We start from the raw sequence: 144,179 nt of genomic DNA on the forward strand, positions 1-144,179 counted from the left end.
TGATTAGCAAGCTCATTGCAACTCAGTGTTCACAAGTTGTAAGTTTAGTTCGTCAACTTCCAAATAAGATTCCTCCCACTCACCTATCATGTGGATTATGCAATTATCAACAAATTACTTTTCATGTTGTTCATTGATAGCCTCACATTTCTGTAAGTAATTTCATGTTTAATTATGTCTTAATTTCAGGCCATTACATGAATTAAGGTCTAAAAACTTTAAAAGCCAACTTGAAGCTTCAAATGGCATTATTCAAAGTCAAAACATTGTGATATTAGCTAGTATCCCCTTTTATGTTGTGTTTTATACATCAAAAGTTTCCAACAACGCAAAAAACACCTAAATTGGAATTTAGACATGGAAATTTTGCTTCCTACAACTTGACCTACCCTACTAACCACCATGGTACCAAGTGGATGCCATGTCAACACCCATTACTCACACATGGTGCTAGTCTCATGTAGACTTTCGAGAAGATTCTAGAGGACCCAAAACTCTAACACTACTTGAGAGTTGAGACATGAAGAAACCCTAACCCTAACTTTAGACGACTATCAAGCCATCTTAAATACTAAGCCACTAGGAAGAGACAAGGTTCCATTCTTTTGGTATTGTTATTGTTCCATAGTTGAGCATATATGGTCACATACCCATGCACAATATGGGTAGTTCAGCCTTCTTATGGGTCAACTTGTTGGTAGTTCATGATTGTTACACTCATTAACACACTATTCTATTTTATTGTATTTTAGGATAAGGTCAACCTAATCTCCTCCTTGGGGCTACCACCTTAACGCTATTTGTAAAACCATTTCATTCAAGTGAGTTTACTCGTTCTTTTGCCCAAGGGTACCTATACCTGTGTTGTGCACTCTCTTGAAGTTTATGTGTTCACAATTAGGATGGCATCATTATTCATCATTGGATGAGGGTTTTTTTGGAGAATTCACCATAGGTACTCCACCTCATGATTTCTAGCAGCCAGGGTCCCCAACATCTCCATACATATCCCAAATCGCCTTTACCGCATCCATATATCCTAGAAACTCAGTGGAATATTGGAGACAAATATAACCACTCAATTTCAATCAACTATCCAGCCTCAATAAAAGTTTTCTATTTTTTGCTGAAAACCGTTCAATTAATTTATTTCCATAGCACCTCTTTGCACAAATATAGAAGAAATCAGAGTACAGAAGTATTTTCCTGCGCTTGCAGTCTCACTAAGCATATCTTCAATAATAAAGATATACTTACATCAATTACTCTTCATAATGTTTTTGGCTGAAGAACTGTTCTATTATACCTATTTTCTGATGGTATCGTTCACTGCAGATAGAAGAGATTGAACTAGTCAAGTAGGGAAGTCTCCAAGCACAAAATTAACATTAGTCAGATTAATTCAATTACCAACCCTCCCTCCAACAAGTTTGGAAGGAGTGCACAAGGATGGAACTCTCAACATGCATTTGGCACTTCAAGTAACTTCTCTCTGGGGTTACTCATGTCCATCGGATCTTTGCAACTTCCAAAACCTTGAGGACCATCAAATTACAAAAAATATCATGAGAATATAAAATTGCGTATACTGCAAGGACAAGAAACGATGTTGTCTCCTCTTCTGAGTTGTTTCATTTCAAAATTGAGTGTCATATGAAAAGCTAATTTATTTTGAAATTTACAAACCATAATATATCAACTTTATACATAGAAAGTTGTCCAGACATGCATGCCACATAAGTCAGAGATTTTTGCTAAAATTTATCTAATAAATAAAAAATGTTAAAAAGAGTCCAATGTTGTTTGAAGCTGACATGGGCATATATTTCATATATTGCATCTCAAATTTCCTTCAAAGGCCCAAGTTTAAATACCGCAGCTGCCTTATAACTTAAATCAAATATAGTGTTCCAAAATTTTGGCCGATGCAAAAGAAATGCATACCTGGCAAAGGGATTGACGAGGAAATATTGTTTCAAAAGATGTCATTAAAACAGGGAAGTAGAAAAGTTTCAAAAGAATCTCTCATAAACATTAGAGGCTTTCTCAATAATCATTGCTAAAAATTTCATAATAATCTCACCTAAGATGTCAGTAATTTGTCCTAAAATTAACTGAACGTATAAAAAATGTAAAAGAGAATCCAATGTTGCTTGTGGGTGAAATGGAGCAATATTTCATACGCTGCATCTCAAGTTTCCTTCAAAGAATCGTTTTATATACCACACCTGCCTTGCAACTTGATTCTTGAATAAAATAGTGTTCCAAAATTTTGCTTGATGCCAACAAAATGCACACCAGGCAAAGAGATTGATTAGGAAACATGTAGAATTAACAGAAAATTTTGAAAAGGATCTTTCCTAAGAATTGTAAGCTTTGATGTTTGTTCATGGTGCTGCTGAATCCCAGAGCCCATCTTAGGTTATGTTAGGCTGCTAGCAAACCTTTGGTCCTTTACAGCAGTGACCAATTTTTCCAAGTCAGCAGCGACTAGCTCCATTTGTATTACTTTTAATACTTAAAAGATCACCTTCATCAAAGAATGTAGAATGAAGGGCCTTGACACAAGACTCTGCTTCAATGTCATTGACAATCAAAGAAATATTCACCTGCAGACAAAATTAAGAACCTCTCGATCAATGCATGTACAATGAAACCAGAAGCAACAACAGATTATCAAAAGCATTCCACCAACCTTGGATGCTCCTTGAGAAATCATTTGTACATTTACACCAAGAGTTCTAAACACGCAGAATACCTGCAAGTTCATAAACTCTGTAATACTTGTATGTTGAGAGGTTCAAGAAATGTTTATGAAAGTATAGCATCCTTTACAATACCCATACATGTAAAATCCTTAACAAAACCTTAACCAACCACCTAACTTTTTCATGATTCCCATTGGGCATACATTTACATCTTTGCACAGGCAATGCCGGACCTAAGAGTTATTTGAAATTTCGAATACAACCAGAGATTATGCTAAATACGAGCTATAAAGATGCAAAACCTTTTCCAGTATAAGAGAGGAGTACTGAATATTTCCAATCAAAGAAATGATGGATCTATTCTGTAGAAGATTAACAACAGCAACTTTTTCAAGCTCTTCCACCATTCGGTCCAGCTCCTGACAAGAAATACACAATCAAAAGTGTAAATATTATTTTCCTGACAAAATTGGAATCCTTCAAGGAAAAAAATTAAACAAACAAGATCAAAAGTAGAACTAAAAGTCATAAAAAAATTATTTACCAATACAATATCTGTCCATTTCAAGAAGGAAAATACCAAAAACAGATTATTCCATCCTTCTTGTATTTGTCAATATCAAGATTGAAATTTTAATTAAAAAGTATTGTCACATCAAGATGTGCATATGTCTACATAAAAAAAAAATTCAACTGTGGTTCACGGTCACTGAGTGGCCGCTACATCCACGGGTAACAATCCGGGCAGATCCACCGGAAGGGATCTACCCGCCGGCTTATCTGGTCGGGCCTAACCCTGAGGGCATCAAGGAGATTTGACCCCATGACCTCCCAATTGGCAAGGTACTTAGCAATGGGAACTCGACCAATTGAGCTATCCCTTGGGGCTACATTTGTCTACATGATATGCTCAGGCAGAAAAATATTTTTAAAAAGGTACAACAATATTATCTTCTCCAATCTGATGGAAAAAACATTCTCAAAACACCAAAATAAAGCATTCCAGGTGTCAGTGAAACTTCTCTTTACCAAAATATCAATGGAAAATGAAAAATGTTTCGATGATGTGAATTGGTAACACTTGCCTGCTTGATGAGTTCTCTTTCCCACAGCTTCGATGGGTCTAATGTGAGGGAAATACTGACTTCACTAGTAGCAACAACATCAACTGATATACCTAATTCTTCAAAAATAGAGAAAACCTGCAACATATGGGTTAACGGATGATAAGAAACATCCAATGGTTTTTATCAAATATTGGCATTCTAAAATGATACACATACAATTTCACCAAAGTAGTACTTTTGGATACCCACCCTCGCCAGGAACCCATATTGACCTAGCATGCGTGTGCTTACAATATCAAGCATTGTAACATTTCGTTTCAACACTATACTAGTCAGCACTGCCTGCAACACAAACATATTTCACATAGAGGATCTCAAATATACAAGTGTAAACATGATTGAATGGAAAGAAGTATATGTCATGATTCCTCTCATGATTTGACTAAATCAGTTGTGCAGATCAAACAACCTTCATTACATCTGCAAAATGCAAAAAGTGAGGCATGTATTTTACTTTGCTCATATCCCTTGTTCTCGTAATAAGTGTGCCTGGAGCTTGTGGGTTGTAAGAATTCTTTACTCTAACAGGAATGTCACCCTCTCTTGCAGGCCGCATTGATTGTGGATGCAAAACCTGCATGTCATTTCGAATAAAAGTTAAAACCCACTCGATCTCTCTCTCTCTAAAGTTTCAAGATGTTGACAGTACTCTTGGCATGATACATAGTAATATATATTATAGAAATTTGATATTTTATAAACATGTAATATAATTTATATCTAACATCTGTAATCATATATATATATATATATAGACACACACACACACACATGAAGACAAACATTTGACAAGAGAACAGTTTATGTATTGAAATTTTGAATAATGGAAAAGCGTACAAATTGCTAAGACCAATTCCAGCAGACTAGAAACACAATTCTGGTCTTTGAAATGCTTCCTGACCCCAGAGCAATTGCCAGACACCTTTCAGGCCGCAAGTAAATTGTAGCATTTTTTTTCCTTTCCCTTTTTTTAGGTTTTATAGCTTCAGAACCCAAAATAATATGTACAAAACCTGCTACAGAGATTTGAATTTTGCCTAGCATTTACAAATTACTATACAAGTCTGATTCTATTTTGAAGTATCTGCTTTTGCATTGCAGAGGATTGATTTTGAGTTACCGGATCTGGTGTTCAGCTACAAAAGTATTATTTTGTATAGCATAAGTCTGGGTGCTGAGCTGTGTTATAAAAGGACCGTTTTGCATACCCAAATGCTGTGTTTAAAACATTATAAAATTCCTTCAAAGCTGTTACAAGCAATTTGATTTTTGTGTAGCAGTTACTGCAGAAGGCTAGTTCTGTGTCACAAGGGTTTGATTTTGCATTACAAAGGGTTGACTTAAAGCTACAGGAGCTGATCTGAATGAAATTATGGATTTGAAAGATGATATTAGAAAATAGATAGATTTTACTTGAAAATTTTGGACACATTTCTGGAGACTCTTCTGCAGAGTACCGCGCCTTTCAAATACTATTGGACACTTGCCATACTGTTTCTAGAAATTTGTTTACTGTCGTTTCCTATTTCTAGTTTATGAGACATGGGGATATAGGAAAAGATGTTCCCTACATTAAGGCCATAATTATAGGGTCTCATTAGTGTATATGATGTGATGTAGATGATGCAACGTAAGTGAGCGAGACAAGAATGGAACCTGGACCAGAAATGCATATTGACAAGCAGAGAAGCAGAGATTTCCTTCAAGCATGCAATAACAGGGCACAAATAAGATAAAGGCAACTCAAGCCTAGCAACTTTAGACAGTCAGGCAGTGGAGGGAGCTGGAAAGAGGAAGATAGCAATCCCATGGACACATTTGGATATATGCCTTCTGAAGGAGACAAGAATATGCAGAACAAACTTAAACCTGGATGGTTTCAGGTGAAGTTAATTACCAAAAAACTATGCCTTCATTTGTAGCTTTTATGGGTCCTTACTACTTAGCCTTTAGAAAATGCTTTGAAAATTATTTGATCGTAATTGAGAAAGAATGAAATTGAGATAACAATATTGTTGTTATATGTGTAATAAAGTCACCTTGGTGACTTTGAGGTTTTCCAGTTACTATTAGCATTTAGGGTTTTGGAAAAACATGGCATCTTGAACTTTACCTATAAGAGGTGAATCTCATTGTAATGGTGTGAAGTTTTTTCATAATATAATATTGTGTGATTGTACTTAGTGATGTGACTAACCCTATCTAGGGTTTTGGCCTTTAGTGATCTAACTCATTTTCATTACATGGTATCAGTGCAAGGTGATTGGAAATCCAAGTAGATAAAGAAGAATAGCATGTTTTAGATTTAACACGCCTTTGAATCTTGATTATCAGTTGTAAACCCATTGGTAAATGCACTTGGCATCACATGGATTAAAGAAAATAAGACAATAAAATAGTCATCAACAAACATAGGAGCTATCGAATTGTTTGAGTTGTTCAACCACCAATAGACAGGGTCAAACTTGAGGGCGAGAGACAGGCAAATTGTTTGCAACCTACAACAAAGGTATAGGGAATACTATAGAATAATTGATATTAATGTAAACCTAGAGAAACTATACAGAAGATCATATTGCACATTCTAAGTCACCAATGAGAATAGGGGCACAGATTTTCTTCAAGTGTGCAGTAGCAAGTCATAAAGGAGATGGAGGTAACTCAAGCCTAACGTATAGCAGCCTAGAGGAAGTTGGGCCAGCAACAAATGGTTTCAGGTGAGGCCAGTTACCTAAGTGACCGTGTCCCCCTTTGTAATTTTTTGGGGACTCGGCTTTTAGAAAAAACTTCAGAATTTCTTGCTTAACATTAGGAAGTAGCTACTGAGATGGAGCCAAATGTGCTCAACACTAGGAAGTAGCTAATGCAAATGAACCTAACGCCAAGGATGTTGGATCTTTTTGCATTATCACTAAATAGGGTAGTCCTTTGACTAGTATGTACTGATTCTTACACTGACAAATCTGATTGATCTATAGATTGCCATGGATATTCCACTGGACAGTTCATCAGAACATATCTACTAAAATATTTTTGAAAATCCAAAATCTACACTATGAGGTTTAATATTTAACCCTTAGATTTTTGGATTCATTAAAAATTGTGTTATGCATATGCATGCAATAGATAAAATATAGAGAATAACGAAGTAAAACTCACAAACCACAATGTATATAAGATATGATCTAGGAAACCCTTACGAGAGAAAACCGAACTCGAAGGTGAGGCTACTTTGTTCTCTATCCCTGAATGGAAATGGATGCAAGTACAAATGAGTAAGGCCTATGGCCTATGGGCTGCAACATTACAAAAACCCTCTCAGTTTTTGCTCTCTCTATCCACTCTCAACTACTCTTTTCATATATGGAACAAAAAGCACTCGAATATGGAAATTGTTTTCCTCCTAGTGACCTGGTTATGACACGGCACGATAGCCTACTAGTTAAGTTTGACTCCTTCAACTCTTAACTAGAGTTATAATATTGACTCTTCTACAGTCTTCTTCATCATGATCATGTGGCTAGCCCCTTTTTCATGAATAATGGGGGTTGACATGGCATCCTCTTGAATAATGGTGGTCAAAACAGGAAGGTCCACTTTTGGGTAGCATAACTTTTGCATACGAACTCCAATTGAGGTGATTCGTACACCATTGAAAAGGTATCTATGTGTAGAATAATGCTAGGGGGTGTTGCGCTTAAGCACAAAAGATTTACCCCTAAAAAACATCATTTGACGCCTCAAACTACTTCCGAAAGGTTTCAAACCCAAATTTTCCAAATTAGCACCCACCAGTAAAAATGGTCTTGTGAGTTGATTCCTCCAATTTTTCCACTTTCAAAGCACCAAGATGGGTGAAAAATAATACAATAATCCAATCTGGATCAATGATAGATTGCATCATAATCCCACAAACACGAATTTCCAAAAATGGCACCATGGATATCCAAAGGTACCATATCGAACTTTTATTTGAAAATGCAACTTATATTACACCTTGAATAAGCACCAGGATTACAATATATATATAATCAAGTCACACTGGAGACATATAAGAGGTGCATGAAGATACTCGTCCTATTGATGCTAGGATGGTTAACATATGTGCATGTGCACCAAGTGGCAAGGCATGTACATCCTTTTGAAACACATCAACTTTAATTTTGACATGGAATGCCACATGATTTTCGAATTTCTCTTAATTCTATAAATTATAGGTGGGAATTCTTTCTTGGAAAAGTTGTGTTACCTTTTCCAAGGGAAAGTAATAGCAAACAATTACATCATATGTCAAAACTCTTTGCAACAACCCTTTAACGTCCAAGCATCTCCTAGGAGGTTCCCCTCCAAGCTATGGTGGTTCCAAACAAGTAATTGTATTCTACTTGATTTCACGCCCAAAGGATCCCAACTATTGAGCAACACTTATGATATTCCCTATTGTTTCTCCTTTTGAACATTGTACCCAAAATCAAAGATATTTGCTTTACTAAGTATTTCTTTAACTACTAGACCCTAACAAAGAACCAACCAACCCGTAACTTTGTATTTAAACAACCTTTGTGTCTTACAGAGATTCTAGCATCTCTTTTTCCACCACTCCTCAAAATCACTAATTCCTCACTCCCTATTCAAGCGCAAGTAATAGGCATCTTGAATCTCAATCTGATGTACAAGAACTTGGTATCATAGTTGAAGGACTTCACATCACTTCATTTCCAATCCCTCCAATACAACTGATTCGAATTGGATCATTATATTGTTTGGCATCCATCTCGATGCATTTGGAGTGGAAAAAGTGGAGGAATCAGCTCATGGGACCGTTTATACATTTCTTCTAATTGTGCTTTAATTGTTAAATCATGCTACTTTAGAAATATTGTTATGAATTTTGAATTGAAGGCATTGGTGTAAATAAAATCGGTATTTTTAGCTAAAGGAAAAAGTAACACTATATAAGATATTAGAAGTTATATTATAATATAACGCGTCTAATAAAGGTCATGTATGTTAAAGTGACCAATTAGGTAATACAAAATGTGTTGTTAGTTAGGGCCCAATGGTGGTTAGGTAGTGCAACTACCTAACTCACAAATAAAATGGTGTTTATTATTGTTGCATCAATAACTCCTCCATACAACAAATTATTCTCTATTTATGCTTCTCTCATGTAAAAACCATATACCTTTGAACAAGGAGACTAGGACAAGGGCATTAGATAAGGTTGTGCAAGGGACCCACGACAGTAAGCCACAAGCTGGATCAAGGCACATGGAGAATGGGTATACAATTAATCAACACTACAACCATGGAAGACCACTATGAGCAAGACATGGGTGAGGCTCACAGGTTGCACAAGCTCGGGCTAAGTAATGCCTATAGGTTAATCACTTGTATAAAAGAATAATGCTTTTAGGCCAAGCACAATTTCTGTAGGCAAGTGCAAACTCGCAACTTGCAAAGCCCTCTTTTTATTTCAATGTTTACTCACTATTTGCAACCTCCTCAAGGGGTTGTATGGCAAGCCCTATTATTGGGGGTGACAGCATTAGAAAGGAAAATACAAAGACAATTCTAGAATGAGGTTTACAAGATCACAAAGATGGTGGCAGCAATAACAGTAACATCACTTTGGACAACGGTATTTAGGAGATGATTAAACGATTAGAATTCGTGGACTTATAAAACCTGGCATTACTGACAAAGGTCTATAAACTCATCACCAAGGAAGTGGAAATTGAATCTAAGAATCTAATTTTAAAACAGCAATTAAATGATACCAAGAATTAGGATGATGATGGGAGTATTTAGAGCAGATTTTCCTATACACTTCTCCGCTAGGATTGCAATTTTTGGAAAATATGCAAATTGTCCTCAAGTTGGGGCCAAAGCAGATATGCTCACCGTCCTTGCTTATGTAGACAGTGAACTCTTGTCAGACCACTCTATAGTTCCTAGATGTAATGATCTTGATTCCTGATGCATATGCATCTTGATTCATAAAGTAATATATGTCATATTTCCAACAAAACATCTAGTAATTTGCATATCAAAGAGACAATGGCCAATCAAAGCTAGCAATCTAAGATTTGAAATTTAATCCATCATCAGCTGCAAGAACCAGAGAATCACTCACATGCAATGTTTACCTGAGCACCAAAATAAGCAAGCTCTGCAGCTTCATCAAAGGTCAAATACGGCACAGGTTCTGCTTTTTGATAGATGTTTGGATCACATGTCAGTACCCCATCCACATCCTTCCATACCTGTTCACTATGAAAATGTTTTCCAGTTATTCATTGGAATTTTCCAGCTTTTACAATCAAGACAAACATTCAAGGACAAATTTAGAACTAGAACATTACATAATAAAGCTCTCAATATATAATCTAAGCAATGCTTATTATCTGTTAACCATGAGTTATCTATGCTTAATAAGCACATCAGTTTTAGAACTTCCACATTCAAAAGATGAATAGAGAATGAGGAGGAAATGCCAATCATTAGCTTCCCATGCTAGCACCCAAACTTATATTCCATAGTTTGTAAGCCCCACCTGAATCTCTCTCAGGCCTAAGGCCTTGCCAATAGCTGTTGCAGTCAGGTCACTTCCACCCCTACCCAAGGTAGTCACAGCATTGGTCTTCCAACCCTAGTTCACTCAACAGAAAAAATTAAGTTAAAACTGAATATAGAGACACGAATTAAGGTTACTTCCACAAATTTTCATAAGTGCTTAGCAGTTATCACTATTAAGAATTCAAAGAAGATTCAACAATACAAAAGACCTAGAAAATTGAGATGGACCTTCCCAAGGAATCCAGTCACAATGGGAATTGCTGGATCCTTTTGCCAGTCACTACGTAATCTTTTCTCAACAGCAGGATATGTTGCCTCCAAAATATCAGCACTAGTGAACTCATCAGTGGTGATAAATCCAATATCGAAGGCATCATACTGCACATAATGTCTCACATTAAAAACAAGTTCAAAACAAATTTCCATTTTTTCTCTTTAATTTTCAAAAAGAAAACATTTGAATAAAGAACAAAAGAAAGAACAAGATGATATTTTGTAATTACATCATAAGTAGCCTAAAAATACCAACAGTACTAAACTAATCTACAGTAATGAATCTTGTTATCGGAAGCTTATGCCTTTGAATATTGTATAGATAAAATCAGCTGAGAAATCTGTGTACTTTCATTTTAATTGTAAAAACAAAAAACACAAACAAAAAAAGCACTCATAAATTTTTCGCACTTCAAACCAACACAGTCAGGCATTACTACAGTATTTTAGTTTGGTCAAGATCCTTCAACAGTAAATGTCAGGTTTCTCCTCCATTCATAAAACTATCTAGGTTTAACATCCCAATAATCTATAATTCAGACTTCAAAGATCTGGGAAACCACTAAAGATAAAAAACGTAAGAACGGCGGCAGACTGGCTAAGAAGATAAAATTTTAAAAATAATTTAGGAAAATAATTTATATGATTAATACACAAAGCATATTTATACCTACATGCGCTCATATTTATACTTCATATATAGGAAGGGCTGCAAAAAACAACCCAGTAGATTTGTATGGGACCATAAAGGCTATATCTTATCTACCTTCCTGGAGGATATTGGGATACGAGTAATCAAGAAGAAATTATGGCTTCAATTGGTGGAATAAACACATGTCTTGATCTTGGTATCGCAATTTTGGGGCATAAGGGGACTCCAAAATCGTTATAATCTGGTGCAGGAGACTTCTACAGCCTCGTGTTGGAAATTATAAATCAAATCAACTGGTTAAACGAAGTTTCATCAAGTTCAATGAATAAAATATCACAACTTAGGCTCTTCGGCAATATTGGGATACGAGTAATCAAGCAGAAATTATGGCTTCAATTGGTGGAATAAACACATGTTTTGAACTTGGTATCGCAATTTTGGGGCAGAAGGGGACTCCAAAATCATTATAATCTGATGCAGGAGACTTCTACAGCCTCGTGTTGGAAATTATAAATCAAATCAACTGGTTAAATGAAGTTTCATCAGGTTCAATGAATATAACATATCACAACTTAGGCTCTTCGCCAATATGGTAGCTGATTGATTAGTCAATCAATCCCTCATCCTGGAGGACTGGAGCTATAGTGTGCTTGAAATCCCCTATTAAAAAGGAAAATAGTTTGAAAGAAGAGCTAACTATAGTCACCAATGAAATATTGAATTTAAATCCAGTTGAAAGGTCTACTTGATTAACTCTTGTTGGTATTGCTTTTTTGAAACATTAGTAGAAGGGTGTCTTTTTTGTCTCAACAGATGTTTCAAGTAAAAGCCAAGACACAACCAACTCCATGGTCCTGACCATTAATTTTATTGAAAAATGTAGCTCGAGTAGGAACTTCAAAAAGGTGGTCACTGATTCTATTTTGTAATTCACTTAAAGTGAAATATCTTATGTTTTTCAGTTGAGTTTAATAAACTAAATTTAATACATTAATTACTTAAGAGTAGATAAAATTTCAACAATACATCTCAAAGTCAAATTAGGGTTTTGGTAGATTAGAGTTTCAAAAAAGCATAAATAAGACAAGATAGAGATGTATAGTTTACAGTTGAACAGCTTGTGCAGGTTGAGCCACCAGAGAAAAAGGATTTACTTGCAGGTTTTAAGTAGGCTGAAAAGGCAGTCGTACAGCAGATCTGTACTACCATAAAGAAGATCCATGGAGTTATGTGGAACCATACGGCAAGTTGTACAAGCCATACAGCTATTTCTTTCTGTGTAGATCATACTCTCTACAAGTTGTACATCTCAATTTGAGGTTATTTTGATAATCATGCAACTTTGGTTTTAGAAGCTTGTGGAGGTTTCCTTGTAAGCTTTGATTAAGGAATGAAAAGTCGCTTTTGAAGGAGAACTTACCTTTGTATGTCTGAAACTGTTTTATGCTTCCACTATTTACATTTTCAACTTTTTAGTAGGAAACTCATAGTTGGCCATGTCCCAACACCCAAAACACCTATAAACATTGAAACAAGTACTAAATGTCATCTATTGTACTGTATCTCCTCAAAGCTCAATACCCTATCTTTCTGTTGTCTTAGAGGATCATTGGCAAGGACAAGGTGATACTTTCCTATACATCCTGTTATTTGTGTGAAATTATCTTATCTATGTTAGTGCCTAAAAACTAGTTGAAGCTAAATGTGTCATTATAGGTTGGGAACCATGAATTGTGATCTATGTACCATGTCTCAGAGTGTGTGCAAAGTGCCTCATGATCCATGCACATGCATTAGGATCTACGTAGCTATATACAGCTATATTTGATCACATAAGGATACATGTCAGAGTTTCTTGGGATGTGTGCCTGTGCATTGGGATCCATGTCAGCTGAAGTGGGCGATAACTTTGCTGCCACATCATCACTAGAGATCCACATCAACATATCCAAGTCTCAAGGAATGTGAAGTAAATCATCACCCTCTTCATGAAATGATTAAAGTGTGAAAGGAATGGCATGGATGTTGGGCCTTTCTTTTCTTGCAAATGTTTGATCTTGACTCTTGAATGTCTTCAGCATATTATCCCATCCTTGACTAGTGACTTGTGAGAATAATCACCATCTTCGATCACATTTGACTTTTTCTCCTTCCTTGACATTGATTCATAGTAATAGAAAATTTCAACAGCTTCTTTGAGTCCCAGCCAAAGCCCCGCTTCCACAACATTTTTCCCTTAATCATTTTACAAGTCAATGGGTTGACCAGTTCCTATGATCACATTAGCCCTTTTGACATTTGGATGGAAGGAATTTGCGGAGGAATCAATCAGTCTTGGTATTGTTTGGGACTTATACATCACGATCATACCTTTTCCCTGGCTCCAAACTTAAAAGTGGCTACAATTCCCCCTAATGTCCACATAATTCTCAATGTGTCCTTGTTTTGGCTAATAACCAGTTACCAAACATAAGGGAAAGGTTCAAGTTGTCGATGACTTTCTCATGTGGTTGCATTGCACCTTTGACTTCACCTAGCAGCCACATCCTTCAGTTAGCTTGAGGAGAAGGAATGAATAAGCTCTCTGAGTAGGTAGTGGAGTGCTTGTGTGCTTTCATTTATGATTTGCTTTACTTAGATTAATTTCACCATTACTCTCATGTACTTTCATTTCCTAGTATAGTTGCATTTACTTTAAGTCATTTCCTTTCTAGCATTTACTTTATGTTATTTGCTTTAAGAATGATTTATACCAATGCTTAGCAAGGGTGGTAGATTCACCCTTAGCCTCTCATGTCTCCCAAGTTAGATGTTGAGCAGTTTACACATTTAGGCTCTCATGTCTCCCAAGTTAGATGTTGCGCAGTTTACTAAACTGCAAGAATCTATAATTCTCATACATTTGTACGAGAGTGCATGCCCTCGAGCTAGAGCCAGATGTTGCCCTTCAAGAAACCACCTCAAAGACTCATATGGGTGTAATTTGTTGCTACTTGAATGAGATCCTTGTTCATCAACCTAGACCTGTTATTCTCCATCCATCAGTTGCATTCATGTGCTCATCAATCCATATTTAGTGGTATATCAGTTCCTGTGCCCTGTGCTCTTGATCTCAAATGTGCTAGATGATGTCTCATGAGGCTTCAATCTATAGTTGGTATGGTTTTTCATTGTGTGGTTTCCTCACTTTAAAGTGATGCTAAGGTTTTGACTTGTCTGAGAAGTGTTAGCAATAGATGAATATTTTATCGCTTATAACTAAGTAAAGATGTTACATAGTTACTACATCTAACCATGTTGAAACATAATTATTTTTGGATTAATGTGCCTTAATCTAGGCCACTAGATACTATTAGGAAATCAAGGTGGTAGCATAGTTAAAACTTTTCATCAATTTCCCTCACATTTCCACCTCATCCATAAAAAATTAATATCCTCTCACTTATAGTTAACTTATCAAATATCATCAAAAGGGTCAAGAAAAAAAAAGGAAGAAAAAGAATGCAAGCTTTAACTAAACCAAGCTAAAAAAAAAGGATAAAGAGGTGACAAGCAAAACAAATAAGAAAAGAAAAGGATAAATTATTTGACTATGCCCCCATACCACCACCACCCCCCCAACTAAACCTTTCAAAGTCCTAAGAAAATGCCTATTTAAAGCAAAAAAGGGGTTAGAAAAAATTAAACAAAAATTAAAAAAGAAAAGAAAGGGGAAGTGTGTGTAGACCAAAGTAGAAATAGCTCCCTCTCATAAGGTTTTGCAAGTATATGAAGCCTCAAGCCACAGTCTAATTGGCTAGTTCGACCAGATATAGACCATCCACATCATAATATGAATTTGAAGTTTATCCAAGCATTACCTTTATATCCCCTTTCCATAAGTTAACATCATTTGTCTACTTTAACCAATAATACTTGGGAAAAACCTATGTCCTTGGCCATAGACACATGTAACGGGGATGTGGTTGTCCCCTTTGGTTGGTTCTAAGTAAATTGGTAACATTTACTTATGTTATTTGTGCTAAATTATCTTATCTATGTTAGTGCCTAACAACTACTTCAAATCAATGTGTCATTATAAGATGGACCCGCATTGGGATCTGCGTACCATGCCTCAGGGTGCATGCAAAATGCCTCACAATGTGTACCTGAATTGGGATCCATGTCAACTAACATGGATGATGACTTGGCTATCAAATCGTCACTAGAGATCCACATCAGCATTTATGTATACTCTGCATTTCTTAGCATCATTATTACTCATTGTATATGTATTATTTGCACATTTATGAGGGGAGTCCACTTTTTCTTGTATCCATGTTCATATATGAGAGCTTATTTGATGTATTTGTGAGCTAGTGTGTCACAGCCATGAGTGTGAACACAACTAGTCACCACTATTTCTCTTCTAGTAGCTTGTAAGAAGCAATTTGACCATTTCTTCATCAGTATTTACTTCCGGAACTTCCAGAAAGGGCAGCCGACTTCAAGGTCAGTTATCTTTTGACAAAGTTCCCATAATTTTGCCAAATCAATGCCATTGGATGCAAATGTTAAAATCTGAAAGTTGTATGCAAAAACTTAAAAATTCTTTGCATGAACTTGAAAGTTCTATACAAAAAACAAAATGTACTTTGCAGAAAGTTGAATGTACTTTGCAGAAAACTAAATGTTCTATACTGGGACTTGAAAGTACTTCGCAAAAAACTAAATGTTTTATGCTGATACAATTACTTAAAATGCAGATTTCTTCCTCAAAACTTTTCAGATCAGCAATTACAAATAGCACATAAACTTCAGAATCATATGAAGACAGCCAAGCACAAATATGAGACGGTGAGATTTAGGTCCAATGACCCGGGCAAAACCCCTCAAAGAGGAAAACCTAAATGATTCTTCTTTTATTAGATTTTTTCAACTATTCAGCAAAGTACAGACAGAGAGAGAATGAAAATGAAAAATGTCACCAATGTCTGATCAACTTGCAAGTTGCAGCTAAAGTGCTCTTTCTTTTTGCTTGAAGATCTCCTCCTACACTTGCTCCAACTTTTCCCTTGCTCTTGCTCTTCACTTGCTCTCACACTTCTCTTGCACACTCTCAACACTTGCTCTCCTTCTTCAAAATGAACATACTACTCTCAACTCTCACTTGTTCTTGCTTAAATAGATGAGAAAGGAGAGGAGATACAAAATGAATTCATGCCTTGAGCCAACAATAGGAAAACCAAATTCCATGAGTGAGGACTTACTTGAAGAGAAGCGTAACGCATCTCATATGCTGCCAGAGACAGTTTCCTTTCACACAATTCACCAGGCTCCGATACCAAATGATGCAGACAGTACACTCATGAATTAATTATAAACATTATTCTTCATTTCTGCATGCCCGTGCATTCTACAGCAAATGTATTTAAATAAAATGATGAGGAATTGGTTTGAACCATGAATGATTGGTTTGCATCCACCTTTCCTAGAAAATATCAAATCTAATCCATTGAATATCTCTAAATATCCTTAAAACTACTCAAATCCTCCAACTATATGTTAACTTGGTAAATTTGCTACATTACATGGCATTTGCAAGCAACAAAGTCATCTCTACATAGATCAATCTAGAAAGCTCTAAATCCTATTACAATTTACAACTGAGGAAAATACAATTATAAATTATGCTCCTGCATCATCCTTGCTCTGGCTCTTCGGGTTTGTCTCAGAATTACTGTATCATTGAGGATGGTGGAACAACCAGCTGAAACATGAAACAAAGGGTGCCCTCAAACCAGAATTTTAGCAGACCTGAAAAGTAACAAGCAATGCTGTCTGACTAGAGGAACTATAAAGGAAAAAATCGATGGGATGCTAACCACCACCAATGAACAAGCTGAAACCTCGTACAAAGCCACTAAAAAGCTGGGTGAGAGTAGTAGCAAAGTGAAAGGAGATTCGTCAAACCAGTTGCAATCCCAGGACCCAAGCTAGATGAAGTTTATATGCACTAATGGCAAAGTATATGGAGCCAAAGCTTCATCAAGCAGCCACAAGTCCCGGAGAAGGACTGGTGCAGGCTGAGGTAGAACAAACTGAATCAAACAAAAAGCTCAAGAAGCTCCTAGATTCTATGCATAATAAGTTAATGCAAGCGGAGGCTGAATCATGAAAGGATGGTGCAAGGAATATAGACTATTACTGGACTAAGTGAGGAATGTAATGACCCATCAAATACAATTGTAGCTTTGCTTTGAAAATTGACTGCTTCAAGATGACATTTAAAAGAACAGACCTGGATAAGGATGGAAAAAGCTAATATTTCTTCAAGAACTGGCTAAATCTTGGCATGCATGCCACTGTCTTTTAACCAGATGACAACATCAGCACATTGAAAATTGAGAACAAAGGCAAGAATGAAAAAGATCAATGTGTCTCTGTTCTTTGTTTGAGTTGTTTTCTCAGTAGTTTTCTTGGACCTTAAGAACAAAAAGCCATTAAACTCCAGCTTTATTCTTGATAGTAAGGGAATCCTGTTTGGTACAGGTTGTAATACTGTATTTTTACTTTAATAAAAAATATTCTTTACCAGTGAAAAAACATAATAGGGAGCTCATTTAAATGTTCAAATCAACAACCCCAAGGCACGAAATGCTTGAAAAAACTTTGTTACCATTGTTGCCTCAATAGAATCTAAAATAATTTCCAATCACAAGCTTTGCTCTTTCACATGGATAGCACCTCTTTACTCGACAAGATAAACTGCAATATCTACACACAGCAAAATCAAAACTACATGGAGTTTTTCAAAGTTCCAGGACACTTCTATGAATATGGCCTAAACCAGCTAAAGCTTTGAATCAAACTAGCCGTACCAATGAATTAGCATTCTACAAATATATTGCCAGTTTGACAATAACTGATGAAACGTTGGTACTACAGAAATAGAATCTAAAATCAGCCAATGCAGGCCCAACAGCATAGACCCCCTAAATGATACTACTTGGCTTAAACCTAGGGAAGGTATTAGGTGGGTGAATTGCTTGACCTGTAGTCAAGAATGTATTCCAGAGCCTCCACCATCTAAAGATTAAAATCATAAACAACAATTACATCAGTGTCATGCATATGCCTTCAAGTATCCTATAACCTCATATCATATCTTTCAAGCCCATGCCACATGGCACACATTGGCAAGAAATAGTTTAAGGTTTCAACAATTATAAAAATTGAGTAAATAAAACAAATTCATATACCTTGGCTAGATAGAATATCAAAACACAACCAATGCAGCATAAAATGAAAGTTTTTTCTCTTACAAAAGCAATCTCACTCACTAAACATTTTCAATGCTCAAGGCCTTTCCATTGAATATACTACTTGTCAAACAAATATATTTTAAGTACAGACATAAGCAGCAAGAAAATCAAAATACCTGCCGTGCTTTCACACCAGTCTTATTTAGATATGCAGCAAATATCCTTGTTGACAAGCGCTCCCCAAATGAAACTAGGTAATCTTTTGTACGAGGCGTCAACTCTTTCATCAGGGCAATTCCAGTTAGAAGTTGCTCACACTCCTGCAATAGCTCTGACATATCATAGATAAAGAAATCAGATTCATCCTTTTATAGATAGTGAAGATAAATACAATTGTTATATTAAAGCATTCAAGACCACAAATGTTTCTAAGGATCTCCCAAATTTGGCACATTACAAAATATGATTTAACATATATTCTCATGAATCATGGATTGCAAATCCATACAAGCACCCTGGATTTGTTAAAATGCATTTGATCATGGAAACAACGGGGATAATGTTGCCAAACCAGAACAAATAGTCTTTAACACACCAAAAGCTAATGAGAAAGATACCAAATTCTTACCAACAAGACCAGAGTGGAATATTTAATAGTCTAGACTCCAGTGCACATGATTATAATTGTCATTTAAACAGGTTATTACAAAACTTCTTAACTAAGATGTGGAATACACATCAAAGAGAAATTTGAAGATAAGACACCATCTAGTCCTTGTGATATGATGATAATAAGATGCTCCATAACACAGTGCAAATCTTCAACATGCTAAAGCTATTATATGTATGATTTTTTATATGGATGCATACATAACTCAAGTCGTGCAAATATACTTGGAGAGAATAATAAATGTCCAATATGTTAACGCTGTAACTATTAAATTTACAGAGCTGAGTTAAGCTACCCAACATACAAGTACCACTATCTCAAGTTAGTCATTGTTATATAGCAGCCTAAGTTGGTTATGGTGGTTTAACCACCTAACCCAAGTTATATCTGCCTGTCGCGATATTGAACACACAAGATATCAGAACATAACAGATCACTAACCAGATGCTTAATCGCATATCAGACCTGTGCACAAAATCAGAACAGAGAGAGACTAATCTTGCACAGGCAAATCCAAACACACACATAACATAGATACAGTTGTAAAAGAGCCTATAAAGATCTTGTGGCCTTCTATTTACAATATGATGCAGGCTCTCACCCTGATTGTCCTTTCCAATACCAAGAGCATGTATAAATAACAATCCAAACCATATGCTCTGCTCTTTGGGTCAACAGTTCAGCCCCGAAATATGCACTATGTTACTGAAAGCACCCATGGCACCCCCAAAATGTCGTTCTGCACTTCCAATATGAATTCTGCTGGGAACACCACAGATATGCGATGGAAATGTTTCACAGGTGTTTGCAAAAGGGGGGGACATCAAATTCACTGTTTCTAGCATCACCAGAAATGTTTTCCTGATTTTCAAAAACATTTAGGGTTTCCAGAAAGAAACATAAAATATCATAAAAATGAAAAAGATAACATAAAATCAAAAACTCAAACCCTAACCTTACAAACAAACTTCCTAACATGGGCATCCCTTAGGCACACCAATAATCCTGTGCAAGAGAAATTGTCATTTGGGTGTTATTCGTGCTATGGAGAGTTGAGTGTTCGGTGGCCTAATAGTTTTGGCTGATTGGCACATTATTGGAGTGCAAGTAGAGGGAGCTTGATGAAGGATCTTCAAGTGGACATGACATCAATGTTGCTAATTCTGCAAAGAATGATATTGATGATGTGGAGCTTCAACGCATGGGTGAAGATATTTTTTTATGAAAGGTAAAGCAGTTTGCAATGTGAAGTTATTAACATTGAATATGATAGTATGACACGCATTTTTCAATTAGCATGTTTAAACTTTATAGATATACTGTACATTGCATGATACTAGATAATAATGATGATCTACAAAGATAACTCTCTTTCTGGCTTCTATGTGATGAATGTTCATCTGAATTTATTCTCTGTTGCTTACCTGTTGTATTATATCAGGCCATTTCTGAAAATTTTGTTAATTCATACTCTGCAACTACTTAAATGAATTTACTGAAAAATCAAGGCAAATGAAAACTGAAACCAAGTTTAACTTTCACCAAGATACAGAATTTATTAACATTTGACATGCAGTGGAAAATAATCAAAATAAAAACACATGCACACAGAATTGACACGCTTGTTTTACCCAGGAAACCCAAATGGGACAACCTGCTTTCTTTGTTGTGATTCTTTATTGGTTGTTCTTTGAGCAAATGGATCTATTACAATTCAATGTGCTGCTACTGCAGCAAGCAATTTGTCACTGAGAAAGTGCTAGGCTTCTCCTCACTATTCTCAGCTCGACAATTGTTCTCATCCTGCTCCCAATCACTGCTCTCAGCCCCTGCTTTTAATCCCGGCCCTACACACAATTGTTCTCTGCTGAAGGCACTCTCGACTTAATCTACGAATCCTGATCCTTGTTCCTCAATCAATGCGCACTCTTGCTCCTCAAATAATGTGCACTTCACAACAAAGAATGATAAATTATTTTGTGCCTTCGTCCTTCTCTTTCACAATAGAATTTGATGCATGCAAGGAGGCCTAGTCGAATACCAGTTCACACTAGTGTCACGAGTTTCCTTTGCTAGTTAACTGGAGCAAGTCCCAGTTACACTTGGACTAGCTCTCAGTTAACTAGCTCGAGTTGCTCCTTGATCTCCTCTAGTTGTGATTCGAGTTAACTGAGGACTCAACTTGCCCTCTCTAAACTTATCTCTAAAGTCAACTCGGCCAAATTGAACTTGTCACTGCCACCTCATCCTGTAGTGCAGAAGACTCCAACGAACTGAAGCTCCAACACTACACGTGCAAACTTGATGAACATTCCAGTAAACTGGAAATCAACTCATTGTAACTGAAGTCTATCTCATGAACTCGCATTCATGCTAGAGAAAGACTAACTCAAGGTCTTCACTGGCTAAGGCACAAGCCAGCAGACCTTCCATCGCTACATTTTCAACAAATTTATCATCATGGTTTTGAATAACACATATTTATTCATAATATATGTTTCAGACTTCAGTACAACTTAGGAACACGCCTAAAAAACCATTCAATTATTTGCACACATTAGGGCATGTATTGTCCCAATACATTCAAATCTAGTCAGATATATACATAAATTAGGGGAGTGCAATGGCTTTCAGACAAAGCAAGTATCATGGCTCAACATAATCCAAACCTAAACATTATATTCATCTCGAACCATAATGGGCTCATCATTATCTGCCTTTTTGATGTAGGGCACATATATAGATTAATAGAAGTGTTGCGAGGTTAATATTGCAAAGTAACTAGCTGGAGTAAACTCATCTAAGTCTACCAAAGTTGGTGTGAGTTGTTGAAAGTCAAGTGTACTCTCTAACATAATCATTGTATTTAAATCATTGGCACACAGAACTACGAGAGGAGGCTAGCTAATTTGCATAAAAGAACTCATTTGCAAAGAGAATCATCTACAAAACTATTACATGTCATTTTATTGTTCGAGCTGACATGCTACAATGGCCAACTTCCAACTAAAAAACCCATCTATAAAGTTTTCCCAGTTGGCACAGAAGTTTAGCCAACTGAAAATCAATATTTTATTGATCTGTCAAGGAGCTCAGCTTTACATACCCTCACCTTCAAAATTTCTCATTCTATGGTGTGTGAAGGTGCAGGAGTCATTTAAAGCAAACCATCAAATTATATCTTATTTTGCTAAGCTTCTTCATTATGATAAACTCTGCAAGGTTATGCAAGATGTCAATGTTCTCCACAATATTTGGTTAACTTGTGTAGACTAATTGTTAACAGGATTCATATCACTACAATAGAAACTTGTCACTAAGTGTATGAAATTCATTGTTGACAAGGGTCTCGTAGCACTAATGTTGCAATTGCTCGCAATTGCTAACTTTTAACAAATATTTGTACTAGAGTTGTTGAATGAACTCAACAAATGTGGCCAAAACTCACTGCTACAACTCTAAATCTGCGATGTTTGGTATGACCTGTCAGAATTGTTCAACTATTTTGGCGGATGTATAAGAGAGCACTGATCAATTCAAATGATTGTTGAATTTACCAAAACTCTACTACTCGAATAGCATGATACTCATACAATTCTCCTGTAATCTAATTATTGGTCATTGTTGGAGTTTACAAATAAGTGTCTTGCTTGCCTACCTCAAAACCAATGGCAACTTCATTTGTGTTCAACTAAACTACACGTTGTTGAAGCCAACCATTCACTGTTGGGAACACTAAGAGGGGGGTGAATCAGTATTTCACTTCTCTTAATTAATTTGAACTTATAGAGCATTAAATGTCATTAGTATCAAATCAAATCACATAATCAGCATCACATCACATGAGCAGTACATAAGAAATTTTGCGTGGAAACCCAATGCGAGAGGAAACCACAGAATGTTTTCTAATATATATGATGAGTACAATAATTTATTAGCACTGACTGAAGGGAAGCACCAACTCCCTAGTACTCAGTTAGAAAAGCATTCAGGTTTATCAGGAAGCACCAACTCCCTGAAAGGATGCACCAACACCCTGGCTTTACCATCACCAACTGGAAGGATGCACCAACACCCTGCTAGCATCAATTTTTTGCCCTAGCACCACCCTACCACCCTAAAGTGTTCTAGGACACCAACTCTATTTGGGTTGTTGAAGATTCTTCAAAATGATAAGCCAATATCTTAATTCTCTATTTCACATCTTCATTTTCAGCTTGTTGTTTCCGAAAAGCTCTACAGTTTTACTCAATCCAATAAGTACTATAACTCATTTCATAGCACTTATATATCTAAATTAATTGTATATAATGATATCATTTGGCACTTCCTATCCATCAATTTTATCAAATAATTTGAAATCTTAAAGATGCATCTTGAAGGCTTTCAACTCTAACCAATGTGGTGGATAAGGAGGAACATTAGCATAGATGTATAGCTAGTGTGCTCTATTAAAGCTAAAGGCATTAGACCTAACTATTCTCCAAGTGCTAGACCAACCTCAATCATTGATTATTCTTGTTGTGACGAAGTGTTGGACTCTTCATGCACTACTACTTCTAGTTCGTTTGTCTACTTGGGTGAATCATTGTTAGTGGCTTCATGATTTGTTGATCATGAAATCGTTGCTCAAATGAAGCATTTAGATTAGCTTCATCACAATGTACATGTACCTATTCAAGAAGAGGTGGAGAAGCATGCACAACACTATCCCTAGGTGAAGAAGGAGATTGATTTGGTCTGAATAGGCGTGCAACACCATCTCTAGAGGAATTGATAGAAGAGGGAGAGTGAAATGGGGATTAGTCTTCATGCTCAAAGTAGGCATTGAGTTTTGTGGAAGGGGAGTGTGGGGAGAGAAGAGTCACAACATGGCAAGATTCCATTAGAGATAGGTCTCGGGGCGCATTGGAATCCTTTGCAAAGGCAAATAAAGAAGTGAAAAGAGGACTTCTCTAAGCAACATATATGCTTATCGAGGTGACATTTGGTTGATGTGTTTCAATATAGGGAGCTTCTTGATTATCAATTAAAGGGTCACAAGAATGGGGAACAATGGCGGCAAAATGCAATTGAGGATCCAGAGTCTTCATCAGGGCATCCTTGGGTTTGATCAATGGAGGAATGGAGGATTTAGGGATTCCCTCAATGATCTTTTGCGGGGTGTTTTGTCATCATCAATAGGAATGTAAAATTGAGACACACCAAGGCAAAGGATTTGTGGAAGGGGATGAGAAATGGCACTCAAGGATTCTCTAGTCATGTTAAAAATTGAATTTGAACGAAAGCACAAGAGTTTCTAGAATTGAATGTTATTGTTATTGTTGTTTGGATTGACCATGGCCATTACCTATAGTTTGAGAACACTAGGAGGAAGGCTTGAATGTGGAAGTACCTTGTTTTTACCACATCTATATCAGAATGAGCAAGTTTGAACTTCTTCACTATCATCCCTCCCCTTTCTCATCTTCTTAAACAAATTATATTCATCATGACTCACGGATTATGAATAGACTGTGTGTTGTTGGAGTGGGAGGCAGAAAATGCCATTGGATGCTTAATACACTGGTTTGATGTCATTTATTGCATGATCTACACATGCAACGGAAGAACAATCCATATCACTCTTGTCGATGGTGGCATTGTTGTAATGGTTTCTAAAGCCAATGTTTCATTCAGCCCATATCCATTCAATAACTCTGTCAAAAGGAGAAATTTAGTTCGTTTGGTAGAGTTGTAAGGACAAAGGACACTCTCCACATATTGTCTAGTTACCTCATGCACAGGAGGGTAGACCAAAATCTTTTAAGGGCTGTATGTTATCTTACCACTACAAGATGACATATAGACTAAAATATTGAAATATACAATGTGCTTCTGACAACAATGCCAATGTTGGCAAGGATACTCACTCCCACCCAAGACCTCGTTTTTTTCATTGGTGCTCTATCCGACTACTGTCACCCTCATTTTAAAGGCTGAATTCCACCAAACAAGACAATATTCCAACTGTATTAGATTGCCATAACCCTCACAGATTTACATTGAAGATGTTGGATTCACCTTGACAATCTACTCAAAATGGGTAGTCTTTATTGGTTTTAACATTATTAGGAACATCACATTCCACCTCCCTTTTATCATCTGTCTTTCGCCAATAAAAAATACTACAAGGGTAAACTGAGAATATCCTTCATAGGTCTTCCCAAAATAGTTTTTTGTGCTAATGTTAACATAATTATAGTAGCTACTAAGTATTTCCTCAACATTGTGACCAATATCCAGCATACTAAAATTGTATCTCTGCTAAACAACTCCATTTCTCAAAAATTTGAAATTAATTTAAAAATTACCTGTCTATTCTTTAAAAATTACCACATCTGCAATGGATGTTTATTTATTCAGTTTCACTGTTTCTTGCATATCTGAAATTACAGTTTTCACATAAGCTCCACTCTCAGATCTGGTGGGAAAACTAAAACTGGCAATCTCAAACACTGTGTCTGCCATTGCACCTAACATGTCACTCTGGGTGTGACATGACCCCGCATTTGTTTTCAGATCTGTGCCCCATCACATTTAGCAACTGCATTCATCCTGCAAAAAATGAATTGTTGTTGAGATGGCTTCAGTGTTCTAGCATCTACACGTCTTCATTCTAGGAATCCATTCTCCACTCACATCAGGGTGTCATGAATTTGTCCTAGGCATTCAACTTCTGCTTCACTTCTGCTCCCCTTTGTTTCCTTCAGGCAAGAATTTCAATCTGCTAAATAATTTGCTCCTCAACACATATTATCTCAGATCTAGCATGCTCGAGTCAGGACATCTTCTCTAATACTTCACAACAAATGTCTGCATGTTGAAAGGGATGTCTGTTGCAATTCATGATTTTTTACAATTTGCAACTCACGCCTGCCGCAAATACAACTACTATAGTGTGACATTTTTGTTAGAACAGTCTAAAAACACTTGTCTATGAGTCAATTGGGTGTAACTCAAGTGGTTGTTAGAAAAAGTTGTTACCCTCCCCACCCAGGTCCAAATCCCACTTTGTGATATGTTTACTCTTAGCGAATTGTTGATGAGCTATGACATGTTTACTCTTAATGAGCCAATTATTGATGAGCTATGACATGTTTACTCTTAGCAAGCCAATTGTTGCCAAGTTACATATGATCTATTCATGAGTTGTTGACCTGGCCTTGTACCCTAAAGAATCTAGGTTTTACCATCAATATTGTTACCACCCAAAATAGTGGTCTCGTTAAAATCCTCACGAGACACTAAGGTGGTGGTACACAAGACAAGTGCCCACTGTAACCTCGACACAATCCCACACTCTTTAGGCCAACCCCTACAAGCCAAGACAAGTTAGTAGGCCAATGTCTTATAATACCTTTTGGATAATGAAGTCTAAGAGTTAACTTCAAAGACTTTGGTATAATCTAAAAATAAAAAATTTACTGCAAAAAATGCAAACCAGCAAGAAAAACAACACTCTAACTACAATAAACAAGTCTTGAAAAAGCACCAAGTTGAGCGTTTAAAGCACTTACCAATTAGATGATGAATATCTTGTTGGCGGCCTTGGTAAATAGTTAGGAATGATGCCATGGTTTACTGTTCTGCAATTTCAGATATGTAAAACTACAGAAAAATGCAGAAAACAGCAAGGTAAACCCCCTTTGGGGGCCACCCACACGTAGATAAATGTTCTAACAAGTTGGATCTAGGGGTAATAATGATAGGGCAATGAATAAATGACAATATAAACAGCTCAGCATTACAAATAGATGAGTCAAACCCACGATATTGAAATCTGGAAATTGCTAATCAATGACAGGGGTCAACTCCCCCTAACATCAAAACCCAAATTTAAATTTTCTGCAGAAATTTAATTTCCGGCAAGCTGAAAATTGATAATTTACTTAAATAATGATGAATTATTGCCCTGGAATGAAAAAATAACAAGATTTTATACAAACATAACTTTAGAATCAAACCCTTGGGTGAGGGTTTCAATTACCACTCAAAGTTTGTTGTTGTAAATTGTATTGTTAACCTATGAAACCCTTGGACAGCCCTTTGAAATTGCTTTAGATCAGTTTTCCTACACAAGACAAGAGAGCTATACTTTTCTTGAACTAGATAGATAAGATTCAAGTATAACCCAAGTAATAAACTAGCTGAAAATGGAGTTTAAGCTCAATCTAGTGAAATATTTTTGCATTTTTTATTATTAAAACAGAAATTTGGAAAAAAATGGACTTTTTAAATATGTGGTTTTCATGCTGAGGATTATCTTGGCCTTGCAAATTACTTCTTCTAGTGTTTAATTACGATCACAACCCCTTCTAGATCAGCCTTGTGTTTTAGTCTTTAGAGAAAGAGATAAGGTTGGAGTCAAAAGACTGGTCACCCTCGCTCTTGTCTAAAACAATGTACTAATCCCCAAATCCAACTAGGAGCATTCTTCTTGAAATACCTCTGACCCCTCAGTCAGCTAAGCTATTAGGAGAGATTTAACCTTAACTAAAGAAACCCCCTATAAGGGTTAGTCTAGCAAATAGATTTTGATGACCTCAATCCAACAAACAAAAGGTGAGGGCTAGCACCATAACTTCCTCTTCCATGTGACTTGTAGTCCCTCAATGGATTGACCTGAGGAACTTTGTGTGATTTAATATACCTACAAAAATCTCATCGTGCACAATCTCTACAGTGTCTAAGAAGAAAGATAATAGAAAAATCAAATAACAAGACCATTGTTCGCACCAAAATTTGGTTCTTATTATGGCATGATGATTTCATAGTTCAACAAATGTCAAATCAAAAGGGGAGAAGGGACTAGCCTTATATAGTTTTTCTTGTAATGGTTAGTTGGTGTCCACAAGAGGTCCAACGGTCAACCTAAGCACCTCAATGTTCACTTTGGAGGAGAAAACAGCTATTTGAGGGCGTTCAACTTGCTTTTGGTGACTTGATATCCAACATCCTCCACCTTTTTTACCTCAAAACTCAATGTTCCTTACTTTTTGGCCATCTTTGTAATGTTTTGCTTGAGGGAGGTAGGCCACATCACAAGAATTCCAATGAGCTATCACTTGCCCCATTTGGCCCTAGGATGTTACCTCTAAACCCACTTGATCTTGCCATGTGTGAGCTGGAAATGAGGTTGATTTTTTCCTTGCATGGGCAACACCCTACTTGATTGATAGATTCTGGAATTATGGGTTACTTGATTGATGGATTCTGGCATTATGGGTTTTGTACAGAGTGTGATTTACTTCAACTTTGACATAAAGTTTGTCCATGCATGTCAATGAACGACCTACTTTGGCCATTCTTAACCACCCACAGCTAAGAGAGGCAGAGTATGATCACCTCTAAACTGAAATATTTGCTTGATGCCTTCTTCCTTTGCCAAAATTTGTACATGGCATGTCATGTACACATTATTTTGAACATTTTGAGCCTTTGTTGAATTTTGTACCCAAGACCCTTTGAATTGGGATCCGTGAATTGCCTCAAGAAACCTTTAATGTTGCGAATTTTTAGACTGCTGTGTTCATAATTGTACAATGAATATTGCACCAAGTCCAAAGAGATGCATACAAACTCTATGACATAGGACCATGCGGAAAAGACATAGTTGTACTCAAAACATGGGCTAGATTGGCCTTGCATATTGCGATTACCCCTACAAAACCATTGGCTCCCCTAAACCATGTGTCCAAGTAGGTCTATCTTGTTGATTTGGGGTAGCATCGAATGTGCTCTAAGCCTCAAATTTTGCAAGGAGGCTTGGGCACAGGTATTCCAAAGAACCCAGAAAGTGTTTTGGGAAATTCCACCCAGAAGTGATTTTATTAAAATAATTAATATTTTTAATGGGGTTCCTAAGTCTAAACTTCAGAAAATTAAAATATTAATGGGCATTAATCTAATCAGGGGTGAAACTTCTAGAAAAAGCCACAGATCAAGCCAAAACAATCTGAGCCTTTGATTATGGTTTAATCTAGGTCATTGGTTGTCCAACAGGAAGATATATGAAGGGGCTTGAGGGTCATTTGGAAAACACACAGTGAGATTGAGAAAATCGATTTTCTGAAGTGAGAATTTCTCAGGAAGAAAATCGATTGAGGAGATCTTGCAGCAGAGGGGCAGTGAGAATCCGCGAGAAGGAATTTCCAGAGAGTACAAGGCAGAAGGAGAACAGAAAGACGTCCTGAGGAAGGCTAATGCTGGACCACGCAGTGCTAACGCAGAGGCAGTGCAGTCCTTGAGGGGAAATCGAGTTGTTGCTGAGGCAAGTCGAAATTCAGTTGTCGGAAGCCAGGGTGTGAGTCTGGCAGGCAAAAGGTCAGCCAGCAAAGGATCCAGAGGAGAGGCAGTGTAATACCTAGGAGGGGTGACACAAAAATTGCCCAGGGTGACGCAGTTCCACGCAAAGACCATGTAGAGGGTGACAGAGAACCTCCAGAGTAGCAGGATCAGTCCCTGATTCTCCAGTGCCTGGGTGAGATCATTTCACCAGTCTTTTGTTCAATATTCTCTCTGTATCGGATTGCTAGTTGAGCATCCTAGAATTGTACTCAGAATTTCTCCTGCATAATAATAAAACCCTCAGAAATGTTGCACCGGTTTTCCCGCATTGGGTTTTTCCGGGGACGTTTTGTCCAAAAATAACTATGTCTTATTTGTTGTATTTTACTTTCTTGCGCAGTATTTTGTTTCTGCATATATGTTAATTAAGTGAGCAGATGTATTTGCTTTGATATTTACCATAGAACACAGTAAATAACTTGCATGAATTAACAAGTAGGAGAAGGAACATCAGTTTGTTGCAGTAGGGATTCCGGCTTAGGAATTTTCACATGGTATAGGAGCTAGTGCAAGTGAGACAAGAAGAGCAGAACAAGAAAACCCAACGCTGAGCAGAAGGGGAAATAGAAAAGTTGCAGGACACAGCAAGTCAAAACCCCAGAGGGCTTGCACAATTCTAGCCAGGGGCTGAAAATTCGAGGTAGTGTCTCTCCGAGTGAGTTGACGGAGAGAAAGGGCTTCCAGTTTGAATTTTGTCGTGGTAGAGGAAGCAGCGCTAAGCCTCAGCATAAGCAGCAATTGGTGGGACGCAGATTTTTCAATGGCCAGTTTTGTCGAGATGGAAGACATCAAAAGAAAGAAGAAGAGCATAGTGAGGGAATACTTCCTCAATGATTTCTTGCCAAGGAAATCAATATTTATCGTTCGCCAAATAGCAGAGGAGCAGCATACTTACCAGCTCCATCAGGGAGTGCGTAAGGCAGCCTAGGAGCTACGCAGTAGGGAAAAAGAGGGAGTCCTTTAACAGTTTTCAGAGGATATAGCAACTATTGGCTTGAGGGATCAGGACAGGTTGGACAGGGCTTCCAACTATGCCATCTGGAAGGCTAGGATGACTTTCCTTCTAGATGAGCATGCCCTCAAGATGTATGTTGATAATGTGGTAGTTGTCCCAACGGATGCAGATCCGCTGAAGAAGTACAAAGCTGAGATGGCTAAGGCGAAGAGGATGATCCTAGATGGAGTCAAGGATCACGTGATGTGCCATGTTGCAAGCAAAGAAACCGCTAAGGAGATGTGGGATGCCTTGGCCACACTGTATCAGTTATCTTCCGAGAAGCGGAAGATGTACTTAGAGCAAAAGTTGAGATCTACTCAGATGCAGAAGGGAGAACGTGTGGATCCATTCCTCACGAAACTGAAGGAGACCCGTGATGAGCTGTCAACTGCGGGACATACACCTCAGGATTCGGAGTTAGTGAGACTGGCTCTAAATTCTGTCTCGGATGAGTAGCAAATCTTTGTCTAGAGTATCCTGGGCAGAGCAGCATTGCCAAATTGGGACGAGATGTGGGCAGCTCTGAAACAAGAAGAGTTGAGGAGAGACTTGCTCAAGGTCAAACTTGACAGGAGAAGCAACAGCAGTGGGTCGAAGCCCAAAGTGGAGGAAGAGGATAACAAATCCCTTGCATCGAAAGGACAACAGGGGCAACAGAGACGAAAGAAGGACGTTTCCAAGGTGAAGTACTTCAGATGTGGCGAGATGGGCCACTATGCATCGCAGTGTCCTTTGAAGAAAAAGGACAAGGATGAGAAGCATGATTTGAAGGTTGCAGCCGGGAAGATCAACGAGGAGGAGTTCGCCATGACAACCAAGATACCTCCAGAAGGGAGGTGGGATGATATAGGATTGTAGTTCAATAGAGCTACAGATGGGCAGGATCCTTGAGGAGCCCACCTCTTGGATCATTACCTTGCTATGAGAGCCCATGATCAATAGTAGCGGGATGGTGGAGTTTCATTTGGTGCCATGGAGTGTTGATTTGACAGATGCAGTGGCTAGGAGAGCCAAAGACTGAGCAGCGCAGAGTAGAGAGGCAGCAGTGCAAGGAGGCACAGTGCAGAGCTTCAACAACGCAGTGGCTTCAAAGGCAACATGGGACTAGCAACAGTCAGGATTTCAGCACCGAGGTGTATCCACTGGATACTTGTCCAATTTTGGGTGTTTTTCAGTTGCTTCTCTCAGCAACTGAGTTGCAATGCAGATGCATTGTTGGGTAGAAAGACCAGCGGTAGCACGGATGCAGAGGGAGTTGTAGTAAGGATGCAATGTTGACAGAGGTAGTGTCAGCAGCAGAACAGTTACAACAACAACACAATTGTTGGTGGACAACATGTCAAACATCAGCAGTGCAAACGATGCTTCAGAGTTAGAGCAATATGCAGTAGCAGTGTATTGCTAGAGCACATTCCTCGCTAAGAGGGACTGTTGATTTTGGGTAGCATCGGATGTGCTCTAAGCCTCAAATTATGCAGGGAGGCTTGGGCACAGGTATTCCAAAGAAACAAGAAAGCTTTTTAGGAAATTCCACCCAGAAGTGATTTTATTAAAATAATTAATATTTTTAAAGGGGTTCCTAAGTCTAAACTTAGGAATATTAAAATATTAATGGGTATTAACCTAATCAGGGGTGAAACTTCTAGAAAAAGCCACGAATCAAGCCAAAACGATCTGAGCCTTTGATTATGGTTTAATCTAGGCCATTGGTTGTCCAATGGGAAGATATAAGAAGGGGCTTGAGGGTCATTTGGAAAACACACAGTGAGATTGAGAAAATCGATTTTCTGAAGTGAGAATTTCTCAAGAGGAAAATCGATTGAGGAGATCTTGCAGCAGAGGTGCAGTGAGAATCCAGGAGAAGGAATTCTGGGGAGTACAAGGCAGAGGGAGAATAGAAAGACGTCTAGAGGAAGGTTGACGCTAGCCCACACAGTGCTGATGCAGAGGCAGCACAGTCCTTGAGGGAAAGTCGAGTTCCTGCTAAGGGAAGTCGAAATGTAGTTGCCGAAAGCCAGGGTGTGAGTCTGGAAGGAAAAAGGTCGATTTCTCAGCCAGCAAAGGATCTAGAGGAGAGGTAGCCTAATACCCAGGAGGGGTGATGCAAAAATTGCCAAGGGTGACACAGTTCTGCGAGAGGCCACACAAAGCCTCCAGAGAAGCATGATCAGTCATTGATTCTCCAGTGATAGGGTGAGATCATTTCACCTTGTCTTTTGTTCAGTATTCTCTCTATATCGAATTTCTAGTTGAGGATCCTAAAATTGTACTCAGAATTTCTCTTGCATAATAATAAAACCCTCAGAGTTGTTGCATTGGTTTTCCCGCATTGGTTTTTTCCAAGGACGTTTTGTCCAAAAATAATTGCGTCCTATGTGTTGTATTTTTCTTTCTTGCTCAGTATTTTGTTTCTGTGTATATGTTAATTAAGTGAAGGTTGCAGATGTATTTGCTTCGATATTTACCGTAGAACACAGTAAATAACTTGCATGAATTAACAAGTAGGAGAAGTAACATCAGTTTGCTGCAGTAGGGATTCCGGCTTAGGAATTTTCACATATCTTCAGACTTCCAATCCTATCTAGGACAAAAGGGACTTAAGAGTGGAGACTAAAAGGACCAGGCATGGCCAACTATAATATGTCTAGGATACCATAATACATAGTCATAACATGCCCTACAAGGCTTTTGACACACATCCCTTTGGTCTTACAATGGTGTTGTCAAAAAAAGAAATGGCTATAAGTACTCCTGCTGAAATGAGGTGATAGGTACCACCCTCAGAATGAGGGCAAGTGCCCAGGGGATTTCCTTGGGAAATATTACTTGAAAAGAAAAACAAACAAACAAACAAAAACACTAGTCTCTTCCCATTAAAATCGCATTGGTGTCTTTTATATAGAACCTACTCTCGCACACACCTCCAAAATATGCAACACATTTTTTTAAACTATAGGTATGGCATCTAGGCTTCTAATAGGTGAGAAATCCAAATTTCAGCACTATTTTTGTTGAAAATGTAGCAAGTAAAGGTATTTTCGCTTGTGCCTTAGCTAATGAAGACCTTGATTTGTCCTTTTCCCAGTATGAGTGTGAGTTCATGAGTTAGACTTCAGTTGGGATGAGTTTATTTACAATTTAATGGAATAATCATCAAGATTTCATGCGTAGAGTTGGAGCTTCAATTACGTGGAGTCTTCTTCAGTTTGACTACAGAATGAGGTGGCAATTACAAGTTTAGTTAGAGCCAGTTAGTCTTCAATCTTCATTGAAGGAAGAACGAGTTAAGACTCCAAGTGTTGATCGGAGAGAGAAAGAGTATCACTCTGAATTAACGCGCTATTAGAACTCGACTTCTAAAATTGAATTGGGCCCTCCTTGCATGCTCGAATTGGGTCTATAAAGAGGAGGACGAAGGCACATAAATTACAAGAGTTTGTGAGATCTTCTTTGATTGTGTAGTGCGCAGAATTGAGAGCGTGTGTCCCAAGAAATAGGAGATCACAAGTGTGTAAGGGTTTAGGAGATTGTGCGTGGACTTGAGGAAACTTATGTCCAAAGAAATCGGCGACCACAAGTGTGCAAGAAAATAGGAGGATTTGCACTACAAAATAGGAGTTAGGCTTGCGCTAGGAAATAGGAGGAATTGTGCAAGAATTTAGGAGGCTTCTGGTGCACAAAGATCAAGGTGCAGGGATCAGGGAGTACAAGGGCAATTCAAGGCCATTTAGAAAGGAAAAATTGCATGCTAGAGGGTCAAGGTCAAGCAGTGATCAAGGCAGGCTGAGATCAATTGTATCAGTTGAGATTAGTGATAAAAAGCATAACGCTTTCTCAAAGACAGATTGCTTTATAAGAGATCCAATTGCTTAAGAACAATCAAAAAAATACCACAACAAAGAAAGAGCTCTTCCCACTTGGATTTCCTGGATAAACAAGCATGTCTATTTGTGTGATTGTGTTTTTATCTCTCGATTATTTTCCGTTGCTTATCAATTGTTAAGAAACTCTATAACTTGGTGAAAGTAAATTTAGTTTTAGTTTGCAGTTGCCTTGTTTTCAATTATCCATCTAAGTAGTTGCAAAGTTTCAAGGAAAATTAACAATTTCCTCGCTGCTAATAGGTTATAGTCTAAATTTCTTCAGCAAAAGCGGCATTTTCTCTTTGCCATTCACAAGGGCTTTACAAAAGTAGACCATGTTCTTCACAACACGCAAGTCATGGGTCTCTGGCATATAGTCGCAATAATTGTTGCCCTTGCTACAAGTTTGTTAACTGTAAAATCAAAACACACATCTTCTACAATGACATGTTGTTTGGTATGTTGCTTAAGAGATCCAATTGCTTAAGAACAATCAATAAAATACCACAACAAAGAAAGAGCTCTTCCCACTTGGATTTCCTGGATAAACAAGCATGTCTATTTGTGTGATTGTGTTTTTATCTCTCGATTATTTTCCATTGCTTATCAATTGTTAAGAAACTCTATAACTTGGTGAAAGTAAATTTAGTTTTAGTTTGTAGTTGCCTTGTTTTCAATTATCCATCTAAGTAGTTGCAAAGTTTCAAGGAAAATTAACAATTTCCTAGCTGCTAATAGGTTATAGTCTAAATTTCTTCAACAAAAGCGGCATTTTCTCTTTGCCATTCACAAGGGCTTTACAAAAGTAGACCATGTTCTTCACAACACGCAAGTCATGGGTCTCTGGCATATAGTCGCAATAATTGTTGCCCTTGCTACAAGTTTGTTAACTATAAAATCAAAACACTCATCTTCTACAATGACATGTTGTTTGGTATTTTGCTTTGTGAAACTTCAATTCTATGCCTTCCTCAGATACATCTTCAAAACATTCTAAAATATCTTTCAAATATTTTTCATCATTTTTAATGTATATTCTTGTAATCTTTTAATCTTTTAACTTGACTTTCTTCTCTCAATGGAGATATATCGTCTCTTGTCTCCTCGCGGTTTTGCCAAAACCAAATAAGCCCTTTCTCTAATCTTGTCAAACATTTGTTTGCCCTACAATTGGGTTGTGTTATGATACCATATTGGATTTTATATGGGTACATACACAATAGTCACAAATATATTTAGAGAGCATTAAATGTACAATATATTAATGTTGCAGCTAAGGGTATCTTTTAGTGGTGAATTATCATGAATTGTCTAATTTTTGGTATTTTTTCAAAAAATAAATTTACCAATTGGTAACTTATTGAAAAGTTAATCTATCCATAGATTAATAATATTAACAAAAATTTACAAGGATTAATGGGAGATTGTATGTTTTTTATTGAATATTCCCATACACATGCATGATTTTCCCTGATTACATAATAAATTAACTTCCAAGGTTGGTTATGGTGTTTTAACCATAGTATTAAAAACTGGAACTGGTGACCGGACTGGTCCACCTAATAAACCGGGTTTCAAAACGGAACCGGTCAAGTCGGGACTGGTTAGATCTCAATCAACCGGTTTTAAAAAAACAAATCAAATAATTAATTTTTAATGAAAAAAAAAACTATTTTTAATATTTAAAACCATGATTCCAAACCAATAGACACAAAATATACAAAGTTTGCTCATATATATACCATGTATAGGTGAATATATCAAAATGGCACCAAGTGCAATACATATCAGCAACAAAAAATATATAATCAATGAGGCTCTAAATGGCCTTTACAGTCCAAAAACAAAGCCTACAAGCTATGGGGCCACTTGCCTACTACAAGTCTCCATATATGATATTAGTGATCAACATTATCACTTGAAAGTTGAAACTTTTCATCATGATCAAACTCAGTTGGTTGAGTCTCGACTCCCAAACTTTGCAACTGCTTGAGTCACAAACTTCTCTACTGGCACAGTGACTTGATTCTCAAACTTTTGAAGGTATTCTGCCCTAATATGCCCTATTACTTCATTTGGTGCTCCACATGGCTTTACATGGCCTCCTATCCCAACCAAGTGTTGGGTGAACCTATTAATCCCCCCTCCTTCAATAGATTTTTGGCAATATTTGTAAATCCTTTTGCCATCAATCATATCACAATGAGCCCATGAAGTATCCTTGGCTTTTGGAGGCATGGTGGCTACTACTTAGCTCAAACTCTTCGTTGTTCCACTACTCCAACAAAAAAATCAACACTCTCCAAGCTCACAATGAAGCTCACATAAACTCTAAATGAGATGTGTGAGGCAGATGAGAGGGAGGACTTCCTTTTATTGGCTTGGAGGGATTGTTTTTGGAGGGAAACAACCCTTATTTTCCCTCCAAACAACCTCACAAGCCTCTAAGAATGCCTTTGGTGGGTCCGTGATTGCCCTGGCAATGAACCGGTCGGTTTATGACAGAACCAACCGATTTATGGGAAAACTAGCTGATTTCGTCATAAACTAGTCGGTTTATGCTTGGTTTGTCTAAAAAAAGGGCGAATAAGGGTTATTGAAGGGTTCAGTTGGTTTGGCAAATGAACCAGCCGGTTTGATCGGTTCCCTGTTCTAACCAGTTAGTTTTTAATACTATGGTTTTACCAACATGACCCCTATTTACAACATCTAACATTACACCGATTCCCAAGCATAAAGAAAAGACATTGCAACATTTCAAAAAAGATATTACCTTGATCACATGTCATTAACTATATGTAGCCCAGCAAGTTAGCTCAAATGGTTGAGTGCCTTGAACTTCCTATAGGATGTCTCAGGGTCATTCCCTCAAGTTGGCTAGTCTGTGCTAACAGATTTCCACCGAGTACCAACCATGAAATGTGTGGAATGTCCAGCAATCCCCAAAATGTTTTCCTTGGAAAGAAAAATGTCACTAACTACGAATATACCCTAACAAATACATACATACATATGACTCTTGAAGGTTGTTGCAGTGCTAATTCTTCAACATTAGGAAGCAACATAACCAAGCAAGCAGCACCAACTACAAACGTGAAATAGCATCCACAAACAGCTAATTGTGAATTGCAAGAACATGATTGATTTGCCAAAATCTCTAATGCCTCAATTTATCTAATTATAAAAGTTAAGTAGAATGTCACCCACTACCTCATCTAAAGCTTTGTTGGGTTCCTAAGGGCATTGTTTTTCCAAGGATTCGTTGACAACAGTATCTGCATATTGCAGGAGCAGTCACACACCTATTTCAAGTATTGTTTGTGTTAAATGAAGTTAGAGGAGAAAGGTTCACCAAGATTTAGCAGGTACACTAAATTTGGCAGAGACCCACAAGTGGGGCCAAGGCACAAATTTACTTTTTCTATTTATTCATTGACTTAGGAAGATTTACATTTTCCTATAGTCAAGAATTAGAACGATCTCAATTACCCAAGGAGATATAATCTCAGCTCTTCATGGCAATGGTGGGCCCAAATCGACTTCTAAGAAGGAAAAGGGTGCAAAACTTGATTATTACCAGTGTTCCACGGGGTCGCGTACCCCCACCTGGGGGTCGAGTTTCCTAGCTCCCTCACGCTCCGGGGACTTGGGGATGAGAAGGGGTCGTTTCCCCATGCTCCCAAAAAACAGGGTACGCGAGCAAACTTGAAAGGGGTCGTTTCCTCCATTTTTGGGGTCGTTTCCTAGGTGAAAGGGGTCTTAATGGGTCTTGAGGGGTCGTTTCAGGGGGGGTCTTGAGGGGTTGTTTCCCTAGAAAAAATTTGCAAATATTTTTATGAAACAAAAAAATCGTAATTTTTAATATTTGTTGACCGACCAGGAAGGGTTTATATTATGTTCATTTCACATTTCATTTTTGTCTGCTCCTTCGTTGAATGGAATGTTGCCGCCATCACTAAGCAGCCTTTTGTCTGCACCTTCGTTGAACGGATTACCTTGAGCAATTATACTCATTTATCTTTTGATACGTTCTTATGTTATTTTGACTCTATAAAATTAAAAAATTTGACTCTTGATGTATCAAACTTGACTTTTATAATTTTATTTCAATATTCAGTATTCAATGTTCATAGTTGGAAGTGGAAGATCAATATGGTTTGAAGTTTAGACTTTAAAAGTTTAAACATTTATAATTTTATAATTTATTTTCATTATGCATTGTTAATAAGTTAGTAGACTAGTAGTTACACTATACAGTTACAAACTTACATGTATGATGTATGATTATAATTTATATGATAACAATATCAATGATCATGCTTTTCACTTTAAATTTGTTTCAGTTATATGATTCATTGATTTATATTTTATATTTATAAGTTTTTAAGACCCCGATGTCCCCCCACGTTTCCTAAAAATTAGTGGGGAGCTTTTGCATAGGCTGCTCCTGCGTATCCCCGCTCCCTCGCCTCCTCGTCCCGAAAACTTGGTGGAACATTGATTATTACACACTAGAGATCTTAGTGTTCAACTCAGCAAACAAGATGAGAGTTGTGTTCAGTTACTAGGGTTTCAAATCAGCGAGTTAGAGGGAGAAAGAGAAGTCAATTCAACCTTAGATCACTTCCATCCTAAGTCGCTTGACACAAGGACACAGGACACATAGGACATAAAAATACAAGTATCTGACACATGACATGATGACCCCCTGGAACAAGACACAAAGGACAAATTATATATTATATATTAAAAATATATAATATATATTAAAAAAAATTAAAAATAGTGAATTACATATAAAATATCAAATATATAAAACATTTGGATGATGATGTTGATTTGGGGTAGCATCGGATGTGCTCTAGCCATGAAATTTGGTGGAGAGGTTGGGGCACATGAGATCTCCAATACCCAGAAAGGGTTTGGGCAGTTTCTAAACAGATCAAGGGATATTAAAATAATCAATATTTTTAATGGAATCCCTAAGTCTAAACTTAGGGAAAATAAAATATTAATGTGTATTAATATGAATCTGTGTTAGAATGGTCCAAAAGACATGGATCAAGCCAAATCTAATCTTAGTCGTTGATCCTATAATCTTGACCATTGATATGTCAACACGAAAAGTATAAGAGGAGGCTTGAGGGTCACTTGGAGAACACACCAGTGTGATCAGTCATTCTATTCTCTAGAGCGGGGTTTGCTACGAGAGATAGAATTAGTGATCGGGAAATGCAGTTGAGGGGCATTTGAGTACAGAGAGGCAAAGATAATGTCAGGAGAGCAGCGCAGTAGCCAAGGAGAGTGACGCAGAGCCAGCCAAGGCCACACAAAGGCAGTTGAGAGCTGCGCAAAGCCTCACAGAGGCCAGTGTTGCTGACACAAAAGGTCAGAGGGTTGACGCGGGGCCTCCCAGGGCTGACGCAAACCAGAGAGAGGCTGACGCTGGGGTTTCTGGGGCAGATTGGTGCTGAGTAGCTGCCGGAAGGATTATCCGAGGTTTCAGCCAGGAGATTTGTCAGAAACTGAGAGGTATTACTGCCAAGGAAATTCTCTGTTGGGTAGGCTAGTTTTGGCACCCAGATTGTACTCTGATATTGCTTAATAAAAAAACCCTCAAATCGCTGCACTAGTTTTCCCACATTGGGTTTTTCCAAGGACATTAGTCCAAAAATAATGGTGTCATATGGTGTGTTTGTTTCTGTTTCTTTTAGTTGTTGATCTGTAATATGTTGAGCATGCACTAGTGTTTATTTTCAGTATTTACATTGTAAATAACTTGTTAAGGAAAATAACAAGTAGGTAGGAATAAATCAAATAAAGTGCATGGAGGGTTTCTAACTAAGTAAACTTAGAAACTTCAACATGGTATCAGAGCGTGATTGCAAATCACAGGAGGACTAAAGGACATCAGCCGAGCGGAGCAATAGCAGCAGAAAACAGTTGTCCCGAGGTGACAGAAGTTGTTTCTAGCAAAGCAACAACAAGGAAGGGTGACGCAGTGCCTGCGTCATCAAGGGTGAGCCGGGAAGAGGCAGCGCAGAGGCTAAGGAAGGCAAAAGAAGCCTCACGTAGAGCCACGCAGTAGCTGGGAGGGCTGACGCAGTTGGCTGAGGAGGTTGGGTTGCTGGTGCCAGGATTGCGCAGAGCCTAGGAGCTCTCACCTTCAGGTTGTTGGGGTTTAGAAGGCTGCGGGAATATTGCAGAGTGGAGCTGGTGAGGTATTGTAGTCAGAACAGTACCTGACAGAGCAAGGCCAAAGGAGTTGCAACCAAGGGTTTCTAGCCGAGGAACCCAGATCAGTGGTGCGGTTGCACAAGACGATCAGAGTAGGGGGCATCTTGACAATAGCAGAAGGATTTCCAGGAGGGAAATCAGGACTCAGAGGGAGTCCAAAAGAGAACTTCCAGATGGGAAGTAGAGACTCAGAGGAGTCGAACAGAGAACTTCCAGGAAGGAAGTAGAGGAGCATCATGGCACTACATCGAGTAAGAGACTAGGATAGACTGGATGGAGCATCGAAATTCACAGTCTGGAAGGCCAGAATATTATCCGTACTTGACAGGAATCACGTCAAGAACTTTGCCTTAAAGGTAATAGCTATCCCAGTAGACCCCAATGATAATGACAAGTACGAGGAGGCGATGGCAAGGGCCAAGAGCATTATCCTTGACAGGGTCAAGGATCATGTAGTACCACACAGAACCAACAAGGAAACGGCAATTGAGATGTGGGAGGCTCTCAAGAAGTTGTACCAACATACTTTTGTGCATAGAAGAATGCTGCTTGAGAATCAGTTGAGGTCGTATCAGATGAAGAAGGGAGAACTGATTGACAACTTCCTCAGAGGACTGAATGAGATCCGAGATCAGTTGACTGCTATAGAGGCGACACCGGATCAGGAGTTGATGGTGAGGACAACGTTGAATGCTATCTCAAAAGACTGGGAGGTGTTCGTCCAGAGTATACTGGGCAGAGGGACTCTCCCACCTTGGGACAAGATGTGGGCAGCTCTTCGCCAGGAAGAGATCAGACGGCAGTCGAAGATGGGCAGCGGCAGCAAGGGGATCAAATTCAAACAGGAGGAGGAAGATGTAACCCTAGCATTTGAGGGAAAGCAGGAGAAGCAGAGAAGAAATATCTCTCCAAGATCAAGTGCTTCCACTGTGGGGAATTGGGTCACTATGCGACCCAGTGTCCAAGGGAGAAGAGTAAGGGAGAGTCTTCCGAGACTAAGGCAGCGCCAGCACGGGCAGAGAAGGAAGTTTTGACAGACGATGACTATGCCATGAGTGCAAACGCACCACTTGAGCAGAAGTGGGGAGACATCGAGCTGTAGTCAAGCGGACTAAAGGCGATTAGGGGTAGGATCCTCAAGGTACCCAGCCTCTTGGATTAGACCTTGCTACAGGAGCCCCAAAGAGGAGTAGCAGGACTGGTTGATGTGGGTAGATACGGATGCAGATGGATTCCCAGGACAGCGCGAGGCTAGCGGGCTGCAACAGTGTGAGAGGCACGGGAGTGTTGCACCAGTGCAGGATGGCACAGAGAGGTGTTCAACAGTGCGAGATGCATCGAATTGTTGCAGCAACGCAAAGGTCAGAGAGGGAGCACTTGTCAACGGCAGAGGGAGCTTCAGCATCAGTGGGTGTCTCTAGCCCAACAGGGAGGTCAGATTGGGAGATCAATTACTTACTTCTCAGTAACTGAGTTGCAGTGCAGCGATGGGCAACACGATGTGATGAGAGGAGGTGCAATGCGAATGCAGTGTTGGGAGAAAGGACGAGCAGCAGCACGAATGCAGAGGGAGTTGTCGTACAGATGCAGCAGTGGTAGTGGCAAAACCATGCACAGCAGTACAGGATGCAGCAGTGCAGAGGATGTTGGGTAGGAAAGCCTAGCATCAGCATAGGTACCGATACTGGATGATCAAAGTAATACTCATTGAGGAGTATTGTTAGAGCACAGTCCTCGCTAAGAGGGAGTGTTGATTTTGGGTAGCAATATATGTGCTCTAGCCACGAAATTTGGTGGAGAGGTTGGGGCACATGAGATCTCCAATACCCAGAAAGGGTTTGGGCAGATTCTAAACAGATCAGGAGATATTAAAATAATTAATATTTTTAATGGAGTCCTTAAGTCTAAACTTAGGGAAAATAAAATATTAATGTGTATTAATATGAATCTGTGTTAGAATGGTCCAAAAGACATGGATCAATCCAGATCTAATCTTAGCTGTTGATTAGGGACTTAATCTCGGCCGTTGATATGTCAACAGAAAAAGTATAAGAGGAGACTTGAGGGTCACTTAGAGAACACACCAGAGTGATCAGTGATTCTATTCTCTAGAGCAGGGTTTGCTAAGAGAGATAGAATTAGTAATCGGGAGATGCAGCTGAGGGGCATTTGAGTACAGAGAGGCAGATATAGTGCCAGGAGAGCAGCGCAGTAACCAAGGAAAGTGACGCAGAGCCAGCAATGGCTCACACAGAGGCAGCCAAGAGCTGCGCGGCGCCTCAGAGATGCCAGTGTTGCTGACGCAGAGGGCCAGAGAGCTGATGCAGGGCCTCCCAGGGCTGACGTAGACCCATCCGGGGTGACGCAAGGCCAGCGTGAGGCAGAGAGGGGCTGACGCAATCCAAAGAGGGGCTAACGCGGTCCAGAGAGAGGCTGACACTGGGGTTTTTGAGGCAGATTAGTGCTGAGTAGCTGCCGGAAGGATTATCCGGGGTTTCAGCCAAGAGATTTGTCAAAAACTGAGAGGTATTACTACCAAGGAAATTCTCTGTTGGGTAGGCCAGTTTCGGCACACAGATTGTACTCTGATATTGCTTAATAAGAAAACCCTCAGATAGCTGCACTGGTTTTCCCACATTGGGTTTTTCCGGGGACATTAGTCCAAAAATAATGGTGTCATATGGTGTGTTTGTTTCTGTTTCTTTTAGTTGCTGATCTGTAATATGGTGAACATGCACTAGTGTTTATTTTCAGTGTTTACATTGTAAGTAACTTGTTAAGGAAAATAACAAGTAGGTAGGAATAAATCAGATGAAGTGCATGGAGGGTTTCTAACTAAGTAAACTTAGAAACTTCAATAGATGATGATACAAATTCAATACACAACTAATGCATATAACCAAAATAGCATTGAGTGCAAATGTAATCCAACACTAAAACAAAAATACATCAACAAAGAGGCCCTAAACGGCTTGTATAGTCCAAAAAAAAATCAAGTGATAACAAATAACTAGTATTATATATCATCGAAATCATTACCTATATTGGGATCCTCATCATCAACATCACCCTATAAGCATTAAACTAAGATAGAAAAAGCTTAACATGTCAAATAAAGATTTTGTTTGAGTGATTGGTACATTTTTACTATGGTCATGATAGCGGAGTTCAACAATCAATGCCACCAATATCAAGGTACATAGAGGGCTTGATCCTCTTAATTAAATGCTAGTTCCATACCCTCATACATGACAAACTGCAATGGAAACGTTGTAATCCCCCCAATCCTGAAATCCTGAAAACTGTTAAGTCTATTAGATTTTGAGTGGGATCTAAAATTCTACTTTCTCCATATGAAATCCAATGAGGTTGAAACCACTCTCAAAGATCCAGAGTCATTTCATGGTAATGTTAAGAATTTAAGTAAAAGGATGAAAAGTAACATTCTCCTTTATATTTCATTTTCATCCTTTTACTTTAAGAATTTAACATTACCATTAATGACATTAGTAGGGCTTCGACAAATCCATTTCCCATCACTTGGAATCCCTTCTAACATTGCTTAATTGCCCTTAGTTGCACTTCAAAACCTTCGAGAGCTCCAAAATTGTGACTGAAATGCTTACGAATGACGCAATAAATCAATTTCAGGACTTTTTTCACAAGAAACGTATCCAGATTTTGGGACACCAGTAGGGTTCGTGTCCTACGAATAAGACATGAGTCAAACATGTGTCAAGCTTGAATCAGGTCGAACATGCAAGATTAGCAACACGTGGGGGGGAGGGATGTGTCCAGTGACTTAGCTTCCAACCATTCGCAAACTTCTTCCAGGTGTTGAATTCAATGTGCAGACGGGGTCATGCAGGTCGTACGAGTTTGTCCAGGGTGCAAAAGAGAGGTTGATTTGGTGAGAAGTGCGCAAATCATTAGCACAAAGGGTTAGCCAACGGAAAAAAAGTTTTCACTCACAATTGTAATCCTCTTTCTGAAGATTTGTTGAGCAGAATAATAAAAACACCAAGATTGTAGGTTTCCCCAATTGGGGTTTCTAGGGTAAATTTGTTGTCTATGGTTTTCTAGTGTGTTTGTCTTCATTTGTTCATATTTCCGCTGCATGATAGTTAATAAACTCAATATATTTGTGGGTTGAAGTCAAAGTTCGGATTTCAACTCTTTACTTAGTAAAAATTCACAGATTGGATAGCTGGATTTTAAAGAAAAATAACACTGTATCATAGCCACGTCTCTGAGTGAAGACCAGCACCCATGTTTTCGACCTTGGGAACATATTAAAACACAGAAGGAAGACGCAGTACATCTGGAGGGTTGCACTATGGTTTCTAGCAATGCAACCTAGGGTTTTGACCCACAAAGCACAATTTTTACCAATCAAACCAGCATGCTAGGGATCCTGAAGAGTTCAACTAGCAAAATATTTTACTAAGGTTTGAAACCAAAGCATAGTTTGGAAGGAGCAGCATTTTTTTCTCATGGAAGGAGAGGATTATTGTGGTACTAGAGGAGCAAGGTGTGAAGGAGTATGAGGAGAACCCACCAGCCACACCAATTGACCCATGCAGTTGACTCAGCATAATACGAATGATGCTAGAGCCAGAAGGATCATTCTTGAAGGAGTCAAATACCATATTGTGCAACATCTTTCCGGCAAGAAGACTGCCAAAGAAATGTGGACAGCCATTTTGAATCTCTAATAGGGCTCAAGTGGGGCCAGAAAACTTATGCTCAAAGACAAACTAAGAAACATTCGAATGGGCAAATTTGAGTCTATAATCTCTTATCTCACTAGGTTCACCTAGGTGAAGGATGAGTTGGCTAGTGTGGGGGAGACAGTAGCTGCAGCATATATGGTGAGCCTTGCACTATTAGGGCTTCACAAATCATGGGATACCTTCCAGGACGCAGTGAGTGGAAGAGAGAAGCTTTCAGACTGGGAGCAATTGTGGGGTGACTACGTTAAGGAGGAAATACGAAGGCAAGCTATATCTAGAGCTCATGATAAGCATGAGGACAAGGAGAACTTTGCCTCAGCTGGCAAAGGGAGCAAGGCCAAAAGCAAGAAGAGTGCGGGAAGGATCGAGTCCAACTCCAAACATAAGGAAGAGAAGAAGGATCTCAGCAAAATAAAATGCTTCCGGTCATCAGTTTGGACACTATGCCACCAAGTGTCCTCAAAGGAAGAACAGGTCCAAGAAGGACCAATTGGCAGCTTTGGCAGAGGTGGCTGAGTTCAATTCCAAGTTTGAGGAGGAGTTCTCACTCATAGCTTGCATCGCAAGCTCAGTAGCCAGCAGCGTATGGTACATTGACAGTGGAGCATCCAGCCATATGACTGGGAACAAGGAATATTTCAGCCAGTTGATGGAAAAGGACATGTAGTTTCACATTGAGCTAGGAGATGATGGCAGGTACTTGACCAAGGGCGTGGGTACTGTCAAATTTGAGAGGGAGTCTGGTAACCCTCTTCATCTCAAGGATGTCCTCTATGTTCCAGGTCTTAAAAAGAACCTTGTTTCAGTTTCAACCCTAGAGGACAAGGGTTATGAGGTCATTTTCAGTAGAGGAAAGGCCTACCTCAAGCCCTTAAATTCTGGAGCTATGAAGCAGATTGGAGTGATGGTTAAAACCTTTACAAGCTACAGCTTGAGACAATTGTGGCCTTGCATAGCAAAGAAGGCCATGAGCAAGGTTGAGACCTTGGGGAGCTATGGCACAAGCATATGGGACATTTACACCATGGAGCATTGAAAATCCTCAAGGAGATGGCCACAAGGTTGCCACAATGCAACATGGACCAACAAGATGTGTGCAAGGGCGGCACACTTGGCAAGCATGCCAAGACGTCCTTTCCCAATAGTGAAAAACGAGCCAAGGGCATCTTGGACTTGGTTCATTCGGATGTATGTGGTCCATTCTCTTCTCCATCATTCATTGGATACAAATACTACGTCACATCCATTGATAACCATTTGAGGAAGACATGGATCTTCTTTGTGGAGAAGAAAAACGAGGTATTCTCGAAGTTCCAAGAGTTCAAAGCATTGGTGGAGAACTAAACAAGATAGAAGGCCAAAGCACTGAGATCAGATAACAGAGGGGAGTACATCTCCAACGCCTTCAAGGGTTTATGTGCCAAGGAGGGCATAAGGAGGGAGCTCACCACACCCCATAACCCTCACCAAAATGGAGTGGCAAAGTGCAAGAATAGGAGTATTGTTGGAGCAGCCAAGGCCATGTTCCATGATCAGGGACTGCCATTATTCCTTTAGGCAGAGGCATGCAACACTGTAGTCTATCTAAAGAATAGGAGTCCACATAAGGTGCTTCAACGACTTACACCAGAGTCAAGAAGCCAGGCTTTTCTCACTTCCAGATTTTTGGCAATTTGGTTTATTGCCACGTGCCTCCAGAGAGCCGGAGGAAGTTGGAGCCTATAGAAAAAAAAAGGATTTTTGTGGGATATAGTGAGACTTCCAAGGCATATAGGGCAAACGTGCCAGCATTGATGAAGACAGCTATCAAGTGTGATGTCAAGTTTGAGGAGAAAAGGGCTCTCAGCAAGTCATTAGAGCATGAGCACGCTAGAACACAGGTGGAAGAGCTCCAGGCTCCTAAGCAAGAGGCTCAACTAGCTCCTCAAACCACGTCATAGCCAATTGTTCGGCAAGTTGTACAGTAGTCAATTGAGAAGGCAACGCAAGAGCAAGAGGTGAGAGAAGAGCGAGCATGGCCCAATCCAACAGTGACACCTAGCACAGGCAGAAGGAAGCCAAGGTGGGTTGATCAATTGATTCAAGAGGCTCGGGACAAGGTTGGGGCACCCAACTCTATATTCAGGCAAAGCAAACAGCCACAGAGATACTCACATTTTATGGCATTGATCACTAAGGCCATAGACACAAAGCCTTCTAGCTGCAAGGAGACAACCTCTCAGCAGGTTTGTTGTGATGCTATGGTGGAGTACTCTTCCATCATGCAGAACGACTTCTGGGAGATTGTGCCAAGACCGGAGGGTAGATCTATGATTGGATCTAGGTGGGTCTACAAGATTAAGCATGGTGCTGACGGGAACGTGGAGAAGTGCAAGGCTAGATTCGTAGCCAAAGGGTTATCTCAGGTGGAGGGCATTGACTACGACAAGACTTTTGCACCCATGACCCACTATTTGTCCATTAGTACCATTATAACACTTACGGTGCAAATGGGTTGGAAGATCCACCAAATGGACGTGAAGATTGTCTTCCTTAACGATGTGGTTGAGGAAGAGATTTGCATTGAGCAGCCAAAGGGGTTTGAGGCACATGGTAGGGAGACGCATATGTTCAGGCTCAAGAGAGCTCTATATGGGCTCAAGCAAGCCCTGCGAGCGTGGTCCTCTTGCATTGACAATTATCTTCTTGGAATGGGCTTCACCAAGAGTGAAGCTAACCCTAACCTGTACTATATTATGGATGGGGGCCAACCACTCATTCTTGTGTTTTACGTAGATGATCTCATACAGGCAAGGGACGAAAAGCTCATCAGTGACTACAAGAAGGATCTTGCAACAGAGTTTGACATGAAGGATATAGTGCTCATGCATTATTTCCTTGGGTTGGAGGTTTAGTAGGGAGATAGACATATTTTCTTAGGATAGGACAAGTACACTCTGGAGCAGTGTTGCGGGGGAGCACCCCCCCCTCTCGATCCTGCTCCCAATCCGTGCTCCGGGCGGGAGCGACTCGGGAGCGGGTTGGGAGCGCGCTCCCGGCGAGAGCGACTAGGGAGCGGGTCGGGAGCGCGCTCCCGTAAAAAAGATTTGCGCTCCCTGCCTATTTCCAGAGCGAAGCAGGGAGCGTCGCTCTTGTCGCTCAGGGAGCGGTCAGGGAGCGATCACTCCTGACCGCTCTCAGGTTATAAAAATCGCTCTCGGAGCGACGAAAACATCCACCAGGAGCAGACCGCATAGTACAACCAACAAAAAAAAAAAAAAATTGGGCAGAGAAGTTTAAAAAAAAATGGTTTTTTTGGAAATAAAAGGAGGTAGGGAGGGAGGGAGGGAGGAAGGGTTTCATTTCATCATTGTGAGAGAGAGTGAGATTGATATTGAGAGAGGGTGAGAGTGAGGAGCAAGGAGAGAGTGAGAGAGAGCAAGGAGAGACCAAGAGAGACCAAGGAGAGAGTGAGGAGCAAGGAGAGAGCAAGAGAGTGAGAGAGCAAGAGAAAGCAAGGAGCAAGGGGAGATTGAAGAGCTTGCAAGGGGAGATTGGACGACAAAAAGGTAGACTCTACAATATTGAATAGAGTGTCTAGCAATTTTTTTTTAATGTTTATTAAATTATTCCTAAATAAATAAATAAATTTTTCTCTATTTCCCATTCCATTTTTTTAAATTTTGCAGATTCAAAACTTCAAATTTCAAACATCATGGTTATATTTCTTGGCATTTTCTTCTTCTTGGTTCCTTTTTTGGTTAGTATGGTGCTGGAGAGTAAAAAAAGGAGGGTTGAAATTGAAAATGAAGAAGGGGATGAAGAAGGGGGGCATAGTGGATTTGATGAAAAACCTGGTGAGGAGGAGCTCGAGGAGAGTGAACATGAGTCAGCTCAAAAAGCTAAACAAGACCAAACCCCATTGTGGAAATATGTTAACAGGCCTAAAGCAGGGAAAGGGGGTGGAACCACTAAATTTCATTGCCCCCATTGCAACAATAATTACACAGGTTCATACACGTGCCAAAAAACACCTCTGCAGGAAAATGCCATGGGATGGAGATAAACAAATAGGAATCAAAACTTGTACAGGTGTGTCAGCAACAGATAAAGCTAAATACATAAGGGAAGAGAAGGAAGCCCAATACAAATCTAAAAAATCAAAGGGTTTCTTTGAACCAAGCTCACAATCACATGCACAAAGAACTCCTTTAGGATCCTCCCAAGGCAATGGATATGGAGGCACAGGGTCACCAGGTTTAAGGCGTAGAACCATATCAGATTTCCTTGATGAAGAGTGTAGGAATGATGTGGATTCAAAAGTTTACAGGTTTCTCTATGCATGTGGGATACCATTCAATGTTCTTTGCTCACCTTATTAGCACGAAATGGTTTCTGCCATAAATGATGCCCCTAAAGGATACAAGAGCCCTGGGTATGACAAGGCAAGAACCGTTGGACTTTGATCATGAAAAAGAAAAAATATCACATTCTTTGAATAGAATGACAAGTTCTTGGACTGACCATGGGGTGTCCATTGTATCTGATGGATGGACAAATGTAAAAGGCATGCCATTGATAAATGTTCTTGTTGTGTCTGTTAGTGGTGCCATCTTTCTTTCAGCATATGATTACTCAGACAAGTTCAAGTCCGCCATTCAAGACCGCCATCCAAGTCATCACTGATAATGCTCCTAATTGTAGGGCAGCGGGAGCAATTATTGAGGATAAATACCCCAACATATTTTGGTTTGGGTGTTTGGTTCACACAATGAACCTTTTGATGCATGATATTGTTAAGAACAAAAACGAACAATACAAATGGATTGGTGATTTGTACAAGAAAGGCAAACAAATGATAAAATTTATTACAAATCATAGCAATACCCATGGCCTTTTCCGTAGTCACTCAAAATTGGAGTTGTTGAAGATTGCTAGGACTAGAATTGGTAGCTATTACCTCACCTTCAGGCACCTTTTGAAGGTAAGAGAGTCATTGGCTAGCATGGTATCAAGTCCACACTGGCAAGTATTAAAGGAAAGGGCTACAAATGCAGCTGACAGGGAAGGTTTTGAACAGGTGGAGGAGGCCGTTCTTGATGGTATGTTTTGGGCACATGTGAGGCAAGTATTGGATTTCACCAAGCCCATTTATCACATGATTCGGTTTGCAGATACTGATAAACCAGTGATTGGCAAGGTGTATGAGCAGATGGATACCATGTTGGGGTAAATAAAAGATATTGTTCATAATAATGATCCCAACTTGTACAAACTGATTCACGATTGTGTGTGTGTCCGGTGGGATAAACTTAATGTTCCACTACATTGCTTGGCGTATATCCTTACGCCAAAATACTACTCTATATCTTGGTTGGGCCAACCGGCACCAGGGGATGGGTTTAGGGCCAAACCCCATATAGATGAAGAGGTATCTACAGGATATTTGGAAGCATTAGAAAAGTTGATACCTGACAAGGAGGAATGTGCTAGTGTGCGTCTTGAAATAGGCAGATACTTCAGTTGCACTGGTTTGTTTGGTACCTTTCATGCAATGGAAGATAGAGACAAATTTGATGCTCTCACATGGTGGGAATCATATGGCGGCCATGGACTTTTGCCAAAATTGGCAAAAAAAATTCTCTCACAGGTTGTAAATACTTCTTCTGCAGAGAGGTGTTGGAGCACCTACAGCTTCATACATAATGTGAAAAGAAACAGACTCAATGAAAACCGGGCAGAAAGCTTGGTTTATGTGCACTACAACTTGAGGTTGTTGAGTCATTACTGTGATCGGGCTTATGAGGATCCAACATATAAAATTTGGGACAACCACCCAGAGGATGATAATTTGGAGGATGGCACTATACATCTTGAAGAACTGGAAGCGGAACTTATAAGAGAGGAAGATGAAGCAACAACCATGCCACCTCCACCATCCAGTAGCAGTGCTCGAGTTCCGAGTCTTGTTCCTTTGTTGTCACCGCCTCCATCTACACCCTCATGTGGAGAGCATGTGGCTTCTGGTTCTGGTCGTCGGTCTATGCGGGAGACTCCTAGAAGACCACCACGACCTGCTCATACATTAGACACTTCTTGTGGCAAGGGCCACATGTAGTAGTAGATAATAGATTTACAGTTTACTTGTCTTTTCTAGTTTCTATTAGTTTTCATAACTGTTGAGTCTTGAATCTTTCATATCATAATGATATTTTTTGCAAACAATATATCACTGTGACAATTTAAGTTTGAAGTTTGAATTTGGCAATTATAACTCATTGGTAATGATTCTGAATTATGAATATGATGCTTCGTGAAAGTTGTTTCATTTCATTTCATAATTCATTTTATAACATTTCATTTCAGGTTAGATATATTTCTTGTAATGCTTACAAGTACAACTTTGGTGATCAATGATGATAAATGTTATATATTGAATTTTCAATTTTGAAAGCTTGAAGTTGAAACTTTAAGATTGATGAATCATGAATCATGATTCACGACTACGAGACCCAATATGTTGTATGTTACTAACTTGTGGACGTCGTTGATGAAGAATCAAGATTATAACTTCTAGATGATTGATGATATATGGTTGATGGTTCAATGATCAATCTATGTTTTTTTATGTTTTTTATATCTAATTCATCATTCTACATGTTTTTGTTGACATATATGTATCAAAATATAAAAAATATATATATATATATATATATATATTACATAAAAATCGCTCCAGGATTCACTCCCAAACCGGGAGCTTTTGAAAATGTCGCTCCCGCTCCCAAGTAACACTGCTCTGGAGATTCTCAACAGATTCCACATGCCAGATTGCAAGCCCATGGTCGCGCCTCTAGTGACAAACTGGAGGAAGGTAGACACTAGCAGAGCAGAGAGTTTATGCCACTCTCTACGGGCATCTTATAGGGTCATTGATGTATCTGGTGAACACACAACCAGACATTTGCTATGTAGTGAACCAGTAAAGTCAGTTCATGGTAGAACCTACTAGAGTACATCGGGTTGTTGCTAAACATATCCTTAGGTACCTCATAGGCAAAGTGGATTATGGGATGATATAAAAACAAGTTGATGGAATGGAGCTGGAAGGCTTCACAGATGCAGATTGGGCAGGGGGTTCCATAGACAAGAAGAGTACTTCAAGTTGCACCTTCAGTGTTAGGTCAGCAGTTGTTTCCCAGTTCAGCAAGAAACAGAGATAAGTGGCACTGAGCTCAACCGAGGCTGAATACGTCTGCCAGCATGGCAGCCTGAGAGGCCATCTGATTGAGGAAGTTGCTTGTTGGGATTTTCAGTCAGAGGTTGAAGCCTACAGTCATACACTGTGACAATCAGAGTTGCATTAAGCTCTCTGACAATCCAGTGTTCCATGACCGCTCCAAGCACATCGAGATCAGGTACCACCATATCAGAGACTGTGTTTAGAGGGGCAAGATCAGACTTCAGTACATTTAGACAGCAGAGCAGACAGTGGACATATTGAGCAAAGTTTTGCCTAGATGGAGCTTTTTTGTCCATTTCAGGGACAAATTGAGTGAACTTCAGAACACCTTCCTCTCTAAGAGGGAGTGTTAATAGGAGTTTGAGTAGGAAGGGTTCAGCCAGATTTCGTAGGTGCACTAAATTTGGCAGAGGGACCCACAAGTGGGGCCAAGGCGCAGATTTACTTTTTCTATTTATTCATTGACTTAGGAAAATTTGAATTTTCCTATAGTCAAGAATTAGAGCGATCTCAACAGTCAAAAGAGATTTAATCTCATCCCTTCGTGGCAGTGGTGAGCCCGGGTCGACTTCTAAGAGGGAAAAGGGTGCAGAATTTTATTATTACGCACTAGAGATCTTTGTGTTCAGCTCAGCAAACAAGAAGAGAGTTCTGTTCAGTTACTAGGATTTCAGATCAGCGAGTTAGAGGAAGAAGAGAGGCCAATTCAGTCTTAGATCACTTCCAGCCATTCGCAAACTTCTTCCAGGGGCCGTACAAGTTCATACAGGGCGCAGAAGAGAGGCCGAGTTGGTGAGAAGTGTGCAGATCATTAGCACAGAGGGTTAGCCAGCTGCCTCACAATTGTAATCCTCTTTCTGAAGATTTTCTGAGCAGAATAATAAATATTAAAAACACCAAGATTGCAGGTTTTCCCCAGTTGGGGTTTCCTAGGTAAATTTGCTGTGTATTGTTTTCTGGTGTGTTTATCTTCATTTGTTCCTTATTTCTACTGCATGATAGTTAGTAAACTTAGTATATTTGTGGGTTAAAGTTAAAGTTCAGATTTCAGCTTTTTACTTGGTAAAAATTCACATAGCTGAGTTTTGAAGAAAACTACAGTCTGACAGTTATGACAGGAGCAAGTGAACAGCTAAGAAATGATGGAAAACAATACAGTATCAGCATGTATGACAGCAGAACTATTGACAGTCCTTGCAGGGCTTCATGTGGCACCTTTAAGGAGAAATTTGTCATGTCAGGCCTGAAGAAGCAAAACATGAACTAACGTAGCACAGTGTAGTATTGTCACAGGTCTGCAATCGTGAAAAATGCCTAGGATGCAGGCCAGCCACTAATTTAGCGCAAGGAAGCACACAGTTTTGAGTACCCGTGATGTACATATATGTCATCGCCTCATGAAAAGAAGACTTGTAGCATTGATGATCACTTCCCATCAGTATGAGGGTGATAAAAAATCTGTTCCAGCAGATTGTAAAGGCTGAGGGTGTCTGACCTCAGAGCTATGATAGGAGCACTATCACTTTAAAAAAATCAGATCATGATAATACTTGTTTTATATATATGTATGTATGTATGTATGCACATGACCAGAGCTTGAATGAAGTTGAGGCCAACCTATGTTAAAGGTTAGGGCCAACTATCTTGGGTGAATTCAAATGCATGGTAAACAGGGCCAACCGTCAAATTGAGCCCTAGAGCCGACTTGCATTTGTGGTGGTTTTGAAAAAAGTATAACAGGCAGCTTTAACTTAGCGACCTTAACAAAGTTTGGGGCACCCTTTGGAGAGTTCTAAAAAATGATTAAGGGGTATTTATTGATTTATCTCCTTTTGTCCACGTGCTCCTATGGAAGAAGACTTGGAACAGTGATTATGAAAGGAAGTTAGCTGTTTGGTGGCCCTTGAAGGTTAGCATACCAACATTGTAGCCACGCATGTCCACATGAAAGGTGACTTGGGGTCTTCATTGTATATCTTGTTTTGAGGAGTAGCCCTTATCGAGGACTCTTTGTGGTGATTTAAGAGATTATGTGTCCCTTTATATGAAAATTTGGAAGCTACAGTGGGGCTGCAGAATCCCCCTTGCCTGCTCTGGAGAGTTTTTGGAGCTTGTGTGTACCTTGGATGTTACGATGAAAGTATGGATTCGTGTGCCCACTTTGGAGGGTTTGGATGGCAGGATTCAAGCTTGCTTGAAGAGGATATGCAATTGAAAGGCCTTTGGACACTGGAGACTGCACCAAAAGCCCCTTTTTGCCCCCCCTTTATTGGAGATGGGTCACTCTTGTGGGCTTATGCTCCTTGATCATTGAACATGTGGCACAATTACCCTTATTTTATGTAATTTAGAATATTCAATTGCTGAAGAGGGCCTTTTGCCCCTCCATAGGTTAGAATAAGGGATTTTAGCTTAGAAAAATATTATTTTAATGTGAGGGAAGTTGAACGCCTCCTCTATAAATATAGATACACTTCCTCTCATTTTCTCATGGCTGGATTTGGGGGAGGAATGTCTTAGGAGGTCTGAAATTTCTGTGATTTTTCTGTCTTGCAATTTGGCTGTGGATGGATAAGTTGAGTTACTTTTCTTAGATGGAATTGTGATGTGATGTGATCTTTTTTCATGGATTCTTATGGTGGATCTTGGATGATGCATGTTGAAGTTAGTTTATTTGCTTTATCTTGCTATTGTGTTCAATGGGATAAATGTTCACATGATAAATTAGTTTATTTGCTTCATTGTTCCATGTTGAGCAAAAACCCATATTCCAAGTATTTGAGAATTGGTGAGGTGACAGTGGCCCCCTTAGTTTATTTGCTTCATTGTTCCATGTTGAGGTGCTGGTGGCCCCCTCTGAGGTGCAGCGGGTTTTGCACTTGATCTTTCATACTATCTCAAAAAGTGCAAGATTTTGCTGTAACATAGAGAATATCTTTTTTAACAAAGCCATTTCATACTTGGGGCACCATAATAGCCCAAATTTAATTATGCTGAAAGTCCTAAACTAATTAATTTTCATTTAAACGTCAAGGTATCAAAATAGTAATGTCAAACAAAATATAGTAGACAACAAGCTGACACAATCTATTCAGCAAAGAAAGCCCCTTATTTTCATCGATATTTTTAAGATGCCTATTCTCATTTAGAAAGGTTGATGCTCATTTGTCTAGACAAAGCAAAGTTATGACAGACATTTTGATATATTCTCTATTGAATAAATCCAAAACATATTGGACTTGCTTGGGTTTCCACTATATCAATAAATGCATAAAGTTCTCTCACCTGAAATAATTGACTCATCGATTCCAAGCTCCTTGACAGTTCTATTTAAAAAGCAAAGTTCACAAATTCAATCAGCAATGCATTTTCATTGTATCCTATCATATAAAAACACCTTTGTGAGCAAACCAGCAATTTCTAAGGATAAAATTAAAAATACTGACCTTAAATGTAGCTCCTTTACGAAGTCTAACTCCTTAATTTTAGGAACCATTGCTATACCACAGGTGACTGCTCTCTCCCCAGCCTAGAAAATGAAAAATACAAGTGACCTTGAGTATTTGTAAAAGGATAGCATGAATTAAAAAACCGGGATAAATTCCAATGAGATGTAAGCAACATAATAAAATGCATCTCAAATACCACAAAAATGGATGAAGGCTAACTCCCTAGATGCCAGTGCTCAGGTCAGGATATTTATCTACAATGTACATCAATATTCTTTTTTTTTACTTTTGAAAAAACTTAAAGAACCATTAATCTATGAAGCGAATAATGTAAGGAGTCAGGACTTTCACTCTTTTGTAGTCATTAATGCCTAATAACATTACCAAGCATAGAGAAAATGAAAAGGTTGCAATCCAAAAATTCCATCCTGCTTCATAATACGTGTATGAGTTCACAGCCTTCAAAGCTGATCTCTCAATAAAGCCTTAAGCTTGAATAGGATTATTATAAGATATATTGACTCTCTTGAACTCTGTAAATCGAATATGCTAGCACTCCTCATGATTCCTCTACTATGTAGAAAAGGGTAATCCACATGTTGATGCCTTGGACCGCTGATATATGGGTATTAGATATATTCTCTGATGTGCATTAATGAAATATAAGACAGATTTTTTCCAAAACAAGTAAGGTTGCAAGAATCTTGGCCAATCCAGGTATTAACATGAACAGTTCAAAGAGTTAAAGACCTTTATTTCAGACCCCGAAAGAATGGTATCAGAAACTGAGAAACAGATTAAATAGTCTCTCCCAGTAGTAGGAAGTAACTTCCCTTTCAGGTATAAAGGCTTCCTCCAAGGGAACTTTGTTACATGTCACAGCCATTAGTCCATGTGTTAGAATTAAGCTGTAAAATAACTACAATACATTTAGCTCCATAAGAATGACTGTCACAGAATCTTGGGTCCTGACTCCTACTAACTGGAAAAAGCTATTGCTAGTCATTGTCCCGTATTATTAGTTATATTTGCAGGTTTTCCAACCACAGATTCATAATAGAATTTCTAAGTTGCATGATACAGGGGAATGAGTATGCACTAAAAGCATGACCCCCAAAATTTGGAAACAGGGAAATGCATTATTAAAAAGTACAAAAAATATAAATATTTCAAAAATTAGAATGTTTATAAAATGAGCACATCGTCTTGAAATAAGGAATAAAACTTCGGGAAGTTTATTTATTTTTTATAGTGTTATTAAAGCCAAATCAGTGTCTAGGTGCAGAAGTGAGCTCTGGTGGAAACGAGGGTTTGACGCTCACGGACTCATCAGATCGAGGTTTCAAACCTGGAGAAGAACAGGGCCAGAGCGGCAGAGCTCCACAAAAGAGGACAAACTCTGACCCGACAAATGGAAAACGCGGGGTCCATAGGGACCCCAACTTTCAAACAAATAATGATGAATAAGCCGACAGCACGGGATGGGGTGCAGATAGCAGGTTACGAAAGGTCAAGTAAGGAAGATTTGACCAGCAAGGGGAGGAAAGGCACTATAGACAATGAAGGTAACAACAAACAAAAACTGAAAGGCAAGGATGACAGCAAAAGAACAGAAAGCAGAGTCAGAGAGAATCCAACACAAGCACATTTCGCTCATGAAAATAAACAGGGAAAGGAGCACGCAGAAGCAGAGGAAGAAGCTCTGAATCTAGATAAAGAGGAACAAAGGGAAACGACATCAGCGTTTAACCAAAAGAAGAACCAGGGTCCGTGCAAACCCAAAGCTGCAGAAACCCTAAGGGTTGTGATATCAGACCCGGAGATTCAGGCATACCGAGATCACATGAGTGAACATGCAGTGATCTGCAGATTCATGGGGTTTTGGCCAACAGAACGGGCATTATGTCAATGGATAAAATAGCAGTGGAAACCCAAAGGTGATGTTAGATTGCACCTAGGAGCTAAGGGTTTTTTTACTGTTGTTTTCTCAAATCTAGAAGATAAGGACAGAATATTCGATGGAGGGCCTTATTTCTTTGCCTCTGCGGGCCTTTACATAAGGCCATGGAAACCCAACTTTGTACTAGAAAAGGAAACCTTCAAGCAGGTACCAGTGTGGATATGCCTTTTTTCCCTACCAATTGATTACTGGGGACATGCAACTCTTGAACAAATAGGTAACAAGCTAGGGACCTTCATCAAAGCCTCAGAAGCGACTCTGCAAAAAAGGTACACCTCCTGTGCCAGAATCTGTGTGGAAATGGATGTTTCGGGGGCTTTGCATGAGGGCCTATGGCTGGAGTATAGGGATGAGGATTATTTCCAAGCCATAGACTATGAGCAAATCCCATTCCGCTGTAGGAAATGTCATGAGCATGGTCATTTAATAAGAGAATGCCCACTGAATAAAGCAGCAGGAGATCACAAGGATGGCAAAGCAGAGAAGAACAAGGAAATCTTTACAAGACCGAAAGCTAGACAAAGAGCAAATAGGAAACGCCAAACTAAGGCAAGCACCTCACAAGGTAACATAAGCAATGCTTTTGAAATCCTGGAAACTGAAACGGAATCAGAGGACAACATCAATGTACAAAAAGCCACTGAAATAACTAAAGCTACAACAGGGCCTGACATAAAAGAACCGGAGGGAAGCCCTCTGAGCTTAGCACTCCAGGTACCAGAAACAATAGAAGGAGTTGAAGAAGACTCAGAAATGCTCATAAGTGAAATCGGAAGCGAAGATATGGAACTCAATGATATACTAGAGCAAGAGGGCGTGGATCTACCAAACATGGTAGAAAACTGGAAAAAGAAGGGAATGGAACACATATCGGAAGAGGAAGTAAAAAGAGTTAATGATATACTCATGGCACGACAAAGAGCAGAGATGGAACTGCAAAGCAAAAGCTTGGGTATAGCTAAAGGGCTGGGAGTCCGAACACAGGGTCTGCATCAAACCTCCATAAGTTCCAAACACCGTAAAAAAAGAGGACGCAGAACCAATAATGAAGCACTGCAAGAGCTGGGACAAATGCTCCTGAACTCAGGTAAAATGAAAGCCCTGGAGGCTTTTTCTCTAAGCTCTTAAACTTTGTTTAAAATGAAAATTCTTTCTTGGAATGCTAGAGGGCTAAATAGCCAAACAAAACAGCGTCTTTTAAAGAAGAAAGTCCAAAAAGAACAACCAGACATAGTGTTTATACAGGAAACTAAATGTTCAAGCAGCACGATACTCAATATAAGCAAAAGATTAGGTAAGCATATGGAATACTTGGAGACTGCCAGCAATGGATGGGAGGGGGGCTTAATCACTCTGTGGAATCCACAAGTACTCAAGGTCCTCTCCTCTGAGGCGGCCAGATCTTTCATAGTTGTAGAAGCTCAAGTTGTAGGAAACTCTGAGACCTATCTGTGTACCAATGTCTATGGTCCACAAAAGCAAGAGGACAAGCTTCTTTTTTTGAGAACTCTGCTCAACCTGAAGCTAAGGTATCCTCAAGCAAAGGCAATCATAGGAGGGGACTTCAACATGATAACCACCCTCATGGAAAAGAAAGGAGGTATAAGGAAACTCAACAAAGACTCTGAAGCTTTCCTAGACTTCATCAAGACGGCTAAGCTAGTGGATGTGTTTCCCAGAAGTGGTGTTTTCACATGGAACAACAGAAGGGGAGGTGAAAGGCAAATAGCTTCTCGTCTAGACAGATTTCTGGTTTCAGAAAATATATTGCTGGAAGGAATCATAGTAGAATCTAATATTCTTCCCAGCGGAGGGTCAGACCATTGGCCCATCACACTGACAGCCGCTATACAGGGCACTCCAAGAAATAAACCTTTTAGATTCGAACATCTCGATTTCATACAGCAAATTGAACAATGGTGGAAAGAACCTGTGGGCATTAAAGGCACCAAAATGTATAGATTACAAGGTAAGCTGAAGTACATTAAAGACAAGATCAAAATCTGGAATCAAGCAGTTTTTGGGAACATATTCAAGGAAAAACAGAAACTAGAGGAGCAATTAGAGCAGATACATGAAGGATGGATCAAAGGGACCATAAACCCAGAAACTGTGAGTAAGGAAAAGAAGCTGATGCAGGACTGGCAACTTCGTTGCCAACAGGAGGAAACTCTGTGGAAGCAAAAATCTCGAGTCCAGTGGCTTAAGGAAGGAGAACAGAATACCAAATTCTTCCACAGATCAGCTATTGACCACAGAGGAGCTAATAAAATCCTTAGCCTTAAAGATAATCAGGGAGCCACGTTACAGACACATCAAGAAATCACTAACCTGCTTACTACACACTTCAGTAGCATAGCTCAAGAACCTGAAGTTGACAGAACGGAGGCCATTGATGAACTTATCTCCTCAATTCCCAAGCTGATCACGTCGGAGCAGAACTTAGCTCTAACTCGGGAAATTTCCATGGAAGAAGTGGAAGAGGCCGTGAAAGAAATGCCCAATGATAAAGCTCCTGGGCCTGATGGTTTTACCATTAACTTCTACAAAGCTTGTTGGGAAATAGTCAAAACAGAAGTTTGGGAGGTAGTGGAGGATTCCCGACGATCTGCCTCAATCCTCAAGTCCCTCAACTCCACCTTCCTAGCCCTGATTCCTAAAGAGGAAGAAGCTAATATCCCCTCAAAGTTTCGGCCGATAGCGCTGTGCAATGTCGTTTACAAGATCATTTCCAAAGTAATAGCTAATAGAATGAAATCCATACTTCCGGGCCTTATCTCAGAAGAGCAATCTGGCTATGTGGAGGGGAGACAAATTCTGGACAATGTCCTACTGGCACAGGAGATGATTCACACTCTTCAAACTCGGAAGAAAGCAGGTATGTTGATGCAACTAGATCTGTCAAAGGCGTACGACAAAGTCAACTGGCATTATCTGGAAACAATTCTGAAAGCCTTTGGCTTTGCTGAACATTGGATAGTCTGGATTCTAGCTTTGGTCAAATCTCCCAGATTTTCTATTCTGGTGAATGGAGCCCCTTCTGCACAATTCTCTCCTTCGCGAGGTCTTAGACAAGGTGATCCGTTATCCCCCTTCCTCTTCGTGATCTTGATGGAAGGGTTAAGCAGACTTATCCACAAAGCTAAGGAGGAAGGAGTCATTAAAGGACTGCAGCCCCTGCCCTCTATTCCAGCAACTACCCACCAACAATTTGTTGATGACACGATGCTGCATGGCACTCCCACAGTCAAAGAAGCCTTGGGCTTCAAAAGGATTCTCAATCTCTTTAGCCAAGCATCAGGTATGGAGCTAAATCTATCGAAATCTTCTATCTTCTTTTTCAATACTCATTTAGCTGTGCAAAAAAATCTATCCTCAATTCTAGGCTTCCGAAGAAGCAGCCTCCCCTCAAAATATCTAGGAGCACCGTTGACTGACAAACCTTGGCAAAAAATTCACTGGGAAAAGATCCTGGCCAGTCTGGAGAAAAGATGTCATCATTGGACCCATAGGGCCCTTAATTTTGCAGGAAGACTGGTTTTAACCAAAGCAGTCCTCCAGGCCATACCTCAATATATGCTCTCCATTATTCCAGCTCCCAAAGGAGTTCTGCAAAAGATAAGGGTCGTCCAAAGGACATTTCTCTGGTCGGGAAACTCAGAGAAGAGAAAATGGTCACTGATAGCGTGGAACAAACTTTGCAAACCTAAACACCTGGGAGGGTTGAATTTACAAGATCCTTCCACGATTAACCGAGCCTGTGGTGCTAAGTTATGGTGGAAGTGGCTGAAAGAACCTAATTTACCTTGGGCCAAACATTGGAAGGAAAAGTACGCTCCTAATTATAGTTCCCAGAACCTAATCAGAATGCAAGAAAACCCAGAAGGCTCACCCATCTGGAACCTAGCAAGAAACAACCGGCAAATTATCCAGGAACATAGCTTTTGGGAAATTCGGGATGGGAAAACCGCCCTTTTTTGGGAGGATGCATGGCAACAACTCCCCAAGTTGGAAAGGCCTGAGTTCGCAGATTGCAAAAGAAATAACCAGGAGCTAGGGCGAACTACAGTGAATCATTATTGGAAGCCTAATGAAAGGGACCGGGGGTGGAGAACTTGGATATTCAATGAAACAGAGGACATAACCGAGGAATATAACAGTATGAGGAACCTGAGAACACAACTGGACAAGCGAAGGATACGGACAGCAGGAGATAGGGACCAATTACGATGGGGGAAGCTAGAAGGAGGTAACTTCACGCTCAGAGAAGCCAGAACTCACTTAGAAAACTTGGAGCAGGAAGAAAAGGTCAAATGGTGCAACAAAGTTTGGGATTCCCAGCTCTGGCCAAAAATCAAAACTTTCCTTTGGCTCCTAATGCGCAGAAGAACACTTACTTGGGAGAATCTCCGGAAAAAAGGGTTCTCAGGCCCTTCACGATGCCCCATGTGTGGAAAGGAAGAGGAAACCATGAATCACCTCTTCAACACCTGTGACTGGGCAAACAGTTTATGGAAATGGGCGGAAACCATACTTCAAAAGACGGACAGGGTCATGAATTCTATTCAAGAAACCATCGAGGACTGGAGGAGTAATTTCTCCAATAATCACCTGGTTAACACCATTTGGAAACTCCTACCAGGGTTCATTGCTTGGTCAATTTGGAAAGAGAGGAATCGAAGAGTATTCCTAAATGAAATGAGAAATTTAAACCACTTAATAGAGACAATTCTCCAAAATGTCAAGCAGACGGTTCTCGCCAAAGGAAGGATAGAACAAGACACAAACATTTCAAATGCAGACTTACAAATTCTGAAAGCTTTTAACCTTGACAAGGGAAACTTTGCTTCCTCCTCGATTTGTCGGCAGGAGTTGAACACTAGTATGAACACCTGGAAGCGGCCGCCTTTAGGTTTCCTCAAGCTCAATTTCGATGGAGCCTCAAGGGGTAATCCGGGACCTGCTGGCATCGGAGGGGTTCTCAGGGATAGTGAAGGTAGTATACAGTACATCTACAGTCGAGCTCTGGGGGAAGGGACTAACAATGAAATGGAGTTCGCAGCATTGGAACAGGGCTTGAGAATTCTCAGGCATCTAAAAGCGGGTGCAGCTGTGGTAGAAGGGGACTCTCAGCTGGCTGTTACAGCAGCGAGAAAACTGTATTCGGGAACCAAAGTGAGTAAGGTCACTCAGCACTGGAGGTTGGCCAAGGTGACAGAGAACATTGCCGAACATCTCTCTTGGCTGAACGGCTTAATCTTTCAGGCAGTTAGACGCAAAGCTAACACCGTAGCGGATCACTTGGCAAACCATGGCATAGATAATCCCACGGTCGTCTTGGACAGCTGTTGGCAGGACATCACCTGCATGGAGCTGAGAAGCAGTTGCACACTGCTTTCGAGGCAGGACATTTTTAACGAAAGATAAGGCTAGGGGTACGAAGATCTTCACCGGTAGTGGAGAATGACGCCATCCAATCGAAGGGAAGTAAGGAAAAAGGGTCGACAGGCGAAAGTAGTACACGAATGGCAGAGGCATTTAATGCACAAGCAGGACGGGGCAGATCTTAGGAGCTCCATGAACAAGAAGTATGAACTCTGCCAGCATAAAATTAAAATAATTGCCACATGGCACTCACCGGAAAGGTTCAAGCGGGGCGAATTTAATAACAAGGATCTGGCCCATCAACAATATTGTGATCCTCGTAGCAGAAATAATCATGAAGGGTCGTGCGAGCATGAGGTGACGAGATGGGAAGCCTCAAGCGACTCAGGGGCTCATCCCTCTATAATTACAGTCCCCAACTACAAGAGCATTGCTCTGATCTCCGAAGGTTACCTACATCGTCTCAATTGTGCTCTCAGAAGGTGGTTTCTGTCTGTTCTTAGTCACAGGAGGATGACGCGTGAAGGCAGCAGGAATGCTTCGGCCAACAAAGACCTGCAGCAGGCTCGGGAGGCATACGAAACGAGGACCTCGCAGAAGGAAAAACGCAAAATAGAGGAGTTGGAAGCTATTGTTGCTGAAGAGGAAGAAAATCTGGAGGATAATGATATGGAAAAGGATATGGAGTGGGTTCAGGATCCTGGCACAACGTCAACACGAGCAACGCAGTATGTCCACACTCAGGCGGAGATGTGGCGTATGAAAACAATGTTAGCAAAAGCAATCAGCATGCAAGGGGAGTATCTCAATCAGGCTCGTCAGGCTAACCAGGCTATTTCTGTAATCTCTGCGGATCACACAGCGGTTTTGGAAGCTCTGGACTTCAAAATCAGTGCTTTGGAGCAACAATTTGGTACCATCACCAAGAAATTAACAGTGTTGATTAGCCTTCTGAGGCATTCCATTTGCAAGGAAGCCGCTGCCGTGGGGGAAGGGGCAGAGGAAACCGTGGGCACTAGTCAGGGGAAGCGGCCACCTCAAGCTGGCAGAGCCACAACTTCGGCTGGCCAGGATTCCTCCACCAAGGATTATATTGTTCTGGAGCTGTAATGGGAAGCTTGAAGAGTCTCTGTATATTTTCATGGGTCTTGGGTCAGTTCTTTTCTGTTTCGGCTCAGCGAGTCTATATGTCATGTTTCAGCACTCTGTCTTTCTGTTTAACAGTCTTTTTCTTAGTTTTCCTTGCTAGTATTGGAGGAACTCGAGTTGGATAGGTCTCTGTTTTGACATTCTCTCAGTTGGAATTCTGTTTTTGTCGTCCCCAGCCTCTCAGTGCTGCCCTGCGTGGTGTGCCTTGGGGATTTTTAACAGTCTAGTAAGTTTGGATTGGCTGGAATCGGGCAAGGATGTTGATCTTAAGTCTGCACGGGCAGACCTTTTTGTACTATATATATATATATATTGTCTTAATACAAATGCTGATTTACACAAAAAAAGTCAAATCAGTGTCTAAGCATCATTAAAAGGTTTAATAGCAAGTTCATTGTTTGGGTGGGTACTAGTGTTCACTTCCCTAGACAAAACATGTTTTTAGGAGATGAAATGTGCCAAAAATGTCACATAGCATTTCCCCTTGCATTTTCAAATTGTGGAATACCAGGTGAAATGTTTCACCTCATTTGCAGCAGATTTGGTAAGCATCTCCACATTTTCTGGTGTTTAAGAGGGTCACAATCCAGGGAGCTCAAAAATTTCTTACAACATAGTAAAATCCAAAAAGAAATTTAGACGTTACCCTGGCGATAGTAGAACCTTTCTTGCTGATGTATTAGCCATAAAGTGACCTTCTGCAACTCCTTGATGTGCTTGTTCGAATATGGTTTCTCTTTGGAGTCAGCCTCAAGGACTGAAAATTAATGAGAATTACTTCTCAATTGAATTAAACTAGAATTTACTTCTAGCATCCTTCCTGACAACATTGGTTGCAAGCTTCATACCTTAGAGCAGTGGGGCTTAAATGGCTCACATGCAGCGACCTATTGTATGTCATGTTGCAGGTCAAGAGAGGGAATGAAGAGACAGTGAAATTAATCCAAAGATTTAAAATGATAGAATGAACCTGAGCCAGATCCGATTTTTATTGATGTTGATGAAAATATAATTCATTTTGTGTGAATCTGAATCAGTATACCTTGCCTGGCCATTTTGAGGGTTGGTCACATTAGAAAATATTATTCAGGCTTGGATGCAAGATACCAGAAAACCTCATGGCTTAAATGTGTGTGTTATTTGAAGCCATACCAGGGCATTTTCCTATTGGAATTTTAGGATCCAACTCATTGCAATCAGGTAATAAGTAAAGGTCTAAGTTACCAAATCTGGCACAGGAGGGTCCAGGATCCGCAGATCTGATCCGGATCCGGATTGATCCAAACAGCCACGTGGCATATCACGATTTGCTAGAAACAGATCCTACATGGTGGAAACAGATCCCATGTTAAGGAAACGAATCCCGCAAAAGGGAAACGAATCTTGCAAGGAAATCCGACCCTGCCGCAGATTTCTACCTAATTGCAATGCGATTTTTAGATTTTATGTTTCGTTTGGTGGTTAATATGATGAAGTGGTCCCTGCTTGCATTATTCCACGAGTTTATCAGCCGCACCCTACTCAATTTCAGACAGTAACAGACAACGATTCACAACGGACGACTCATTTTTGTACTTACTATTATCATTTATGATATCATCCTTTTTGTATGAGGGAGGATGCATCATTTCAGTGTTTCAGTCTTCATATTTATAATATATTTAATGATTTCAATTCTAAATGTTGTGATTTATAATTGGATTTGATTTTTGAACTATAAAACTTAAAAGTGTTTTTTTTAATTAAAAAATATTATTATATTTTGTGTACTTAATGTATCCTTGCCATATCCAGATCTTGGATTTTCAAAAATCTAGCGGATCCAGATCCGTATCCAAATCCATATCTGAATCCTGGTAACTTAGACCTAGAGGCAAGGTCATCCATCATTAATCGCACCATATATTTAAAAGCCCACGCCCAATAGGAGAAGTTGTGTTCAAGCCAATCTCTCTCAAAACCCTAGAGAGTTTATTGACATCCCCATAGGGAGTAAGAAATTCCGCCAGCCACAGCAACATCTTCTGAACCAGACTCTAGACCATAAACTAATAGGTTGTTTTCTTTATGTTAGAGATGCTGAGATGCGAACCTAGCCTCCTACAGCTCCTCAAGTGCCTATGTCATGTGATATCCACTAGACAATAACACCACAAAGTAACCACAAGCCACAACGCCAATGCAACCCCAGCAACACCAAACTCAATACAAATCAAGGAGGAAAAGTAACCAAGAGAACAACTTCAAATATTGCCTGAGACTATTAAAGATACATCTAGAGTCATAGGTCTACATGAGGCCTCATCATAGGCGTGCATGGTCATTGTCACTTTATTAGAACTCCCACAAGGAGTCCACACAAGAGCCTCAACGCCCAAATGTATAGCAATTACTATGAATGATTTCTTCATTAAAAGTGGCAATCCAAAATCCACCAACCATTTCAAGGTTCTGGAGAATAAGGAAAGACAGGACTTGCAAGTGGAAACCCTCTCCGGATCATGCCTATGAAAGTTGTTTCCTGGAATGATTGGGGACCAACCCATGCAAAAAAGAGTTAAGACATGGTTAGAAGGATTAAAAGTTCTTCAGACTTCGTTGATATTATTTTCTTATAAGAAATTAAGGTAACTAGTTTTATATTGCATGCTACTCTTTCATTTATTTGGCCAAAATACAGAGCCCTTTTGTTATTAAATTTTCCCAGGACGAGGGTAAGACGAGCACCATCATCCTTCTCTTGCCTAGCTTTGCCAGTATTACACAACAGATTAGGGAACTAGCCCCACTCAGCAGCTGGTGTGGATTTTACTGCATTTTCACAACAAAATACTTGGTCTGACCAGTATTTATGCTTCTAATCATACAAGTTGAATGTACACTTGGGATTATAAGGCCCTAATATTTATAGAAAGATTAACATTGTAAGCTGTTGCCGTATGACTGGTCTAATTTTGGAAAGTGCACTAGATCACCTGTAGAGAGCCATGTAGACAGACCCAGAATATACTGGATGTGAGCAGGGTTGCGGGGGAGCGACCCCCTCCCCCCCTTTCAATCTGTTCCCGAAGCGCACTCCCTTCGGGAGCGCATCGGGATCGACCCTGGGAGCGCACTCCCTAAAAAAAATTCACTCCCTAGCTTTTTTCACAATTTTTTTTGCAAACAAATTACAGATGCATTTTTTTCAAAGGAACAAGAATTTTCAAGTGGGGCAGCTTAATGATCAAACCTATGGCCCTAGTATTGATATGCAATTCATGGTAATGTAATGGTAGGTAAAAAATGATGACATTCTCCTTCATCTTTCATTTTCATCCTTTTACTTAATTTTTTAACATTACCATGAAATGACTCAGGATGTCAGAGAGTGGTTCCAACCTCATTAGATTTCCTATGGAGAAAGTAGAATTTTAAATCTCACTCAAAACCCAGCAGACTTATCAGTTTTTCAGGATTTCAGGATAGGGGGGATTGCAATGTTTCCATTGGATTTTGTCATATACTAGGGTATGAAACTCATATTTAATCAAGAGCACCAATCCCTCTATGTACCTTGATGTTAGTGACATTAGTGACCCTACTAAAAATGTACCCATCACTCAAACAAAATCTTGACTTGACATGCTACGTTTTTTCTATCTTATGTTAATGCTTAGAGGGTGATATTAATGATAAGGATCCCAAGATAGGCAATGATTTTGACGATATGTAGGTATTTGTTGTAGCATGATTTTTTTGGATGTTAGAGGCCATCTAGAACTTGTTTGTTGATGTATTTTCGGTTCAAAGATGGATTGCACTCGATGCTATTTTGGTTATGTGCACCCTTACATGCTATATAAATGAAAACTTGTAACTTGTGGACCTGTGGTTGATGAAGATTGTAACTACTAGATGATTGATGTTATATGGTTTAATCCATGTTTTTATGCTTTTTATAACTAATTCATCATTCTTCATGCTTTTGTTGACATATATGCATCAAAATATATAAAAATATATATTATATAAAATTCACCCCTGATTCACTCCCGATCCAGGAGCTTTTGAAAATGTCGCTCCCCGCTCCCGCTCCCAAGCAACCTTGGATGCGAGTGGTTGCTAAGACCATGCTCTTGTCTCACCAATTAGTTCATGGGGTGTAAAAAAGCCATGCAAAGCAGGATCTCATTATTTGCTGAATGTTTCACATTTGGAAAGCCCCTCGTTGCTTCCAAAATATTTAAAGGTTATGAAACTTGATTCCAAACACACAGAAAAATTACAAATTGCAATCATTGGCAGACGTGTTAATAAAGCAGTGGCTAGGAAAATTAGCAAATCAAACATGTTGATTCAATCCTAACCCTAAGATGAAGCCCTACAAAATATCTTCTAAGATAAGGCATCATGCCAAAGTAGACAAGGTAAGGAAAGCAAAGGGAACTCAAATCCATGCTTTCCTTCTGTAATATTCCCTCTAATTAAAAAGTTTGCCAAGTGAGTTATGTAATTTTGCAATTTTGGTGAATGACAATTTTGGACACAAACTTAGGAAAAGTGGGTAAGAGGGGCATCAAATTTTATTTTGTGTGAAGGGGAGGCTTCAAACATTAGAACAAAAGAAAATTATTTGCAAAGTGGGATGTGGGGAGCACACCAAGAGAGAATTCGAACTCCCTCGGGGAAATTCGAATTGGAGGGAGGAAGGAGAGAGAAGGGGTCGAATTGTGGCGCCCACAACGAGAGAGGAAAAGCAGCAATTATAAATAGAAGGGAAGGCCTCCATTTTGGGACTTTTTGCCATTTTCAGATTTGAACTCTAATTTGCTTGTGTTGTTCAGCCAAGTCAACTCGTGCTGCTGAGCACAAGAGATTTCCGGGCAGGAATCTCACCTCTTCCTTCGATGGACTCCAAGTACCATCCTAGAAGAGTCTAGCCTTACAGTTTGAGAGCTGCTCTGGGACTATTTGCAGGTGTATTCAGCGAATTCTGTGAGAAGACTGCGTGCAGAAGAAGAATTCGCACTTCTTGGGAGAGGCAGCTCCAGTGCAAATCAGTTTCCAGGATTTTGAGGGTCATATCGCTGGGTGTTTTGCTGGAGGATTGTGGTGATTTGCAGGCCAGTTTGGTAAGGAACTTTAGGGCGTAATTGAGCATTTCTGGGGCCTGCAAAGAGCTTGAGAGACTGGGAATTCGTGGGAGCTTTGGGAGCTGGTGTACGCTTGGGATTCTGCTGGAGAGATTGACTATTTCCAAGGGCTATTTACATATAATTTCTCAGTTGTTGGTGGGAGGATTTCCACTATTTTCCCAGAAGTGACTTCTTGTTGGACACAGAGCTGGAGGACTGAGCAATTCGTACTTTTAGGGCCTGCTGAGCTAGTTGGATTTTGTCTGAGAGCTTCCTGGGTTTTGCTAGAGTTGGCTTGGGGAGCCCATAGCTAAAATTTCAGAATTTTTGGAGCTGTTTCGAGGGCAGAAACAACAATTCACCTACAGCAGCAGCAGCAGCGAATTTCTAGGCTAGTGCAGAATTGGGAGAGGAGATTTTCCAGCACTTGGGCATCATTGTTATCACCCAGGTTTTGCCTTGCTTGTTGTAGCAAGCCCAAGTTCCTTTATTCCTACTTATTTGTGCTCCATTCTGCTCAAGTAATAAAATGGCTCAGCTTTTTGGTGCAAAACTTGGTGTACTCTGATAATTTGTTTGTGTGCTGGTATTTTAGTTGCATGTTCATGATTTTGCTTATGTTATCACTTAATATTTCCATTAGGAATATTACACCTTCATTGGCCAAGAACGATGAATGGGCTTTCAAGGGAGTAATTTTTTAGCCTTGCCCTCTAAGCAAGATTCAAAGCATATAACAACTATCAAATCAGCTACGTGTTATGCCACCCAAAAAGCCAAAATAGAAACAGAAAGCACACAGAAGCACACAAAGAATATTTATAATCAGAATCTCTTTCATTAGATATGTTGTACGTCATCCTGATGTAGATCCCAGACGAAAAATACCTCGGCAAAGATTAATTTCCTTGTGAACTCTATAAGGTTACTTACAGAATTATCCCTTGAAACAAGGGCTTTCTTGCACCAATAATTGGTCCCTTGTAATTTCTCGTACCCTTTTAGATCCTGTAGCTCTCATACCTTTGTAACATGCAACTAAGGTTTCGGTCTAGCAATGCCCACTATTACCAAGCTAGCATAAAAGAAAAATGATATAACTGAGGTCTCAGAGATTTACTATATTTGATGACCTTAAGCCGGATTGGAATGTTTTAAAAATATCACATTCTATTCCCTTGAAGCAGTGATCAGCTCATACAACAATCATTGATATTACTGCAAGCAAGATTCAAGAGAAAATAGCATATATTGACAAGTACAATGTAAGTCACCTAGTTCATTTTTGTGTTCGATAACAATAAAACAATGTGATAAAATTTGAGATAAGTTTTGGTTGATCAGTTTAACCACTGAAATCTGAAATTAAACAAATTTAAAAGAAGTTATGCATCGAACTTAATGAATGTTACTAAGCTACCCAAATAATTTGATAAATGTCAAGCTTCGAGAATCAAATTTGGTAAACAAAGTGACTTAGCGAACAACCAAGCACTGGGAAGGGGAACCCAAAAAACAAAATTCAAATCTATTAAGTACTTAAAAGATCTCGAGTTAAGATTGACTTATGCTAGTGTGCTTTATATATATATATATATATATATATAATTGTTGAATTTTAAAGAATTTATGCATCGAACTTCAATGAATTTACTAAGCTACCCACATAATTTGACAAATCTCAAGATTCCAGAATCAAATTTGGTAAATAGAGTGACTGTGTACAACAAACATAGATCTACCTTAACTTTTTATCTATTAAGCACTGAGAAGGATCCCAAAAAACAAAATGCAAATCCCTAAAGTGTTTAAAAGATCTAGAGTTAAGTGGCATGGCAGGAGGGGGAGGGATTCTCTTAAATCCCCATGGAGCACAGGAAGTATGCTTGGGGGCTTGGTCAAAATATGAATAATCTTGCAAATATGTATGGGCTTCATCTTGGTCTTCAATTGGCCAAAGATCGTGATGTCTCTTCAACAGTTATCATGGGGGATTCCCTCGTCACTATCCAACACCTTCAAATGGGTTCTCTCTCGAAGAATAACCTTCTTTCCCTTCTCCTTCAAAGAATTAACAGCATCCTTGAGTCATTCTTGCAAAGGCTTATTTTCACATCTTACGTAGCCAAAACAAAGAAGCAGATATTCAAGCAAATCAAGTCTGTCGCATGAAGCAGGTCAATGTGAAGTTAATGGGCTCGCTGGGCTAGAAAGTTATCCCATGAAAACTTCTAAGTATGTTACTAGCCCCACTCTTCTTATTTGGATAGATGGAATAAAACAGTATGAGTATTATACTATGAAGTATCATATATACCCCCCTCCTCTGCCCTTGATGCTTCCCTCCTTTGTAAGCAATCCAGTGACTCACATATGGCATCATGCTCTCATCACAAAGTATGAGGTGGCAGCTTGTGGGGTTGAAGGCCATGCACTCATTTACTTAATGCATGCGGCGTCCACTGAATCCGGACTCCTCTGCACTTCCTCCTCCGCCATTGTACCAAGCTTGATGGATAATGGATGGGTAGAATTTATAAATCCCACATCGGCATCGCTCCCTAAAGCGTGGGATCTCACTGAACTTCGAGTTGCATTCATGGTGGGTGATATCATGTTAATGGTGTAGGGGTTGGTTCATGAATATACCAATGTGCGTAGAAACGACCTATATATTGATTGATGGGTACTTTTCTCCTCCATTCCCTTTGTTGCTTAGAGCTCCTCCAAGCTTGGGAGCCTCCTACTAGGTGGTGGGAAAATCATTCGGCCCTCTTCTTTTCAACGGCACAGACAAGGCATTTCCTTGCCCTTTTCTTGCTCTGGTCCCTCCTTCAATCCTGCAAATAATTGGCATAATTCACTTTTGGACGCGGTAAGGCATATACACATTTCACTAGATGTCAATCTGGAAGTTTTAGTTGCAAGTGCAATTGTTTCCAATTTCAACCTTAAGACTTCTCTACCACCCCGCTTGGGTATTGCAGTCGTTCCAAATGGATAGAGGTGGTCATTTGCAAGGGACTTCTCCTCCGACATTATCCCTTGAGTCTCTAATCGTGCACTTCCTCCAAAGATATTTCTTAATTGATGTCTTCATTTCTATTATGAATTCCCTCTTAAGTCAGTTTGCTTCCTCCCTCTCTCCCTGTGGATCTCATTCTTGGTGTCGTGCCACCCCGGGCCGCATAGTGCAAGGCGCCTCCCTTCTCCAATCCTCTCCTCCACTTCCAAGCAGGTTTGGCTCTCTTTGCAGCTCTGGGCTCTGGCTCCTTATGGAGAGCGAAGATATTCCCTCCTCTACCTTTGGCTACTCCAGCCCCTGTAACCTTTGCCCTCACCACCCCCGTCAACAGTGATGATGAGAACTACAAACTTCATTAGTAGGTTTGTCAACAGTCATGATGAGAACTATAAACTTCATTAGCAAGTTCATAAACAGTCCACCAATATCCTCTTCTTGACTGAAGAAGTACAAAATCTCCAGTCCAAGGTAAACCAACTTGAAGATGAGCTTCATGGGATTCGTCGCCAACTTGCAGACTTGCAGTGTCAAAGAAATTCAAATGAGAATCGAAGCACAACTAGCAATGCCCTTAATGTCCCCTCAGATAAGATGTCCATCAACCCTCCTCCATGAGTTATGTTTGCATATTGTAAATGCATTTTGTTATGTGGCCAATTTCATTGAGCCCATAGTAGTAGTAATTTTTGCATTATGTATGATCGTGATAGCAGACTAGATGTAATTTTTGAAATTCCTCTCATGATCTTTTTTGAAGATCTAGTATCTTCGAACCGATCTCGAGTTAAGATGGATCTACGCTAGTGTGCTTTGGTAGATATATATAGTGTGCATTATGTATGGTCGTGGTAGCAGACTAGATGTAATTTTTGAAATTTCTCTCATTATCTTTTTTGAAGATCTAGTATCTTCGAACCGATCTCAAATTAAGATGGATTTACGCTAGTGTGCTTTGGTATATATATATATATATTAGAATGCTTGATATACACACTCTAATCCTTATTTAGTGCTTAAAAGATCTCAAGTGAAGATGGATCTATGCATTTTGACTATTATTTAGTTTGATATTAAATTTATAATTACTTATTTTTTGTTTTATATAATATTTTATAATAATAATAATAATAATCTAATTTTAAGGTCATGACCAAGTCAAACACCAAATTGGTTTATGAGACCCCCTTGTTTGTGGGAAAAGGGACCTGCCTCCACGCAGGGATATGACTACTAAAGTCTACAAAGGTGTACATGCTCTACCCCCCTTTTGGATTTGAACACGTGACGCCTTACAAGGAAGCATATGTTCGTAACCATTAGGCCCACTTAAGTTGTACCCAATATACAGCAAACATATACTAAGATAAGCATTATGGGCAAACGAATGGGATAATGTTACATGTGACCAATGTCACATGGTTTGGGTCCAAGTTCGGGTTCAACAATGATGAAATTTGATTCAAATTCAAATTTCTTGGTAAAGTTCAGAGAAGGTTCACCATTAGGTTTGTCTCTATACATATTTTCATCATATAAATTATATTTTATAATATATTAAAATATCATATATATTCTTATCTAATCCACATATAATAAACAATAATTTAATATATAATATGTATTATGATAATAAAATATATTCAAAAATTTAATAAATGCTATAATATATATATATATATATATATAATATTAATATAATTTATAAATTATATTATATAATACCACAACAAATATTGTCCCGAAACTATTCCTGTGCGTCGATTGAGCTAAGTGAACTACCCCAAATTGAACAATCTATCGTAATCCCTTCAGGTGATTGAGTTCCCGCCCCACACATGCTTCAGGAAGGTCACTTGCCTTGCCTTGAAACCTATCGGTTATCTATGTATCAAGAAAAACAGGTTCAAAACCACACACTGAATAAAAGAATGGTTTTGCAAGATCAAGCTTTCTTATTTATCCCTCACTTTCCCACTCAACTCATTTGTTAGTTTGCTTACCCAGCATTGTTTACTTGATGTTGAACCCCAATGATTTTTATTATAACATGTTAGGTTCCTGACCAACGAAGTAGCAACGCAAAGGGTAGAACAAGCTATATACCTTGCCCTTTGTCTAAATAATTGAATGAATTAATAATGATCGATTCAATGTGAGTGGTGCTTCCCGGACTCTATCCTTTGCCTAATTGATAGTTTGTTTGTATATAACTATATAACACTGTCGTCGGGGGAAAGGAATAGAGCCACCCATATGTAGTTAGATCTCATAGCAACGAGTGGGCATCAAATCACTACGTTCCGCTTATGTCACCAACAAACTTCATAGGGTGAACCTCATCAAATTTGACTTTTAGGTTGAGTTTCACCAACTTTGAACCTAAGCATTCAAATTCCACGAAACTTGTGACTTGGCATGTGACAAACAAATGGGGCAGACGTTACAATTTCTTCGATGTTGGATTGTGGAATGCACTTTACTTCTCTCATGGCAATTAGTGGTTGGATTGATCATGGATAACCTAACACTTTATCTATAGCGAAAAATTATATGATTTGTCATTATTCCCAAAGGTTATAGTTTCAAGAACAATTACATGAACTTTAGTATTTTTGCTTTTCCACTTCTTTCCAAAGGCTATAGTTTCAAGAACAAATAGATGAACTTTAGTATTGTTGGTATCCACCTTGTGGATTGATTAAGCAAGGTTCATTATATTGGGGCTACCAAACAACAAAGAAAAAAAATGTGTGGCTACTCCTCAGTCATGTGCTACCTTTTACATCTATGCTAGCCAAGTTTAATGTGTGTTGTTTCTACACCTCATATGTTAAAAAAATAATGCCTATTCTTATTCAAGTGCCCTACCTATCTATATTCATTAGTTAGGTCATATATAGGAGTGCAACAAACTCAATGTGGGGAATCCATATTAAGGTTAGCCTTTATTTGATTGGCAAATGATCCTCGTCATTTTATGTTTGATGTAGGTTTTATATGTTTGTTTTTTGTTACCATTGGCTAGCTCTATTTTTTTTCTTGTAGATTAGTGGTAGGAGTTGCTTTTGTATGTGTGTGTGTGTGTGTTATTAGAAACACAGAAAAATCATAGATAGATGAAACATGTGTCGCATATTATTAATCAATCATACATATAAATACAAGTTCTTGTGACCATTGGATTATCCTTCCAAGGTTCCTTGGGACTCCCAATGACAATTCATATTCCTTCACACCAACCCTAACGAATAAGGTGTCCAACATTTCCCCCTTGATTCAAAGGGGTGTATGTGAGTTCAAGAAGAGAGCTGAAATATGAAGGTGGATTGCAGCCAATAGCTAGATGTGCTCTTTGAATATGGTAGTTTAAGAAAGACCAAAAACCAAATGGGTAGCGAAAGTTGGAAGTCTTCTACTAGTGGTTCTTTAAGGTTGACCACCAACTCTAGAACTTGGCTCGAAGCAAATGCTAGAACAATTCCGATTCTGGCTAGAAGTTGATGTCTTCTACTAAATAGAAGTGCTCTCTAATGATGGTTTAAAGATAACCACAAACGACAGAGTTGATGATTTGAAGATGACCACAAACTGTAATCTAGCAAAAGTAGTAAGTCTTCTATTAAGTAGCGGTTTAAGGAGGACCACAAACCAAATCATGCTCGTGGAACATGAGTCTATCTCTAGCTCTGACTCTAGCTTTCACTAACTAAATCATGCTCGTGGAACATGAGTCTATCTCTAGCTCTGACTCTAGCTTTCACTGACTCTGGCTCTAGCTGCCAGCTCTAATTCAAGTTGTATCTCAACAACCCCAAAACTAGTAGTTGACCATCAATCCCCCACCCTGTCAAATACAAGGTGAGAAGATGCAAATCTCTCCACTGCAAGACGTGTCAATACTCAAGAATGAATTCTATGTTATGATTGATATATCTTCTTGGTTAATGAACATTGCCAAGAAGCAATCCATCCAAGGTGAATATTCGCTCTTGCAGGAGTCTTGTGACTGGAACACCTATTTGAATGATGAGTATGTTTTCCACAATGCTCACAAGGGTGAAGATCAAAACATTGATCTTTCATGGAGCCAATTCAATAACAATGTTGGCATTTTCATAATCTGGTGTGGAGGTGGAGCGGGTGAAGATGAAATGTCCTAAAGAAACCCAACATTCTAAAACTAGATTGGTTTAGAATAGTCTGCAAATGTGAAAGGCCACTTCCTTTTCCAATTAAGATCGATTTTGTGCTTGTTGTTGATGACTTATGCCCAAGTTCTGATGATGGGCTTGGCAACTGCAAGTAAGATTTCTTCATCTTCATTTGAATGTGCTCTTGAAATGGCATCATCGATCTAATCATGTGTTGGTTGATGATGGGAATCAACCTCAAACAAAGAATTGTTCTGAACAAGAACCAATTCAAAAATGTCCATTCCTTCATTATAATCCCCCTTGTTGAAGTTGTGATTCAAACTAAAGAAACTCGATCTTGTCCTATGAACCTTGTAAACAAATTGGAACATCTGTGACAAAGTCATTGAAAATTGTGACCGAATTGCCAACAATAGCGTATTGAAGTATTCATAAACTCTAATGGCATGAAAAGAAGGGGCTCCATGAAGATGAATCCCTCCAAGTCAATCCAAACACATCATGGAACCAACAACAAATCTCCATCAATGTGATGAAAATCACAAAGTGGAATCTCATACAATATGAGGTCTAACAAGCAACACATGAAGTCCAACACAATGTGGGGTACCTCTTCATTAGCAACTTGCAGCGTTATCGATGGCTGCTTGCACCCCATGGCTACACACCTACCTCTCTAACAAATTCATCTAGTAGTTCGCATGACAAAGTTACCTTGTTTACATTTGTCAATGCATCTACACATTTCAAAACATTAATGCCTTTAGACAATTTACCAAGAAATTAAGAAGGGTCCCACACTTCCTATCCATCCAACCATCAAACATCACTACACATCTAGTGGCTTCCATTGAATTTTCCATTTCAAGGAGTGACACTCGTAATTCCTCATAGGTAGGTGCCTTTGTACCTTGATCCAACAATAGTGGCAACATCAAACATACCCTAGTAGAACAGATTAGTCCTAGCAAGGATCAAAGGCTCCAAAAATATACCTCACCATAACCAATAAGCTTCTTCCTTCTCCATTTGTTAACTCCGGGATAAGTTGTGACCGTTGTCCCCTTCATGGAAATTGAACCCCTAGATGTGAAAAATCGGTGACCTCGATTCCTACTATAGCAACTGATGATATTTCTCCTATTTGTTAAATTACTTTAAATAATTTACTTGCAGTTTTCTACAACAAATATCGAAATACATACATTGTAGCCTTCACAAAATAAATATTGCGGAAGAAATAAAAAAACTGGAAGAATAGATGCACACACACATATACACAGTTATTTTTTGACTAAAGTCCCCAAAAACAAAAAACAAAAAACAAAAAAAAAACCATCTTGGGAAAACCAATGCAGCAGCAGAGGGTTTGATTATTAAGCAGTAGTAATCTCAGTACAAGTCATTAGATGCCCCAAAAAGGCTATTCGATACAGAAAAATATTGATAGTGAGAAAAATCTCACACTGTCACTGGTGATCCAACACTAATCCGGGCTTTGGATGAGCTGCCCTACACTATCTCTACATAGACTCACACAGTCACTACGTCACAGCTCAAGGGATTGCGTCACCCTCTCCTTCTGATCTTCCGCCCACTGAAAAATCGACTCCCTGGCCTTCTGGACTCACACCCCAGCTTCTAGCATTGGATCTCAACTGCTCCCCAGCAATATCGCAAACTCCCTCTGAAGCACAGCGCTACCTCTCTATGGCTCTCGATGCCTTCTCTGCCTTGCACTCACCTGAACTGGAAAATGCTCCTCTGGTTTACTATCCCTACCCCTCACTGCAAAGAAATCATTGGATCTCTCACCGGCAACTCAACGTTGCTACCCTGAGAATTCGATCTCTCGGTGTGTTCTCCAACCCCCATCAAATTTCTTCTTATAATCTCTCGTTGAGGCTTCAATGGCCAAGATTAAAACATAATCGATGGCTAAGATTAACTAGAAATAGATCCACGTCTTCTTCTAGAAGATTCACACCATGACTTAATTAATACCCTTTAATTAACCAAATTTCCTAAGTTTCGACTTAGGAATCACTTTAAAAAGTTAATTATTTTAATTAAGTCGTCTCTAGGTGGAATTTCTAGAAACGATTTCTAGGTTTTGGAGAATACATGTATTCTAACCTCTCCACAAATTTTTGTGGCTAGAACACATATGATGCTACAAAAATCAATACTAGAGTCTCTCTTACTATCCCTAGTCCTAGATACACCTATGGTTCTGGAGGATCTAGCAACTCCTCTAGAAAAAATTTCAAGTTTTTGAGCCATTGTCTCGATGTTCTTTCATCCAACTCATGAAGAGCCTCATAAATAGCATAGGTGATTACAAATGTTCTAGCAAACCTACAACATCATGCAGTGGGATTCTTAACAAAGGTGTTTCAAGCAGTAAACCATTTTATTCATCATCTCATTATTTTTCATGAGACCTGTACTAGTGAACTATCCTTGTAATTTTCCTCAAATGAGCTTTGGATGGTTAGTGTTTTCACTTGGTTTTGTGGATTGTTGATGACATGGATGATGATGTGTTAGAGGTTTTATGATGTACTGCTTGGTATATTTGTTTATCATAGAAAGATAGCATTATACTTGATCATGTAATGTCTTGGTCTCCACTCCTTACTAGATTGGATATGAGGATGTTTACTCTTGCTGGAATGGCCTAGCAGTTTCAAGCTAAGGGGACATTGCAGTAACTTGATCATTTGGTTGCTTCATCACAACATAAAGCACTTGACACACACTCACTTGCTTAGACATGGTTTGTTACTTGGATGGATGAATATGGGCATAGTTATGTCTCCTTTTCTCCAACATCATAGCTCTTATGGATGATATTCACATGCGGACGGATTACTTGTAGCATGGAGCATGACATCACCTTGTGCACTCCCCTTCCTAGGCCACATTTGGAGGTACATGTACACTTATCTTCACTTCATGCACGTTTTGATGAGGTTACTTTTATTCTTCATGAGCTAGTGGGGCTCTTGATGACTTGGCGTATGAATTTATGGAATATTTTGACTTATTGTTACTTGGATCCACTATTCGTGTTTTATTGTTCTACACATGCCAATTTGAGAATTATTGTGCATACATGTCAAGCAATATTGGTGGATTAAAAGGGGTTGCCCCTTCTTTTCATGGAGATGGTAGAGAATTACTCACATTCCACATGTTGAGGCCTTGTATCATGGATTTGCTTGATTGATTTGATTGACTGGAGGTTACTTCACACAATTTATCATGCTTGTTGATGAGATGCCTCACCTTGGGAGATGCCACATCTCTTAATGAGGTTCTTCATAGTTTCATGCCCTATTTTGAGGAGACATCAATCTTGAAAAAAGGTTGCTTGCATTCATTGTTAAAAATATTCCACATTAAAGAAGATCTAGGAGGTTCCAAATCCTAGATCCAAGCTTCATTGCATATTTTGAGGGCATCCTAACTTCAAGAGCAGTTATCTTTTAACAAAGAACCAAGATTTCTACTAGATTAGTGTCGTTAGATGCAAAGTAACAATAGGATTTTCAAAATGCGGTCATAATATAAATGCCAACAATAACTGACACACTTATGATGCTTCTAAAATCTACTACAAGAAAATTTTCGAGGCATTTTCACCACTTGTTTGAGGGAAGCCCCATTTTTCAGCTTGAGCATTTTGGTTATTTGGGGAGTTCATTATTGGTAGATGATCATGGTGAAGAGTGCCTTGGATCTTGAGGCTACAACGCCCATGTTTTATGCATCTATTTGAGGTCATCCACACTTGGGAGCTTCTGTTTATTGCTTGTTGAGACGTTTCACCTTAGAGAGTTACACATCCACCTTAGAGATGTAGGAGGTTTTCATTTCCTACTTTGAGGATTTGGTTGTGAATCTACACACTCGGAAGCCTTTGGATGCTTTGAGTCATCTTCTTCTTTCTTTGATGGTGACGTCCTAGTCTCTTGGGCTTATGTTTGTTGGAAACGTGTACATGTGGATTTGATCACTTCATAATTATGTATTGTTGAAAAATTAGTTGGAGGAAATAATACTTTACTCCTCCCTAGATTAGCCCTAGGGTTTTCACATGAGAAATTATTATCTTATTCTAAAGGAAGTTGAGATAGACTAACCCTACCTTGTTTGTAATTATGGTTGGATATTTGGAGCTTCCCCTCCTTAGAGCTTAATTGACATATCTTTCTTGGAGCATATGTGATACAAAAGGGCTCTTTCTTTGTGGGATGCATAACTATTTGGTTTCAATTCTTGAAGCTCTTCTCGCTTGGTTGATATTTCGTGCATAAAGATTGATTTATGTATTTTCAAGTCTTCTACCAATTTAGCAATATCAAGACATTGGATAGTAAATTCTACCAATTGGAAGGAAATCATTTTGGGGTAACTCCTCTCCTATTTCCTTTGTTAGTTTAGTAAGTATTTAATTCTTTGTTTTGTCTATCCTTTAGGAACCCTAGCAAGGGTATTAATCATTATTATTAAGCTATAGTTGAGTTTGCTAGTGAAGGCGCTCCATCTAGGAGCCCTTCTTTGTAGGGCTTTGGTCTTTATTTTCATCTTGTGTTGAAAATAATAGCGAGAAAGGTCCTTCTTTGACTTGTGCCTTAGCCAAAGAGACCATGAAGCAGTTTTCCTTAGCATGCACGAGTTCCTAAAAGTTAGGATGACTTTCTAAAATTTAGGACAAATTCCTATAAGTTATGACAGTTCATGAAGTAGTTTGACTAATGCGCAGAAGTGGAAGGCTCAGTTTGTTGTCTTCTAGTACGAGTTAGATTTGGGAAAAGGACGAGTGATTGAATCACAGTTCTAAATTGAGACTAGACGAGTTACATGAGTTAGTTTGACTCAGTTAACTCATTAATCACAAGTCCACTTCCTAAAATAAAACTTGCCAAATTTAGCCTATTTGAAAAGCTTATAAGGAGGACTAGGGCACCATTGTACATCATTGTTTTGTTAGCACGAGTTGGTGAGACAAAGAAATAGAGAGCACAAGTTTGTGTGTATGAAACTGTGAGAAAAAGAGCGTGCAAGAGAGGCTTGTGTGCAGATTTGAGGAGGAATTTCCCTTGGGATTTGTGCAAGGATTTAGGGAGAATCCCCTAAATAATAGGAGCAGCCTATGCGCATAGAAATAGGGAGGCAGGATCAGGCTACTTGCAGTGTTTCAAGCCTAGTTCAGGCAGGGAGAACCATTGTGTTTTCTGTTGAGACAATATTGTATTGTAAGAGATCTATTGCTCATTCTTCTATCAATAAAATTCTCAAACAAGCAAAGGGTTTTCCCAGTTGGGTTCCCTAGAAATTTTTGTGTCTTGATTATTGAGTGACTGTGTTTATTTATGTTCCTATTCCGCTACAAATAAGTAGAGAAATTTTGTGTCTTTATGAATAGAAACTAGCTTTCAGAATTGTTCATTGAAGCAGTTGCAGAATTTCAACGAAATCCTACATCTTGATTAGATAGGAGAAAAATGAGTCACTGGCCCTAGTCTCCTCATTCTAGTCGATTGAGAAAATAGGCCATTTTGAAGAGGTGTTTCTTCTTATCCCCATAAACCTCTTTAGATTCCCCTTGACTCGTCCTTGTTGGATTTTGCATTCATCTCTATTTCCTCCCATCACCTCTTTTATATCCTAAAATACAAAAACCATTGTTTTACTAATGCTACTCCCACTTCACATTGTGCCTCATTGCTTAGTTTTAATAATCCTACTAGGGACACCCCCTTAAGTGATAGTGGTGATCGTCCTTGTAGTTCTTTTGGGTTGTGCCTTGTGGATTAGGGCTTTTATGAGACAACAAATTCCTCCATTCATATTTGCTTCACATAGCTTACAACGCAGTTTCATTCTAGTTATCCCATCATCCTCAAGTTCACCATACTACCAAAATGGGTCCAAAGCTTTTGGCATCCTTGACTTCAACATCTTACCCAAATGGGTCAAAAGTTTCCAACATATTAGCAAGGGAATTCTCAACTTCAAACTTCAAACCTAGGGAAAAAATTACATTAAACACAAAAGTCAATCAAAAAATTTTAAAAAAGTCGTCTAGAAAAAAACTATGAAGTTCTAAAATTGATCTACAATCCATGAAAAAACAATAACAAGAGACGTGTAGTATGCACTCTACAAACCCTTGAATGCATTTGGGAAAAATTGAAGTGTTACATTGATTCACGCATGAAAACCATGGTCAATAATGAATCCCTTCCTTGCTCCCGGAACCAAATCTTCGGTGGTGGTGAATTCAATGCTTTGGCTCTCTCATTTGGACATCACTCATCTCATCACATCATCTTCTCTCTCCTCTCTTGATTGGTTTGTACACTTGGAGGCTCTCTCGTCTTCGCACGTGTGGAAGACAGATTTCTGGACTGGTTTTGGAGGCCGAAATTTCTGAGGTTAGGGCAACGTTGACTTGGGCACTTTGACCATGTGTTGACTTCTGTTTTGGGGGCAAAATTTCGATCTTTTCAGGGCACATTCTTCACAAAATTCAAGGTGATTGGGGACAATTTCACTGTATTGACTACAGCGTTGACTTTTTGGTTTTACCGCAGAAATTACAGCAAGGTTTGCCTGGGTTGACCAAGTTATTTTCGGTTGACTTTGACCCTCTTTGGAGGCCGCACTTTTCTATTGTTGACTGAGTTGATTAGAGGATGATTTGGGGCAGCTTTGACCACTGTTGACTTTCTGGTTAGGGCTACATTGACTGCTGATTTGACTATTGATTTGGCAAATCTATTTTGGGCTTGTATTAATGATATTTGTACTCTCTCTCTCTGTTGAACTATTGAAGAATAATAAGAAGATTTGATCAATGGTTTCCCCACATTGGGGTTTGTCCCTGGCATCCGCCACATCTTGTGTCCTCTTGTCTTGGCTTGTCTTCTGCATATGATTTATGTTCCATCTACATTTACTGTCAATGTTTATAAGTTAATGTGATTGGTAATAAATTTTCATTGGGCTGCTAAAGGAACATTGAAGTAAATTGTGCTTAAGCATAGAACATACCATTGTTATCTAAAATTAACATGGTATCAGAGCTCAAGTGAAGACAAAACCCAAGCAAGAGTGAGGAAAAGCAATCACTAAGGGAAGTTGTTGGACCAGGACTTGGAACTAGTCCCAATGACGACTACATCTTTCTTCAAATCCGAGGACAAGCTTAAGGACAAGTCCGACTATCATCAATGGAAGATGACTTTGGAAGAGAATGATGCCATGGACTATGTCAAAGGAAGAATAGCAGAGCCCCCTTCAAATGCATCTGCTGCTAGCCTACTGCACAAACCAAGTACAAGAAAGGTGAGGTAAAAGCTAAGAAGATTATTGTTGATTCCATTCATAAGCCTTTGGTTACCTATATTTCTAACTTGGAAACATCTAAGGAGATGTATGAAAAGCTAGTTGGGATGTTCAAAGTACATAATGCAAATCAAATTCCCTTTCTCAAGAATAAGTTGAAAGATATAAGATGGATAGAGGAGAATCCATCCAATCCTACTTCATGAGGATTACCGAGATCAAGAATGATCTCCTATCTATTGGTGAAGTCACTGGTGACCAGAAGCTCTCTCTTATTGCACTTGGGGGCCTTACAAGAGAATGAGAAGTGTTCAACACTACCATCCTCAACAATGACAGGATTCTAGGATTTGATGAACTATTGGCCAGATGCACTCAAGAAGAAATAAGGATGATGGAAAGAGACAAGCCCTCAAATGGAAACAATCCTACCGCCTTCTCCACTCATTCTAAGAGAAGGAACAATGTTGGTCCAAGGAATCAAGGATAAGGGTTCAAGCCGGGATTTAAAGAAGGAAGAAAAGGAAGATGCTTCAATTGTAACAGGTTTGGCCACTTCGCTAGAGAGTGTCCTCACAAGAAGGATACTCCAAGAGATGATGACAACAATAACAACAACTTCAAGGGCAATGGCAATCAAAGGAACAACAGGTTCAATAACAAAGGAAAGAGGAATGCTCTCGCTGCTCGAAATGGAAGTGGTCGTCCTCCCAAGAAGTCGAGAAACTCCAGGTATGATGAAGTTAATGTTGTAAAGCAAAACGAATTTTATCTTATTTCTACCCTCTCCACAGCCTCTCCTCTAAATACATTGGACCATTGGTTGATTGGTAGTGGTGCCTCAAGGCACTTCACTGGGTACAAGGAAGCCCTCTCAGACTTAGTTGAAAAGAAGACGAATATGGAGATTATTGTTGGGGATAATGCCACTTATCCAGTGAAAGGAATTGGGAATGTTACTCTTCACTTAAATCAAGGTCAAACCCTTCATTTACAAGAAGTATTGTATGTACCTGATCTGAAAAAGATCATGGTCTCTATTTTTGCGATGGAAGATAAAAGCTTCAAGGTGACATTCATTGATGGGAAGGTTCGTGTTTGGCAAAGGAACCCGAGAGATGCATTCACTCTTGGATTCAGGGTTGAAGGTCTTTATCAGGTTGGAGGAAGTTCGTTGGGAGCAATGAATTGTGATACTTCTCTTCAATCTGAATTATGGCACCAAAAATTTGCACACCTTCATTTCAAAGCCTTACCTAATGTAAGGAAGATGATCACAGGTATGCTCGAATTCAACTTATAGATCGTGAAGGTGTTTGTCAAGGATGTGAAGCTAGAAAACATACAAGGGGACCATTCCTCTCAAGTCAAAGTCAAACTACCGATATTCTTCAATTGGTCCATTCTAATCTATTAGGTATGTTGCCCATGATATCTTTGGGTGGATATTTGTACTATGCAATTTTTGTGGATGACTTTTCTTGCAAAACATGGATCTATTTCTTAAAGAAGAAGGATGAAGTGTTCAAATGGTTCGCTCTTTCAAAGCCTTGGTCGAGAATCAAACAGGGAAAAAGATCAAAATATTGAGGATCAATAATGGTACCGAATATGAGTCAATGAATAAAAAGACTATTGTAGAGTTGCCATTAAGAGGGAGACCACTACCGCATATACTCCTGAACAAAATGGTGTTGCCGAAAGGAAGAATCGTACTATCATAGAAGCCACCTGTGCTATTCTTCATGATCAAGGTATTCTGAAGTTGTTAGGGTCCAAACCTAACCCCTTTATTTATGTAATAAGCCCAATGGGCCGAGTCAGAGTCATATTTAGTTAGAGAGTCAATAAAGACTGTATTAATAATTGTAAGTGGTTGACCCGCATTAGAGAAAAGGGACCACAGTTAGTTGTAAAAGGGCCATAGTTAATAAATAAAGTGGTTAACCCGTGTTATGCAAGGGTCCACTAGCAGTTAGGGTTTTGGATGTCATTTAACTATAAATAGTCTTAGTTAGTAAGGGAAAGATCATGGAGTCTTATTGTAATTGAGCTCTCTGCTCTGTTGGAGGTTACCTCCTCGAAGAGGCAAGTGAACATTGAATTTGTTTCTAAATAATAAAATACTTTGAAATTTTTCTCATTTCATGTGATAATTTTGTGTTCTAGGCTATATTTCTTCATATTTCTGGTATTATGGATTTCTCGCAGGTCAAGAGCATAACAAGTGGTATCAGAGCACTTTCCAAGGCCAATTGTACCTCCAATTTTCACAGAATCTTTTTTGGGCTAGAGACATGTTCGGCGTCTTTAAACCATGGGATCTGCCGTTGAGCGCATAAACCTGCAAATTTGGTAAGGCATGCACGCAAGAACTACAGGAGGTGGTCACGCTTGTTGGACTCCCTTGTAACCCCTGTGGGTACCCTTTCGAGTAGTAGCGCATTAGACAAAACCACACACGGACTGCACTTCCACATACCCTCGGGTATATCGGAAGCCCCCTAAGCTCGCCTGAAACCTCACCTTAGATAAGTCGCCAGTCGTCTTGCTACTACAATACACTGAGAACAACACTTGGGGAGATTACTCGCACGTACAATAGGGTAGTCGGGTAGTACGGCTAAGGGTACGGTCGATCCTCCTTAGTTAGCGCCCTAAAAGATTGGGTCGAGTACTATTGTTGGACCCTTCTGTATATTGCGATTTGTAGCACCTGACACTCTTTTGTGACCATAGTTCCCTCTGTTATCTGAAGATTGCCCTCTACCTTATCTTCCAGATCAGATCCAGCAGTTGGGGTTTTGTCGCCGTCGTACAACTCAGATTCAACAGTTGGGGTTTTCACAGTGCAGATCAAATTGTTTGTGCAGTGAGGGTTTTGGCTGCCATAGTCCAGATCAGATTGTCGCAACACATTTTTTTGTTACTACAGTATAGGCCCGATTTTCACATGACATTGGGCAGTATCAAGCTTTCTAGAATTCGACCACTGCAGTATTGATCAGCAAGGAGTAAAACTCCTTTCAAAGTAGAAAAATAAAAGTTTGAGACCATCCCAAGACGCTTGCAGGAGACTTAGCCCATAAACTTCAAGACGACGAGCTGGTCACAGTGGTACCATTCACTTGTAAGCCCCCAATTTTCTGGCGGTCCCAAAAAAATTCCGACGTGACTTCAAGTGACCCACGCCATTAGACTCTTGAGCTCACCCTCTTTCCAAGAAGACTACTCTTAAGTAATTGACCGAGGTGGTGAATGCTAGGTACCAGATCTCAAGTTATGGCTTCTGAGAGGGTCGAACACCTTGAAAAAAGGTTCGAAGAATTCCAGGGCAATATGGACAATATTAACAAACATCTCTCACGACTAATAGAACTTATAACAAAGTCTCATCGGGAGGAGCCTAGTGTTGATGCACACATAGAAGGAGAATCTAGCCATCACATTCACTTCCATGGAAATCACCACCATTCCAACCATCGGACACCCAAGCTAGACATGTACAAATTTGATGGCTCTAACCAAGAGAAATGGCAATGGTGGCAGTGGCATAAGAAATGTTATCCAAAGGAGAGTAACTTGGCACATGATCTCAAAAGCCATATGTGATTGCTTTGACTGGGAATCTAATTTTTTGGGTCGTCTCACTAAGCTCCAGCAAACAAGTACAGTAAAGGACTACATTGCAGCCTTTGAGCAATTGAACATTAGAACTGACGGTCTAGGAGATGACTTCTACTTGGAGTGTTTCATCAGTGGCCTAAAAGAAGCCATCCAAGCCCATGTCCGAATGCACCACCCAACTACTTGGTTGGATGAATAAAGCAAGGCCTTAGATGTGGAAATCGCCTTAAATGCCCAATTCCATTGTCCAAATTTCGTCGTCAAGGCGCATCCCACCCAAGCTCAGGGCCCCACCCAAACACTTAAGGTTCAAAAGGTGTCACCAACAGAAATGGCCAAAAGACGAAAACAAGGATTGTGTTACTACTGTGATGACAAGTACTCCCCTGGACATAAATGCAAGGAACCAAAATTCTTTCAAATTGATGCTACTGATAACAGCTCAGCAGAGGAAGCTCCATCCCTTGAGGTTCCCGAGGATGAAGTCGGGGAAACCCAAATCGACAATGATCTCACAACTACGCCAGATGAGCCGATTATCTCACTACATGCCTTGGCTGGCATTTCTTTGCCTCAGACTCTCAAAATCTGAGGCTTTATTAAACATCGACCAGTAGTGGTATTGATTGATAGTGGCAGCACTCATAACTTTATCCATAAGAGAGTTGTAAAAGTTGTTCATTACTTTGTGCATGCAGTATCTAATTTCTAGTCCTTATTGTTGATGGGGGGACCATGAAATGTGAAGGCCGTTGTGAAAATATTAAGCTTTAGATGGGAGACTACCACCTAAAGACCCACATGTTTGCTATTGAAATGGGTGGTTATGACATTGTCCTGGGTGTTGAATGGCTTCGCAAACTAGGCCACCCAAGCTCAGGGCCCCACCCAAACACTTAAAGTTCAAAAGGTGTCACCAACAGAAATGGCCAAAAGACGAAAACAAGGAATGTGTTACTACTGTGATAACAAGTACTCCCCTGGACATAAATGCAAGGAACCAAAATTCTTTCAAATTGATGCTACTGATAACAGCTCAGCAGAAGAAGCTCCATCCCTTGAGGTTCCCGAGGATGAAGTCGGTGAAACCCAAATCGACAATGATCTCACAACTACGCCAGATGAGCCCATTATCTCACTACATGCCTTGGCTGGCATTTCTTTGCCTCAGACTCTCAAAATCTGAGGCTTTATTAAACATCGCCCGGTAGTGGTATTGATTGATAGTGGCAGCACTCATAACTTTATCCATAAGAGAGTTGTAAAAGTTGTTCCTTACTTTGTGCATGCAGTATCTAATTTCTAGTCCTTATTGTTGATGGGGGGACCATGAAATGTGAAGGCCGTTGTGAAAATATTAAGCTTTAGATGGGAGACTACCACCTAAAGACCCACATGTTTGCTATTGAAATGGGTGGTTATGACATTGTCCTGGGTGTTGAATGGCTTCGCAAACTAGGCCATATCACAATGGATTTCCAGGAGTTATATATGAGCTTTAAGCAGAATGACCACATTCATACATTAAGTCTCCTACTATCATCAACTCGCATCGAATGGAGAAGCTTTTAAAAAGGGGCCATCATGGAGTAGTCGCCCAATTTAATGCCATCCAGGCCATTGAATCCACTACTCTTCGTATTCATCCTGAGATACAACAGGTCTTAGATCGCCACCAGCAGGTCTTTGACAAACCTAAAGAGCTTCCACCCTCTAGGGGTGAACATGATCATAGCATCCCTTTGGTCCCGGGGGCCCAACCGCCTAATGTTCGCCCATATCAATATCCTTTTGCCCAAAAGAATGAAATTGAAAAAATCATCAAGGAACTCCTTGAAGTCAATGTTATTTGTCCCAACATCAACCCTTATTCATCTCCAGTGGTCATGGTTCTAAAGAAAGATGGAGAATGGCGCATGTGTCCGGACTTTCGGGCCCTCAACAAGCTCACTATCAAGGACAAATTTCCTATTCTGGTTGTTGATGATCTTCTTGATGAACTGCATGGTGCTCAATTCTTTACCAAGCTAGACCTCCGCTCGGGCTATCACCAAATACGCATGAAGGAAGTAGACATTCCCAAGACTGCCTTCCGAACTCATGAAGGCCATTATGAATTCTTGGTCATGCCATTTGGTCTCTGTAATGCTCCATCTACTTTTCAAAGCCTCATGAACCACCTACTAAAACCATATCTCCGAAAATTTGTCTTGGTCTTCTTTGATGACATTCTCATCTACAACATAAACTAGGACAAACATCTTCAGCATGTAGACCAGATATTGCAACTCTCCAAGATCACAAATTATTTGTCAAATTATCCAAGTTCTCTTTTGGCATGGAAGAAGTCGAGTATTTGGGACACATTGTGGGTTGTGAAGGAGTGAGGGTTGATCCGAAAAAGATTCAGGCAATGCAAGATTGGCCCCAACCAAAAACCTTGAAGAGTTTGGGGGGATTCTTGGGTCTCACTAGCTACTATCACAAATTTGTCCACAATTATGGTCGCATTGCTAGACCCCTCACTAATCTTCTCAAGAAAAATTCATTTCTCTGGACTGATGCAGCTCAATAGGCCTTCTTAGCTCTCAAACAGGCCATGTGCTCCACTCTTGTATTGGCCCTACCAAACTTCACCAAATCTTTTGTGATTGAATGTGATGCTTCTGGTACCAGTATTGGCGTTGTATTAATGTAGGAAGGTAGACCATTGGCTTTCACCAGCCAACAACTCAGTGGCAAAAATCTGGGTCAATCTACTTATGAGAAAGAAATGATGGTCATCTTACATGCAGTAGTCACTTGGCAGCCATATTTGTTGGGGCGTTGTTTCCAAATTGGCACGAACCATCAAAGCCTCAAATATTTTCTGGAGCAGTGTCTATCATCACCACAACAAAATAAATGGCTTGCCAAAGTGTGGGGATATGATTATGAGATAATTTATAAGAAAGGGTGTGACAATGTAGTGGATGATGCTTTATCGTGCCAATTTGAGGATGACAGCACCCTGCGATCAATCTCTCTAACCATACCAGATTGGATTGAAGAGGCTCACAAGGAATGGTTCTCCCACCCCTCTCTTTCCCAAATCATTAATAACTTGAGAGAAGATCCTAATTCCTCAGTCGACTACTCTTGGAAGGATGAGATTCTTCTCTACAAGGATCGAGTAGTTATATCACCGGCATACATCCTCAAAAACTGCATCTTGGACGAGTTGCTCTCGTTACCAATTGCAGGACATTCAGGTTTTCAGAAGACTTATGCCCACGCACGTCGTTCTTTCTTCTGGACTAGCATGAAAAACGACATTCTTACTTTTGTAGCTGACGCAACAAAGGGGAAATAGTCAAGTTACTGGGAACCTTACAACCATTGCCACTCCATGCCTCTGTCTAGACAAATGTTTTAATGGATTTCATCACTGGTCTCCCAAAGTTAGGAAACAAATCAGTCATCATGGTGGTTATGGATAGACTTTCTAAATATGCTCATTTTTGCGCTCTACCACACCCATTTACCCCCACTTTGGTGGCTCAAGTTTTCTTGGACCAGATCTTCAAACTGACCGTGACCCCATTATGTCTGATCGTGACCCCACTTTCACCAACAAATTTTGGCAAAATCTTTTCAAGCTACAAGACGCGCAACTCCAACTAAGTACCGCCTACCATCCCCAAACCGATGGTCAAACAGAAGCAGTCAACAAATGTTTGGAGACATATCTAAGGTGCTTCACTTCAAAAAAAAAGCATCAATGGGTACAATGGCTACCTTTAGCTGAATGGTGGTATAATACTAACTATCATGAAGCCACCAAGATGACTCCATATGAGGCAGTGTATGGCCAACTCCCACCTTCACCTATTTCTTATATCCCTAGATGTTCTAAAGTACAGGTAGTTGATCAACTCCTACAGAATCATGTTGCCATGATAGCTCATCTCAAAGATAATCTACATCAAGCTCAGAACCGAATGAAGCAACAGGCATACCAACATCGTTCTGAGCGCGCATTTCAAGAAGGGGATCAGGTATTCCTGCGACTCCAACCATATAAGCAAACATCTCTCAAAGAAAAGGGTTGCCAGAAACTAGCACCAAAATTCTATGGACCTTATCAAATACTTCAGCACATAGGAGTAGTCGCCTACAAACTAGCCTTGCCACCTACTTCAAAAATCCATCTGGTCTTCCATGTATCATGCCTCAAGAAAGTGGTGGGGAACAATTGCAGAGTTCAAACAAGTCTACCCGAATTGGATGAGGAAGGCTCACTTTAGCTCCAACCAGAACAGGCCCTCGATACTCGTGAAAGACATCTCTGCGACCACACGATCAAGGAAGTCCTCATCAAGTGGAAAGACACCTCTCCAGAAGATGCGACCTGGGAACCAACCACTATTCTTCAGCAATTTCTGCAGCTTCAACCTTGAGGACAAGGTTGCTTTTGATGGGGGAGGGCATGTTAGGGTCCAACCCTAACCCCTTTATTTATGTAATAAGCCCAATGGGTCAAGTCAAAGTCATATTTAGTTAGAGAGTCAATAAAGCCCGTATTAATAATTGTAAGTCGTTGACCCGCATTAGAGAAAAGGGACCACAGTTAGTTGTAAACAGGCCATAGTTAATAAATAAAGTGGTTAACCCGTGTTATGCAAGGGACCACTAGTAGTTAGGGTTTTGGATGTCATTTAGCTATAAATAGTCTTAGTTAGTAAGGGAAAGATCATCGAGTCTTATTGTAATCGAGCTCTGCATTGTTGGAGGTTTCCCCCTCGAAGAGGCAAGTGAACATTGAATGCGTTTCTAAATAATAAGATACTTTGCAGTTTTTCTCATTTCATGTGATAATTCTATGTTCTAGGCTATATTACTTTGTATTACTAGTATTTTGGATTTCTCGCATGTCAAGAGCATAACAGAAGTTCTCATGGGGAGAAGCTGCCAACACCGCTATGTATGTCCAAAACAGATGGCCACATCAAACTTTGGACTTCAAGACACCCGAAGAAGTATTCACTAGTAAGAAACCAGATGTTTCTCATTTTAGAATTTTTGGTTGTCTGTATACTTTCATGTGCCGAAAGAAAAAAGAAACAAACTAGATGCATCTGGGAAGAAAGGAACGTTTGTGGGCTACAGTGAAACTTCGAAGGCATATAGAATCTATGTGCCTGGTCAAAGGGAAGTGGAATTAAGTCATGATGTCACTTTCGATGAAGATTTTGCTCTTGGAAAGAATCGAGATCTTCCTATTCCTAGGAAGGGAAATGATGATGTTGATACAAAAAAGCAGGATCAACCTTTGTCTGATGAATCGATGCCTAATGTTGAAGGTTTGATGGATCTTGTTGATACACCTCCTAGTGAGACCTCTACTTCAAAGAAAAGGCCTTTGCGGCTCAAAGATATTCTTGAAGATGCTGAGAAACATATTGCACCAAGGGGGGCATTTCGTGAAAGCAAGAAGTCGAATAGGTAACAAGGGTGCTTAGCTACCATGAGCACCATTTTACAATCTAAGACCTTGTACATTCGAAGAAGCTGTGAAGCAACAAGTTTGAAAGGATGCGACGAACAAGGAGTATGAATCGATCATGAAGAATGATGTCTGGGATGTGGTTCCTAGACCCAAGGACAAGTCAGTGGTCACTTCGAAATGGCTCTAAAAGATCAAACACAAAGCTGATGGAAGTGCTGAGAAATTCAAGGCCAAATTTGTAGCTCAAGGCTTCTCTCAAAAGGAAGGAATAGACTATGATGAGATATTTGCACCAGTTGCCCGATATACCACAATCCATTCAATTATAGCCCTTATTGCCTTGCAAGGATGGAACCTACACCAGATGGATGTCAAAATTGCCTTCTTGCATGTTTCACTTAAGGAGGAAGTGTATGTGGAACAACGCAAGGGGTTCAAGGTTCAAGATTGTGAGACACATGTATGCAAGTTGAACAAAGCCCTCTATGGGTTGAAGCAAGCTCCTAGGGCTTGGTACGAGAGGATCGATAGTTATCTAATGAAGCTCGGATTTACGAGAAGCGATGCTAACCCGAACCTATTCTTCAAGGTTGAAAAGGACAAACCTCTCATTTTGGTCCTTTATGTGGATGATCTCTTTCTGACAAGTGATGACCCTCTCATCCATCAATGCAAGAGGGATTTGGCTTCCAAGTTCGAGATGAAGGACCTAGGACTGATGCATTATTTCCTAGGGTTGTAGGTTTGGCAAAAGCTAGGTGAGATTTTCCTTTCTCGAGGAAAATATATTGTGAAGCTACTTGAGAGATGTGGGATGGTGGACTGCAAGTTCGTGACTACTCCGATGGAACTCAATTTTAAGAAGCTATGTGGAAGTGTTGTTGGGCCCGAATTAGTGAACAATACCAAGTATCAACAACTTGTGGGGGGCCTGATGTTTTTGGTCAACTCTCGTCCTGACATATGCTTCGCTGTGAACACGTTGAGTCAATTTATGGTCAAGCATCATCACATTCATTGGATTGTTGCCAAGAATCTCTTGAGATATCTCTGTGGCACAATCCGTTATGGATTGAGATACACTGTCGGGAATTCGAGGCTACATGGATATACAAATGTTGATTGGGCTAGCAGTGTGGTGGATCATAAGAGCACGTCTGGTGTTGCTTCTCTTTGGGGTTTGCTCCTATATCTTGGATGAGTAGGAAGCAGAAATCGATTGCACTAAGCACCGTCGAGGCCGAACACATTGTTGTGCGTATGGCATGTTGTGAAGCTATTTGGTTAAGGAAGCTCCTTAGTGAGCTATTTGAGCATGTGCTAGATACCACTGACAACCAAAGTGGCATTCGTCTATCAGAGAATCCTGTGTTCCACGACCGCTCCAAGCACATTGATATCAGGTACCACTTTATCCAGGATATGGTACAACAGGGAGCAATTAGGCTTCAACACATCAAGACAGATGGGCAAGTTGCAGACATTCTCACGAAGCCTTTGGGGAAGGTCAAATTCTTAACCTTCCGAGAGCGACTTGGAGTCATGGAATGACCCTCCTATGAGGGCCCCATATGAGTTGGAAACAGAGCTTTGGGAGCTCCTGGGAGCTTGGGGTACTTCTTGGAGCTATGAGCGACCATAGGGTAAGTGGTTCACATTCCCATATTGGTGCTCTAGATACAGGGTAAGTGGTTCACCTTCCCCTATGATAGCCCATTATGGTTGACATGTGTGTAGGGTGAGTGTTTCATCTTCCCCTACAATTGCGAACACATATATGTAGGGTGAGTGGTTCACCTTCCCCTATGATTGACATATGCATAGGATGAGTGGTTCACCTTCTCCTATGGCATATGAGCAGGATGCATGGTTCACCTTCTCCTATGGGCCATGGCATATGAGCAGGATGTGTGGTTCACCTTCTCCTATCGATGCCCCAGCACACATCCTACCCATGGAGTCTGGGACTCATGGGAAATACCTTCTGGCCAATGAGTTGAGAAAAGATGATTAGGGACCATCGCACTACCGATGGACGCATCGTGTACTGTCGTACTCCTGATGACTAGGACGCATGGTGTTCAACAACTTGACCTGGGATGAATGACTAACTTTTGTCAGTGGAGAGTGGTATGATCTTATGACTCACTCTCAATCACTTCTTCATTATTACTTCATGGTTCAGTAGAGCAGAACAGAGCAGGATTGTGATGACGGGATGGTACAAGATGACAGGTTGGCATGATGATAGATTGACAGGTGGAATTCTCCCTAGTTGAGAGGGAGTGTTAAAATTGGCAACTAGGGCCAACTTCCACCTTAGGACAGCTCATATGACAGAGATGATTATTGCATTGGATTCCGCTTTTCGAGAGGTACAATTTTGATATAAAGATCATCTCATTCTGACAAGCAGAAATGGAATTTTGAATTTATTCTCTCATGGACAAATTGTCAAGGTCAGCCTTAGTCAAATGTAGGCTCATGAAGCCCAATGGATGGGTCTCCTCACCCTCAACAAATTGTATAAATAGGAGTGACCCTTCTCTCATTTGGACATCACTCATCTCATCACATCATCTTCTCTCTCCTCTCTTGATTGGTTCGTACACTTGGAGGCTCTCTCTTCTTCGCACGTGTGGAAGGAAGGCAAATTTCTGGACTGGTTTTGGAGTTCTGAGATTAGGAGAGCGCTGACTTGGACACTTTGACCATGCGTTGACTTTTGTTTTGGGGGCAAAATTTTGATCTTTTCAGGCCGCATTCTTTGGCACGAAATTCAAGGTGATTCGGGACAATTTGACCGTGTTGACTGCAGCGTTGACTTTCTGGTTTGATCGAGTTGTTTTGGGTTGACTTTGACCCTCTTTGGAGGCCGCACTTATCTGTTGTTGACCGAGCAGATTAGAGGATGATTTGGGGCATCTTTGACCACCGTTGACTTTCTGGTTAGGGCTACATTGACTCTTGATTTGGCAAATCTATTTTGGGCTTGTATTAATGATATTTGTACTCTCTCTCTCTCTCTCTCTCTCTCTCTCTCTCTCTCTCTCTGCTGAACTATTGAAGAATAATAAGAAGATTTGATCAAAGGGTTTCCAACTTTCCCCACATTAGGATCTGTCCCTGGCATCCGCCACATCTTTTGTCCTCTTGTCTTGGCTTGTCTTCTGCATATGATTTTATGTTCTATCTGCATTTACTGTCAATGTTTATAGGTTAATGTGATACCTAGAAATTGTCATTGGGTTGCTAAAGGAACATTGAAGTAAATTGTGCTTAAGCATAAAACATACCATTGTTATCTAAAATTAACATATTTCAATGTGCTTGGACCTGTCATGAAACACTAGATTATCAAAGAGCTTGATGCAGCTCTGATTATCACAGTGAATGATTGTTGGTTCCAAACTCTGACTGAAGAGTCCTACAAGTAACTTTCTCAGCCAAATGGCCTCACAAGCTGCCATACTAGCATACACATATTCACCCTCTACTGAGCTTAGTGTTATTGATCTTTACTTCCTGTTGAACAATGAACCAATTGTTGATCCCACACTGAATGCGCAACCTGAAGTGCTCTTTCTGTCTATTGGACTCCCTGCCCAATCTGCATCTACAAACCCTGTCAGCTTCACTTCATCTACTCTCCTGTACAACAACCCAAAGTCAATTGTGCCCCTGAGATACCTCAATACATGCTTAGCAACTACCCAATGCACTCTTGTGGGTTCTACCATAAACTGATTGAGTTGGTTTACTGCATAGAAAATATCTGGTCATGTGTTCACCAGATACATCAACGACCCTATCAACTGCCTGTAGAGTGTAGCATCCACACGTTTTGCCCTGTTGGCATCTATCTTCCTCCAATTTGTCACTAAAGGAGTGGCCATAGGCCTACAATCCTGCATCATGAATTTCTTGAGAATTTCCAGAGCATACTTGCCTTGTCCCAAGAAAATTTGCCCATCATCCTGCCAAACCTCCAATCCAAGGAAGTAGTGCATCAGTCCTACATCCTTCATGTCAAACTCTGATGCAAGATCAGTCTTGCATTCTTTGATGAGCTTCTCGTCCCCTGTCAAGATGAGATCATCAACGTACAGTACAAGAATGAGAGGCTGCCCCCCAACCACAATAAAGTACAAGTTAGGGTCAGCTTCACTCTTGTTGAAGCCTAGTCCAAGAAGATAGTTGTCTATGTGCAAATACCACGCTCTTGGGGCCTGCTTGAGCCCATAGAGAGATCGCTTGAGCCTACACACGTGCGACTCCTTGTTGTGTGTCTCATACCCCCTCCGGTTGTTCAATGTAAATTTCCTCCTCAACTTCTCCATTGAGAAAGGTTGTTTTAACGTCCATCTGGTGGATTTTCCACCCCATCTGCGCTGCCAAGGCAATAATAGTCCAAATGGATGAGTAGTGGGCAACTGAAGAAAACGTTTCATCATAGTCTATACCCTCTACCTAGGAGAAGATTTTCGCCACAAATTTGGCCTTGTACTTCTCTACGCTCCCATCTGCTCCATGCTTAATCCTATAGACCCATCTAGATCCAATCACTGTCTTGTGCTTTGGTCTTGGCACAACTTCCCAAACACCATTCTGCATAATGGAGTTATACTCCTCAGCCATAGCATCTCTCCAAACTGTCGTGACTCAGCCTCTCTGAAGCTAGAAGGCTCTGAGTCAACTCGCTTTGTAATAAGTGTCATGTAGCCAGAGTACCTTTGTGGTTGTTTGCTCTGCCTGAAGCTAGAGCTGGGTGCCCCAACCCTCTCCTAGGCCTCTTGAATCAGCTTATCAATCCACTTGATCCTCCTTCTCACTATACTAGGAGACACTGGTTGAGTGGCTGCATCCACTCTCTCATCTTTCTCCTCATCCTGCACTGTCTCCTTGTCACCCTTTTGTGCGGCACGTCCACCTACTAACTAAGACTGCAACTTAGACGCTGGTTGAGCTTCCTACTTGGGAGCCTGTTGCTCCTCCTCCTGCTCTACACACTGCTCACGCTCCAAGGACTTCCTAAGAGCCCTTGCCTCCTCAAATTTCACATCACGTCTAATCATTGTTTTTCTCAGTGCTGGAAAGTAGACCTTGTACGTCTGAGAAATCTCGTTGTAGCCCACGAAAATACCCTTTTCAGCTATGGGCTTATTGATATGGCGAATTTTCGCTATACCAACAAAGGGGAACTAACCCGCTCACAGACCCCAATTAGGTCTGCTTTCGTTTGGGATGGCTAGTTCCAACGGTTTTAAGGGACCCCATGAACTGTAATAGGTGTTGAAAGATTGCTTCTGGGAAGAAGACTTCAATTAAATCAACCAAATAAAACAGTTAACCACTATGTATTAAATCCTAATTATCCTAATCTATCCTACAGGAGCTTGACAAAGAGAGGTTAAACATCATATATGAATTCCAAGTCTAAATGAATCAATTACTGATTCATGTAAGAACAAAGCTGCATTAATACTTAATTACAATCCAATCATTCATACAAGAATACACATTCCATTTTATGGAAGAGAAGCTTGCAACTGATCTCTAACAAAGTTTTGAGTCAGCAACCTTTCATGATTTAACCCTGATATTAAATCATATTCAAATAACCAGGCATAACCATGAAATGGAAGTCATCAATATGCACAAATAAAACAAATATACATTGCACTTATGCCAGCAACAACATTCTGATCAAAACACATAAGAGAGGAGGAAAGTCAATCTGAAACACAGGCTCCTCATTGAACCAAACAGTCTTTCTTTATTCATAATAAATCAAAGTTGTTCTCTCCCAACCAAAAGCCCCACTCTCCTATCCGGAGGTAATACTTATACAGCTCAAAATGACTCTCCCCCACTAACTTTTCACCTCCTTTCTTTTCATTACACAAATCCGAACATACAGAGGAGAACAGTCGGTGAGGCTGTTGACACGTCGAAGTCATCTTTGCTGGAGCGTTCTACTTCCCAGGGGAGGGACAGAGAATGACTGCGTATCATTTCGTTGCACTTGTGTGGGATGGCTATTATTCCATGTCATTTCTTGAAGGAAACTGAAGATGTCGCGCTCATCATCCCACATCTGGCATGCCTTGAGGTTTATCTGGAGGGAGTGACATCTTGGTGGATCAGCGTTGTGCTTCCCTTTTGACATAGAGCGTGCCTTCATTATGCATTGTGGCGGTTCATCCCCCTTTCTGCAGACTATGCTTTTGCAGTGTAGACACTGGGGGTGCAGAGGTGTCGTCTTGACATACATCGCCTTGATCTGCTATTGGATCCACTCGAATTCGCCTGCAAAGATAATTCATATTAGCTGTGATTAAGAAAACATGATAAAAGGGCCCTAGAACAGCGCTCGTCATCATTGAAACTTTAAATGATAAGGCGCAATGAAATCAAAAGGAGCGAGCATGAAAGAATCGGCCCCTGGCTTAGCCAACGTCGTGCTGCAACCGAGTCGCAATCGCACATCTCAACGGGCAATCATGTGCCATATCACCCCTACCAGATTTCCTTTGAGAACCTGGATCATGACATCTTATAGAAAACACAGGAATACACGGAAAAGACCGCATTTGACCACAAGGCCGGATTTCAAAATTTATAAGCCCGGATACATAGTTATCGGCGGGTCCACTTCATCGAATTGGACCTTATGCATAAGCGCTAGACCTCGCCGATAGCGATTTAGCGATGGGGGAGGTGGACCCGATAACATATATATTTTGTTTAATAAGATCGGTGGGTCCGCCAAATCGCATATCGCAATGTGCGCAGGCCTAGGACCCCGCCGATTGCGATATGCGATTCGGCTAAATCTGGTATCTATATATATATATATATATATATATATATATATATATATATAGGTTGTATTTAATAACGCGGCAGGTCCGCCATATCACATTTCATTTTGTATATGATCCCGAGCTCCGCCAATATGCGATATGCGGTGGGGGCTCTGGACCCGAAATTATATACGCTATGGTTAATGACCCCAGCAGATCCGATGCATTGTGGTTGCGTTATGAATAACCCTTGGGTCTTGCCGATTGTGATATGCAATTCGATTGAGGACTTAATCGCATCGCAATTATTCATGATAAACAAGCCTTTGCCCTTGACCAAGGCAACGTGCAATAAGTGATAAACGGGTATGTTAAACGTGTTTTGTGAAGAGTTAAAAGGGGGATAAAGATGCGATAGAAGGTTTTGCGTGTTAAGTGCACGAACAGCCATAGTAAAGGTAGGGGCGATTATATGTGCGGGCATAAATGTACCATGAATACTTATGAGGATTGAAACCCCTGATGAAGGGACTAAATAAAGGGCTAGGCTGGGTTACGAATGAACTATGCAACAGAGATTTATTAAGGGGGCCTTAACCATTTAGACATTGAAGATTTGGCTTGGCAAAGAGTCAAAATCCTTGGGATAAAATAGATCATTCAGAGGAGTGCAAGATCAACCTCTAGGGGACCCATTCAAAATTGCTACTAGGGAAAATTTTAATAGGGTGGTGGTTGTGGCCACAACAGGGCTCCAGCTTCTTCCTGCTATGATTGGGCACATGGCAATACAACAAACTGCCAAAGATGCGAAAGTGAGATAAATCAAACTTTTTGCCTGTGAATGCCTCCTCTGGTGTAACGCATCCCAGATCTTTGCGTGGACTCCTATTTTGTAGGAACATTGTTGTGTTGCATGTCTATGCCCATAGAAACATAGGCAGCCCCTGGTCATGCAACATAGCTTCGTCTGCTCCAATAATAAATATTGTGATTCTTCCATTCAACTACCCCATTCTATTGAGGATTATGGGGAGTTGTGAGCTCTCTCTTAATTCCTTCCTTGGACAAAGGTTATTGAAGGAATTTGAGATATACTCACCACCTATTATCACTTCTCAAGGCCTCAATCTTCGTGCCTGACTGGTTTTCAACTATGGCCTTGAATTCTAGAAATTTGAGAAGACTTCCTCCTTTTTCTTCATGAAAAATATCTAGGTTTTTCTAGAATAATCATCAATAAAAATGACATAATATCTATAACCCATGAGAGAAGGAGAAGAGAAAGGGCCACATACATCTAAGTGTACTTGGTCTAGTATGGTTGTTGCTCTATTATCTCGACTAGGGAAGGAAGTCTTTGCGTACTTTCCAAGTGTGCAACCCTTGCACACCCCATGCTGGTCCACGCTACATTTCAGCAGTCCTGTGGCAATCTCTTGCAATATCTTCAAAGCCCCATGATGCAAGTGTCGCATCCTTTTATGCCAAAGTTCCCCGACATCCTCGCTTTGCTCACTTCCAACCTTGTTGATCAATGCAGCTGTTGTGTCAAACTGCAATTTGTAGAGCCTCTTCACCCTTACTCCAATTTGCTTGGCCTCCCCTGCTGAGTTAGAGGGTTTCAAAAAGGCTTTTCCTTTGCTAAAAATGACATCATACCCCTTGTCTTCAAGTGTTGAAACTGAAACAAGGTGTTTCTTCAGCCTTGGTACATAGAGGACATCCTTGAGAAAGAGGGGACTGCCTGACTCCCTCTCAAATTTGACAGTGCCCACACCCATGGTTGAGTACTTGCCATCATCACCAAGCTCTATGGTGATTCTCTAGTCCTTTTCAGTAAGTTGGCTGAAAAAATATTTACACTTGGTCATATGACGTGAAGCCCCATTGTCTATGAACCATACATTGTTGGACACTGAACTTGCCATGCATGCAATGAGAGAAAATTCCTTCTCAAATCTGGAATTGAACTCATCTATTTCAGCAACAACTGCTACTTGGTCCTTCTTGGACCCTTTCTTTCTCTGTGGACATTTAGTAGCATAGTGTCCAAATTGATGACACTGGAAACACTTTATTTTGGACAGGTCTTTCTTCCCCTTTGGTCCTTTGGAGCTGGACTCAACTAGTCTTGCATGTTTCTTGCCTTTGCCTTTGCCCCCTTTGCCAGCTAGGGCAAAGTTCTCTTCGTCCTCCTGCTTGACGTGAGTCCCTGACCTTGTCTGCCTTTTGATTTCTTCCTGCATGCAATCACTCCATAGCCACTCCCAGTCTAGAAGCTTTTCTCTCCCTGTGACTGCGTCATGGAAGTTATCCCATGACTTGTGAAGCCCTGATAATGCAAGGCTCACTAGGTCATTGTCTGAAACAGTCTCATTCAAGGTTACTTGGGAGCGAGAGCGACATTTTCAGAAGCTCCCAGTTTGGGAGCAATTCCGGGAGCGTTTTTTATATAATATATATCTTTTTATATTTTTTATATTTTGATGCATATATGTCAACAAAATCTTTAGAATGATGAATTAGATATAAAAAACATTAAAAAAAACATAGATTGAACCATATGACAACAATCATCTAGAAGTTATAATCTTCATCAACCACGTCCACAAGTTAGTAACATAGTAACATACAACATATTGGGTCTCATGATTCATCAATCTTAAAGTTTCAAGCTTTCAAAATCAATATATAACATTCATCATCATTGATCACCAAAGTTGTACTTGTAAGCTAAGTGTAATCATTACAACAAATAATATCTAAGATGAAATGAAAAGAAACAACTTTCAACTTTCACGAAGCATCATTCATAATTGCCAACTTCAAACTTCAAACTTAAATTGTCATGATTGTTTACAAAAAATATCATAATAAATATGAAAGAGTCGATAGTTATAAAAACTACTAGAAACTAGAAAAGACAAGTAAATCTATTATCCACTGCTAATGCTTGGGCCTCTTGCCGCCATGAGAAATGTCTATTTTTTAGTCTTGTTGGAAAATCAGGATCTTTGTCATTAATATCACCCTCTAAGCATTAATATCCAGAGGTATCTTTGTCATTACCTCTGGATCTGTATAGGGATCTTTGTCATTAATATCACCCTCTAAGCATTAACATAAGATAGAAAAAGCATAGTCAAGTCAAGATTTTGTTTGAGTGATGCGTACATTTTTAGGAGGGCATGATAGAGGAGTTCGATAACCAACGTCACTAACATCAAGGTACACAGGGGGATTGGTGCTCTTGATTAAATACAACTTCCATACCCTAATACATGACAAAATCCAATTGAAACATTGCAATCCCCCCAATCCTGAAAAACTAATAAGTCTGCTGGATTTTGAACGAAATCTAAAATTCTACTTTCTCCATATGAAATCCAATGAGGTCGGAACCACTCTCAAACATCCTGAGTTATTTCATGGTAATGTTAAAAATTTAAGTAAAAGGATCACTTTTACTTAAAGAATTTAACATTACCATGAATCGCATATCAATACTAGGGCCATAGGCTTGATCATTAGGTTGCCCCACTCAAAACTTATTTGTTTCTTTGAAAAAAATTTGCATTTGGAATATTACTGCAAAAAAAGACTAAATGCTCCCGAAAAACAAGGGAGCATTTTTTTTTGTCGAGAACGCGCTCCCAACTAGCTCCCGAGTCGCTCCCGCCTGAAGCGCGAATTGGGGGTGGGGGCGTGAGGGGGGGGGCGCTCCCTTGCAACCCTGGTCTCATTCACCCCAGCTAACTCGTTCTGGACCTGGGTGAACTTGGTCAAGTAGGATGCAATGGACTCTCCCTTGGGCATGCGAATTGCCTTGAGTTTGTCCTTTAACACCAGCTTCCTTACTTCACTATAACCCTGATACAGATTTAAGATTGTTGTCCACATCTCATGCGTTGTTTTCTTGCCTGCAATGAGAGGAATAATATTGTCTTTGACCCCCTCAAGAATTACTCTATGTGCCCTAGAATCCCTCTTGTTATGTTGAGCTAACTGCTAAGTAAGGGTCTTGTGGCTGAGCCATGAGATTTTCTGCAAACTCCTTGACCCCTTGGTCCTCCAACACCACAAGCATCCTTTCTCTCCATTAAAAGAAATTGGAGGCTCCCTCCAAACTATGTTCTGTTCTCAAACCCTGATAAGCCATCTTCGTAGTCAACTTCTGCTCAAGCCCTGGTGCTGGTCTAATTATCTAAACGCGTTTTTTGGTGGCTGGAAAATTTCTGAACTGCACCTTAAACCCTAGCGCTACTCCCTCTTCCACTCTTTCCCTGGTGACTGGTCTTTATATAGAGCCTTGCTCTGATATCATGTTAGTTTCTCTAAAAACCCAACTAACTAATTTCTAGAAATTACAAGTAAATAACTGAAACTGAAATTTAACTTCTTCCACAAATATGTTGAGTTTTTTCTAACTGAACATGTAACAGAAATTTAACAAGAAACCCAGAAATAAAAACACAATCACATCACCATAAAGACACAAAATTTACCCAGGAAACCCAACACGAGAAAACCTGCTTGTCTAGTGGCTTCTATTAGGGCGGCCTCAGCAAATAGAAAACTTTTAGAAGGAAAAATTACATCTGGAAGGAAGACCTTTCTTATGATAGAAAAAATTAATTTTCTTCCCTGCAATCTACTCATCCACGCTGGATATCGACCCAACTCGTGGCCCTCCTGTGCAGGCTGCATTGTAGCAGTCCATACAGGTCATACGGCCTCCTCTGCATGCCTGGTTTGCACAAGTGCTGAGTGCTGGGCACTTGTGCTGCTCTCCCACAGCTGTTACGCCCTTTTTCTCTGTTATTTTCGTGCTGCTGAAGTCTGCCTTTGTTGTAGCTGCGCTGCCCTAATTTTCTAAAGCCTTCACCAAAACAATCTAATGTGCACTGACCCCATGCTACCCTTTTTTCCTCCCAAATTGACCTGGGCCCCACAATTGATCTCAATGGCTGAGAATCAAAAGATCCAAGGGCTGAGATTGATTTACCACCCACTTAGGAAAATTTAAGTGTTTCCTAAGTCAAACATTAGAGAAAAATAAAATCTGGCTGTTAGTGGAGTTTTGGTGGGTCCCCTGCCAGATTTAGCACACCTCCAAATCTAGCTGGACCACTTTCTCTCTAACTTCAACAATTATGTCCCAAAAAATTGTGGTTATTTCAATTAATCACAAAAATTTGTTTTAGGGAAAAAAATCATGATTAATTGGGGGAGATTAATCCTTTGGGACTTGTGATCTCAATTAATCCGAATTAATTCAATTAATCAGAAATTTTTTCATTTATGTTGTCAACTACACATGTGGAACATTGATTACACCAAAATCAAAGAACAATGGGGTTTTCAAACTAAGTGAAGCACCTATGAATCATGATTGTGTTAAACTTGGACCCTTTTGAAATTTCTATCAAGAATATGTCTAAGTCGGCACTAATATGTCATGTCATGGACATTGGGCCATTGGGCCACTGACTAATTAATCAGAGATTTTTTCATTTATGTTGTCAATTACACATGTGGAACATTGATTACACCAAAATCAAAGAACAATGGGGTTTTAAAACTAAGTGAAGCACCTATGAATCATGATTGTGTTAAAATTGGACCATTTTGAAATTTCTATCAAGAATATGTCTAGGTGGGCACTAATATGTCATGTCATGGACATTGGGCCATTGGGCCATTGACTAATGTAATAGCCAAATAGAGCAAATTTAACCAAGAGACACAAAATTGTCTATTCCCAAGAGGATATTTCCCCATTTCCTTGTAAAACCCTTAAGAAAAAAGACTGAAGTGTTCAAAGGAGGTCCATGGATGAAGGGATGAGCTAATTTATTTATGAAACTATAACTATAGACCTTAGGTTTCAATCCCTTTAAAGAATCACATTCTTTTGTCCCAATGGGGGTTAGGCTCTCTACCCTAGTCCTAGAGTTCTGGTATGAACCTGTCTTTTCTAGGTGGAGCACTATTTGGACTCTTAATTGATGCTATTGAAAATAATAACGAAAAGTACTTTCATATCAGAAATAGACTAATAGTCTATAGATACAAGATCTAGACTTGAGCAAAGTGTTACAAGGTTCAATTAAATTGAAGTTGTTGGATTACTCATCGGAGCAACAAAATGAATATGAAAATATCCCTTTCAATTGTAAGATCAACTCCTTGGCCGGACATTTGGCAAATATGTGCTTACGATAGCAAAAACAATCAGTTGCCTTTTCTCAACAAGTAAAGTATAGCCCAAAACCCCTAAAGCTCTAAACAAAACGAAGAAAATCATTGAGAAAACTTCAGCAGCAGACCTGAAAATTTTTCATGTCCTTGAAAATACTGGCTCAAAAAGATCCAAGTCCGAAGAATCCTTATAAGAATCTGCACTTGGAAAGAAACTAGCAGAAATTAAGCGACAGCTCATCCCAAAAGTTCAATTTGCAACGAACCATCTAGCAATTATGGAGTCAACATGACAGCACTCGTATTCAACTCCTAGAGAGGAATTAAAGGAGTGCTTAAAAGTAACAGAGATAAAAGATAACTTTTATAAGGGCACTACCCAAAGATGACTTTCTAAAGAGTGCTGCTCAAAGATAACTGCCATTGGAGTCTCCAAGAACAGGGATAGTACAGTTGACCATCGTTTCAAACTTTTTATAGACTACCTATGACAAGATTCAACATTATGCTCTGCTACTTAAAAGCCTATTTGATGTTTTCATTTCCACTTGTACCAAGTTGTCTTTTGTAGACGGTATAAATTATTTCAGTCTTTTATACTCTACTAGTCTTATTCATTTTGTAGTCTAGATGATGTTTATTTCTTTTCGGCCTCCAACTATCTGTATTGGTAATGGTCATCGTCATGTGGTTGGAATCATCAAGTGGCTAGATTTTTCTCGGGAATCCGGCATGGCCATTGTATATATGTAACTACCCTGATTAATTCAAATAGCAATTGCTTTATAGGCACTGTTTGGTTTAAAGGGATAATTGTAATACATCGTGAAAATAGTAGCCACACTAATTTTTATATCCAGCGCTTTTGTTGTTAATAAGGGCAAATCCGTAAATGTTAAAAAATGTAAACAATTTCTGAGCCCTAACTGACAAGGAGCCGTACTGCATAAATGGTCATCCAGGGTAAGTTATGTTTCTATAAATTAAATCATGAAATATGTTGGAATGTTTCCGGGTGTACCTTGTGAAGCTCTTCAGGCAAAACTACAATTTACAAGATTTAATAGCATCTAAACCAATATTTTGTAGCAAAAATAGGAGTAAATCGTGGTTCACTGAATTCTTAGCAGATGCATGTGCTTAGCTCTAGAAAAAATCAATTTGCTTATTCTAATTCATCAATGCAGATGTTAGAACATAACTGCAAACGACACGGTCAGTACACAGGCACCGATGCATAGGGCAATGTAATCAGGGATGGAGGAGGAAACAGTGGATTGGATACACACCGGAAGCACATTTAACCTCAAACAGTACTGTGCTAAACTAATATGAACTCTTCGGATGGATTAAGTAGTACATATATACGGCGAAATGATTAACCAGATACACTAAAACTTTGTCTTCCCTGAGAATAACAGAGGGTTAGAACCCTAAACTGTGCCTGTATAATATCAGCAAAAATTTGCAACAAAATAGACAGAAGGTGATTATTTGAGCATGACACTAAACTAATAGCTGATGTTAGTTTAGGATCGGTATACTATGAAAGAAAACAGAGAAAAATGTTAAGATTTATGCGTCCGTATGATTATATAGTACCTGGAGGAGGTTATTAGTGCTCTTCCCCATTGCAGATAAAACCACAAGGGGTCTTTCTTGATCGAAGCTGAGAACGAGATCTGCAACTTCCTTCATTCTCTCAGCTGACGCCACAGAAGAACCGCCAAATTTCATCACACAAGTAAACTCTGGCTCGCCGCTCTTATTCTGAACATTTTCAGATTTCTCCACCACGGCTACATTAACGTTCTCGCTTCTGATAACAGCACTTTTCCGTTGAAAATTACAGACTTTCACCGCGCTGCAAAATCCATCGATTGATGGAAACGATGCAGAAAAGCTAAGCTTCGGAGACAACTCAGTCCGACACGAAATGGCCGTTGAGTTAAAACTCGAAAGACGGCTAGAGGCGTCAAGATTCGAATGGAGGGAAGCCAGGGGGGAGGCCGCGACGTTGGCGGTCATTTTCGAACAAAACGTAATCAAAATAGACCTGTAAAAACAAACTGTCAAGTGCTAGAAAATGATTTCATCTCGAATGCCCTGCAATAATCAAGACTTCAACTTAAATGTATGCCGGTAATTATACTTTTAGAGCATCTCGCGCGAAGAAATAGGATAAACAAAAAAAGTTATAAATAAAATAACTTTAACTAAATTTAAAAACGGGTCATAACATATCAAAATCGATCAAGCGTCAGTTATATGAAAGACTTGCTTTTTGCTTAAATAATTTACATAAAAACTGGAGAATCTAGCTTAATCGATACAAAAATAATGATTTCAATTAAAGAAACTGCACATATTACAGCAAAATCCTTCAAATAGAATAAACGATATTCGTGCAAAGTTCTGAGGATCAAGCATTCGGCCTAAAAAGATGCAAATACTTCGTTTTCAGAGGCGCTCGACGGAAAATTTACGTTGAGGTGAGGGGAAAAAAAACAAAGAAACAAGCTATCAAAAAAAATGCAACATAAACATTTTGCACACAATACCTAGATTTAATATACCTACCAAATCAAGTCTCTGCGGCCACTGAAATTTGCACCGAAGGAGAGCTGAACTCGATATCAAACTCCAAGAACCGGAAGACGAAGGGAATAACACTCAGCCGACCCCGGTCTTGGGCTTTTGGTCTCGAGTTCGAATTCTCTGAAGTCCTCCAGCCGCCTTGGTTCTGAATCCAGGGGCCGTTAAACTTCCCGCATCTTGTGGGAATCCACACGGTTAGATTTCCGTCAAAATGTACGCTGCGACCCGAGGATGGGAAGATACGCGTCCATGTCTGGTTAAACCTGTCTAGTAACAATTTCTAACTCAATCCAATCAGACAATGATAAAAAACGTGGGCCCGAGCAGCTTAGCCACTTGGAAACAGACACGTGTATTATTATAAAAGGCGGAAAAACGGCAGCTAGGTATTGGATTGCGCATTTGCTTTTGTATGGAGTTGTGACATCTGGTGTATATAATGTGATAGTGGAAGATTTGTGTTTAGTTGGGAAAAGGCCTGTTCTCTTTGGATTTTGGTCAAACATTCAATCACATTCTTTTAGCTCATAGTTTCACGTGATGGAAAAGCGGTTTTTGTGGGAGGTATTGTCTAAATTCTAATTTTTTTGGTTTCATGCGTGAGTAGCTCTTAGCCCATGGTATTTATTTACCATTAATAAATTATGTTTTAATAAATTTATTGGTGGAAGGGCAAGGTGTGTATGCTTTCCGAAAGTTAAATTATCATGGAGTTTCTTGTTTCTGGAATGTGCGTCAATAAAGCATTAACTAGATAGTGACCTAGAATTACATTAGCATGTGTCGATTTCAAAATATATATGGTATTTATAATAAATAATAATAATGTTTGAATTAATTGCATCAATTTCAAATGGTTGATTCGAGAAATTTTTATCTTTGTGAAATGTTCATGATTTATGGGCGATATATAAATAGCAATTGTTAATTAGGGTTGTTTGTAATCAGTGAGAATATTTCATTCTCACTTACTAAGTCAATTAAAAAAGAGAATTAGATTAACATGTGTCGACTTCAAAAATATATATGGTACTTATAATAAATAATAATAATGTTTGAATCAATTGTATTAATTTCAAATGGTTGATTGAAGAAATTTTTATTTTTGTGAAATGTTCACGATTTATGTGCTATTTATAAATAGCAATTGTCAATTAGGGTTTTTTTGTAATCAATGGGAATATTTCATTCTTACTTACTAAGTCAATTAAAAAAGAGAGATTATAATGACTTTTTTTTAATATATCTATATCTCTATAAGTTTTTTATATTGAAGGGAGGGGCTAGTTCCCAAGCAGAAGCTTTATAGGGCCCTTTTTTTATTACAATGAATACGTATCAGACAATGCTGATAACAGTCACATCGAAGCCAAACATACTTCGGAATATTCGCTATCACCGGAATATACGCCACGGAACCGAATACGCTGCAACATCCGCGCAGCTCCACAGGATTCGAACGCGGCCGGGGTGTGTGCAAACCGATTGCCCCGACCGCTACATCATGCACTCATGTGCAATATATCTCTATAAGTTATGAGTAATGAGTTCTATGGAATTTGAGTGAAGTTATAAGTAGCCTAAATCTATTTTAAATTATCAAAAAAATCACATTTTAAGAGATTTGATTTAGTTAGAACTAAAGTTAAAATGGTTTTACGTCGATATATTATTCAAGAACATGGTATTTGTGAAAATGAATACATGTTAACCCTAGATTTATAAGTGTTGAGAAAAAATAAATTTCTTAAAGTGTAAACATTTTTAAAGTGCAAATATTTCCGGAAATATTTGCACATTAAGAGGTTTTATCCCACCCAATGTTTTGCAGATTCAAGGTTAATGTGGATTTATGTTGGTTACAATCATAGGAGATTGTGCCAAAACTGTATTCTCAATAAAAAATTGTTCCAACACACGATCCAATATAATCGATCCCCTTCCAAAAGGAACAGATGAATTTTCAGGAAAAGTCTAACAAAGTCAAGCATTAATTTGTGCTACTAATGTTTTTCATACAAAACTCATCTTATCAATAAGGATGTATTTTGCATGTCACATCCACTCCTGTAAACCGATCAAATGTAAACCTTGTAACTTAGTCATGACTCTCACAATTATGGGAACTACAAAGTTCATTATTGTGGATATGTTGAATGTCACAACACCACCCTAATCCAAAAGAAGCTAGAGAAGTTCTCGAGAAGAGAACCAATTTCAAGGGCATCATTAACAACTCCAACCAAGCTAAATTTTCCTAGGGTCTGCCCAATAAATCTTCCATAGCTCTATATATCTATATTTTTTGTTGCTACACTTTTTCTTCACATTTTTCCTTCTTCATTCACTCCTTTGTTTTGATGTTCTACATTCCAACTCATTCACTATTTCTAAGTTATTTCATTCATAATCGTGTTTTTCTGGGTTTTCTTTTTACTTATGTGATTCATTTTCTCTATATATCCTAGCATGTTCTCACACCACCTTTTTTGTTCTTGAATTTTAGCATTGTTATGAGACATGATGTTCAATATGTGTACCCCATAACATAAAAGAAAATATTACATGGTAAGAAGGAACATTATCACTTGTTATAAAAATCAATGACAAGCAAATAAATTAATAACCAAATTTTGAAATCAATATAAAAATCAATGCATTAGAGCAAATAAATCAATAACTAAATTTTGAAATCAGTGTAAAAATCAATGCATTAGAACAAATGAATTAATAACCAAATTTTGAAGTCAATATAATGTAGGAAGAAATGCTTTAAATTTATATTAAAATAAATGCAACTAAAGAAGGAACTTAAAGAAATGCTTTAAATTTATATTAAAATAAATGCAACTAAAGAAGGAACTTAAATACTTAAATTGATGCATGGTAAGAATAACTATATTAATGTTGATGTTAGAATCAGTACAATGTAAAATGAACATAATAGCTCTATTTTGAAATTGATGTATCTAAAGAAGAAACTTAAATACTTAATGTTTAAAATAATGTAATGTTAGAAAGATTTTAGTAATATTAATTTTAAAATGTAATGGTAGAAGGATTTTAGTAATATTAATGTTGAAATCTGTGTTAAATAAATACTAAAAAATTGTATCCACAAATAAAGGTTGTGAGTGAGTTGTGAGAGTCAAGAATTTATAAACCATAATATTTCCACTGCGATGGTTACTAGGCTCTACCAAAGTCCCAAATATTCTCAATTCACTAGAGTAGCTTATAATTTCAAATACTACTCACAACCATGACACTTTCCACGCATATCAAAATCATTGTTAATTTTACATTTGTGTATACAGTATTATTAATGAGTGATTTCACAATTGGATTCATGTTTAGCTCAAATATGTATAGATATACAATTAGTTATTAAATCATCTCTCATGCATTCCCTTTGTCCCAATTCTTTTTATTGTTATTCATAACATGGTTCCTGATGATGGATCCCTTTTGGGGTTTGAAATGTCGACATGATGAATATGATACTGTGGATAATTCGTTAAATACTACACAAAATAACAACTACAGGAGCTTAAAGTCTTACATTCCTCAATATATTATATATTGAGTTTTATTAGCATTATTCTTAAGTGACACATATGCTCAATTGTATGATGAACATAAAACCATTGATTTATATGATATTTTTTCCATGAAAAAAACTTATTATTTGAAATTTCAAGTATAAATTCATAATATACATTAGACTATCAATTTAGGCCCAAAAAAATAATAAATCTCATGACTATCATGTAGTTGGTTCTACTTCTATCATCCACGTATTACATCATTCTCAAGCTTGTTAAAAGTAGCCTTTAAAATAAAGATTATTTGTCCTATTTTTTGCCCTTAGGTTTCAAACAAATATAATATCAAAAACAAGTATTAATTGTATCAAATAAAAAAGATAAGTTTTATAAACATACATCATGATGAAGGTATATCAAAAATTAAAGTTTGGATTCCTCCTCTAAACTCTTACCCAAAAAAGTAAGCCTCCTACAATAAAAGAGCTTCTTTAGATATTTGATTTGTAATTGTGTTGAATTTTTATTAAACATGAGAAATTGAAATGTTTTCCAAGCTCCCCTTCACCTCCCAGACTTGGTTTATAATAGATTCTAATAAGTTTTTAACTCTGGATTTTTCATTTGCCTAGTCCACTATTAACTTAGATTCTTTAAAGATTTACAACTTTTTAAAACTTTTTTATGTTGTTATCCTCAAAAGAAGCCACATTACCTAGAATTTAGCATGATCATTTATACCTTTCCTAACAAACAACTTTAGTTTCAAGTGATGAGATTGATTAATAAAAAGTAGAACTTCAACCCTAAGCTTTCTTAGAGATCCCTAACAAGCTCCATCAAAGAAGATCTAAGGCTTATCATAATTAATAATGAGTTCTTTTAAAATTCTAGTGGTCTTTTCTTTTGGTAAATTCCAAATTCCTTCACATGCACTATTGATTTTATGAGCAACTTTTGTTGGCTTAGTTTAATGCCTTGAAATATCATTTTATTCTTAGAGATCCAAATACGTAAGAATGCATATGAAGGTAAGGCCCTAAAAGCATTTTTCATATTTATTTATTATCTAAGAGTGAAAGCAATATGGCATGTACTTCCTTGACACAATACTAACAACCACCTACTATGTTCCAAACACTAAATTTAACTTCGATTAAATTTATATTCAAGATTTGCCACATGCATAAGTATTCAATCATCTTATAACCTAGGATATCACATGCAATTATACTCATATTCTTAAAGATTCGACAACATAAAGAGTAAGGAGCCAACATACAAAACATCCTATGCAATTAAATCCAACCAAATTTTCTGAGAGAATTTCACTTAGAAAATTGAGCACCACCACCCAACCTAGAACTGACTTCCTCCAGTTCACCCTCGAGCTGAGAGTTATTGCCCATTGATCAATTGCCTCTTGTTGATCTCTTCAATGGGTATTTAATGCCCTCTTTCATGATATGGTTTCCTTTAGTGGCATCCCACTTTTGTGGATCTTTTTATCCACTTGCCTAGGCTTTTCCCATAAAAGGTCACCTTTCTCTCCTACAAGGCTTTTCCCATAAAAGCTTTCCTTTCTCTCCTGTAAGGCTTTTATGTCTTTTCCCATGAAATCTTGCCTTTATCTCCTGCAAGGATTTTATGTATTTTCCCATAAAAGTTTGTCTTTCTCTCCTACAAGGCTTTTATGTTTTTCTTAAACTTAGCATCTTTCTCCAGCTAAGCAACTTAATGGATATTTATCTCCCATTCCATTAAGCTTATCTAGAATTTAATACAGAAGTGATCCAGGTGGATATTGGTGGCCACTCGCCTATTCCACTTGGACCCCCACCATTGTTTCTTTTAGTTTTTCAGTGTCCTTAATTATAGCACAGTTTACTATTTTGGCAATTTTTCGGGTCCTGAACTTCCGGAGGCATTTTAAGCCCTAAACGATGTTTTTTTGGCAATAATTGCCTGCCTGATTTCATCAAAATCATGTTTTCAGTTGTAGTCCTCAGAGAGATATTTCCAACGAGGTATCTTGCGCGTCAAACGGAGATAATATGACCAAGTTACGACCCCGGAAGTTGGCTACCCAACTAACCCCAACGGGGCCCATAAACTCTTGGTGTTACATCTCTCGGGTTAGGGTTTTGGTTGTTTAGGATTTTCTCTTATTGTTCAATAATAAAAAGGCCCTTGAGCCTCATTATAACTGAGTTCAGAGGCATGTAGTCACCACATCTTTTCTCAGAGATAAGCTACCATCGCCCGAGCTAGTCTCATTTCCATTCTATTTGTAAGCATATTTCATTATTTGATATTAATGAAATGAAGTGTTATTTTTGTTGCATATTTGTATTTATGGTTATATCTGTAATTTGTCACGTTCCTGCTTAAATTCAGATCAGTGGTATCATAGTGGTCTGCTCTTTCTCTGTTTTTCTTTGCATGTCCCCAACAAGGTCGGGATATAAGGAGTTAGGGCTCGAACTAGTCGAACCTTTGCAAGACCAGCCTCGTAAATCTTGATGGCCTCCCATGGGGGAAGAAAAGAAAGGCGAGAGAGCAGGAGATCCTATCAAAATATTGCTCGTGGAGGCCCTCAAGAAACAAAGGAACACGATGATGGATAACTTTGCCCATATCCTTCAACGGTTGCCCATCGGCGACGCATCCACATCCAACAACCACTCTAGAGGCTCCACACCTTTTAAGGTACAAGTAAAATTTGACATTCCCATATTTGAGGGCCAAATAGATGCAAACGTTGTAGATAAATGGTTGAATCTGCTAAAAGGATATTTTTCTGTTCATGATTTTTCCAGCCGAGAAAAGATTACTTTTTCTCTTCTCAAAGCTGCCCCCTAAGTCAAGGACTGGTGGGAAACCTATTGTGAGCAGAAGGATGAAAGGAAGACCTCACTATTTTCAGCCACTCCCACTTGGAATTCATTCTGGGATGCCATGAAGGAGCAGTACTACCCTGTCAGGAGCTACGAGGACAAATACATAAAGTGGACCACACTGTGGCGAGGAAGGGACCAAGATGTGTCGGAGTTCACCAATGTTGTTCATACCCTTCGCACGAAGTTGGGTATCAAGGATTCTGAGAAACATTTGGTACTCAAGTACCACGGCTTCCTACATAGATACATCCAGGATGAGATGGAGTTCCTGGACATCTCCTCGCTCGGCATGGCGTACCGATACGTCGTCAAGATCGAGCAGAAGTTTAAACAGAAGAAGCAAGACTTTGGATCTATGAATCTGAAGCAAGGGAAAGGTGCCCCCAAATCGCATAGCAAAGGAAAAATCCAAGGCGGGACGACCTAGGAAAACCCACCAAGGCCACAAGCAAAGGACAACACTGCGAAGCTGAAGAAGGACACGAGAAAGTGGTGTGAGTTCCATAAGAGTTCCACCCACAACACAAGTGAGTGTCGGGCCAAGCAGTCACTGGTGGCTGAGCTGAAGGCTTCAGAATTAGATGCATGTTCCAACTCTGAGTTAGAACTCGACAAGGGGAATGACAGAGGGAAGCAGATTATTGATGCGGAGCCCAATGCCATCGTCTCTACTACAAAGATCTAGAAGGAGGAACTCGAAGATCCAAAGGAGGAGGAGCGTCTCTTCCACTCCCATATATGGGTAAAGGGTTCCCCACTACAGTTTATTTTCAACAGTGGGAGCAAAAAGAACCTCATTGTAGTGGAGGTCGGTTGGGCTTACCAACCACAGCACACCCACAACTGTACACCATCGGGTGACTTCACCAAGGATGGGATCTGCACGTGAGCCAACAATGTCACCTTCCATACAGCATCAAGCCCTTCACGGATGAGGTATTATGTGACGTTGCTCCCCTTGATGTTTGTGATGTATTATTAAGCCAACCATACTTGTGGAAGCGACATGCTATGTATGAGTCAAGGCCTTGCGTTGTTATTGTTACATTGGGAAATAAGTTGTACAGGATACCGGAGGTAGCACCGCCTACTGCCATCTCTCTGGTTACTGCAAAACAATGCAGTAAGCTCATTTCAAAAACCGGGAAATTTGTTTCCTTGATGATACACCCTCAAGGAAAGAAGAAGATGGTGGCCACAACCTCCAGACAAGGCCCCTCTGCACGACAACAACAGATGGACACAGTCGTGGAGGAGTACGAGGACATCTTCACCTCCCCCACAGGGGTGCCTTTGCACTGTCAGGTCAATCACTCCATCGATTTGACCCCAGGTGCGTCGTTACCCAATGGACCAATCTATCGGTGCTCCATTCTGGAGAACAATGAAATCAAGAGGCAAATTTAGGAGCTGTTGCAGAAAGGTCACATTCGATTGAGTTCATCGCCCTGTGGGAGCCTGATCGTGTTGGTACAGAAGAAGGATGGGACTTGGAGACTCTGTATTGACTATCGGGCATTGAACAAGATCACTGTCTGGAATAGGTACCCGATTCCATAGATTGATGACCTTCTAGACCAACTCAAGGGGGAAAATATTTCAGCAAGATCGACTTGAAGTCTGGATATCAACAGGTACTAATGGAACCCTCTGATGTGTGCAAGACTGCCTTCCTCCAAGGAGGGCCTTTTCGAATGGTTGGTTATGCCTTTCGGGTTGACGAATGCTCCTGCAACCTTCATGAGGTTGATGCATGACATCTTGCGGCCATTCACCAACTCATTTGTAGTGGTATACTTGGATGACATCCTGATCTTCAGCCAGAGTTGGGAAGAGCACCTCCACCACATCTGACATGTTCTCCAAACACTGCGGCAACACAAGTTATGTGCCAATTTGGAGAAATTCACTTTTGGCATGACCCAAGTTCAGTATTTAGGATACATTATTGATGAACGAGGGGTGCATGTGGATCGAGCCAAGATCCAAGTCATTCGAGATTGGCTAGCCCCAACCACTCTAACAGAGCTCTGTAATTTTCTGGGTCTTGCCAATTTCTACCGTAGGTTCGTGTTGGGGTTCTCTCATATCACTTGGTCCTTGAGTCAAGTCGCCAAAGCAGGAGCGAAAGCAAAATTCTTTTGGTCTGAATCTCAACAGAAGGCATTCATAGAGTTGAAACATCACCTCTGCTCTTCACCAATGCTCACATTACCATGCTTGCAACAACCATTTGAGATCGAGACAGATGTCTCTAACTATGCTATTGGGGCAGTCCTTACTCAACATGGGCATCCAGTGGCATATCAAAGTGAGACACTTTCAGACACGGTTTGAAAGTATCCCACTTATGAGAAAGATATGTATTCCATTGTGCAGGAAGCATTACATTTTGGGGAAGGAAACAATCATCCACACAGACCACTGACCCTTGCAGTTCATATAGACGCAAGGAAATTGCAGAATGATCACCATCAGAAGTGGTCCACATACCTGCAATAATTCAATTTGAATATCAAGTACAAGAAGGGAAGCACAAATAATGTTGTAGACTGCCTCAGCTGACCACCGATCATGGCGTTAACCACCGTGCTCAACTCTTGTGGGCACGAAACTTCTGATTGGCCACTTCTCTACAAAAGCGACCTAGAATTCAGCCACACATACCATACGCTATTGGAGGGTCAACAAGTTCTAGATTTTCACCTCGAGGATGCTATGTTATGCCACCTGGGACACCTTTATGTTCCTTCAAGTGAGCGTGCCAAGATGATTTGGGAAGCGCACTACAGTGAGGCCGCTGGTAATTTCGGGGTCGAAAAAACGGTGGCAGTATTGCAGAAGTATTTCCATTGGCTGAATCTTCGACAGGATGTCGGGAAGTACATCAGATCCTGTACTGCCTGCACCATTTCCAAATCCACAATCAAGAAGCAAGGTCTCTATACTCTGCTGCCTACCCCTAGTCGACCTTGGGAATCCATCTCCATGGATTACATGTCAGGCCTTCCTTCTACTAAGCATGGCAATGACTGCATTTTTGTGGTCGTCAATAGATTCTCGAAGATGGCCATTATGGCGCCCTACAAGAAGAGTATCACAGCGGAAGACACTGCTAAACTCTTCTTTGAACGAGTGTGGGTACACTTTGGTATCCCACAGTTTATCATCTCAGATCGGGACAATAGGTTCCTCAGTACATTTTGGTCTAGTCTCTAGTCGATGCTGGACACCAAGCTCACTAGGCCCACAACTTTCCATCCCTAAACTGATGGCCAAACAAAGGTAGTCAATAGGATGATTGTACACATTGCACGTGTACAACTCAAAGCATCCACGCACATGGGATGAGAGCCTCCCCTATGTCCAACACAGCTACAACTGGGCTCTCCACAACTCGACTGGACACATCCCTTTTCAAGTGGGCTTGGGATTCCAGCTACTATGTCCCATTGATGTGGCCATACCATCTGCAGTGACTCAGGCAAATTCGGCTCATGTCCAGTCCGAAGCCGACAAGGCAAATAGCTTCATGGAGCACATTCAACACATTCACCAATAGGTCCATGACATATTGGACAAAGCCAATGCTAAGTACAAGCAGCGCATGATCAACGTCGAGTGCCACACAAGTTCCAGGTAGACAACAAAGTTTGGCTACATTTGCAGAAGGAGCGCCTCACTGGGCGCCAATGCAAGATTTGCCCGCTTCGATATGGGTTATACACCATCACCAAGATTGTGGAGATAATTTTTTTAGCTCATCATTCCCCCATTCCTTGGCCTTCACCTAGTGTTCAATGTGGATCACCTTCAACCATACTTTCCACCATTACTGGACACATTCGACATTGCAAAACAGCTCACACCAACAGAGTTAAATCCAAACTACATGGAACAAGATGCAACTAATTAGATCATGGACACACAGATCAAAAACACTCACCAGCAAAAGATCCAACTGTATTGAGTTGTCAAAGTCAAGCAACTCCTGCGCCAAGGAAAATGGCTCACTAGGGACCAAGTTCAGCAAAAGTTTCCTCATCTCATGGAGGAACTCAATAAAATGGAGACCATTGCTTCTTAAGTGGGGAGGAATGATCCAGGTGGATATTTGTGGCCACCTGCCTATTCCACTTGGACCCCCACCATTGTTTCTTTCATTTTTTCAGTTTCCTTAATTGTAGCACAATTTACTATTTTTGAATGTTTTTTGGGTCCTAAACTTCTGGAGTCGTTTTGAAGCCCTAAACGACGTTTTTTTTTCCTCGAAACAATCATGTTTTTATTTGTAGTCCTCAAAGATATATTTCCAATGAGGTATCATGTGCATCAAATAGAGATAATATGACCAAGTTACGACCCTAGGAAGTTGGCTGCCCAACTAACCCCAACGGGGCCCATAAACTCTTGGTGTTACATCTCCTCGGGTTAGGGTTTTGGTTGTTTAGGGTTTTATCTTATTGTTCAATAATAAAAATGCCCTTGAGCCTCATTGTAACTCAGTTCAGAGGCATGTAGCCGCCACATCTCTTCTCAGAGATAAGCTACCATCGCTTGAGCTAGTCTCATTTCCATTCTATTTGTAAGCATATTTCATTATTTGATATTAATGAAAGGAAGTGTTATTTCTATTGCATCTTTGTATTTATGGTTATATCTGTAATTTGTTGTGTTCCTGCTTAAATTTGGATCAAGAAGTCTTATCATGAAAGAATTATCCATTCCCATTTACCAATGGGATTTCATTTGGCAAGAATCTCATCTCTTGGTGTCTCATTTTCCAAGCGTTTTACATTATCTTTATTTATTTGGTAATAAAATATTTACTCTCATTTTTACACCTCAGACCTAGCTTTTCTATTACAACTTAGTCTTAGCTTAGGTCCAACATGATAACACAAAGTGTTACATACAACAAAGGGTTGTTACATACTCCCCCCTTAAATTTACACCGTCCTCAGTGTATTATTGCATCTTACAATTTATTTCCTCGTTCTCAGGTAGTTGTTTTTGAAATTACAGGTTCCCATGGCCTTGCCACCTAAATCAGATCTTCTGATATATAGGTTACAAAGGAGTTCTTCCAGTAAATCTCCTTCAACTTCTACCTGTAACATTTGTTTCAATCAATTTTGTGAGAGACTTTAGATGTCTTAAAAAACTCAATTTTGTTTACCACAGTTAATATCATAACTTGATATAACAGTACTACTATTTGAGTAGCTATGGGTTAATGTTGCCCACCATTTAACTATGATTCCTTATTTTCAATTTCATTGTATTTAAATAATAAGAAGAAATGCATGTTCTTCCAATGCATTTGTGTTCTTGCCAAACATTTGCTTCCTACAGTCTCCCTACATTAGTCACAACAAGTCAAACTAACACATTTGACCAATCAACATGTATAAAAATATCACATCAGGTTAGCTCAAAACATAACCACCAAAATCATAAATCACATGTAACCATCATAACCCATTCATAGATCACATGTAATCATCATAGACCAGAATCATAAATCACATGCATAGTAAAACTGAAATAAAATATTGATACTTATCCTTTAATCAATCCTTAGCTTCCACCTTTGTCTTTCTTCTGTACGCACTCTAGATTGGTTGCCACACCAGGCAATCACCCAGTGCCTTCTCCTCAACCATGTGTACATACACATAGTGTGCATCACACACATACAACGATATACGTCACATATAACATCATGCAATACATGCATCCACACCAGTACCATATGTACCACATGTACACAGTACCATCTGTACAACATGTACACAATACCAAATGTCCATAGCATCACATGCACGACATGTACCTCATCCACATGTTTTCAACAATGTTAGTATTATGCCAAAAATTCCTTCAATTATTTATTCACACTACTTTTAGGTAAGTCCAATCAAACCATGCTCGGTTTGTCAATTGGAGAATAGAGAATTAATGGACATGTTCAACTTCTGCAACCAGAGCATAACTGAATAAATTCATGTCAAAGCATTTAAGTGCTTTTATTGAGCTAATCCTGTTCATATATCTTGTGGTTGTAGGAAAATTTCAACAATAAGAGAAAATAATAACATAGAGGTAATCATGCATAATACAACTTTACAATACCAATAAATTTGGGTTTTGGGATTGACTCTGTCACCAGACAAGGTCTTAATAACACCGGAATATGACCTTCACCCAATCATAAAGCAGGCTATTGACTATGATAGTTAGTCTAGTATGGACTTCAATGTTATATTTGAAGTTTAATAACAATCTTAACCTTGTCTTTAGCCAAGAAAATAATTGTTTGGTACTCAAAAGTACACCACACATAATCTAGTTATGCCATATGATTTCTTGTTTGCTCTTTTTACCACTACTCCCAACACCTTGTTGGCCATGAATAATTCAATGTATATCCAAAACCAATTGAAAAATCAGTATGCAAGTACATACACCTCCTATACATGAGTCATAAATGAAGGTTACAATGTTCTCACACTCCCCAATCTCTTAAGGGTACTATGTGTACCAGGGTGTGAACCTAGGTCATTAACATGTTGATACCCCACCTTAACATTAGATCATGACCTAGTAGAATATAATTCATTTCTTGGAAACCAAATCAATTATTAAATTCCTTAAAATAATTTCCAGAGTAGTTTATGCAATAATTATACTATCAATGCAATCTGATAGGTAGATTTCTCCCATATGTTTGATAGGAAATAGTGGTACAAAATATGCATCCCAGATTGTACGATTAATTTGAATAGATTGCTAAATAGCATTTTATCGAACCCAATTGTCTTTGTGCACAACAATCGCGATTACCAGTACCACTTAACCATCCAATATGGTTGAAGCATCCTATTAATTTAGCAACAAGTTGTTGCATGGTTTGTTATTCTCTCTCTTCATCACCTAGAACCTTTTATGTGTCACCCTTACTTGATGCATGCATTATTTTACTACTAGCATAAGATCCTTAGACCATCATAAGCTGTATTAATGTGAAGCCTTTTGTTTTACCAAAAATTTGTTAATTAATTCAGACAAGTCATGTTCCAAATCTAGTGTACAATTCTTGTTAGTCATTAGGTTGCTCTGAATTGCTCTATTTCTACTTCAAGTGCATCCAACACCACCATATCTAATCTGTTTGTCATACTTTGTTTATATATAGTATACATATCATTTCAATCTTATCAATTTCCACAAGAAGTACATTCGTAAGATCTACAATCATTCTATTGGAAGCATCTTTTTCTTGTTGCAGATTTTGAAAGGTCCCTATTTGTGAGAAACCCATCTATATTTGGATTGATATGCACCTCCAGGTTGTGGGGTTTGAGGTTGCATACTTTGAGTTACAATAATTGACACATTGGAATTTGAGTGAACTTTAGAATGTGCATTGGGCTTGTATTTAATATTATCTTTCTGCTATTAATTGGGAGGCACTAGGAGATGTTTTTTCACTCCTATCAAGTATTTACACTAGATGTACTTTTGGGTGTGAGTCTCATTGACCTTCTTATTAGAGTCATAAATTATTAATTTATGATGTCTTCTCCAACATGCATATCTCAGTTACTATTATTGGGATATTGCTTTATTCAAAAAGAAACTTATAGGTTCCAACTTATTAAATATGCATGTTGCTATTGAATATCAAACTAATGACCTGATACAACTTAGTTCCCTTCAATTTGGAGCATTTTCCCAATAAGGTGAATTAAATGGTTCAACCAGTGGCAAAACCACATCCCAAAATGGATTGCATCATTACATGTAGGTGCACCAATCAACACCAAAAATATTAAATTGAAAGACAAGTATAAATAATAAAAATGCATAGTCTGATACCACGTACAAAGACCTGACTTTCATGAGCTTAACGATATTTCATGGGAAAACTTCATGAATAGATACAAATAAGGAGAACCTTCAGAGTTTGTTCTAGAATGGAAACAATTTAATTAATGAATTTCTTTCATGTGATTTATATAGATTCCATCTATATATTTTTATTTTGATCTTTCCCTGTATTGGTCATGATCTATGGAAAGGACACTTGACATTTTATCTATTTTTGTTTGCCATTTACCTCATAAGAGTTCAACATTTCTTCCCTTCATATTCATCCTTTCTTAAGATCTCTAGGAGTATAACCTTCATCCCATTAAGCTATGTCCTTGAATGGACTATTTTTACTGGCATTAGTTTGTATTTTATTAAGTTATGTCCTTGGATAGACTATGCATAGCAATCATACAACTCATAATTTAATTTTAATATGAGCAAAGTAATATGATGACAGTATGTAGTTTAAACATAGGATTCAAACTTTCTTTAGCCACCATTACTCCTTTCAACACTTGCATTCATATTTATATGACCACTAAAATCCATCATCCAAACTTTCAATACAATAACCATACTTTACAAATATTACAAATTTGTTCATTCATTAAGCTCGACTATAACCATCTAAGATTAAACCAATTTTAACTTTGAGCCATCCATGCATGTAAGCACACAAATTTACATGCATATAAATGCAGCTCTTCGTAAGCACATAATGAGCCATATATGCATGTAAGCACACAAATGAGCCATTCATGTAGGTAAGCACATGAATAGTGAAAATTTAAGTCATCCATGTATGTAATCACATCATGAGTTTGGGACATTATCCTCGTTCATCCACAACACTCATCATATGAAAACGAGAAGGATAACCATACAACCTTCAAAGCTTAATGTAAATCAAGCAACTCAGAAGGTATTCATATTCTTATGGGATGCTTTATGCATTAAAAAAATATCTCATATAATTATACTCACACGTCTGTGTAGTTCGTTTATACACATTTTGTACATCCGTCATCTATCACCAATTCTAGACGTTAAACAAAGTGCCCACACATCATTTAATCTTGTGTTTACGTAATGACAACTTAATAATAATTATGCAGAACAATCTGGAAATAGTATCGTTGTGGGACTTTAGAGAAGCGAAAATTTAAAAAGGGTTAAGAATTCTGGAGATTCTACCTAGGGCGTACCGAGCACACAACATTATGCCTCAACTCTACTAGAAATAGGGGAATAAGCCATTCAGTTGATAGCCTTTGAATTCTTCTGGATTTCAAAGCGAGTAACTGTCATTGGACCATAGAAACCTTTTTGTTGGCCCTTCCATTATTTTGATTGTCTTTTTCGATAAGACATATCTTGACCACGAAAAATTTCTCCGCAGATGAATGAAAAGTTGATACATCCTATAGAATGCGGTCAACACGTTTGTCACACCATTTTGGTGTCCACATTCCCATCACCTTGCTGGGGGAACAATGGCTATGTTCATACAGGTTACCTCATTGCCAAAACCTTCTTCCATTTGCAGGTTGATAGGACAGCCCGACCTTTCTCAGTCAACTTACTGCACGAATTTGACTAGTCCAAATTTTAAATTATGTTGCCCTCCTTTGCATGCCAATTATAGTTGGTTGGTCTTCGTTGGTTTAACTACCCATGGGGAACTCTTCTCAGTATCTATTGTTGGGCTCGATGCCAAAGCTCCAAATCCTTATTACCTATTATGGAATATCATCAAAAACCAACCACACAGTTCGACATCCAAGGCACCACACCCAGGGAGGATTGCTTATCATACCCCGCCCCTCTTAGCTTCATTATCAAACTCCTCTTCTTCTTCTCTTATGTATGGCTACAGTTCTCCTCATTCTCCTTAGCAGCCATTAAAGACCCACCAGAGCACTGAAATAAAGGAATTAAAAAAAAAAACAGTGCGTGCATTAAAATTGGCAAATTGAAAGCTCTTCTGCAGTCTACACTCTGCTTGAAGCTCTGTCACCAACCTTCCCTCACTTCCACTTCCTCCTCTTGAAATTTTGTATCTATTTTCTTTTAACATAAAAGAAGGAGCAAAAATAACTTTCGTGCTAAGGGGAATAAAGATATGCTTATCTTCCACTAGCTCTGCCAAGTGAGAAACCTTCCAACTAAGGTAAGGTAAGTGGATTAAGTTGTCAGTCTTACTGAATAAGAAGTAGGTGTGTTTGCATCTCAGTGTAATTTACACGAAGGGGTCAGAAGAAATGTCTGAGACTTCTCTGAAATGTGAGACTTGAATAAACTACCAATCGATCAAGATGATTGAGCAGACACCGTGTACACGTAACCTTCACGCAAGGAGAAGATGAGATTAACGAGACTTTCTTAGCGTGACTTTTCCACGTGCAAGTAAGGATAAACACTATCCAAATTAAATGGTTTTATGGGTGCGACCATAAGGATAACCATTATCCCAACCGAATGATCCGAAATTGGATCCTTGAACTCTCTTAAAGTTACCCAAAATCTATAAAAAAACTCATGCCGAAGTTTAAAGTCTTGTGGATGTCAAAGCTATTAGAAATAACCTCTGAATAATGGTAATTTTGCAGCCAGCACGGAGCAACGAGGAACTTCAGTCAAAGCACTTGACCGTTGGCCCATGGAGACTGTGCATGGCAAAGAAATAGCAGTTGGGAAGCTCAAACCCAGAAACAGAGGTTGTTTCTGATGCGCGATTAGCGCAATCGCTGGGAAAAACCCCTCAAGAAGGAAAAAGGCCCGGCACTAGGTCACGTGGAAAACATAGAAAATCGTGGGAAAAGCACTGAAACAACAGGCAGGTCTTGCGCTCCAAAACCGACAGAATATCGGAGGCATTTCGGGCGGTAAGCGGGTTTGTCAAACGACCCAGCGATTCCATACGTTGAATGACGCATGTCCGACAACTGAGAGAGAAAACCTCTCTCATTGTGGGCTAATGTTCGAGCAAGTCAGCTGCGTGATAAGAGTGATAACAGTAGGATCTGGAGGCCCCAGATCTAACGACGGGATTGAACCCGATGGGAGACCGGATTTGACAAGAAGAAATAAGATACAACGCATAAAGATTTGAAGTCCGACGGGGACGATGAGTTGGCAGAGATACGTGTTTCGTGGGCATTCTTGGATTAAAAGGAAATAACGGCCGTTTCAAACAATCGAGTGTTTCCGGTGAACCTGACACTTATTTGTTACGGAATAGGTGGTTGTTTCCCTATGAGGTGATGCAGTGAATGTAACAGCCGAAAGAAGGGATTCAAACAGATAGAGGCAGGGAACGAGAGAGCTGAAAGCAGAAACGAACAGTTAGGAAAAAGATGGCTTAAAGCCATAGACTGACAGAGATAGAAAGAGAGGGAATGTGCAGAGAGAACAGAAGAAGAGAGGAGAGCGAATAGCAAGAAAAAGTTGAACGCATAGAGAGTCTTTGGAGTCACTTGGAGGTCAAGTGAAAAGCCAAAGAGCTCAATTGATAATAGCATATTGTTGTTGGAGTTGTTTAGTGGTCGAGCGACTCATAGAGGCATGTAAAGGCCAAGAGAAAGAGCTTAAAGAAGCCAGAGCAGAGAGCCATGAGCCACAACCAGAGCTAAGAGCCAGGGCGAGTGCCAGAAGTGAGAGCTAAGAGCGAGAACCAAAGCTCGAGCCAAAGTGCTAGAGCCAGAGTCAGAGCCAAGAGCTAAACCCAAAGCCAGACCCAGAGTCAAGAGACAGAGCTAGAAAGCCAAAGAGCTCCAAGATCCAAGGGATAAGATGGTGTTCTGAGCCCAATGTTCCTGTGTAAAACATTGGAGTTGAGTGTGAAACTTGTAAAAGAACTGTTTCCATAATCCCAGAGAGCCTAATCGAGTTGATTAGAGCTCAAGGAGATGTAGCCCAAGATATCAGGGTGAACTCCATATTATATTGTTGTCTTATGTGTTTGTTTTTATTGTTGCTTTAACTACTGTTATATGCATTTATATATCAGTTTAAGTACCTTCCCATAACAACACAAACAACAGATTTTAAAGTAAATAATCAACTGAAAACAAATACAAGCATACACCTATATTTTCAAGCATTTCTTAATTCCGCATTGGTTAATCATTAAGACTTGGGAAAATTTAAAGCTTTGGAAGTGGGAGAGGTTCTTGTAAGTTAGACAAGAATCCTAAGAGCCCCATTTTCAGATCAGGTGGTATCAGAGCTTAAGATTGATTAACCCCACCTTCAAAGAAGGTTGTATCAGAATGCTTGATTGACAGGGCAAAGATTGCTTGTCTGAAAGGTGTTTGGACAGTCAAGGATTGATTACCTCATCGATTGTATGCTTGGTTGCAAACTAACTATTGTTTGAGTTTGCAGAGGTGAAGGGAAAGCTATTGATAGCTCAGTCCAGGAAGGACAAGAAGGAAGAAGGGTTGAAGGCATTCTTCTATCCCAAAGGACCTCAAAGCAACCCTTGAAGCACCAGAGGTTTGTTGCAAAAGGTTGCTTGAGTAAGCTCTTTAATAATCTTGTTTGAAGTTCTTTTGTGCATTTTGAAAATGACAACTTCTACAAGTGAGTCCTCAAATTCTTCTTTCTTCACAAGAGTCTTTGATGGAGACATGAAGCAAGACTTGTCCACCATGATGGATATGGTGAGAGAAATGTATGGGGATGGAAGGAAGAGCGGCATACTGAGAGAGCAGTTGAATTCCGTGGAGGAAGAGAAGCAGATGCTTTTTGGCAAATTGCAGGAAATGGAGAGGCAACTTCATATTACAAATATGAACCTGAAAAGGATGCATGAGTTGGAGTCACAACTCTTTGTTGCAAAAGAAGCCTTGGCCATGTATCAGCTTGAAGAAGAGGTAAACCATTCCTGTTCGTCTTCAAATTCTTCGAAGAATGCTTATATTGGTTCTTTTGAAAAACATACCAGAGGCATAGGTTCCAAGCTAATGTCCAAGACGGGCTATGAAGGAAAGGGCTTGGGAAAACATGCACAAGGTTTTGTTGAGCCAATAATGGTTGAGGAAAGCCCTAAGTATTTGGGTCTTGGTTATGGACAATCTTATGGAGAGAGTTCCAAAGCTTCCATGAAGGCCATTGAAACAGTTCCCAAGGGAGTTTCATTGCAGGTCCTCTACCTCAAAAGTGTGAAGATTGTATTCAGGAGGAATGCAATAGCTCTAAACACCATTCGCATGATGCAGGTGTTCAGAAGCACATATTTGAACTAGAGGGTTGTGGAAACTCTGACAGCCTTGAAGAAAGTGATAGTGTTCTAGAGGGAGCTACTTCTTCATTTGTCTCACCTCCTCATGAAGGCAATAAAGGTGAAAAGGGCAAGTATAAATCTGGTTCCAAACACATTCCTTTTGATTTTGTAAAGCATGGAAAAAGAATTGCATGTTCCTTTTGTGGTTTGGATAACCATTATGTTTCTAGATGTTGGAAGAGGATGGCCACATACAGGAAACTTTTGAAGGAAAAGAAGCAAGCAGCCAAAGGTCCACAGGACAAGGCAAATCATGCTGTCAAAAGGATGCACATGTGTTGCACTTACTGCCATAAGCAAGGGCATCTTACTGAAAGATGTTGGACTTTGAATCTAGCACTACTTCCACCAAAGCTGAAGGAGAAGGTGAAAAAAGTGGCAGGGATGGAAATAAAGATTCCATGATTGATGTGTTTCAGAATGATTCACATACTGATGTTGATGTGCAAACCAAGGAGGGACCTTTGAAATGGATTGGTAAGAAATGGTTAGAATTCTTATCCAATTAAGACTGCATGTCCCTTGATGCATCTATTTGCATTTCTTTGTAGAATAAATGCAAGTTGCAGGATCTTACCAAAATGGTAAATGGAAAGAGGTTGAGTAGGAAACTCACTTTATTGCTGCAACAATATATTTCTTCTCAGCTTTGAAGGTACATTGTGCTTAAGCGAAAGTTGAAGGACGAAATGCATGCATGAGAATGATGTGCATGAACATAAGGATGTTGATGATTTCCTTGTTTTTGAACATGTATGTGTAATTAACTTGCAGGGTTGATTGCTTTGACATGCATGTGATGCCATGTTGGCTTGGAAGAAGTTAACTTGGTCTCCAAAATGGAGATAATGATGAAGTGTTTCATCTTTTGGAAAAGAGTCCTAAAGGTCTTTTTCCTACATGCTTGACTTGAAGGGTCATTTGTTGTAAAGGCATGTTTTATTGGCTTGTTATCTAGTCAATCATTTGTATGCAAATATAAGACATGGAAGGGTTCACAAGATGTGAAATCTATTTCTTTGTTGAAGCAGGAGTTAGCCCATGCAATTGTTGTTTGTATGCCTACTGTTGTTAACAGTTGTTGTTGGCAGCTTTTCAAACAGGTACAAATGAAAGTTTTGTGGAGCATAAGTACTTCATGTTTGTTTGGGCCACCTTGGATCAAGGATCAAGGAAAATAAGTTCAAACTACCTTCTGTAAACTTCACAACAGAAGTTCTGCATGAAGTCAAGGAGGAAAACAGTTCTTCCCAAGACGACCAACCCATCCAAGAAGGGAAGTAGTTAGAGATTGTGGTTCAGAGGCACTATGCAAAGGCAGGTGTAGGGAGGCTGAAAGAAGAGGGTGTTGTTACTCTCATTACTACTCAGATCAGTGTATCAGTCTTTTGGTGGACCAAAAGTTCTTTTAGTGGGAAGGCGTGATCCGAAATTGGATCCTTAAACTCTCTTAAAGTTACCCAAACTCTATAAAGAAAATCACGCCGAAGTTTAAAGTCTTGTGGATGTAAAAACTATTAGAAATAACCTTTGAATAATGGTAATTTTACAGCCATTACGGAGCAACGAGGACCTTCGGTTAAAGCGCTTGGCTGTTGGCCCATGGAGACTGTGCATGGTGCAAAAATAGCAGTTGGGAGGCTCAAACCCAGAAACGGAGGCTGTTTCTGATGCGTGATTCACGCAATGGTGCATCGCTGGGCAAAACCCCTCGAGAAGGAAAAAGCCCTGGCACCCGATCATGCGGAAAACAAAGAAAACCGTGGGAAAAGTGCTGAAACAACAAGCGGGTCCCGCGCTCCAAAACCGGCAGAATATCAGAGGCATTTCGGGCGGTAAGCGGGTTTGTCAGATAACCTAGCAGTTCCATACGTTGAATGACGCGTATCCGGTGGATGAGAGAGAAAACCGCTCTCATCGCAGGCTAACATTCGAGCAAGTCAACCGCGTGATAAGAGCGATAACCGTAGGATTTGGAGGCCCCAGATCTAATGGCGGAGATTGCACCTGATGGGAGACCGGATTTGACATGAAGAAATAAGCTACGACGCATAAAGATTTGAAGTCCGATGGGGACGATGAGTTGGCAGAGATACGTGTTTTGCGGGCATTCTTGGAGTAAATGGAAATAATGACCGTTTCAAATGATCAAGTGTTTCCGGTGAACCTGACACTTATCCGTTACGAAATAGGTGGTTGTTTCCCTATGAGGTGATGTAGTGACTGTAACAGCCGAAAGAAGGGATTCAAATGGACAGAGGCAGGGAACGAAAGAGCTGAAAGCGGAAATGAACAGTCAGGAAACAGATGGCTTAAAGCCACAGACTGACAGAGATAGAAAGAGAGGGAATGTGCAAAGAGAACAAAAGAAGAGAGGAGACCGAACAACGAGAAAAATTTGAATGCGTAGAGAGTCTTTGGAGTCACTCAAAGGTCGAGTGAAAAGCCAGAGAGCTCAATTGGCAACAACATATTGTTGTTGGAGTTGCTTGGAGATCAAGCGACTCACAGAGCATGCAAAGGCCTATAGAAAGAGCTTAGAGAAGCCAGAGCGGAGAGCCACGAGCCAGAGCCAAAGGCAAGAGCTAGAGCGAGAACCAGAGCCCGAGCCAAAGTGCTAGAGCCAAAGTTAGAGCCAAGAGCCAAACCCAGAGCCAGATCCAGAGCTAGAAATCCGAAGAGCTCCAAGAGCGAAGGGATAAGATGGTGTTCTGAGCCCAATGTTCCTGTGTAAAACATTGGAGTTGAGTGTGGAACTTGTAAAAGAACTGTTGCCATAATCCCAGAGAGCCTAATTGAGTTGATTAGAGCTCAAGGAGACGTAGCCCAAGATATCAGGGTGAACTCCATATTATATTGTTGTCTTATGTGTTTGTTTTTACTGCTGCTTTAACTACTGTTATATGCATTTATATACCAGTTTAAGTACCTTCCCATAACAACACAAACAACAGATTTTAAAGTAAATAATCAGCTGAAAACAAATACAAGCATACACCCATATTTTCAAGCATTTCTTAATTCCGCATTGGTTAATCATTAAGACTTGGGAAAATTTAAAGCTTTGGAAGTGGGAGAGGTTCTTGTAAGTTAGACAAGAATCCTAAGAGCCCCATTTTCAGATCACCGAATGTTTTTGTGGGCAACTCAATCAACAATCAAACACCTTCAGATCAGCAGATAAGGCAAGTAAAAAGGCAACATTGTGGAATGAAAGGGAAACGACAATCCTTAATGTGATTTTCTCCGTCAATCCAATTGGGAAGGTGTTGTGCTTTAAATCTACCAATAATAAGCACCATCTAACAACCATTTGCATTTATAAACTCAAGTTCTTTAAATATAAATCAATAAAATTTAATATCAAATTTAATATAGGAATTAATATTAATATAATTAACTCTTTGCCATAATTGGGCGTGCCACAGAGCTCCATGGCGTGGGTTTTTAGCAACGCTTCTGCGCTGTATGACAAGCAACAATTCAATTCTACGACAATTGAGAAAGGTGTTACTCTCTCAACCAACGCATGAAGTGTCACGACTTCTCATATTTACACCATATTCCATCAATGGTCAAACCAAGCTTAACTTAAAATCTTAACCACGCTTTATACTTCATTCCATCGATGGTCAAACCAAGCTACCTGTTAAGCGCCAACACAACAAGAGACAAGCAAAGGGAGGAGCCCACGAGGGGCATTTCATATGTATTTCATGTTTAATACAAAGAGTTGTAGGGGGTTGCACATCTTGATTGTTGTTGTTGTTCTAGACGACTACCTAGACGTAGAACGCATTACCCAGTCACTTCCTGATCGAAATTGTTAAGCCTATTCAACTACCTAAGCCATGTTGAAACCTTGAGGCTAGAGGGAGGGGCAAGTTTTGTGGAAATTCTTAAGACAATATTTAAGGTGATGAGAAAGTATGGAATTGTGGATACACCATAGTGACATGGTCATAATCCTTTGGGTGTTGCTCCTCGTTTTATTTTCTTAGGATTTCGACTCGGGTCCATGAACCCTCGATTTTTTTCATCACACAACCTCTTTTCATATCAAACTTATAACTTATAAATATTTATAGGATATATAATCCCCTGTATGTTCTTTAAATTAAAGAAATAGATTATATCATGGCTATAAAATTGTATTGATAACCCATAACGATCTTGTTTGTGATAACAATTTTTTTTCTTTCACATGCACAATATACTTCCTCGTCAGTCATTGTTTCTGAGTCTCTTTTCTTCGCCGACATTTTCTAACGAAGTGGAGAGGTATAATAAACATTGAATACTACAACTTAAAGTGCAACACTTTTCTGATTATATATAAATGTGGTCGTGGCCATTCTAATTTGAAATAAATGATAGATAACCCATACCTCGGGCTCTTACGTGTTGATTTCTTCATACATACTCCACAATTACAACATATTTCATTACTGATATTATCTAAATAGATACTTAGATCGTTGAAGCAGAGATGGAATACTTACAACTATAGAAAAGAAATCCACAATCTATTTTATCACCATGCATTCTTTACAACTACAAAATTATTAGCAATTATAAGAACAAATTTTTCATCGGAATATATAAATATTGCTTGGGAAAAAACTCAGTATAGGCATGTAAATTGATTCTACCCTTCTTTCTTCAATATCTAGTGATCTGAATCAGGGTTTCAAACTACTTTTGTTTTTAAGTGATCCCTTTGTGCAATTGGAAACACAAATAGTTACATGCTTGTCAAGCAATATAGGAGATTTCACTCTTCATTAAAATATCAAACTTTAGCTATTTTCAAAATCCATAAATCATTTTTAGATTTAGTTTCAACCTTTATGGATTCTAATGCCTTAGGGCACTACTCTAGAACTCATTGGAATATTTTTCTTATAGCAATTTTATGACCAAACCCTTCAGTGAAACCTCTTATTTGTTTAGGACCTAGTTTAGGACCTACAACTCATTCATACCTTACAGATGTGGGTTGGCCCATAGGCCGCAATATTTGAACTTAGAGCTCTAATACCATTTTTCACATACCTCCTTGACACAATACTAACAACCACCTACTATGCTCCAAACACTAAATTTAACTTCGATTAAATTTATATTCAATATTTGTCACATGCATAAGTATTCAATCATCTTATAACCAAGGATATCACATGCAATTATACTCATATGCTTAAAGATTCGACAACATAAAGAGTAAGGAACCAACATATAGAACATCCTATGCAATTGAATCCAACCAGAGTTTCTGAGAGAATGTCACTTGGAAAATTGAGCACCACCACCCAACCTAGAACTAACTTCCTCCAGTTCACCCCCGAGCTGAGAGTTCTTGCCCATTGATCAACTGCCTCTTGTTGATCTCTTCAATGGGTATTTAATGCCCTCTTTCATGATATGGTTTCCTTTAGCGGCATCCCTCTTTTGTGGATATTTTTATCCACTTTCCTAGGCTTTTCCCATAAAAGCTCGCCTTTCTCTCCCGCGAGGCTTTTCCCATAAAAGCTTGCCTTTCTCTCTTGCAAGGATTTTATGTCTTTTCCCATAAAAGCTTGCCTTTCTCTCCTGCAAGGCTTTTATGTTTTTCTTAAACTTAGCATCTTTCTCCAGCTAAGCAACTTAATGGATATTTATCTCCCATTCCATTAAGCTTATCTAGAATTTAATCTAGAAGTCTTATCATGAAAGAATTATCCATTCCCATTTACTAATGGGATTTCATTTGGCAAGAATCTCATCTCTTGGTTTCTCGTTTTCCAAGCGTTTTAAATTATCTTTATTTATTTGGTAATAAAATATTTACTCTCATTTTTACACCTCAGACCTAGCTTTTCTGTTACAACTCACTCTTAGCTTAGGTTCGGCATGATAGCAAAAAGTGTTACATACAACGAAGGGGTGTTACATAATCTACCTACAACCTCTACTCACACTTATTTTTACCACTTGAAATCTAAATAATTGTAATCCAAACTATTGTAGAAAAAATACAAGAAACAACTAAATGATCAACAATTTCCTCCCTACCCTTACACAAAATGTGTGTCCCAAGATCCTACATGTTTCTCTTTTGGAAGTTTCCTAAGTCAATGTTTTGTTATCTAAAGCTAACTAGAATGAAAATCAAAGGAAAAAAAACTTAAAGCTTTTAATGGGCATTCTAGCTTCCAAACTACTTGCCAACACTAGATTATTTCCCTAGTGTGACCTTCTTCTTGCTTTGCTAAATAACCCAATTTTGCAATATATTCTTGAAACCCTTTATTCTTAGACCACTTGAATAGGTATTCTTAATTAGAAAGTTTTACTGTTCTAGAAGGCATAAATTTTACAAATAATTTTCATTCCTTAGTTTTCACACCTGGTAGATTAAGTGCCTTTACCAACTTCTAACCTTGATCCCATACATTCCTTCCATGATTTGATGTTACACCCTCTAGGGAATAAATCTACATGAAATTGAGATATCTTATCAAAGCTTCAAACAATCTATAATTACCTTTGCAAATAATCTGGGGGTCTTCCTTGATTTTCACCTTACTCCATTTTCCATTCTTCTATGTTCAACACTTTCTAATTAATGTTAAAGCCCTTACCAAGGCTTTTCAAATAATAGAACCTCCTTGAGCAAGTTTATTTTCCCATCTAAACCAATCTTTGATAGATATTATTTTCAAATATCTAGATTTTGTTACTTTTCCCAAAAGACCTTCATTGTAGACTACCATAAAATTTTAACACAAGGGCCTAAATTGAAACAATGAATATACTTTAAACCCCAACCTCTAGTTTCCTTTATGTTTACCATTTTTGTCAATTTTACTAATGGTAATCCATCCTTCTCCCTCTTTCCTATCTAAAGGAATCTAAGGTTGTTTTTTGTCTTTCCTTTTTTTTGTTAATGAGGCCTTTTGGAATATGAGCAACAAACATCAAAACATGGTAATGCTTTCCAGAATAGCCTTGATTGGAACTAATCTATTGCACCTTGATAGTGATCTATTATACTAGGACTAAATTTGAGTTTCTATTTTATTGTATAAGCATATCCAATGTTCGTACCTATAATTGCGAGGTTTCAAATTGGATCCTAAATGTTTAATATGATGAGCTAGATTCAAATAATTCATGGCAAGGAGACTTTCCATTTGAACCATTTCTTCTTTGACAATGCCATTGAACATCATTATTGACTTTGTTGTATTGATCTCCATGCATGTAGCCTTTAAACAAGTATCTGAAAGATATTTCATTTTTCTAGTCTCCTGAAGTGATCCTTAATCAAACTTTTGTATATCACTGAAAAATAATAAATAGGAAATATCCATAGCATTTGAGGTTTTTATTCCTTTAACAAACCTACTTCTCTTGACATCTTTGTCCAACATATTGAAATCTTCAACCATTATTCTAAAGAAAAATGGAGATAAATGACATCCTTAACAAGTACCGTTGGATGCATTCAACAATAAAAAGGGAAAGTATGTCAATTAGTATTGCATAAGAGGATGAAGATAGGCATCCCATAATCGAGTCCACAATCTACAACTTCATGCTCAACTCAAACAATAACAATCTAAGGTATAGCTACTTCACCTCATCGTATGTTTTTGTTAGTTCTAGCTTCATCACAACAAGAAGAAGTTATAGGGAATTAATGGTATGCAACCTTTCATGGGTTGTTCCAACAACATCATGAATTTATCTATTGAACAAAGATCAAAGTGTTATTTAAAGATCATAACTATTAGAATTCCTTCTAGTCTATTAAAAATGATTTTAAAAATCAAATTTTAGATTAGTTACACTAAGATATAGTTTTGAACGCGTAAAAAGATAATGGATCCCACTCCTTGGGAATGAAATCTATTAAAGTAGAATTGATGGCATCTACAAATTTCCCCAAAATTCTAAATTCATCCACCATTACTAGCAAATCATCCACTACCTAGTCAAAGAAACCAAAGTATAACTATGTTGTCCATCCATCAAGCCCACTGTTTTTGGATATTTTTAAGGAGTTTAAAACTAACTTTATCTTATCCTTTAACATTTGTGCTTATAGCTTTCTGTTCATTTCACCATCAATGATCCTTGGAGATAGCCTAATGATTTTCACAATTTCTCTAATAGTAGCTACCTTGATATCTTTAAATAAATATGTTGAAGTGTTGCAGGCACACCTCAAATATATCCTTGAAAATGTTAACTCTAGACCCATATGTCGCTAATATCCCAGATGGTATTCACATTCCTCCCATGACTTTCATATTTGTAAAAAATAAAAAAATAGAATTCATGTCCCTAACCTCTTTTTCTTCCAAAGTCTTGGCTTTAGAAATATTAGATTTTCTTCCTATTGAAATTGGATAAACTTAGTCGAAGGCTAACCCCACTTCCATAAGCCCAACATTTTCAACGTCTCTTTCTTTTATCATAGGTTTTGGGGGCTTAGCCAAATTGTCTAAGGAAATGGCTATGGATTGAGGTTCTTACCCAACTTCTAAATTAATTGAAAAATTTATGTAATCTTGCCCATCATCACATAGCGAAGATTGAGACCCAAAATTCTAGGTAGATAGGTCTTATGCACTTGATACAAGACAATTGAAAATTTCAAAGTTCTTGAAATTTAGAAAAGGTTCAAGGTTTTTTATTCCTTAAGACCTCCTCACTCTTATAGACAAAGACTGAACACCCAACAATAATAGGGAATTCATTTTGAACTATCTGAAAATAATGGATGTTGAGGTTGAGGTTGACGAATTCATTAGATAACCTACCTTGAACTAATGGATGTTGAGGTTGCTTGTTAGAATAGTCTCCAAAGACTCGAGGGCTAATTACATCCTCTACTTGAAACTTGTCAACATCTAGGGCCAAGAACATAGCTAAAGAAAGACCCTTCTCTCATCCATTTTCTTTATTAGCATTTAAAGACATTACAAATGAATGATACAATCCACATGCCTTTTGGGTTTCTTATAGTCCTCCCATAAATGTCTAGTTTCATGATAGCAACTGCATCTAACTAGAACCCTCCATAAATACATCTTTTAGCAAAAGGCCCACAACCCCCAAGAAATACCTCTTTATGAAGGAAACCCTTCTCTAAGGTCTAGATCCACCAAAAGTTTTGTTATTCTTGTATCTTACTTCACCATGAAAATTTCCTTCAATGCAATGAAACATCAAAGGGCATTACCTATTCCTTCTATACTTTTCATGTTCCAATGCTCTAAAGGAAATCCTAGAAAGAGGACCAAAATTTATTGTATGTACCTAGGTTCCTTTTGGGGGTTAAATCCTTCCTTCCATTTTCTCAACACTAAGCCAACATACCTCACAACCAATCTTGCTCAAGAAGTAACTCTACATCCTTCATTGTTTATTATAAAACAAATGCACCCCCTAATTAAGACATGGAAACTAGGAGAATAATCTTGCACAGATCTTCAGAGCTCAATGATTGATAACTACAAAGTTTCACCTTTCATAAATTTCCCCACAAAGTACCTAAATAAAACCTTCTCCATTGAATATTCAACGTCCATCATGCCCACATATAGACCTACCACCATTATCACTTTTCTTAGTTTAATTATTATACATTGATGGCTTTGATTCTCTTTACAAACATGTCAATTCACATTCTCACTTCTCCCTTTTACGATAGTGAATTCAACTCATATATTAGCTCTACATCCTTAACATGGTCTCCTTCCTAGTTCGGGGGCTTATTCTTGGCAATGATACCTCTTGACACACTGCCAACACTTTTCTCTAAAGGACTAATGACATCTACACAAGGCATGAGCGCCTTTCAAAGCATTCAAAAGAGTGGATTTATCCCAAAAGTGAGGAGCATTACTAACATTCCTTTTGCATGGATTATCACCTAAAAACTTTGAATATTTTACCCCTTCTTAGGTTACCTTATTTCCTACATGCTTGCCATTTGGCAAGACTTTGTACGGAACATAATACATTACATCAAAATGGAGATCTCCCCTTAAATTTGAGTTATGCTTCCATATCTCTACAACTTTTCAAGATGAATTGAAAACAATAACAGTGGCTTGGGGACCTCTCCTCATAGTTTTCTAGGTCCATACCATCTATTCGAATAAAGGTTAGTCATCCCCCATGATAAGGATAACCCTAAGAAAAACTTCATACTTATAATAACCCGCAAATTGTTGGTGTCTTATAGCAATATAATGTTCATGAATGATGTGGCTGTTAGTGCCTAAATCTACCTCAAGCTGAGAAAGGCAAGATCTAGGGTAACATCAAACCACGCTTAACCTGGTAGCTAGCCCTACCAGGTCGGGAGAGGGCTCTCTCCTTGTCAATCTCAGGAAAATATGGCCAATAAAGCTTGAGATGACTAATGTAATGATTGATTTTAGGCTAGGTATGTGTACAGAGGTGTTTGATTGAATTTGATGATGTTTTGTTGGCTCAATTGTGAAAGGCAGATTTGGGTCCGGGGATGAGGCTCAATTTTGCAGAGATCTCTATGGGGCAAGGTAGGCAAATGGTTTGGTACTTCAAATTGAGTGAGATGGAGAGATTTTAGACTGGTGAGGAGTTGAAGAGGGCATGAAAAACTCAAGGATCCTCTTCAAACAGCTGAAAACATAGATAACTAAACAAACCCTAAGTAGAGCACTGCACTTTCAATGTATTCTACCTTTTATCCTTGTTTGATTTAGTTAAGATGAATCAAAGAGAGATGATGGCATGCATAAAACACATGTAAACTTACAATTGCAGAAGGAACACAATACCAAAGCAAGATGCCACAAGAATCCCATAAAGTGCTGCAAACCCTAGTCAATTCCTTAGCCAAACTGCTGAAAAGAGTGTACAACAATGCTCAAAGCATTCACATGAGTCCAACCATGATAATGACTGAAAATTTACAAGATATAGGTAACCAATAACTAATCCTAGCCTCTAGGGGTCGAGCTCATAAGTTTAGGAGTTGTTCCAACAAAGTCTAAACTGAGAACTAAAAAGTAGGCAGTGCAACAACTTGCCTCTAAATACTAGGGAATTGATTCATTCAGTTGCAAACTACCTTTTCATGGATGAATCTACCTCTATGAGTGAAAATTTAGCATAATTACATCAAAATCCATCATGTCACATTAAATTACATCATGAGTTTGACAATTAGAAGGAGAAAGCTCAAACTATGAAGAAACTAGGCAAAAAACAGAGTTTTTTGGCCAAAATGAGCAAAATTCCTCCAATGTGTCGTGCTGATTTCTCTATGCGTAGTGCCTTTTTGTAGCTGATTTTGGAGGCCTTCCTGGTGTCCAAATTTGCTTCAAGTGGTCTTTTTGGAAAGGTCCACCTGCCTACTTTCCAGAATAAGTGGAATTTCTGAATTTGGCCTCCATTTTCCCCTCCAAAACTGAGTTCTCCCAACACTGCTTTTTGTGTGTCCAAAAAGGGGCAGAAAAGGTCATTTTTGAGGTGTTTTTGACCTTCTTGGAAGCTCAAAGCCTGTTAAAATTTCTGGGCCATTTGTGGGCATGCATATTTTTCCATGAAAAATGCAAAAATGCTGATTTTTCCTCAAAAGGAGGTCCCCATCAAAAGCGCGCGCCATGTGGCGCGACGCATCAGGCAGAAAAACCTGCTTTTTAAGCCAAAAATTTCAAAATTGCAAAATGTGTCCCAAATTTCTTGAAATTTGGGCTGAGTGTCCTTCATCAAGTGCCGTGTTGGGCCAAGGAAGCCTCAGCCAAGATCTGAAGTCTATCTTTCTCTTTTCGCTTCCTTGATGCTTTCTTCAACTTGGCCTTCAAGTTCCTCATTCTTGTCTTGCACACTTTGTTTCTCGCCAAGTAGTGATAGGCCATGTGCCTCAACATCATTTTCTCTTTGTCGGCCTTCTCTAGCATCTTTTCCAAGTGGATATTTTCCCTCTCGAGCCAAGATTCACGATCAACATTGATTTCTTGTTCAAGTGATGTGAGCTTGACTTTCCTCCTTTTGGCAGCTTGCTGGTTTTCTCGTATGTTTTGTAGCTCCATAATGGTTTGCTGATCCTCTAGCTGTTTGTTTCTTTGCTCTAGATATTTTATTATCCACTTGGCTCTTTCTAGGTTGAGAGACAAATGCTGAATGTCATCTTGTTGCTCCTGAATGATCTCTCTAAGCTTTGAGCTTTGTGAGCCCAAATCGGTGTCGTCATCCTGAATAAGAATGAAATCTGTCTCCTACCCTCCTGAAGGCCCCTCATCATGTAATGGCCGCTTGCCCTTGTCTTGTGCCTGCTCTGCTGATGGAGGAAACGAGACCCCTTCCACCCCGGGTGGAGATAATACTCGTTTTGCCGCTACAAACAACCTTCTAGTGCCCTTTTGATAGGTGACAAACACTGGCACACTAGTGGTTTGTGTCTCATGAATCTCCTGCTGATGTGAAGGTCCTCCTGTCTCATGAAAAACTGTTGGGGGTACTTGAGGACCTATGAAGACCTCATATGAAATTAAATCCTCCCATGAGATGTTATGTAAACCAAGTTGATGCAAGACCACAATTTTGATTAGCACAAAATGATATATACTGTTATACTGCTGCTGAGGAGGCTTCCTATGCACTAAAGTGGTCATCTTCTCAATGTTTCGGCAAATAAAATAGGGGAGATTCATCATTCTCACCCTAGTGAAGTGCATCAAAAATCTGATGTGATAGGCATATAGGTGAGAAAACCGGCCCTCACAGTTGAAATATTTAATTATGAGTTTCATCAAGGGAGCATATGTGTCCTTCAGATATCTGAAGGGAAAAAATCTACTGAGATGCCTCTGATAACCAGCCTTGATGTAAGGCTCATAATGCTCTCTATCAATCTGTTGCCTTTTATTCCACTGCTCACCAACATTTGGAATGCCAGTTGCTTGAGAAATAGTCTCGGGTGTCAAGGTGAATGTCACACCTGCCAAAGTGACTTGACCATTATGAAGATGGAGCACAAACAATCTAGCCAACTCATGATGGTACTGGACTCTCTCTGCCAACTCATAGAACTGATAACAAGATTGGTGTTGAAAGCATGTGATAGCAAGAGGACAGGCCAGCAGCTCGACAAGTGAAGTAGGCTCTTCTCGTACATGTTTACCACCCTTGTGAGGTCTCCTTGGTGCATGCATTTCTCTAGAAGAATCACTGAGTGTCTCCTCATCTCGTTCATAGGAAGGATCAGACTCCATGTTTGCCAATGTTTGAGTTTTCTTAGATGAGTATGAAGAGATTTATGGTGTCTTTAGATTTTTGCTGCTAAAGATGAGAATGTATGAGAGACTGTGGAGGGAAAGTGTATGAGGGGTTTTGGGAATGTTGTTGACATGATTTTGGGGAATAGAAGGGTTTAGGGAAAAATATTTAAGCTTTGGGGCAGCAGTTAGGGTTTGGGAATTTTTAACTAGGGTTTGGGATAGTAGGACTAGGGATTTAGGATTAGTGATTTTAGGGATATGGGGTTTTGGGAATGGGTTGATGAAAATGTAATGAGAAGGAGAAAATGAATGAAGGAATGAAGGAGTGAGGGAGTGAGAGATAGCTAGGAGTGGAATTGGCAGCAAAAAACACAATTTGTAAACCCTAAGCAATTGTTTTTGACCAAAATTGCAAGGAGGTAGGGTTTCAATTTTTTCTCATTAAATCACCATAAACATCAAGAGAAACTCATTCACTGATCATGGAGGAATGTTTGACTTACTTGAACACCTGAGGATTGAGCAAATTTTGCAATTTGGGAGAGTTTGTGGGTGAAATCGGCTTCCAAACCTTGTGCGCCGCACCACAAACCCAGTGCGCCGCGCCACTTCAATGCACCGCGCCTGTGTAATTTTTACACTGTAGAGGGCGGCCCAATGCGCCGCACCCACGACCCAATGCGCCGCGCCTCTGAAATATGCCCAAATTGCTGCAGTTTTGCCTCCTTTGCGATTTTTGACCTTTCTCTTGTTCACTCCTTCTCCTTTGGATGCAAATGAAGTCTTTAAACATAACAAATGGTTTATATACAAAGGATTTTAATTTTTCACTTATAAAAACCCACTTTGTAATGTTTGCCTTTGACTTGCTTTTAAAACTCTGTTTTTGGGCAGTTTGCTTTATTTTTGCCTTTAATGAACTGAATGCTTTGACTTTTTGTTTGCCTTGCAGGTGATGGAGTTGCAGAGGCTTGGCAAGGTGACCAGGGTTGCCACTGAGGTTATTACATATAAAAAAAAAATGAAATTACATCAAATTTATACATGAAAACATAAAAACTTTGTTTTTTCCTCAAAACAGGGTTTTGAGGAAAAATCAATCACTGAGCATGTGATTATGGAAATTATTGTTGCTGAAACTTTATTTGACCTCCTCATGCACCTGCTGACCGTTATTGAGCATTTTGAAGACCTTATTGATGAAACCCTAGACCTAATGAGACCTAAAACCCTAAAAATGACTTTTGCAGATTTAAAGACAAAAATTGACTACAGATGATCTAGATGAATGAAAATGGGCCAGCACATGAGGGAAAATGTATAATAAGCCACTACCGTCAGATGATCCATGACCCTAATGGAATGCAGCTGATCGGGTGAGACACCTAACATGCAATGCAACAAGAGAATTTGATCACTGATGGAGGGATGAAGATACTGACACTAACAGTGGCAACATTATAAGCGTTTCATTCGATAAAATGCAACCATTTAGGCTAGCTAATATACTTGGTTATGTGTTATATATGTTTAGGCATTTCTTTACACTTGTTTTCCAAAATTTGATTTATATGGCATTTAAGAAGAGTCCCTCACCATACTTGTTAGTAGCATTCTAGTTTACCATTACAAAACTATTGTTAGAATTCTCCTTTGAAGGGTGTGAATTGACCTGTTGACCTTTCAATGTTTAATGGGTTTGTTTATTTTATTATCTATAATGGCAATCATCCCAAAAAAATCAATACATGTTGAAGATAAATCTAATTGTTTTAAATAACATATTATGTTAATTATAATGTTGAAAAAACAATGTAAAATGGTGCTATAGTAGATAATAGTGGTTACATGTTAAAAAATCCAAATTAGGCAACCTATGTATCTTGAATCAAAACAAATTAATTAATATGTGTAGTAAACATGAATTATCCCATATGTTTGAAGGATGTAAACCTTAATCCTTTGATATTGAAAACTTATACTCAAATATTCAAAGTAGAAATGAGTGGATTATGGAGCATTTCTCAGGCTTCGTATCCTTCTCATGCCAATCCACAATGTACATGAACATTCTCATATAAATCAATCTTCCACTTGAAATTTTTATCTTCCACTTGAAATTTATGTAAACATAATTGGATCATAATTAATTTTATATCAATATTCACATATAAATCAATCTTCCACTTGAAAATTATGTAAACATAAATGGATCATAGTTAATTTTACATCAACATTCACATATAAATCAATCTTCCACTTGAAATTTATATATTAAAATTTATATAA

The 144,179-nt window shown here is 39.2% G+C and overlaps 1 protein-coding gene and 1 long non-coding RNA gene across 3 annotated transcripts; both read right to left on the reverse strand.

Moving 5' to 3' along the window:
- Positions 1-1,999: 1,999 nt before the first annotated feature.
- LOC149203468 (aspartokinase 1, chloroplastic-like) lies at positions 2,000-109,243 on the reverse strand. Of its 2 annotated transcripts, none has more exons than XM_089403448.1 (14): positions 108,998-109,243; positions 108,020-108,473; positions 56,141-56,223; positions 55,980-56,020; positions 18,760-18,914; positions 10,643-10,792; positions 10,392-10,487; positions 9,985-10,101; positions 4,245-4,409; positions 4,025-4,117; positions 3,794-3,910; positions 3,011-3,127; positions 2,696-2,758; positions 2,000-2,609 (listed from the first exon to the last, which is right to left on the reverse strand). In XM_089403448.1, exons 2-14 carry the CDS (start codon positions 108,443-108,445, stop codon positions 2,481-2,483), a joined length of 1,752 nt encoding a protein of 583 aa, XP_089259574.1. In that variant the 5' UTR covers positions 108,446-108,473; positions 108,998-109,243; the 3' UTR covers positions 2,000-2,480. The 2 variants fall into 2 exon arrangements, with proteins under 2 accessions (XP_089259574.1, XP_089259575.1); XM_089403449.1 differs by having other exon boundaries at positions 4,290-4,409; positions 108,998-109,241.
- LOC149203469 (uncharacterized) lies at positions 16,312-18,737 on the reverse strand. Its single transcript, XR_016253956.1, has 2 exons — positions 16,589-18,737; positions 16,312-16,455 (listed from the first exon to the last, which is right to left on the reverse strand). It is a non-coding gene; the product is annotated as an uncharacterized LOC149203469 (long non-coding RNA).
- Positions 109,244-144,179: the final 34,936 nt, after the last annotated feature.

Source organism: Pinus tabuliformis, chromosome 2_1, assembly GCF_031772625.1.
Source record: "Pinus tabuliformis cultivar Carrire ecotype Pingquan chromosome 2_1, CPIR1, whole genome shotgun sequence".
In the NCBI taxonomy this organism is placed as follows: domain Eukaryota; kingdom Viridiplantae; phylum Streptophyta; class Pinopsida; order Pinales; family Pinaceae; genus Pinus; species Pinus tabuliformis.

Coding starts and splice junctions, on each gene's coding strand:
- LOC149203468 (XM_089403448.1), bottom strand. CDS start 108,445: ATGACCGCCAACGTCGCGGCCTCCCCCCTGGCTTCCCTCCATTCGAAT. Junction 3,128..3,793: donor AAAGAGAACTCATCAAGCAG/GCAAGTGTTACC, acceptor ATTTCTTGTCAG/GAGCTGGACCGAATGGTGGA. Junction 2,759..3,010: donor CCTCTCTTATACTGGAAAAG/GTTTTGCATCTT, acceptor ATGAACTTGCAG/GTATTCTGCGTGTTTAGAAC.